The sequence below is a fragment of the Dryobates pubescens genome, chromosome 2, assembly GCF_014839835.1.
Source record: "Dryobates pubescens isolate bDryPub1 chromosome 2, bDryPub1.pri, whole genome shotgun sequence".
Lineage (NCBI taxonomy): Eukaryota > Metazoa > Chordata > Aves > Piciformes > Picidae > Dryobates > Dryobates pubescens.
Window position 1 is genome coordinate 27,248,958 of NC_071613.1, and position 116,035 is coordinate 27,364,992.

The 116,035-nt window shown below is 42.5% G+C and overlaps 1 protein-coding gene across 1 annotated transcript; it reads left to right on the plus strand.

Moving 5' to 3' along the window:
• The first annotated feature begins 19,760 nt into the window (after window positions 1-19,760).
• Window positions 19,761-114,761, plus strand: PLEKHM3 (pleckstrin homology domain containing M3). The gene is made up of 8 exons (XM_054172931.1): window positions 19,761-19,880; window positions 36,016-36,873; window positions 45,521-46,456; window positions 60,438-60,583; window positions 65,848-66,041; window positions 77,487-77,550; window positions 96,909-97,066; window positions 108,383-114,761. Exons 2-8 carry the CDS (start codon window positions 36,270-36,272, stop codon window positions 108,558-108,560), a joined length of 2,280 nt encoding a protein of 759 aa, XP_054028906.1. The 5' UTR covers window positions 19,761-19,880; window positions 36,016-36,269; the 3' UTR covers window positions 108,561-114,761.
• Window positions 114,762-116,035: the final 1,274 nt, after the last annotated feature.

Consider the following 116,035-nt stretch of genomic DNA (forward strand, 5'->3'; position numbering starts at 1 on the left):
AAGTGTGCAGGTGTTCCTTACTTGGCTTCTACTTTTAGTTCTTAGTTCACTGTGTGTTGGATGTTTTCTCAGGATCATGTACCTCTGAGAGTACTCCAAGCAGCCAGCAAGAGACCAGAGAATTGAAGTTTGTAAAAAGCTGCTTGCAGGAGCTGGAAAGCTCTTTAAAATACAGCTCAAGATTGCAGTTTCTTCTGACTGAAGTGGTTCACTTTAAATGGTAAATGTTCTTTTTAACTTTTTTTTTTTAATTGTTGGTTTTGGTGCTGTTTGTGATCTGAGCTCACACTCAATAAAAGCTGGCATGGTAATCACACATACTTGCCTTTATTTTCAGTGTGTTAGTTACCTTCTGGATGCAAAGTGCTTTAAGAAATGCATTCTTGGCTGTTGACAAAGCTGTTACCACATGGAGTATGGGAAAGGAGATGAAGTGGGAATGTTCTTGACTGTCTTACTTGTACTGAGATCAGATGATCTGTGGAAAGAGGGCTTTATAAGTCCAAAGGGGTGCCTGGTGCCTGGGTGTGCCAGCTGCTGCTGTGGTGGTAGGCCTGACACCAGCCACAGGAAGCAGCCTATCTGTTGTAGGTCCAGCTGCATTTGACGCAGCAGTTGGGCATGTGAGTGGTACAGTTTATTTATATGCAACACATACAGACTCTTGAAGATTGCAAGTGGTAAATGCACTGAACTACAGACTGGCTCTATAGCTCTAAAACATGACTGCAGTCACAAACTTGATCTCCAGGGGCAGCACCCAGCATAGCTGAGGTCACAAATCTTATCAAGAGGTGTCTCTTCTTGGGGATGAGGAGGACAAACATGGTGATCTGTCCCTGCTATTTGGCATTGAATTCTTGTTCCCCTCCAAATGAGGTACAGAATTAGGGTAATAATTATACCTCTGGTGTTATGCAGTGTGTGTGGCTGGGGCTGTGGTCAAACCATTATACCAGTTGCACATAACACTTCCTAATCTTGGTGTCTCATCAGCATTTTTGAGGGTGGTAATGGGACTGTGAAGCCTTAACCTTCACCCTCCATCCTTCCCTGGTGCCATGGGAACACAGACCACCAGATCTTCACCTAGCCTCTCTATCTGCTCTAGTCACCATGTGTTTATCAGCAATATTCTTTTATGCTTTTCTACAACTTCATGACTCTGAAATTCCACTCCCTGACCACAGTCACATCCAAGCACTTAAATTTGGTTTCAAATTAAGGTCTCGGCAGCAGGGACATTGACTGTCTCATTCTTCTCCCTTAAAGGGTTATAGTTAGTTGAATCATCTGTATGTTAACAGTTTTCAGTATAGTTAATTTTACACAAGACATTGCTGTAATTAGAAGAATTATCATCACAGTAAACATCGACATGCATTGTATTAAACTTTGGATCCAATCAATACCAAATCCAAACCAACTAAACACCCTTTAAAACCAACTCTCATTCATTTACACAGGTGTCTGTCACTACTTGTCATATCTTCTCGAGTGTGGAGGTCCTGTATAACATTAGGGATATGAAAGCTGCAGTCTGTACTGGAGAGATTGGTAGCTGCAATGTCCATTTTTGGTGTAACAGCATTAAATCTAGTGCCATGAGATTCTAAAGGGTCATTTTTGAAGTAGCTTGTAATTGATTGTTAAGCAACTGTAAACTGGCATCAGTAGCATCTCTCCCCACCTCTGTGTTGAGATAAAGAGTTGGCGTAGAGAGTTTTACTGGAAATTACACAATGCACAATTACCTCAGCCTGTTTGCAGAGGAGTGGTGAAATGCTGAAGCAGTAAGAGAAGCCAGTTTGTGTTTTGCTTCTGGCATTGTTGAATTCCCATTTCTTTGAGAGCAGTTACTAGCCATAAAGAGACTGCAGTCAGGAAGCTATAGCTGATTTGAAAACAACAGAAATGGCCCAGGTAGGAGAACTGGAACCATATTTAATTGTGAGTGGCTGTAATTTCTGAAGATAAGAGGCACTGTAGCCACCTCTGCATGCACAAAAACATCGCTTTTTGGGTGTAATGTTCTGGAGATTAATATTTAGCAATATTTCCATATATGACTGGCATCCTACACATACATAGTATGCTGGCAGGCAGCAATGCTTCCTGGTTTGTTATAAGATGCTTAAAATACTTTGTATTATTCAGCATCTGACTGCTGATGTACCACTGGGATGAGAAGTCCACAACAAATGGGTTTTTGAAGCCCAGCAACAGGCAAGAGCTGACATATTTCATTTTTTTTATGGGTAACTATCTTGAAATATTTGAGGAGTGAAAAATTTGTTTGGTTGGGGGTTTTTGTTTGTTTGTCTGTTGGTTGGTTTTGTTTATTTGTTTTCTATAGCATAGTGTTAAATTTATTTGGGGAGGAATTCTAGGGTCCAGGATCAGGTAGTGTTAATGATACTGCAAATTAATGCTGCCATTTGGTGGTTTGTTTTTTTTTCAGATTTCCAGTTACCATAACTTAATTTCTTCAGGGGAGAGTTGTCTATACATTCCAGTGGTCATGCTGTCTCTGGGATGTGAAGTATTGTTGCCTTATTTGCTAGTTTAGTCACAAAATACTTGTCTGCCATTATTTAGATGATTTACAGAAGGGCTAGTACAGTTGGCTCTCTAGATGAAAGCTAGTTTTCCAGAGATGGAATTATTGAATGCTGCTGAGAAGCCCACACTGGCTTTAGATGGTGAGTGGGTGAGGAGGAATCCCTCCAGGACTGCTGTTGTGAACTGTGGCATATGTACTGTTTTTTTTCCAGTGGTAATTTACTTTGCATTATAATAAGGAACTGTGTCTATGTCTTTAACCATGTTCACCTGTGATTTCTTCTGTGGAATACCCCTTTCAGATAGATATTGAGAATCTCTTTTGAGATTCCGAGACACTTTCATGTTTGTATCAACTGAATACAACTAGGAATAAAGCTGAATAAAAGTTCTTGTGCCTATTTCATTTCAGGGGATAAGTTTTGTGACACAATTGCTATGATATTTGGAGTATGTTGGTTGATTGTAGCTGTAATAAATGCTATAATCTGTGTAAAATTTTTTTCTGGATGTTTGGAAGGTTGATACTATTGAAACATGGTGATCAAAACCATAACACTGTGTTCTGAACCTGGCCAAGGTAAGCTGACTAAAATTTTTTGTGATATTCTGGAAGCATAATGATCCTGTAAAAGTGATCTTATGGAAAGGAAGACAGCTTGAGAAAGACTAGTATTGGAGATTTTCCTGGACTGTGTATTCATGTAAGCTACTTGTGGAGAAGTCTTTATGCGTGAGGAATACAGGTCTGGAATTTTTCTCTGCTTAGATGAGAATCTGTCCATGACCTTAGCTGAAATTGGGCCACTTGACCTATGGAGGACCCTCCAGCATTAAATGACTCTGTTCAGTCCATGTTGTACAGAGTACACTAGCAAGATGAACTAAGTAACTAGCTTCTGATTATTGTACATCTTTATCTTCCCATTAATGCAGAAGTCATTGCAGAGTATAAATTGCAACAAATGTGCTGTACAGTACAAGATGTCTTGATGTGTACTTTAGGGGTTTCCGTTTTATTTGACTCAATTTTGTGTTTGAGCAATTTACACACTTCTAACATGCTGCTGTCTCAGAAGGAAAAACTTACCTGAGAGATGTCTGTTTAAATGTACTCAGAGAGATGCTAAAGTCTCTTACCTAGAACCTTGAAAGAATAATGAAGTGATAAACTTTAAGTGTCTGGAATAACTGACATGAGAGTCTGCAAGGAATTGGGGACCTAATTATTCACAGTGTTGGGCATTTGTAATCTAGGTGCTTAAAGCAGCAAAAGTAGCAAACTAATCTGACCTGACTTAATAATAATGATGTATCAGTATCTTTAAGACTCCACTCTTTCCTTGGAAGGCCTATTCCTTGCTGAATACCTTTTGTCATCTACAGGGTCAAGGAAAAGAGACAGGTTGAAGGTGCTACTGTTTGTTAGCTACGGAGAAATGGAGTGTTGACAGGGGATGCTACCATCATGCCTATATCCAGCAAATGAGAGAACAAGGAAGGGCACAGAAGATGGATGTGAGCCCCATTTTCCTTCTGATTCTCCCCATGTTAGATCCAAAGACTTCTAGCAGAAGTAGTGAGCAGCATTGCAAGGGAAAGCAGATGCAGAAGCCCCAGTGACAGCAGCTGATAGAACTCCTCTTAAGTCATCCAGCTATTTCTGTAGCATTTGGAATGAGAAGGTACTGTTTGGAAGGAATATATTCTATCAGAGACTGTCCAGACTCTTCTTGGGCTTGGAGAGGGAGAGGAGATGATGGCTGCTTAGGCCAACAGGTTATGAAAGGAGGTGGGTATTGGACAAGTGTCTGTCTGGTCAGACAACATTAGGAGCAGTTCTTCTGAGTGTTGCCAGTTATCTTTGCAGCAGGTTGCCCTGTACACATTACAAGACAGCAAATTTAGGAAGTAGCTCTATTACTGGAGGCTGCAAAATCCCTGATTTGTGTGTGTGTGTAGCCTCACAACACACACACAGTTATATATATATACATTTTTAATGAGAATAATTTGTTGATAATAATTTGCTATAAACAACTGTTGGCACAAAGCCATTTTCAGTTATCACATGAAAACCAGAATTTGTTTTCATGTGGCAGCTCAATGAGACAAGAACACTAGAAACTGTTTATAGTGTATGCAGCTGTTTTACAGTCATTTAAAAATACATATTTCCTGAAGCATTAGGTAACTTGCTTATGTCTTGGAAGAGCTTTAACTGTTTAGTATGCCTGTTACCTTGTTTTGCTGCTTCTGTGCTGAGCACAAAGTCATTGAAATCTGTGTTATAAATTAGACACATACTCAGAAATTTGACAGAATAGAATATAAGCTGTTTTCAGTCTGGCATGTATTATAGAAGAGTTAGAGGTTTTGTTCTAATTAACTATTTAGATTTTTTAAAAGTTTATAAAACCTTACTGGTTATATTAACAGTGGTCAATGGCAGTCAATGTTACTTCAGTCAGACCTTAGGAAGGGGTCTAAATGGTTTGTGAATTATTAGTGACGCTGCTGCTTGCTTTGGTCAACCTCAGAAAGATGTTTTCAGCTTGTATCAACTAGTACTCAGGAACTGTTTTGCTCTGCAGAGGGATTGCAATGGGGTGGCCCATGTAGTCATAAACAAGAGATGAGGTTGTGCATGTAAGAGATCAGAAAAAGTAGCAATGAATGAAGGAGAGGCAGTGACAAAGCTCTAAATGCAGATGAGCACTAAGCAATACCAACATTATTAGGCACCACTTTTTCTGGACCATCTGCACTGTGCTTCTCTCAGCCTGGATTTACCTGGTTCTCCACATCAGTTGGTTTCCCTACACTTTACACTTTGTGTCTATTCCTCCTGAGCTTGCTTCTTTTCCACTCTGTTCAGCACCATTCTGTTCTTTTCCTAAGAACATGCACAACAGACTTGCTCTCTATGTGCATCATTGAGACTGACCACAACATGAGGGCATGAAGATAAAGCCTCTCAGACTCTATGAAGGGAGAAGCAGCGGTTCAAGTACTTTCAGTGCTACTTACTCTGCAATTTGCAGCACAGAATGAAGTCCGTAGCTCTCCCAGCAAGACTGGACTAGTTTGGGGTTAGCAGAGACCAACTCTTCTTGCACTAACAGCCTCTTCCAGACTGAAACTATAGTGAGGTTAATAGGTGCTTGATCTTTCTGGAATATTGGTAGCATGAAGGAACCCTCTTTGGTGGACATGCAATGTTTGTCACGACAGGAAAGCAGACACTAGTGCAGAGGACTTATTGGGAAGGGTCACAAACAACTAAAATCTGCAGTGCTTACCTGGGCTACTGAGTTAAGACTTTCTCCTGAGCAGGATCATAGGATGTTAGGGGTTGCAAGGGACCTCCAGACTTCATCGAGTCCAATCCCCTGCCGGAGCAGGACCATAGAATCTAGTGCAGGTTGCACAAGAATGCATCCAGATGGGTCTTGAAAGTCTCCAGAGAAGGAGACTCCACAACCTCTCTGGGGAGCCTGTTCCAGTGTGCCATGACCCTCACTGAAGAAGTTCTTCCTCATGTTGAGGTGGAACCTCCTGTGCTGTAGTTTATGTCCATTAACCCTTGTCCTATCACAAGGTGCAATGGAGAAGAGCCCGTCCCCTCCCTCTTGACACTCAGCCCTCAGATATTTTTAAATGTTTATTAAGTCCCCTCTCAGTCTTCTGCAGACTAAAAAGCCCCAGGTCTTTCAGACTCTCCTCATAGGGCACATGCCCCAGTCCCTTAATCATCCTTGTAGCAGGGGAGAAAAGACTGTACTGAGCACTAGTGTAAAGGTTGGTGTTGCTTTGTATTTTTCTGGCTTGCAGTTTTGGCCAGCAGCAATGTTTAGCTGCAGATCGTTTTGACCATTACACTCTTTTGTCAGAAGTTTTGCCTCATTCTATTTGACACTCTTTGCTCCCTCTGTTCTTTGAGAGAATTGCTGAGCCACAGAGCTAAGCCACAGAGCTGTCCAGGCCCCTGGCACAGCACCAATATCATATTCAGCACAGCAGACATACAGGCTTTAGCACATGTTTGTGCTTGTCATCCACCATCTCTCAAACCATTCCCAGCTGCCACCAAAAAGGCCTTCTACATGTCTTCTTTCCCTCTGTTTGGGAAAGGAGATTTGCTAATGCTCTCTAGAAGTAAGATATAAACCCTAGCAGGGGGACCCCTTTCCTGCTCCCATAATTCACTCAAGGGACGCCATTTAGGTACCCTTGGGGAAACGGAGCTCTTGGACAACCAAAGGAATCCTCTGTTTTGCTCTCAAATGCTATAAAATGGAAGTAATGACTGGAGTCTCTAAAAACCCAACCTGGATATTGTGGTCTGAGATACTCTAAAGGATTATTTCACATGCACATCACCTATTATCTAAGTTAAATCTTCTGTGTTCTCTGTTTGTCTTCTTCATGGTGACAATGTTCTTTTTTGCAATGAGCACAGTGGTTTCCCTCCATGGAAATCGTTATGGCCAGAATCATCATCTTTCCAGCGTACACCGTTCTGCAAAAGCTGATAACCGGAACGAACTTCTGCAGTTTGTTCCTATGTTTCCTGGATTAGGATGTAAAATAAGATCCTGCCTTTTCCTGTTCTGTGGCCATGTTTACCTCATAATTCTTAAAGTGCTAGTGCTTAGCTATGTGCACACAAGTAACTTCAAAGATTTGTGTGTGTGTGTATGAAGCACCAAGAAAAGGAGCAGAATTCCTTCATCTTACTGGTATTTCTTTATACATTTCATTTCTGTTGCTTTAGGATGACAAAGGTACCAATTGCATTAATCCTTTTCGATACTAGAGGGAGCTCATGGCTTGAGAAGTCAGAGGGAAACAGGCTATCTTGGGCAATTCTTGGAAATAGATGGGAAGTCGCATTAATGACTGTGAGGTACCTTTTCCCATCACTGGCAAAACTAGAAGGGCTGAATTTATCACTTAGGAAATTACATGTGGCTTTCAGAGATACTCAGATAATGAAATGCTGTAGCTGCAATTTCATCTGTATCTGAGCACCTTTCTGTCATGGCTGGATTTATCTTCACAATGTCTGTGGAATTAAGCCTTCTCATATCCCAAATAATATATGGGGGGACTGTAACACAGTACTCATGGCAGTGCAGCTTTCAGGCTCTACCTGTCATAGCCACCTCAGCATTCAGGTGAGGCATCCATCTTGTACATAGGAAAGCACCACCTAAGTGTTCCTGGGATGTCTTGATGTGCTGCATTTCTGTACTCAGCCAGTTCCTTGAGGCGCAAGCACAGGCCTGTCACAATACCTTCTCACCCACCCTAGCAAGACTTCAGTTGGCAGAGGCTGCTGTGTGAACATAGGTAAGAGACATGCTTCTTAAGCCTCTTTGTGTTGTGTCCTCTCCCCATCTCTGGCTCACCCAGCAGTAGTCATGAAGGTGGAAGAAGGCTACAGGGCAGAGCTGTTAGTGCCCACTGTTTTAGAGAAGAGAGAAGCTGACAGCAAATGCCTCATGCTCATTCCCATGAGATGCCATTCAACAAAGAACTGTTTGGTGGGTTTGAGGCAATGAAAGGCAAATATGCCTTGGACTTTTTGAAGGCTGTGTCAGTCTGGAGGATCTAATGCATCTCACCAGGTGTTCACAGAGAACATTAGCCAAAACAGAAGATTGGGAAAGGAAGCTGGCAGTATTTTTACCCTGGAAAAGTCCCAGTGTGGGAAGGAAGTGTAGAAAGCACATAAGCAGTGTGACAGTACTGCTGCATGCAGGGGCTGAGTGATGAGAGTACATGCACATGTAAACAGATGCATGCAAACATACTCTGTGTGTGTATTTGTATGTATGTACTTATGCACAAAGAAGGATTCTAAGGGGAATTTTCCAAAGCACCCAGGAGGAGACCTGAAAGCACAAGGTAACACCCTGAAACGTTGCCTGACTTTTGCCAGCTCCCTGTTTTTGTGCACCAGGATCTGTCACTGTGATAGAGCACTTGAAAGCAATTAGCCAGGAGAAGCTAGGGTCTTTGGAGGCTGAAATGCAGCCACGTTTGTAATGGGGAATCGTAAACACCTTAGTTATGATAACTTTGCATAATCAGAGTAAACTTAATTTATATTACAGCCATTTAATCACTCAAATTTCTTGACATAGGGACTTCTAATCCTAGTGAGTACTACCTGTATCCTATTTAATTGTATTTCAACAAATTCTTACTCCTTTAGAAGCATCTCTGCTGTCACTGTGATGCTTGGTGAGGTTACTGAAAATGTCAGGGCAACAATAAGTGGACAGTCTTGTTCCTTCAGTGCCTGAGGCAAAGCAAAATTAGCTGCTCTGCTGAGTTCTGGCAAGCAGGATTTCTGTTCGTGCAGAGGGAGATCTGCCGAGGCCGGCAGCGACACACTGACACTCCATCAAGGAGCACTGGTGGCTTGTGTAAAGGCAGACTTGTGATACTCATCTGCACATGCAGCTGAACTCTTCTTCTGATGAAGTGTATTCTAAATGTGAAGAGTTTAATGCAAGGTAAATAGGTGCAATGGCACTGGATGGAAGTGTGAGGCTTATTTGACCCTTTCAAGTTTGGCATTGAGAAGCGGTCAGTGTCATGATTTTTGTCTTTACTTCCACATCAGCAAGGAGGGAGCAGTGTTTTCCTGAGGGCCTTTTGGGTGCTGTCAGGCCATCCACAGCATAACTGGAACCCTTTAGCCTGCTCTTCACTGTAACAGCCATGGTGGGGAAAGTGCAATATGTGATGTAGGAAAGACTAAACAGACAGGTGGATGTTAGATGGGACACAGAATAATCACTCAAATGCAAGTCACAGTAGCAGAATTCCAGTAGAATATTACAGCCAGAAACATGCTGTCCTGCTGGAATAGAAGCTATACAGGAAGCCATACAGGGGGACTCTTCCGAAGAGCTGAAGATGGAAAGGCATTACAGCATTCTGACTTCATAGATATCTGGGTTTAGGTTATAGAATTTTACCCATGTTAAGTGCTGATGATTAGTATGACTAACAGCTCAGTCTAGTTTGTGGAACAGAAGATGCTAGGATAAACCCAGATGCAGGGGTCTGAAGTTTTTCTTCTCAGTGTCTTGTAACACCATTGCATAAAACTAGATTGCTTACTCTTAAACAATGCAGCAAGTACCAAAAGATGCTGTTACTTGTGCTCTTATACAGGACACTATAGAGAATCCTATGGCCAAGGCAGTCCTGTTCCTTTTTCACCCAAACAGCAGTTCATCTCCAGGAACACCAATGTCACCCTTTTTATTTAGCTAGATCAATTGCAAATTCTGACAGCTTATTTTTTTTCCTCCTTTATTTTCCTCCCTTATCATTTGTACCTAACAATAGAAGTTGAAATTAAGAAGAAGGGGACTGTTATAGCAGATATTGTCCAGGATTTACAAAATGGTTGATCGTGTTCTTGGTTGTACTCTGAATGTGAGTACAATGATGGATATGTGGAGAAAAGAGGATTTTAGGACTCAGGACAGATTTGTATGGGAGTTGCAAATTATGGGGAAAGTATTTCTGTGGGTCACATTTGTGCCCTTACTCCTCATACAGTAAAGAGCCTTGAGGCTGCTGTGAATTCCATCTTAACTGCAACTGCACTGAATAGCCACAACATCAGCCAGAGATTTCAGGAGTGCAGCAGCAACAAAATCTTGCTTCTTTCCTCCCTTTGCTACTTATAATTAGCATTAGGAGTCACTGCAAAGGAGTGCAGAGGCAGACACTGAAGGTCTGGCTGTAACTTCTGAGGAGAAAACAAGGGCAAGTTTCTAGCAGTAACAAGTAGCAATAGGCAGTGTTAGAGACATTTTTTAAAAGTAGAGTCAGTAGATTACAGCTATGAAAGCTCTGGCATCTCAGACTTCTAGATGGAATGCTTCAGGTCTCTCAAAGCCTTTCCAGGCAAGTTGGGGCAGGAAGGTATTGCTGTGTAACATTTCTTCAATGGTCTCACTCCAGCTTCAATATTTTCTTCCTACAGTACTTCCTACCCAGCAAGACACTCACATAGGCTGTACCTATACTGCATGCAAGTAGTACCTTGTGAGAGATCCCTGAACTGGCTCAGAGGCTCCATGTAGTTGTGCAACTAGGCAGGGGGACTGGCTTAGGCTGTGGATGCAGGATAGCCATAGGTGGCTGATTTAAGGGCAGCACAGCACTGATGTATCAGCAATACTTCCAGTCCCAAAGCTGGCAAGATTGGTGCTGGCTAGGGGATCTCTGCACTGAGCTACCTCTTGTATTACAGATACTCCTCATCTGCTGTATTAAAGGCTTCACAGGGAGAGTGAGCAGTGTCCTGAGAACCAGGACAACACCTGTAACTGGGAGCTAGAGAAACAATCAGCTACACCAAAAACAAGCCACAAAAGGCCAAGTAATTTGGTGGGAAAAGGACAAGGAGAAAGATGGGCCTGGAGCAAAGATGGACAGGGAGAATTCATAAGGAGGGAGAGCAGAGCAAGAACATGTCAGGAAAAGGACTATACTGAACACTAAGCTGTGTCTTTCAAGATTGCCTGTACTCCCATAACAACAGGAGGCCAAACACACTGTCCTGATGATCTCAGTCCTTGGGTTAGTTTGGTACATTACCCACATCAGACTGGTCAGGAGACAAATTAATGAGCAACTTAATGTCTCAGTCCCTATCAGCATAGAGTTTGAGTGTTCTCAAATGTATCCTCACAGCAGCATTCCTTTCTGAACAAGGAGAAGGAAATACGGAGACAGAAGCAGCTTGCCTAAACTCACACAGGAAGCCCAAGGAACCCACACATATCATGCCCAAGGTGTCAAGGCAGAAAGTCACCACCCTAATCTGGCCTTCCTGCCTTGAAACCTTTCCACGTGGGTCTGCATGGACAGGCAAAAATGTCACACAATTGCTGCTGTCCGCAGGGGGTTCTTGTGAGGCCTTGATCTACCTGGCTGCTAGAGTGAGTACTTCTCCCCCGTACCACTCTTGTTGGCCAGGAGAATGGCCTGCAGGAATAAAGAACAGAGAGCAAGTGCAACAAGTACCAGCTGAGGGCATCATAGGGAAAGGTTTTTGTTAAGCTGGCAAAGCAAGACCTGTTTTGTAGAGAAAAAAAGAGCTGAAAGGATACAAGGACAAAGCAGGGAAGTTATATTGAACTAAGCTGGGTTGTGCTTACAGAGATGAATAGCTGCTTCCTGACTCATATTGCTTGCAGGAGTTTGCTAACACAAAAATGATTTTCTGGAAAGGCATCTTTTATTCCTCCTTACTCCTGTTCATTTAACCCTGGGTTTCAAGGCACAGGTACAATTGAAAAATGGCTCAAATCTGTATTAATGAGCTCAAATACAATTCAGGGCATAAACCAAAACCACACAGCCAATGCAGATGTGTTCATTGTTTTAGTGGGATTCAAATCAGATCTTAGTTAGATGGTTAATTAAAGTGTGACATCAATAGAATGAAGTTGAGCAACCTGGAAGGAATCCACTTAGACTCATTGTCTGTTAGCCTAAAATGCTATCAGAATTAACTCATATGTATGTGTGTGTGTGAAACTGAGGAGAAAATATCCTTGTACTAAACTGTAGATGTTAAAGAGCAAATCTAATTAGAACTGGCTTGATAAAGTCCAGTGTAGCAATGTAGTCATTCCCTAAAGGAACTATACCTGAAGAATAAATTGGACAAAGACTCACCAACAAGATGATGCCTTTCAGATTGAATCCTTTGTTCCAAGATCTTACTCACTGTATTCCCATGTCTTTCATACTAGATACCTCACCTTCAACTGTACTATTCTGGCTGAAGTTCCAAGAAATAGATCCACCAGCCTCTCATCACCCATTCTGTCTCAGACACTGCTGTGAGCCATCCTCCCTTCTACCAGAAGACCACTTTATTTCAGCCTGCAACCCACAAGCTGCTCACTTCATGTAAGGGTCTCAAAAGTCCACTTTCTCATGACAAATCTCTCTCTCTGCCTCAGCCATCCCTCCTTTCTCATGGTGTAATTGCTTTTTCTGTGATACCTATATCTTCTAAGCCATATACTAACTGCCCTTTCTTTTTCTTTTTTTTTCACCTCTCCATTAATTTTTTCTTGTTTTGGATATCAACAAGATCTCAACAAAGATTGCTATTTTGGTTTTGTTCAAATATCATCTTTGCAACAAGCCGACTGTGTTATCTCCTAGTAGCAAAGGAAGATGATGTTTAAAGACACTTATAAAGCAATACCCATACCAAAAAAACCCTACACCAACTTATGTTTTCCTAGTAAGCCACTGCTTTATGTATCAGTTTACTAACTCCCTCATTTAGATTGCAAAATCCATAAGCAAAGGCAGTTGCTCTATACGTTTAATGATTATTCTTCTGGGGGGAAAAAAAAAAAGGAAAGAAACTGTGATTAACATAAAGAACAAAATGCTAAAAATAGGACTTACTTTGTCTTTCAGAAGTGTGATCTTCCAAACCTTTCAAAAGAGGGAGAAGGAATACCACTGATCTTAGAACATTACAGTAAGACTCCAGAGAAAAAAAACTGCATCTACTTCCTAGCTCTGCCATGACAAGAATTACCTCAGGTATTATTTAATTTCCCTGTGACTTAGCTCTCTATGTATAAAGGGTTATTGCTCTCTTTTTGATTTGCAAGGTTGTTCTGAGATGTTTTGATTCTACAGAGATGAGTGAGAGGAGCACCTATGAAAAGTTTCTTTTGTTACAAGAGATTAAATTACTGGTGAAATGTTGAAAGGAAAAGAGCAAAATAATGAAAGTTCAAAACTACTGCCAAACCCTGAATAAACAAGGATGAAATCCTGTATGGAGTCTGTTTCTTCAAACCAGTCTTACGCTCTAAGTATGATGACATTTGCTTAAACAGTGTTGGGTGGATGCCTGTACACAGAAGTTCGTCATTCCATACCTCAGCTGAGTACAATAATTTCTTATAACAAAGGAGGCAGCGCTGACATTGGGTGGCTCACCAGTGTAGTTCCTGAGTCTGCTGACATGCATGCATACTAGTACAAAGGTAAGCAGCCTCTGCTTTGTCTTTGCAGTCCGTGGACCAGCTGCATGGTGTAATCATCCAAGAGGGATGTGTCATTTGAAGCTGAGGTAGAATAGCACAATGTCTAGGGCTTTGCTTTAGTAAAAGACCTGCTCAAATCTGGGGGAATAGTTCCCTGTTATAGTTCTCAACCTTGTATCCACGCCTTGTACACTGTAGTTGAATAAGGCTGTATTGCTCATTATTCATATATGTGTGTATCATTTCAGTCCCCTGTTAGAATGCTGTCTTCTGCAGAGATCTCCTGAGACCTCTTGTTCACATTTCACCAAGTGACCAGCATGCATCTGACCCTGTAGTATTGCAAACTGCCTCAGAAGCTGGACCACTACAACTGGTATTTGAAGACGTGAGACATCTAAGAACACGCAGAAGAATTTTTAGCTGTGTGGTCCTGAAAGCAGCTCTGAAAGATCTTAGAATGGAGGTTTATGCTGGTTTTTGCCACAGACCATCTCTCCATCACCAGAAAAGTGCTCACAGCCAGAAGGTAGGCGATACTGACCTATGCTAGATTCCCAGCCTGCCTTCTCCAGTGGTGTGGGGAGGGAAAGCTGCTCCAGACCTCTCTTGCCAGCAGCATCTCCCAGTCACAGCTGCTGGATAATGGACAGCAGCCCCACGTTTTGTTGCGAGAACTTAATCTGCACTGTCGTCCCTCATTACTGCCACTCAGTGCCGTCATGTCCAGCCACGAAGGGTCACAAGATGACATGAGAGAGGTCGAGCGAGGGGTGTATAAAAGGTCTTGGCAAACACCGGGAAATATGGAAAAACTAAAAAAAAGAACAGCTACCCAAACGATGCTCCCAGCGGCTCGGTGGGGATGGGACTGAAAGCGGCTGGGTTCACACCAAGTTTTCCCGAAGGTCACTCTGCAATATGGTAACTCCCAGCTCGGCTGTCAGCGCCCATAAAGGCAGCTCTCCTCACAGGGTGGGGGTGGGGAAGGGAAAGAGGTTTGTTTAGAAGCATTAGCGTGCCCCTCCCCCGGCCCCATTAGCGGCCCTTATTAAACCAACACAGACAAAGAGCAAAGATGCCCTCGTTAATGGAGAGTCTCCGATAATTACTCTGCTCTGCCGCTTCTTTTGGGGCCTGAATGGCCTTTGAATAATGTTTCTCTTGCTGTGGTTGCAGACAATGCCCTCGCAGACTGCTTTAAGCGGTGCCAATCCCATTAGCAGAATAATAGCAGAGCTTTCTGGTTGTGTGTGGGGGTGCGCTCACAGGGAGGACAGCGGGCACCCAGTGGGAACTGGGCGGCAACGCTGTCCACTGCTTCATTTGCCTCTCTTGCTGCCCACTGCTTCATTTGCCTCTCTTGCTGCTCACTGCTTCACTCACCTCTCTTGCCCTTAACAGCCCAAGAAAGCAAAGCAGGGAAGAGCTGGGTGAAACCCCATCTCAGAAACGATCTCCCTGTTGAAGCAAGGTCCGAGCCAGCGGGCTTGTGGTAGCTGTGCTGCCCCTCACAGCAGGAGCTCAGAAACGGGCATGGTTGCTTGTGGGAGGGGATGAGCTGAGGCACAAGCTCTGCAAGATTAACAAGGGGTCTCTCCAACCTTCCCTCATGCTCCCCAGGCACAGCTCTCCCCTTGCACCCACATCAGACATAAAGATGATGGAGGCCAAGAGGCCCTGAAAACCAGACTCAGACTGTGCTGCTGCTTTACCACACATAGGAAATGAGGTGACAGTCATCCCTCCACATACAGTTGATTGCAGAGCATGAAAATGGCTATACCACCCAATTTTGGGAGGGTTAATTTTGTGCTACACACCCCAGGCAGGAAGCTAATTAGTGTGTTCAATTAGGTAGCTGTCAACCAAACTTGGAGAAGTTGGAATAGCTCTACCTGAGCCTGTCTCTTTGATCTCCCTTTCTGCATGATAAGTGAAAATAGTGTATAGCTGGGCTGGCTGTGGTGTTTAATTTAATCATCTGATGATATTTATTTTCACAAACATGAACTCAAGGAACAATTATCGGAAAGGCTTCATCTTGTGCTGAACGTGCCAGTTAACGGCCTTCTGTGAGGTAATAGCTTCTATGTAGGGAGTCAGTAATTAAAATGTGTGAAAAAAGGACCCTTCTTCAGAGGCAGCGGGGAAAGACAGTGAGTCTAACACTTAGCTGGTGTGAACTGGCAAGTCTGTCAATGGCCACAATAAATGGGCACTGCTTCTTCCACATTATGGCAGCAAATGATGTGGCCAAAGGGTTTTGAGAGTTTCCCAGTTTGAGAGAGATGTTTGGGTTCTTATGAACAGGAGCCAAGCTCAGAAATACTTGGTATGAAGATCTGGTCTTCAGAAGATGATTCCTCAGTACTCATAGACAATGTTCAGATCTAAAGAAGAGCACTTTATCCTGCAAACTCTCCCACAAGGAAAGCAGTTCATTTAAGCTTCTTGTGTTAACAGAACCATTTTGTCTCTCTTTCATTGTTAACTCACTAGACTCCTAGAACCATAATTTAAAAGCTAAGACAAAGCCATCACTTGAGACACTCCAAGTAGAAGGAAGAAGACTTCCTTTATGTCTTCATTGTCTAGACATAGAGGACACAGTTTATTCGCTTGTACAGTTAACCACCAGATGGCTGTATGCACTCCATCCAGTTTTTGTTCATGGTTGATGAGCAAGTGGGACAAAATGGAAGTGAAGTTGTGTAGAAGGTTCTGTTGGATAGCCACTGCCATGTCTTTAACCAGTATATCCTGCTTGAAACAGCTTGTGATTTCATGTTTTTCATATTGGAGGATGGTGATATGCTTAACGTAAGCCACAAAATCTGGAAACTGCATTCTTAAATATGTATAGTAATAACAACAACAACAACAAATTGTCAAGGTTCATGTTTCTTCAGAGTTCAGTATAGTATTGTGCAGCTTTGAAGGACAACATTGGTCAACTATTCTTTTCCACTGGCACACAGACTGCAGGAAGAGAAATTCCTACCAGACTAGAGGAAAAAAATGTAGAATCACCTCTTCTCAGATTAATTTGTTTTGAGCTGTGGTGAGAGGATGAGTGATAGATCACAGATATTAAAATGTGATTTAGAAAGGTCATTTTATTGACAACATTCTTTCCCCATCAATAAAATAGTGAAAATGGTTTATAAAGTGATTCTCATAATGTGAAACTTAAAACTTGAACCCAAACAGTTCCAGTGTATGAAAGGTGCCTGGTAATTGCATTTTGCCTAGGAAATAGAAAGTGTTACCCATCCTAGTACATTTGCAAAGGGTTTTCAGCAGATAAGAACAGAGTTAGGAATATATAAAGCTAAGGGAAGTGCTCTTTAAGGGACTAAAAAGGACAGAATTCAGAGACCAGCATGTTCTTTCTCTTTCTTGGGGGAACACCATTTCTTATACAACCCTGCAGTGCACTAGGCAATGCTGTGAGGATTGTGGGGAGCCCTTGGTGCTGGCTGGTCCTAGGGAAGCATCTGGTGGGGCCTTTCCCATCTTGCACACTGGTGATCGCATGTGTACCATTGCAATGTGAGGATGTGTTTGGCAAACATGGTCCCAAGGAACCCTGTGGGACATGTTTCAGCTGTAGGAAAGAGAAGGGTCCAGGAACAGTGCCTGGCTGCAGTGCAGATGCCTGTAGCTTGGCTGCTGAGACAACTGGGACTGGTATAGGTTCGTGGCACATGTTTACTGTCTGTCCAGATTTCTGTCTGTCAAGTATCTCTGGGAGTCTGTTTTTGAGCAGAGGGGTGATTTTTTTTTAATAAAGCTTCTCTGCTGTCCTCCCTTAAAAATAAATTACATATTTGCCTGCCTGCAGTCTGAAATCACTTTTCCACTACAGGTGAAAAATGTTATATGGGCCACTTCCCAGAAGACTAAGTATGAGTGTAATGTTAAACACCAGCAATTTCTCTTCAACACAGCAGTGAAATCAGAAGGGATGTATTTTTACATTTCCCTTTGAGTGCAGTGCACACTGCCTACCTGCTCTCCAGCCCTGATGCTCATGTCCCCACAGGTGACAGAACAGCACGCCCTTTGCCTGCCACATGAAAATGTTTGGCCTGGAAGGGGAACTCGTAGTTCATAGTTGGCAGAAAGGCAAAATTCTGAAGCATCGCCAGACCCCAGAGTCCTAGAGAGCCTCTTTTCTTCTGAAAAGCCCAAGATATAAATGCCTCAGTACTATTTGAGCAGGACTTGAAGTATGTGGTGCTCTGGTTGTATATTGTTTGTAAAGGCCCAGATTAATTACGTTTCAGTCAGATAAACTGTTACGTTTTTGTGCCAAAAGCTCTTGTTTGTTCATCCTTCCTCTTACTGAAATGAGATAACCCAAACAAACACAACTTTGTTAATTGTACCAGTCACATTTTGCAGTAACGGTTGGTGTGTGAAGATGAGAAGAAAAAACTATTGATGGAAGCTAACCTATCACTTACCTTTTGCTGTGGATTGTGAATGTATGAACTCAGTTTCAGCACCACCTTCCGATGCAGTTACATTTCAGCACTAACCCTGTCTCTTTCAGCACCGCTGACTTCCCTGGGTCAGGGTCGGTGCAACAGCACAGCCTCGGGATGTTAAATGGGTATGTGGTGCTACACAGAATTAGTCTGTGTGCTCCAGACATCAAAATTTAAGTACAGCCCTAATCTGCACATGGGCATTTCTTGCTATAAGGTTATATTTACAGGACATGCATTGTTGGGTGGGGTGCCATGCTACATATCTATTAAATAAGCAATCTGTAATTGTCTTGTAACTTTTTCTTTTTTTTTTTTTTCCCCCTTTGGGTAACTGTGTCCAGTTCTGAGCCCCGCAATTTAAGAAGGACATTGAGACTCTTGAACATGTCCAGAGAAGGGTCATAAAGATGGTGAGAGGCATCAGGCACAAGCACTACCTGAAGGGAGGTTGTAGACAGGTGGATGTTGGTCTCTTCTCCCAGGCAGCCAGCACCAGAACAAGAGGACACAGTCTCAGGCTGCACCAGGGGAGGTTTAGGCTGGATGTTAGGAAGAAGTTCTATACAGAGAGAGTGATTGCCCATTGGAATGGGCTGCCTGGGGAGGAGGTGGAGTCACCATCATTGGAGGTGTTCAGGAGGAGACTTGATGGGGTGCTTGGTGCCATGGTTTAGTTGATTAGGTGGGTTGGATTGGTTGATGGGTTGGACGTGATGATCTTGAAGGTCTCTTCCAACCTGGTCTATTCTTTTCTATGAGGAGAGGCTGAGGGAGCTGGGGTTGTTTAGCCTGGAGAAGAGGCTCAGGGGAGACCTTATTGCTGTCTACAACTACGTGAAGGGAGGTTGTAGCCAGGTGGGGGTTGGTCTCTTCTCCCAGGCAGTCAGCACCAGAACAAGAGGACACAGTCTCAAGCTGCACCAGGGGAAATTTAGGCTCAAGGTGAGGAGAAAGTTCTTCACAGAGGGAGTTGTTAGCCGCTGGAATGTGCTGCCCAGGGAGGTGGTGGAATCAGCGTCTCTGGAGGTGTTCAAGGGGACTGGATGTGGCACTTGGTGCCATGGTTTAGTAGTCATGAGGTCTTGGGTGACAGGTTGGACTTGGATGATCTTTGAGGTCTTTTCCAACCTTATTGATTCTATGAACAGGCTGTGCCAGAGATCTCTTTGCTGCCCTGGGGCTCTCTGAATTCACGCATCTTGCTGCTCCCTGCAGCTCTCTCACCTCGGTAAGTGTGCATGCACATGGGAATGTTAAAAATACTGCTAGGATTTCGTGGTTTTCACCTCTCCTGAAGTCAGGTATCAGCTCCTTGCGAATCTGAGCTGATTTAAATACGGAAAGGTGCAATTTTACTCCTCATATTCATGTACCACAGTAGGAAAACTTGGAAGTATTTTCTATTATGTTTTAAGGGGAAACAAGAAGCTGGCGGGTGCTGGGACAGGACAAGCTCCTCCGCCATTACCAGCGCCGGCACATGTCCGGAGGGGTCCTGGTAGCTGCCGGCGGGGCTGCTGGCGGGGCGGGCGGCACTGGCAGGAACCTTGGTGCCGCGGAGCCGTTTCCCGCGGCGACCGGGACGGCTTTGCGGCAGGACGCGGCCCCGCCGCCCGGCAGCAGCGCGGCGGCGAGGAGGGGCAGAGCCGCGCCGTGCGCGCCGGCGGCTCCGGGCTGGGCTGTGCTGGGCCGGGCCGCGGCCAGCACGGGAAGCCCCTCCTCAGAGCACAGGCGGAGCGCGGCTCCCGGGCGCCAGGTAAATACCCGCTTTGGTCCGTGGTCGATGCGGGGCTTGAGGGGTTTGTGAGATTCTCCGAGCCCTCTGGGGCGGGCAGCCGGGACGGGATTCCCGCAGCCTTGCCGTGGTGCCTGCCCGCCGAGTGCGTATGCGGGCGGAGTGTGAGGACCCGGGCGCGGCCGTGTTTGCATTTATAGCACAGACACGTCTGCAGTCATGTGCCCATCTGGAAAGACACGTTCCCGTGTGCATAGAAAGGCCCTGTTCTTTAGTTTAACCCCACGATCCGCAGGAATTTGGGCAGCTCCCCATCGGTAGGATCAAACTTCAGTATGTGTGGCACCGTGTGCAGGCATCACCCTATTGTAATAGCCTGGAGCATAACATAATGCTGTGGTTTGCTTACATTGCAGTAGACTCGCACACAAATGGAGTCAGTGCAGTTAGACCTTTGGAAAGCAAATAGGCCTGACAGGTGAGTATCTGTTATGCTAGCTAGAGCATCAGCAGGAATGCCGGGGTCACTGACATTGCACAGTGAAATAAGGGAAGGAACTGGAGATTAGGTTTGTGTAAGGAATGATGACTTGGCCCTAATCTATTTTTCTATTCAGCAAACATGCACTTATGGCCCTGATTCGGCAAAGATTTACAGACCAATCTAATTTTAGGCACTGCATAATCCTGCTAAGTGACTACAAAAAGTTGCAGTGTGTCAGAATATGAAAGCATCTGAATCTTAGTAGGACCAGTGCTCATAAACTTTAATCAGCAGTAGATTTCATTTTGCAACTTTAAAGGCTAGTTTGTGCAACATTAGTGAACTAAATTTGGGATTAAAAACCCCCAGAAATCTGAAATGTGAAACAGGGTACTACGTAGTGGTACGAAGCATATCATTCTGCAGTAGCTACATACATCACTCCTGCAGAATGGTATCAAACTGAAGTCAGGTTATGTGTTAACATTTCAATTTCATCAGGTGTTTTGAGGTTTTTACTGGGCTCTACTAAGATGTCCCATAATAAAGTTATAGTTCAGTTTTAAAAGTAGCAACTGTTTGTGCAGAGTAGATGCATGTCCTTGTAGCAGTACCTATGGTTATGGCTAGCCTGTGGGTTAGCTGTTAGGGGAGGGCTGCCAGGCCCTGAGGGTTTGGGTTGCTGTGGTAGTTTGCTGAACTTCAGCATTGTTTGGAGCAGTACTTCCTTTTCTTCTCCACCCCCTCCTCCCCTGATAATTAGCATCATGGTCCTGACTGTTTGAAAGAGAGGAGGACTTAGCTTGAGGTTTGAAATGAGTTTGTTATTAAACACTGCATTTCCATCAATATCAGCATTCAACCACTAATAGTTATGGGAAATGCAGGTCTCACTGTAGAATAGCTTGTCTGTCCTAGCTGAACTCTTTGGGTACCACAGCTAGAGCGAGGCTACAGCGGCAGATCAGGGCTACTCAGCTGAGTGACAGGCAGATTTGCATGTTTGGTATATTTTCTTCAGCTGTGTTATGATCTCAGGGAAGAAATGTGGGAGATGCTTTTTCTTACCCTTGGCATAGATAGTAAAGGATTCAGTTATTATGTTGCAACTTACAGCAGCTAGTGCTTCATCTAGAAAGGTCCCAAAGTATATTCTGAGTTTTGAGACCTAGTTATAAGGAGAGGAATGTCTTCATCTGGCAAACCCCTTTCTGTATGTCCTCTGATGCTTAAATACAGTCACCTCAGGGTGCACACAATAGTTAAAGCCTCAGCAGCTTGATTTCCAACAGTCTCTGTGAATGAGTTATGGAAAAACAACATCCCCGAGAATATACCTTTAATTTCAGTTCAGCACTCACAAGGACAAACTGAGAGTATCTTAATTTCTGATCTCTTAAAAAAGCAAAACCAAAATCAGTCTTTTAAGGGCTCTCTCTTTTCAGCGTAGTTCTAAGAAAGTGCAGAGTGAGGAAATACTTTTAAACTAACTTTGCATTAACCAAAAATAGTAATTAAAAAAAAAAAGTTATATCTCACCTGGCATATGAATTCCTCCCACATCCTAGCAGGAAGTAAGATGGCTACATCCTGGCAGATAAAATTAGAAATGTTAGACTGAGTCATGTCATTTGCTGTTTCTTCAATGTCCAGTTGAATCATGATCCTCTAGTACTGGAGGAAGTTCATACTGCACCTCTGATACCCTGTTCCCTGACAGTCTCTGTACTCTGTGCTGAACTCAGGAGGTAATAGGCTGATTTGTGATGTCTGTCAGAACAGGCAGTAGGTCTTGTAGCCAAGGGCAGCATGTAAAATGCAAGTTAAACAATGTTAGACAAAACTGTAGACATAAAGCAAATGAACCCAAGCATAGAAATCATTCACCCTCCCTGGAGCTGTTATTTGAAATTACAGATATGTTTAAGACCACATATCAGTACCTCAGGCTAAATCACTGCACTGCTTCATAATCCATGTGAAATTTGTACCTGAATTGTGAGTTTGAGGTGTTTGAATCCAGATGATTTACACGAGTGGTGCTAGGACTCAGGAGTGCTTCTGTTCCCCTATGCCTGCCATTCCTCCCTGTGAGATCAGCCAGCCAACAGCATGCACAAAGGGGTAGCCTGTATTTTAGTCCTGATGTAACCTATGAAGGTGCCCACAGGCCAATAGATTTGGCTCTCTTGCAGCCTGGGTTGTGTGTCACCATTAGCTATCTCCTCTGTGGTCAGTCTGCTTGGCTTTCTGTTCCTTTCCTTGCCTAGGATCCTTCTTCCTTTCTGGAGTCCCAGTCCAGCAATTGAGATACAAGATGGTTACTCATCCATGGGAAGTAATAAAGGCCTTCATTACTTGGTGATGCTCTCCCACCTGGATGGATGTTTGTCATATGGCTGGAAGGCAAAGGAGTCAGTGATAAAAATCTTGGGTGAGCTGTACAGTTCACTGCTGGGTCCTCCGCACTCTCTGGACCTGCTTTGTTCTGGAGTGGCAACCTGTTTTGCACTTTTCAGCGTAGGGTTTCTTGCATTTTAATTACTGTTTCCAAAGTGCAGTTAAAATTAAAGCTAGTGTATACTATCAGCACTGTTTATTATTCATTACTGTGTGCTCATCACTGGATGAGCTATTCTGTAGCTGTGATGTGTTAGTTCCCTGCACAGACAAGATGCCTGGAGAGCTTCCTTGTTAAAGGTACTGGGTCATAGCAGCAGCTGGGGAAAATCTCTGCTTCACAGAGTAAGACTTTTGTATCCTTGCAAGGGTTTGTTTTCCCTTGCAGAATATGACATTGTTCACCCCTCTTGGTTTAACACTTTCTTCATTTAATCTTTTCTTGGTTGTCTTTTTGAGGGTTGTGTTGGGTTTTTATTTATGTTTTTTTGGTGTGGTTTTTTGCTTGGTTTGGTTTTCTGAAGTTTGGAAGAGATCACTGCTTTCTTCTAGCTTGACTGTAATTAGGCATCAAGATAACTGCAACTGTTCCTGATCTTTGCCTCTCCCTGGGTCTAGCAGACAGGATATGGGAGCTCTTCTTCACTGAGAAATGTTGACAGTAGTTTTAATCCTTAAGGACAATGAGACTGTAGCAAACAGGTGGGTTTGCAGTATGGAGATGGTTATGCTTATATTCACAGTTATCCTTCATAGAGCCTGACCTTACAGCCATGTGCTCCTGACCAGAAGGCCTCTTTCTTCAGTTTTTGTGAGCTTTTCTTGAGTATTAGCAGTGGTTTTGTGCAGGAATATCAGTCAGAATGTATTTCTGTAAGACCCTTTAAAATCAGGATTGTCTGAAAATTTTAAGCAATTAATTTCTCAGTTGTGTGTTGGGGAAGGAGGCTTTTGAAGAGGAGTTCTGAAAATGTGATCTAAAGACAACTGTTTGGACCACGTTGAAACGAACATTGACTATCGTATGGCGACCTCTCTGAAACTAAGATCCCTTGTTCCATATGAAAAGTTTCTTTCAGCTTTATCTTCTTTGTGAGGCATTGTAAATTTCACCCAGATATTTAAGTGATTAACAAGCCTGTGTGCTCTGTTTCTCACTCGGTATATACAGCAGTTATCACCTGGGGTTTTGGAATCACTTAGGGAGAAAGCTTGCCTTGTGCCAAGGGAACAAAATGCATCCAGGATACCAGAAAACATGATAGATTGTCCAGTGGCAGTGTCCTAGCTGATGTTCACTCCCTGCCATCATCCCTTATGAAATTCACAGATTGCATTGGATTGGAGGGGACCCTCAAAGGTAATTTTGTCCAACCTACCTGCAGTGAGCAGGAACACTTCCAACTAACTCAGGCTGCCCAAGGCCACATCAAGTCTGATCCTGAATGACTGCAGGGATGGGGCCTAAACCACATCCCTGGGCAACCTGTTCCAATATTTTAGCACACTCATGGTGAAGAACTTCCTCCTTATGCCTAACCTAAACTGACCTTGCTCCAATTTGAAACCATTGCCCCTGAATTACTTGTTATCAGATAGATACCCCTCCAAACTGAGTAGGAAAGGTAAGCAGGAGTGTAGCTTTCAGTTACTGCTAAGAGAACTAGTTACTTTTGTATCTGATTTACGGCCACTGGGAGTGTAAATGTTTTGGACCAGAATTGCTCTTTGGTTACATATGATGGTCAACAGTACAGAGGACCTGACGGGGGGCATATGCTGAGGCTTCAACCACAGTAGGTATGACACTGTGCTTTGATACAGTGAAAAGAAAGAGGGATTCTGGCTGAGAGAGAGACCTAGATGCCACTGGTCAGAACAGGATGGAGAATGTTTGCTGAGTAGGCTTTGCAATCATAGAATGGTTTGAGTTGGAAGGGACCTTAAAGGTTATCTAGTTCCCACCTTGCTGCCATGGGCAGGAAACCTTCCACAAGACCAGGTTGCTCAAAGCCTCATCCAGCTTGGGACATCCATGGCAACCTGTTCTAGTGTCTCACCACCCTTACTGTAGAGAATTTCTTTCTAATATCCAGTCTAAATCTACTCTCCTCAAGCTTAAATCCATTCCTTCTTGTCTGATCACAGTAAGCCCTTGTGAAAAGTCCCTTCCCAGCTTTCTTGTAGGCCCCCTTCAGGTACTGGAAGGCCGCTGTAATGTCTCTCCAGAGCCGCCTATTCTCCAGGCTGAACTCACAGCAGCAGGGGAATGCTGGCAAGAGGTCTCTCTGCAGTGCCTCTTAGTGTGTCACCACTGCCAGTTTTTCATTTTTTTTCTGCAAGCATTCTATTGGAGCTGTATATAGAAGTGCATAGGCAGTGAGAAAGATTGTTTGACAATCAGACATCTGTGGAGCCTCATTCTCTCTTCTACCCAGGTCAACCTCTTGATCAAGAGGTAGCACCTAAGTCTTCAGTTTCATGGGTTTTCAGGGATTCTGCATGCAGAGCCTGGTTTTCAGGGACAGTCATTGACCTAAGTTCATCCCATTTAGGGTGTGGACAATGCTTGGCCAATGTGACCCACAGAACTAGTCAGAAATCCTTGTAGCTGCAAAGCTTGTAGACTGTGATTGTTCAAGGTACTACTGGAACACATCTAGGTCACAGACAGAGGTTGCTCAAACTGACAGGCAGAAAAGCTCATTAGGTACTAGCTGCTCCAGCCCTGGTGGATTGTATTCAAAGAGGCTGTACATCCATCTTCTCTTCAGATAATCTCTTGTTCAGACGGGGCTTGTCGCAGCCTATAAACTGGATTGTAGAGATCCAGGCCTGTAACATACAGAAATAAAGGTTCCTGCAGCCACTGAAATTTGCTCTGCTACCACATTGTTACCCAATTGAAAGAATGTCTCTTTCTGTTTTCCCTGTTGGCAACCCGCAGTTGAAATGCAGCGCAAGATAAGCAGAACTGAATCCCACAGCAGGTTCCAGGGTACCGAGAAGGGAATAGGATAAGCTTTCCAATGGCTGATGCATCCCTACCCTCTGTTTGCACATTGGTAACTTCTAAAAGTTACCTGTGGTCTTGAGATAAAATTCTTAGAAACACCCAAATCTTTGCTTTGCCAGGAATTTGAGCCTGAGAGTCATTAGGAATCAATGGGACATGGGCACTTTTAACATTATTGCCCAACTTTTGCTATCTTTTGCTGGCTGAGAACTCTTCTCATTTATGCATTTCCTTCTGAACACACTGCTTGTGAACATTGTTGATTGTTCCTTTCTAATTCTCTCACCAAACACATCTGTTGTGTATCACTCATTGTTTTATACATCTCTGTTACCTGTGTACTGAAGAGGAGGTCCCGGGAGCAACAAAACTGAAAAGACTACTCATCAGTTTGTGTGGTGCCTCCTATTCCTCTTTGCTTTCCCCCTCTGCTTCCCAGTGCTTTAAAATCCATCTCACACTAACCACTTGTGTGGCTAATTTAGAGAGCCCAATGTGGTGGCACTGACCTCCTAGAAAGGATTAGGGGTTGACTTTTGCCTGCTTCTCCCTTAATAGGAGAGCAAAATTTGGCCTGTTTCCTTTCCAGTGTTGAACAACAGTTCAAGGACAGCATCTTTAAGAATGCTGCTGCTTTGTCACATCTAGTTGAAGTTACCTGTATGGTTCAAAAGAAAGAGAAGGAGAATAACTGGCAGATAGGGTGGTGGCAAACCCTGTTTCGTAAGGAAACCAAACTGAAAGATGCTTCTCTTTATATATATACTTTTACAGATGGAGGATATGTGATTGCAGAATCCCAGTGCTAGTGGCAATTACTGACATAAGTCTCTTTGATTTGAGAAGATTCTTGATGGTGTAGGAGGAGATGAGCCTGCCACCATTAAGGTCACCCTTCAAACCATTATTGAACAGGTCAAACAGACTAGTTTGGAGGATATGAGTGCTGCAATTTGCGAACTGTGTGATGCAGGAGCCTGTCATCTTCTCATGACCTTGTGAATCAGCATCTTACTGGATATGAGGTCAGTTTGTGGTTTGTCATCCCCACACTTGGCTGCATGACACTGGCTATCTCCAGTCCCACAGGTTCCAGAGAAACATGCAGCCGCATGAAGCCTCCAGCATTTAAAAATGAGCATATGTGGTTGTTTGAGGCTGTGCCTTTAAGAACAAACACTGCTGGAACACACTGGCTAATGTTTTTGGTACTAGAACCAAAACATTCTGATATTCTAAACGAATTTCATTGGTTGATAAACAAAAATTCAGCTTTAGATTGTGAAGCGGTTGGAAAATTTTTTTCCTCAGTTCAGTTCGGTTTGGGAGTTGGGGGAGTTTGGTGTTTCAGCCTGTTCTCCCTGCCTGCTTCTTCTGCGAACTGCTGGACTTGGCCTTCAGATAAGCAAACACTAATCCTGCATGGGCTTTTGAAGCTTGCTAACAACTCTTTTCCTTAGTAACTTGCCTTTCTCTCTCTCTAACCCCTTTTTGGGGAAAAAGGGAGGTAAGGGGGGGAGAGAGGGGGTTCCAAAGAGGGGATCCCTCCCTGAGGGAGGGATTTTTGTTGTGTTATTTGTCTTTGCTGTGTATTTCTGTGTATATATTGTAAATACCTGTATATATTGTGTTATATATAACCTGCTTTCCATATATGCTTGTAAATATATAGCTTTTGCTCTTCGACTGAGTTAGCTGTGGTTTCTTACTCTGTGGAGGAGGGAGAGCTAAGCCCTCTCTCAACCCACCACATTTATTGGCTGCCCAACTCGGGGCTTGCTGACAAATTAGTTTGATTTATTGCTTGCTTAAGTCGAACGAGCAAACATGAAGGTGTTTTGGCTTTTTGAGCGTCTGTTCTTCTCGGTCTTTGGTGTATTGATCTACAAGTATTGCCTGGGTATGATTATCGATAAGATAGGTAAATATATAATGCAAAAATTATATTTGTGGTTTAAGTACAAGATTCGGCTTCTGTATGATCAGTGCCTGGAATTCTTTTATGTTAAAAAGTACAGGAATGTAACATCCAGCACACTCCCTATTGAGATAAAAGAGTTTAAGATTCCGCTCGGTGAAAGGGTAATTTTAAGTGATGGCTGGGATCCAAAGCTGATTTTCTTGATGTGTGTAGTCCTGCTGCTGCTGATAACTAATGTGTATTTGCTAGTGACACTGTACCGGGAGAGAAAAGTTTATAAGGCATGTTTTGTTATTAGACGGAGGACAAAGAGACGAAAACGCCACCCTAGCTCTGTTTCAGGAACATCCAGTGAGGATGATAATGGAGAATCTGTGTCAGTTAAAGATAAAGCTAAAAAGTCAATTGGCAAGGCAGCTCTGAATAGCAATGGTGATGATTCTGGCAAGCAGCCAGGGGCTACAGTAGCCCCAAACATGGCGGCTCCTGTGTCCCAGGCAGCCACCATTAACGAGGCAAAGTCATTTCCTCCTTCTTCCATGGCAGGAGCGGAAGCGTCCTCCAAAGCAACTAATCTGTCTCAAAGCTTATCAGCTTCTGATAATAAGGCAGCTGGAAACCCAAACACAGCTCCAGTAAAGCAAGTAGCAGTTTTAACAACAAGGAAGGGTAAGACTAAAGCTGATTCAGGAGCTGACGGGGATGCACAGCAAGGTTCTTCTGCTGGGGAGGAAGAGAAAGTTCGTCTTAAAAATATAGCTGAGTTATTGAGATCATCAGAGGATCGAGATGCATCTCTTGGTAGGACAGCAGCTAGTGGTGGTGCCTCTCAGCTTAAAGGGATCCTTGAGAGAGTGACAGAAAGGTTGTTTGGACCACAAGTTGAGGAAGAGGAGGCAGAAGAGCAACAAGATGACATAACCGACTGCTCTTCACCCCGGGAGGAGCTTAGAAATGTAAGAAAAGACTATCTCAGAGCAGATAAGGAGCCAGTTCTCGCTTGGCTTGGTAGATGTTATGATACAGGTGCTCCAGCTCTAATGGTTGGAGACAAGTCAGCAGCCCAGCTAGGAACTCTCTCAAAGGATAATGGAATAGATAGACATCTAGGCAAGGCTCTCGGTAAGGTTAATCTGTGGATACGCCTTCTAATGGCGGTTCTCATGAGATACCCTTCCCGAGATGATCTTCCATGGAATCCTAAGCCCTGGACTACCATAGATGAGGGAATCAAGCGTCTGAGAGAATTTGCTGTTAGAGAGGTACTCTATGGTGAACATGAATCTCTGAATCCTGATGATGTTCCTGTAGGAAATGGTCTTGCTAAAAAGCTCATCAAGCTTGCTCCTTCTAATTATGCAAACATTCTGGCAAGCAGAATTGTAGCAAGAAATTATGGTGGAGCTCCTCTTACGGTTGGCCAATTCACTGATCAATTGAGACAATTGGATGATAGCATGACACGTGTTTCTTTGGTTTCAGCCATTGAAACTCTGTCTGGAAAACTGGAGAATTGCATGAAAGAGCTGAAGGATGAATTTAAAAACACCATCTCCCAATTGGCACAAAGAGATGATTCCAATTCTTCCTCCAGGTGGGTGCAGGTTTCATCTGTGAGGAATAGACATCCTCCAAGGAGGTCATTCCAAAACAGATCAAACCAAAACAGACCACCAAGGCAGTCACGTAGGACTATTTGGATTACCCTGCGTGATCAGTTTGGTGAGAACATGAACAGGTGGGATGGTCAACCAACTTCTAATCTTTTCAGGAGACTGAGAGAACTGCAAAGTGGCAGAACCCGAGGTAGCAATACCAGAAGGGTAGCTGTTACTTCTACAGTTCCCCAGGACAACTCTAGTAGCTCCAACAGTGGCTCCAGTTCTAACACTGCACAGTGTGCTCGTTGCACCTGTGGACATGTTCCCCATAACTAGGGGTGCCCTGCCTCCCGCCAGGGGGAGGAGAGGGGTAATACAGATAACAGAATCTATTGGGATGTGTACATCCAGTGGCCTGGCACTTCACACTTTCAGAAGTACAGGGCCTTGGTTGACACAGGAGCTCAGTGCACCATATTGCCATCAAATTATCAGGGATCAGAGTCCATAACTATTCTGGGAGTCACTGGTGGATCTCAAGAGTTAAGTAAAGTGGAGGTTAATATAAGCTTAACTGGTAAACAATGGAAAAAGCATACAGTTGTGACCGGACCTGATGCACCTTGTATTTTGGGAATTGATTTTCTGAGAGAAGGGCGTTTCAAAGACCCTAAAGGTTACAAATGGGCTTTTGGAGTAGCTTCTGTAGAAATTGATGGACAAAAACTGAAGCTATCTGCTAGACCTGAGCTTTCTGATGAATCTGCAGTTGTGGGACAACACAAGATTCAGGACATTAAGTTGCCGGTTGCTTCTCGGACTGTGCATCACAGACAATACAGAACCAACCGTGACTCTTTGTTGCCCATTCAGAATCTGATTCGTCAGTTCGAGAGTCAGAAAGTCATCAGCAAAACTCATTCACCTTTCAACAGTCCAGTGTGGCCTGTGCGAAAGCCGAACGGAGACTGGCGTCTGACAGTGGACTACCGAGCCCTGAATGAAGTAACTCCGCCTATGAGTGCAGCAGTACCAGACATGATGGAACTCCAGTATGAGCTGGAATCCAAAGAGGCCAAATGGTATGCTACCATAGACATTGCTAATGCCTTCTTCTCTATTCCCATAGCAGAGGAATGCAGGCCTCAGTTTGCTTTCACCTGGAGAGGAATCCAGTACACTTTCAACAGACTGCCAATGGGCTGGATCCACAGCTCCAGCATCTGTCATGCAGTAATCCATGATGCTCTGGAGGAAGGTGGTGCTCCAGAACACATCCAGTTCATCGATGATATCATCGTCTGGGGTGAAACTGCTGAGGAAGTCTTCGAGAAAGGTAACAAAATCATGGACATTCTCCTGAATGCAGGTTTTGCCATCAAGAGAGACAAGGTGAAAGGTCCTACCACAGAGATCCAGTTTCTGGGAGTGCAGTGGCAGGACGGACGCCGACACATTCCAGTGGATGTGGTAAATAGAGTCTCTACCATGGCAAATCCCACCAACAAGCAAGAAACTCTACGTTTCTTGGGGATAGTGGGATTTTGGAGACTACACATTCCTGGATACAGTCAGATTGTGAAACCTCTGTATGATGTGACTCGAAAGAGGAACAGTTTCCACTGGGGACCTGAACAACAAGCAGCCTTTGACCAGATAAAGCAAGAAGTAGTCCAAGCAGTGGGTCTGGGACCTGTGCGAGATGATCCAGACATTAAGAACATTTTGTACACGGCTGCAGGTGACAATGGTCCAACCTGGTGCTTGTGGCAAAAAGCTCCAGGTGAGACACGTGGACGACCTCTTGGTTTCTGGAGTCGAGGTTACAGAGGTTCAGAGGCTAATTACACTCCAACAGAGAAAGAGATTCTAGCTGCCTATGAAGGAGTGAAAGCAGCTTCTGAAGTAATTGGAACTGAGTCACAACTTCTCTTAGCTCCCAGATTGCCAGTTTTGAATTGGATGTTCAAAGGCAAAGGTTCCACACCACATCATGCCACAGATTCCACCTGGTCTAAGTGGATGGCCCTGATAACACAGAGAGCCCGAATGGGAAATCTTGAAAGACCTGGTCTGGTGGAGGTGATCTCAAGTTGGCCTGAAGATGCCAACTGTGCTAAACCTCCAGAGGAGAGAGTAACTCGTGCTGAGGAAGCTCCTCCTTACAATGACCTTTCTGATGATGAAAAGAAATATGCTTTGTTCACAGACGGTTCCTGTCGTCTCGTCGGGAACAAGCGAAGGTGGAAGTCTGCAGTGTGGAGTCCAACACGTCGAGTTGCAGAGGCGAAGGATGGAGAAGGAGAATCCAGTCAGTTTGCAGAGGTAAAAGCTGTCCAGCTAGCTCTCGACGTGGCTGAACGTGAGAGATGGCCAAAGCTTTATCTCTACACCGACTCATGGATGGTAGCCAATGCTCTATGGGGTTGGCTAAAGAACTGGAAAAAGAATGGCTGGCAGAGGAAAGGAAAACCCATCTGGGCAGCTGAACTGTGGCAAGACATTGCTGATCGAATCGAGAGAATTCCAGTGAAAGTGAGACACATTGATGCTCACATTCCCAAGAGCAAAGCTACTGAGGAACAGCAGCACAACCATCAGGCAGATCTAGCTGCAAGAGTTTCTCAAGTAGACAAGGACTCTGAACTTGATCTCGACTGGAAACACCGAGGTGAGATATTCTTAGCTCGGTGGGCTCACGATTCGTCAGGACATCAAGGCAGAGATGCAACATACCAATGGGCTCGTGACAGATCCATAGACATTTCCATGGATGCCATCACACAAGTCATCCATGACTGTGACATTTGTGCTGCTATTAAGCAGGCAAAGAGAATTAAGCCCTTGTGGTATGGTGACAGATGGTCCAAGTACAGGTATGGTGAAGCTTGGCAGATTGACTACATCACTCTACCACGTTCTCGTTCTGGTAAGCAGTACGTGCTTACTATGGTAGAGGCAAACACTGGATGGCTGGAAACTTACGCAGTCCCACACGCAACTGCACGCAACACCATTCTCGGTCTGGAGAGACAGATCCTGTGGAGACACGGAACTCCAGAGAGGATTGAGTCAGACAACGGAACTCACTTCAAGAACAACCTTGTAAAGAGCTGGGCAAAAGAGCACGGTATTGAGTGGATTTTCCATATTCCTTACTATGCACCAGCTGCAGGGAAGATTGAACGCTACAACGGTTTGTTGAAGACCACTCTCAAAGCCATGGGAGGTGGATCTTTGAAAAACTGGGAGAAACATTTAGCACAAGCAACCTGGCTGGTGAACAGTAGAGGTTCAGTGAACCGAGCTGGACCTGCACATTCTGATCTGCTACAGAAAGTAGAAGGTGATAGAGTTCCTGTTGTTAGGGAAAAGAATCTGTTAGGTAAAACTGTTTGGGTATTTTCGCCCTCAGGAGAGGCTAAACCTGTCCGAGGGGTGGTTTCAGCAGAAGGTCCGGGTCACACTTATTGGGTAATGCAAGAGAATGGTGAAATTCAGTGTATTCCACAAAGAGATTTAACTTTAGCTGAGAGAGTTTAATTTCAGAATGTTGTACAGCTACAGCGCGTCCAAAGGAAAGAGTCCCTGAGGAATCTACGGTGCACGAACCCTGAGAACCCTGAGAGCCCTGAGTCAACTGAGAGTCCCTGAGTCCCTGTTTCCCTTTTTCTTCGCTTCGTCTGCGGAGAGACAAACTGTTTTCCATTTTCTTGATTTTGGATTTTCTTGGACTTCTGAATCATCTACATCTGAGTATAGCCGGAATGGACGATGAACTTAACTTACGAACTGTAAATATTGTTCTGGATTGGATGGACAGTACGAACAGCCAATGAAATTGTTTAGAAAGGGGTGGACTGTGGTTGTTTGAGGCTGTGCCTTTAAGAACAAACACTGCTGGAACACACTGGCTAATGTTTTTGGTACTAGAACCAAAACATTCTGATATTCTAAACGAATTTCATTGGTTGATAAACAAAAATTCAGCTTTAGATTGTGAAGCGGTTGGAAAATTTTTTCCTCAGTTCAGTTCGGTTTGGGAGTTGGGGGAGTTTGGTGTTTCAGCCTGTTCTCCCTGCCTGCTTCTTCTGCGAACTGCTGGACTTGGCCTTCAGATAAGCAAACACTAATCCTGCATGGGCTTTTGAAGCTTGCTAACAACTCTTTTCCTTAGTAACTTGCCTTTCTCTCTCTCTAACCCCTTTTTGGGGAAAAAGGGAGGTAAGGGGGGGAGAGAGGGGGTTCCAAAGAGGGGATCCCTCCCTGAGGGAGGGATTTTTGTTGTGTTATTTGTCTTTGCTGTGTATTTCTGTGTATATATTGTAAATACCTGTATATATTGTGTTATATATAACCTGCTTTCCATATATGCTTGTAAATATATAGCTTTTGCTCTTCGACTGAGTTAGCTGTGGTTTCTTACTCTGTGGAGGAGGGAGAGCTAAGCCCTCTCTCAACCCACCACAGCATATTAAATGTAAGTGTCAATTTTTTTTTCCCCTTCCTTTCCACCTTTCCTAATGATCTAAGGTCAAGAACAGAGAAACATTGCATCTGCTACCATTGAATGCTTCAGTGGGATATCACAAGCCCTTCTGACTCCAGTTCCTTGAGTGGGAGCAAGGCTTCATTCTCTGCCAGCCCTTGTGAAGTAGCATGTTTGAATGGGTCAGCCTGTAGCTTTCATTGTTGGTGTGTGATTATGCTGGTTTTGGTCAAGTGAATGCCTGTTGCAGTTTTGGAACTTCAGTTATCTTTCTTGTGTTAAAGACATGACATAGGAGGATATAGTGTAAGTGAACAGCTTGCACTACATCACATTCCGTAACCTGTTCCTGGAGCTTCCAAGCTCTAAAGTGCCAGGGAGCACCACACAGTTCTGCAGTTGCTAGCAGGATTGAGCTTCAAGTGTGAACTCCATGCTGCATGAAGCCAAGGATGCAGGTGTGCCCAGGGTGACTTTATTTCCCATCGCTGTCAACTGCCACAGTTGTACAGCTTTACAAAGAGTCTGTTCTCATACTATTCTTGTTTAAAACCACTCCATTCCAGACTTCTTTTGCTCAGCTCTCTGGTTCAATTTCTGGCTCTGCCTTCAGCATCTTATTCTGTGTTAGTTTTGAAAGTTATTTTCTTGGAGTATGTTGGCAGAGATTGTGGTCTGAACTGTTGATCTGTTAGGAGGAAGGTGAGCTGCTGCCTTTGAACACAACTCAGTCACGGTTGGCCACAAACAAAGCAGGGATGGGAGGAAGCCAGTAGGTCATGGCAGAAGTTGGTTTGTGCTATAGGATTCTGTGCCACTTTCTTAGGGGGCTACTGGCCTCTTTTCTCCCTCTGGCTTGCAATAGGAAAGGGTGCCTATTTAAATGACTTCACTAGTAGAAGCTAGGCAAGTAGACTCTTCTGGATTTAAAAATAGAGAAACTTAAATAGAAGTATTATCTGTGTTTGATGCTGGTTAATAGATGTTTTTTCCTAATAAGTGTAAATCTTCATGGATCCTGGTAGCACTTCAGCATCATTCGCAAGCTAATGAGCTGCTAATTATCAGCTCTACCCAGGCTAATTAGTTCTGTTAAGAACTCTAGGCAGAGTTGTGAACTAATGTAGCTCTGCTGCTTCTAGGACTTGATGTGGTTTCTGACTTTGGGCTGTGTGTACAGACTCTAGGTACTGTGGTTTCTCCTACCAGCTGTGAGAGCTATTCTCACCCTAGCATAAATCCCATCTCCAGCTCCCAAGAGCTTGCACGCGTTTAACCAATTTCCCCCATTTAGGCATACTTGTCGTGCACTCCCCTCAAGCATGGGGCATTATAAATGGAGCTTCAAGAGGGAGAGGTCAGAAGGTGGCAGACTCATTTTGACAAAAGTCAGCAATGAGTCACCCCCTTTGCACTACAAAGTGTAGAATCCCCTTTTCCTCCTCACAGGTGTGAGCACAGGTGGGTCAGTAAAGCTCTTAAATAGTTCTAGCCTTAAAACCCTTTGCTATTCTGATTTTTTGCCCAGTGAGTCAACAGCTTGGATGTAAAGATCTGCAGATTTGTGATGGTGCAGGATATGGTATATTTGGTTTTGCTGCTAGGATGCATGATCATTCTGAGCCTTAGGTTGTCACATGGTTTCACTTAGGTTCCCAGTGATATTCTAGAGAGAAACTCTATGTGCAGCACTCTGCAACAGCCTAATAGCATTGATTTATAAGGTAAATACCATGGTACTGTTTATGCAGAGAAGTAGGCAAAGTAGCTGCTGTAAAACTCACATTGGTGTGCAAAAATTTGGAGTGCAAGCAATCTGGGATAAAAATAAAAACTATTTCAGTTTAGTTGGCCTACTTTTCTAGCCCTTCGTTTCTCTACTTTTTCTTACAGCCCCATGGAAAACTGTGCTAAGCATTCCCTAGGTGATTCCTTAGGCACTTGTGATGCTGGTCAGTACCACCTCTCTCTGAAACTCTCTAAAGCTTGGATAATAAATGGCATCACTTTGGTTTTCCTTCCTCCTGCTCTCTGCAGTTTCCAGTGCAAGAAGGGGTAATACACAGAGTTCGCAGATTGCAAACAACAGAAACCTCAAATGGGTTCTTCGTGCACACTAAAGTTAGTGTCAGATTAAGGAGAAAGTAAACTCAAGGGGAATGTGACTGTGAGAGGAGTGATTTAATTAAACATATTTATCTAGGAAAAGGCCCTTACTGACTTGATGTTTTGCTTTGCCATACAGGTACTCTTCATCACTATGAGCTTATGTCATAGAGGGACTGTAGCCCACTTAATGAGTGGATGTTAAGTTTCCCATCTGAGGACAAGTTGATTTGGTTGCTTTCTACCACTTAGGATCACGTTTGGTGAATGTATTTGCTCCACCACCTCAAGCTGATCGTGTGCCAAGGAGACATGCAAAGCTGCTCTTTCTCTGGATATTGATGTGGTATCTTAACGCATTGTGACACTTCAGGCTCCTCAGCAGCACAGGATATGGAGGCTCTCGAAGTTGACGACATTAGCCCTGCCTTGGAGGTGACTGAAGAGTTTTTCAATAGTTTTGATACTAAGCTTGAGAAGATTGTGCAGCCCTCTGAGGTGTATGGTGTACAGGAGGTCCCTGAACTGGTTGGGCATGAGGTATTTGATCAGATAACAGAGAGCAGGAATTTGAGGAACGTCGCCTCCTTAGCCAAAAGCAGCCTCCTCTGGGATCATTGCAAAAATGGCCTATTGGAAACCAAAGCTCAGACGGCATTCCCTGCCAAAGACCAGCGTGTGATGCAGAGGGGAACAGCTGCTAACAACCTTGGTTGGGCAGGGGAAGGGGAGACAGCAGCTTTTAACATCTTCAATATCTGCCAGCGGAGAAGAGACAGGCCTCGCTCAGTGAACGACATCCTAGTGCAGAATGAGGAAGCCTCCACATTCAAGCCAGGACACCACAGATCACGCTCTGATATCAGCCATGTGAACTGGGGAGTGGTCTTCACAGGCACCTACCTGCAGCAGCCACCTGCACCTGGTCAGGACAATAACTGTGCTCTGCTCTCTTACCTGACATTAACCAAGGGAAAGGACATCCAAGGAAACACAGGTTTGTGCCGGTGCTTTATTATTTCTGGTTTTAATATTTATCTTGAAAGAGAAGTGGCATCTTTTGGAAAAAAAAACTACAACACAACAAAACAAAAAACAACCCCACCCCCCCCCAAAAAAAAAAATCAACTATGAAGTAGCTCTTAGAAGGATAGAAATCATCATGGCTTTGTTGTCTTTGATACAGCTCTGTTTGCCTGCTTAAGGATCTGTTTTTAAAGCAATCTTGACTTCTGTTCCTTTCATACTTTGAAAAACTAAGCCTTTTTTACTTTTTTCCTTCTGTTTTGTTCAGTTTGACACAGGTAAAAAATAATTTATGTATTTTTGATCATTTCCTTACCTGATTTTCCCAAACTAAAACTTTGAAAGCTAAAGCTGTGAGGAGAATGGTGACTCCAAACAGGAGGTTTTCACAGAAGTTAAAAAGCAGCCATTAAAAAGAGGGCATACAAAGCTTCCCTATGAGACCTGAAATCTCTGCTGTTTCTTTAGGAAATGCTGACTAGTCAGTCCATAAACAATTAACAAAACCCCAAGCATGCACTTTATGCTTGTCAATATTAAGGCATCTCTGCCAGCTTTGTATGGGGTTACAGGAAGTCTTGTTATCTGATTGAGGCAGGTGTCTGCAGTGAGCCGTCTGAAGTGATGTTTCAGCAAGTGATGCTTTCCCTGTCTCAAGCACTGCACTGGAAGAGGTTGTGCTCGGGGCTTTATAACTAATGACCCAGTGTCTCCATCTCTATGATTTGTTTTGTAGGTGCCAGAAGTGGACTGGGCACTTATGGAAAAGCAATGCAGTTATTAGCAATCTTTTCTTAATTTAATGAAGGGATTTAGAAATCAAAAGGGTATGAAAGAGTGTGTGCATGCATGTGGTAGGATGGCTCCAGTTATGAATAGGTAGCCTGAATAGGCTGGGTTGGGTTTTCCAGGTAAGTCAGATATTTTGAAGCCTGAAAAGCAGATGCCTTAATGTTTGTAGATACATGCATATATAAGTGTGTATATATATATATATATATATAAAAAATATGTAGGTGTTATGTTATTGTGTTATGCTGTGATACAGATGTTGTATCCCAAAGAAGGATGCTCTGAGTTGACAAAGGCAAGTATACCTGCTGTTACTTTTGCTTAGGCAGATATATTGCTTCCTACAGAGTTAGGTCCTTGTTGTGTCCTTTCTGTGGAAGGGATGCAGAACAGGAGCACACCTAAAAGCCTAGAGATAGAGCTCTCAGTTTTCATTAGCCATACTGTTGGCATCTCATGGGTGTTACTTAACTCACAACACCTATATCTGCCTACAGAAACACCATTAATTTGTACATACTAGAGGTCACTTCATGTCCTGGTTTGTCCTTTCCTCTCCTCTCCTCCTCCTCCCCTCCTCCCCTCTCCTAGCATCTGCACTTTTGTAAGTGGGTTGTCATCAGTGTTGTCCTCCTTCAACTGTAGCTCCCAGTTCAACTGTTCCACTTTTCTTATACACAGCCTTTGTACCACCTTGCTTATCCACAGTCACAGCTGAAAAGAGAAAAGCAAAATCAAGACAGTAGTTGTTGCAGATATGTGTATCTGGGTTGGGTCATTATTTTCCACAAAGGACCAAAAAAATATATTTTAAGATTGGCTAAAAGCTGCTGGAGTGGTTGAAGGGATTAACATTGCCACAGCCTGTGGAGACATCCCTTTACAGGGCTTTAATACAGATTAGACTAGCACATATGGGACCCTGAGAGCAAGTTCAGCCACTCCTGTCAGTCCTTAGTGTGGGACTTCCTGGTGGAGCCTGCAGAGGTCTCCCAGTCCTCCTAGGTTGTTCGCTTGCTACAGAGATCAACTCTTCACAGTTTTTTGTCCTTATCTTCATAGTGTATTTATTACTCTGAGCTTATCTCTTCCTGCTGCTTGCTTGTTTATAATACAAATAAAATGAAACAGGATCCTTCCCTGTGCTGTGAAAGAAAAGGATCTGTAAAGAAGCTGTGCCTTTTGGGGCAGAGTCTCCTTAGGCATGCTGGCAAAATAGCCTGTGTGCTAGAAATGAGCGCTGTGCTGGGGAGCAGCAGTATGTGGAGCTAACCGAGACAGAAGTTGTAAGCAAATCCAAGGCAAGCTTTTGTATTTCTGAGCATGTGGCCTGGCAAACAAAGGGAGAATGCTGTTTCTGTGGTATCCAGCAAAAGCTTGCTTAGATGATTAAAACACAGCGTGTGAGCAGTTATCTTTGATAGTCATATGCACGTCTTCATTCAAACACAGCCACTCCCCAGAACGTGAGAACTTTTTCTTGGTAGCTGTTTTCTTAGCCTGCCATGCCCATGAGCTTGGGGAGCTCCAGAGCTGTCATTGTACTGAGTACCTGCACACTGACAAACTCTCCTTACTGCAAAAGGCTGGCACCTTGTGCCGCTTCCCAGCAAGCAGCTATGGAGATGTCAGCCTCATTGATTTTGCACCACACTCTATCAGGAAACTGAGCCTATGGGGTATTGGCAGCACTGTGGCATGGCAAAACAGACATGTCAGAGGAAGGCAACTGCCTTATACTTCCCAGCAGGCCCAAATGTTACTGTGTCTGACTGAGGCCAGGATTTCACCTCTGTCTTTCAATTAATTGGTTTTAAAAATGCCTTCCCTCCCTCCCCCCCGCACCTTTCATTCTCTTCACTTGTTTTAGCTGTCTGGGAGCCTAGCCATCATTTGGGACACTTTTGTTCTTGCACTCAGTTTTTGATCTTGCACTTAGTTATGCAGGGCGTATGTCAAACAAGGCTTGGGCCTCTCTTCATATAACTCTTGTACATATTACATACTTTCCTAGTGTGTTTTTGTAGAGGTAAGACCGTCTAAATATGTATTCATGAGGAACACACCACTAATTCACAGTCTGAGGACTAGGGGTGATTCTTGAGTTCTGAGGAGTCATTTTACAGTGCTGCATTCTCTTATTCTAGCAACCACACAGACTTTATGTCATTTTCTTTGTTTGCCAGATACCCTCACCTTTGGCAGCAGTAGTGGTGGCTGGTACTAGCTCTGTGCCTGTGGTATTGGCTCATGCAGCAGGTGCTGAGCAGGTTTATGGTGGAGCGTCATCAATTGCTGCTCTGGTCCTGCTCAGGGAGGAGTTGAAAAGACAGCTAGCTGGAAAGGGGAGGTGTGGCAAGTACTGGGGCTACTGTAGAGGTGGCCATAGATCCACAGAGGTGTGAAATGTTGGAAGTGTGACATGCAGCCTTCAGGTGTTGGCCAGGTAAAGCCAACTCTTTTGTCTGTGGTACGTAGATGCTGCACAGCCAGTGCAGCCCAATAGGCCATTAATTGCCACTGGGATGGCTGAACATTATAGGCCTGTGTGCAGAAGATAATGTTACTACCATCTGAGAGGCAGATGTGTGGAAACAACAGTTCTGCACCTTCTCTGGAGAGCAGAAAACCTCAAACTACTTGGAAAGAATCCCAAAGGTATTAAGGCAGTTAGAGAACTTCCCCTGTAGTGGCCAATTTATTTTCATCATTAAAAGGTAGTCAAGAAGCAAGTAGCTGTACTGTAGAGATCTGAGGAGCCAAAAGTGTTATTTAAAATAGAAAGCGAGTTGGATGCCTGAAGTCTCTAAGCACCAATGACTGTCTGCAAACCTAGCAAGAGATAGTCCCTTCTCCCAGGAGATTACATGTTAGATACACCACTGCAGTAAGAGTTGAGTAGGGACAAAGAGAGGTAAGGTGCTTTGCCCAAGATCAAGTGGGAATATAATTTGGAGAACCTGACTTCAAATTATCTGCTGGATGATAGTTCCCCACTAACCCCTTCAGCTAACTGGGGGAGTGCAGCACTTGTTCCTCACAGATTCACTCCTGTTTGCTATTTGGGTTTGGGCACTGGAGCTGGAAGAGCCATGAGGACGAGCAGCAGCAGTGGAAGGGGCTAAGATGGTCAGTTGTGTGGAGGGAAACCTGACCTACTGCACTCCCTTGCCTGGGAGGCTGTGGGAGGGTGCAGTGATAAGAGAGGGGGAGTGTGGTGGGAGGTGATGGGAGTGGCCCACATAGAATGAATAAATTCACAGTACAGGAGGATTATAGTAAGCAGCACCGATGAGTTTGGTTGTGAAGCTGTTCATGTTGGGAAGGTTGTTCTTTATGGAGATTTTTGTTCTGGAGTGACAGCACTCTGTAAAGCTAAAGAACAATTTTCATCTTCTGGGGCAGTACTGATTGCTTCCAGTGATGTTGTGATGACTTTCACAACTGAATTTTCAGGTTAGTCGCTATCGTTCCCTTAGTGGTGTCAACTAATTCTCCTAATGTGAACTGACTCTGTTTTCATAGCATTGACAGTCACTTTATACTCTGTCTTCCTTCTTTTTACAGCCAAATTAAGCCAATTTAAAAAAAAAAAAAAAATCCATCTTTATTGGGTATTCTTGCTTCTTTTGCACGGTGTCAGTATGCACAGGGTGCTGGTGCTCAGCAAATGCTATGCGAGTATTAGCCTTGCTGCAGAGGACCCAAAGAGATTGGATAGAGTGGCTGGGCAGCTGGGATCCTATGGACTTCAGCAGGTTCTTGAATGTTTCTCATACAATACCTCACTTGAAGGGAAAGACATAAAGAATAACATGTTCAATTTCTTTATACATCTGTTTAGACCGTTTGCTCAGTGAGTAGCTTATTTTTGGTGAACAGGTAAGCCCATCTTGCTAGCAATACACAAATCCAAAAGTAAGGCTTTGCAGGTTCAACATTTTCAAAGCAGGTTCTGCTTTCCTTAAGCCTAAAGAAAGATGAAAAAGAGTGCATGTCCTTCTGGTGGGGAGAGATGCTGGGTTTTAATGCAAGCTGCTACCTAGTTAGAAGTCCTGTTGCTGTAGTGGTGGCTTGAAAAGAGGTGGCATTGGGAGAAGAAGGCAGATATGATTCCAAGATAACCATCTGCTGGAAATTTGTGGGTAAATACCAGTGCCATTATTTCAGGACCAAGTGGAATCAGAAGTACTTGCTTGAGAAATATGCCTACAGAGCCATATGGGAAAATTGATGGGAAGACGGTAGTTTTAAGTAGGACAGAAATGGACGTTGTGGATCTGAGTCACACTGGTAGAGGCACAGTTTATCCTTAATCTAGCAAATTCCACCAAACAGGTGACTAGCCTATTTTAGGTCTCAAAGGTTGCTTCTAAATTCTATGGAAATCAGAGAGGAGGACTCCTAACAAAAACTCTGTAACTTTATCTCTTACTAAAGAATTCCAAGAGGAGTGCTACCTCAAATGGCAAACCCCTCAGGAAGTAGGCATCTCTGCTTCTTTTCTTCTCCAAGTTACTTGGTATTACTGTCATCAGAAATGCTTGTGATGGAAAACAAGGCAAGTTCTTCTGCCATACCAACAGGGATGCAAATACAGTCAGTTGTTCAGGACCATATATCTTATGGACATGCAGAGACAATGTTTGGGTCCCCTCTGCTGTGGTGCTGGATGCACCAACTACTGCCAAAAGTGAAGAGAGTTAGATGTACGCTTGCTGCAGAGTTCCTCGCTGAGACAAGTGGGCAGTTGACAAAGGAGAGACACTGAGGAAGATACTGCCCTGTTCCCAGCTGCTGAATCTCTTTGTTTCCCTCTGCCTTCTTCTCCCTGTTCCCTTGAAATTATAACTCCAAATGGCTCAGGCGTGGGCCATTTACTGTGATTATGTCCCTTTTTTCACTCTTATGCAATTTACTCTCCCTGTTCTATAGGGAGGAAAAGAGCTGCAGTTTGTTTGGAAGGTGGATGGAGAGATGGTAGCATTTGCTCTCTGAGTGGAAAGGTATTATCTGGCACACTGTGCATCAAGGAAATGAAGGGGCAGAGGGCTGCAAGGTGTGTGTGTATGGGTAGCATATGGATTCAACCTGTCTCTGCCAGCATCTATTACCCTGACCTAAACAATATGAGGCATTTGAATTTTAATCAAGTTGGCTGCTGCTTCTGTCCCAGTTAGAGCAAGAGCCAGTGGAGCTGATTCACAGGAGCTTGAAGGGAAGGAGTGTGATGAAGGAGGGAGAGGGAAGTGCCTTTATGAAAGGCAGGAAAGATAGCCTTTCTCTAACTTAACAAAAGACAGCAAACCTGTGTGCAGATGAAGGAGGGGTGGGTGGGGGAAGGTTACGAGTTGTCTTATTATGGAGAAGCTTGAACTGTCATCTGTACTTGATGGAAGCGAGAGAGATTGCAGTTGGAGCTGCAGAAATGGTGCATCTCTGACTGGCTTAATAGAAAGGGAAGATGACTCTAGAATGGCTGCCCATTATCTGCACTACAAAGAGATTAGTGTGGGTTTCAAAGAAATTAATGGCTTTTGAGTTAGCACAGAAATACTAATGAATGTCAGGGCTGGAGATGTATGGTGAATAAAGTTGGTTCTCTTTTTGCGTGTGTGTTTCTATCCATTTAGGCTATTAAAGTGTGCTTTTTCCCCACCTTTTTAAGGTTTAGATTGGGCTTTCAGTTTTGATATTTAGCTGAAATACTCTTGAGTTGCTTGCTTGTGCCCAAGATATAGTTATATTGATTTATTTTCCACCTTTTCAGACATAATGCCAAAGCAGCAATTTTTAAATTGTTGTTATGATTTTAGTCTTATAAGCAGGAAATCTTTGTAGGTAAGGTGTAGAGTGCTCTGAACATAGTGTTAAATTCATGCTCCATTCTGAGCATGAGGGTGACAATGGAAAGCTGAGGCTGAGCTGGCAAGGCAAATTTAAGGATATAAACCAATTCTTATGTATGTTCATAAAGTTCAGCTGAAGGTTGTTTACTTAATCTTTATAAATCCTTAACGTTGGTCTTCACTGAAGAGCTAGCCAAAGCTTTTACGCTGTTGCTGTCCTGAATCCTCCTCCTCTCCTATGTGAAACACAACCAACTACAACAATGTTTTTAGCCAAGGGCAGGAGTATCTCTTTCGATTGTAGGTTACAGCCCAAGTTCTCCTTTCTCACCAACTGGTATCATAAGACTCTTGAATATTAACTAAATCCTTCAAATACACACAGTCCCTGACTCTCCTTTTGCCCCTGGGAGGCTGGACACTCTCACTCATTAGCCAGTGGCAAGAGCACAGCTTTGCCAGCAGTCTTAACCATGTTATCCTCAGTACAGATGGGGATACAATAACTTCTTACGAGTTCATCTTTGTCTCTGTTTCCAAGCTCCATCAAGCCCAGGTGGTTCTGAAGACATCCTAGATATACTCAGAGGTGATCATGTTTAAAATTATCAGAGCATGGTCTGTTAACATGAGTAGTAGCTGGTTAAGCTGAGATGCTGAAAGTATTTTGTGCCTCCAGCTGTCTAACCCTATTACTCTTTCAAAGCTCGAGGGCAGAAACCATGAGTGAAACAGCTCCTGTACTGCTGCAGTTTGTAATGCTGTGCGTCAAAGTCAGCTGAGTTTGGTTTGACCTAATTGTGCTGGGCAGTGGATGAGGAGCTGTTCTCAGGTGGCTACCTTGCTCCTGTGTCAGGAATAGCAGTGTGCAAGGGAAATGGACAACTGGAAGCAGAAACCTGTTTACTTGTGTCTGTTAATTCTGTCATTGTTCAGCAAGTCGAGAGCCATTACAGATACCCTTACTGGAGAGGTGAAGTAGAAGTCTAATGGGAGCAAGAATGTGCTCCTTATGGCTGTGTTGTTTTGAGGTGCCAAGTGCTAGTAACAATGAATGCCATTGAATTTTTACAGGGACCAAAAAAATTGCTTAGAGGTGTATGTCCAGCCCAGGGTGAAAGTACAATGCTTGCATGTTTTAATGGTGGCTGAAGTTGTACAAATCAGATTGGAACAAATCTTGTACACACTTTTTTTAAAACCCAGAAATACTTTTGATTATGTTTCCTTTAAATTCACATCCCTTTGGTGCCCTGAGTGACTCATGTATGGCTGGTTTTCTGGAGAGAAACAAAATTCCCTTCAACTTTGCCTTGGGCCTGGGTTTGTAAAAGGGTCTGCTCCAAAGCACCTGAAATACTGAGGTGCTTAGATACACATGGTTTCCTCTGGCTTTTCTTTTTTCTGGTCATGTCTACTGGTCCTGAGGCTAATTTTCACAAATCATCAAAGCTCCTCTCTAGTAAATGGAGCTGTGCAAAATGTTCTGGGTCATGCCAAAATGTGGTAAGGGTCTGCTGCCACTGGGCACAGTTATCCATTCTTTGTGTCATGGTAAGTCTGGGTGCCAGGTGTAGTGCCAGGGTGTTGTATGTGTTTCTCAGTGTTGAAACCTATTTTAGTTGGCAATAGATTACTTGCTAATATTGTTCTCTTCTAGACTAGGTTCTTGGGAGACTTGCAGTTATTGCTCTGTGACTATTCTCCTGGATAATCTTGGGAAAATTGCTTTGTTTGTCTGTCTCTCTGTTTCTTTGTCCCCTTTTGTAAGGAGTTTTGGTACCTCTGGGGGAAAAAAGTGCTGCATTCTCATTCGCTCAAATGTACAATCAGTGCTTGAGTGAAGCCTCTTCCCGTGATTTTATCCTCCAGGTGTATCATGTGTGGGCAAGGGAGATGCATAAATCAGAATGACAGAGATTTGAAACAATTATTCTGAAATAATTAATGGCAATTATTTCATTTTGTTTCCTCCAGAACACAAGCCAATGTTCCCAAATATTCTGAAGAAGGGATACTTAGAAATTAGAAGAGACAACGACAACTTCTGGCAAACCTGTTACGCTGAGCTCTCCCCATACAAACTGTACCTGTATTACTTGGACAGCAGTGGCAACCAGGCTCTTCCCACTGTGTACCCACTCATGCATTTTCAAAGGGTCACTGTTACTGGTTGCATTGAAACAAAGGTGGTGGATGCTGTCATGTCAGACAACTCACAGCTACAGATGAAGGCAGAGTCCTCTTGGGAAGCTTTGGACTGGGGCCAGAAACTCTGGGAAGTGGTGCGTGCCTCTGTGCCTGCTCTTACAAGGCAGCAGGAGAAACTGGAGAACGTGCCAAAGCCTGAAAACAACAGTGATCTTTCTCAAACCAATGGATTGTTAGAGAAGCCTATGGAGCTCTTCTTATCAATGAATTTGACTGAAAACACTAAAGACTACCAAAATATTCTCAAATCAGGGACTCTTTATAGGTTAACTGTCCAGAATAACTGGAAGGCATTTACTTTTGTCTTAAACAGGTCTTATCTCATGGCATTCCAGCCGGGTAGGCTTGATGAAGATCCTCTACTGAGCTACAATGTCGATGTGTGCCTGTCAGTCCAGACAGATACTCAGGATGGCTATGACTCTTGCTTTCAGGTCATTTTTCCTCAAGATGTCCTCCGCCTGCGTGCCGAGACTTGTCAGAGGGCCAAGGAGTGGATGGAGGCACTGAGAGCAGCAGCCAATGCTACTAGAATTTCAACTCTGAACCCACAGGTTACGCTTAGGAACAAGCCTGGAGATCGACCCTCTGGAAATGATCTTAGAAAGAGCAAGCGCCAATCTGTGACCACCAGCTTCCTGAGCATCCTGACCACGCTGTCTCTAGAGAGAGGGCTCACGGTTCAGAGCTTCAAATGTGCAGGTAAGCAACCAGGCTGCAGCATCTGCACCCACTTCTCTTCAGCAGGTAAAGAAAATCACTTGGAAGAGCATGTATGTGTTTTAGCAGACCCAGCCATTCCCTACCTCTCACTATGGCCATAAACACTCCATTGTGCTAGCTGTTCTTTGCTCTCTGTGAAACATGGAGAAAGCCTATGGGATATTCAGGGATTCACACACATTTGGTGAGCAGTGCTGAAACATTGGGTCCTGCACAGAGCGCACTATGTGGGCCAGGGTTGCCTTACAGGGTAGCTGAACTGTTTTCTTGATTCAGGACATTGGAAAGGTGTTTAAGAATCAGAAGTGTCCAGAATTCTCATCCCTTTGATTCTGGGCATGGTGCAACTTTCCAACTTCACGCACTTCTATTTTCTTTTATTACTGTGTCTCCTCTGAGACAGTTTTAGAACTCAATTTTCTGGGCATTCTGGGAAGACTCCTCAAAGCACGTATTCTTCTCTGAAACACCATCATTTGATGACATGTTCTAGCACTGAGGTTTAAGCATGAGCTTATATGCTAGGTTCTTCCCTTGAGGCAGGGGTGAAAACATCACCTTAAGGCCCTGCATGTAACTGTAAATTTCAGTTCATTTGACCTGACTCTAGTCCTAGGCAAGATCATGATTCTATTTTGATTTCATTCCCAAACTGGATAAAAGGGTCTCATGTGAATGCAGTTCATTATCCTTTGTGGAGCAAATTTGGGCACCTTATGCCTAAACTATACTTTCTGTCTGGCTTCAGTTACACTCCCTTTGATATTGTCAGATGTATTAGAAACAGCTTTTCTGAAGGATTTTCTGTGAGGATCTTGCCTCTTCCTCACTCCCCTCCAGAGAAAACTTGAGCCCCAGAAGTACTGGATTACTCTTAGACCTGATTGTGTGTGCAGTTGGGTGTGTCTCCTCTGGCAGTCACCCGCAGGTGGTGTTCCTACTTGCTTGTTCACAGTGCATGGCACCCACCTGGTAGCCAGATCATTGTAAAGGCTGGCAGTTAATGGCACAGTATTTGGGCTTCTGCCGGCATTCCATTCTGTTCTTGGCCACAAACTTTCTTGACTTCATGTCAGGTTTTCTTGGGAGTGATTATGTGCCAAATGACTGATGGAACTGATGATGCCTGGGTCCTAGGATGATTCTTGATTGCTTGGACACTCTTGGACAATAGTCATGTCTTACCTTTAAGGATAGTTGTGAAAACTGTGGGGAGGCTCTGGGAATGGGTCAAATAAGTATCGCCAAGGTGGATCCAGCCCAGTATGTTACCCAACAGGCAGCCTCATGAAACTCAAGAATAGAGTAGGAATTAACAGCCTCATTTTTATATTAATGCCCCAGGTGACATAAAAACTTTATTCCTCTCTCTCACTTCTTTTAATTCAAAGCTCAGTCAAGGAAAAAGTTATAATTTTGCTTCATCCTCTGACTGAGGTCCAGCAGAATTTCAAGTGAGCATTTCTAATGACCTCCTCAAAAATAGGAGTGGGCCCTGGAATGGCATCTATGTGATGTCTCCAATGTGAAACAGGTTTTGGACACGCACAATGCAGTGTGGAGCAAACTTTTCCATGGGAAAGGATGGATTTCCTCTCCCAAACACTGGAGAGTTCATTTACACTTATTTTCCCTAGAGAAATACGGTGCTCTGACTATGTTAGAGTTGCATGGAATTTTCTCCTGATACTTGGGAAGCATTCCCAGTTCTGCTGTGGCCTTCAAAACTGATCAGACACACCTTTACAGAGAAAAGTGAGTTGTGGAGAGTTCTGTGAGAAACCAGCCACTGGGATTGCCTGTACTGGGGGATGGGATACACAGCACTTACTGTGGGAGCATACCCTTGGTTGTCTGCCTGAGTCCCTCGGAGCATGTCTTTGAGAGTTGACTGAGACTTGTAGCCGTTACCACGGCGCAAAGGAATTAATAATTGTAATTATAACAGAGAGAAGCTGAGGAAAGTTGTCTGGCTCAGAGAAGTTTGTGCTGAGGAGATTTTGGAGGCACACCAGCACGCTGGGACTCTCCTTGTCCCTTGCTCCCTGCAGGCAGTTTGCTGCTCCCCGGCGTGGGCTGCTGTGTAAGCTGAGGGGCCTGCTGCTGGTAATTACAGCTTGCGGGCATTGAGAGCAGTTTTCCCCAGGGCTGGTGGGAGAGGTGAGCTTGGAAAAGGATGAAGGGGGGGAGAAAAGTTCTGCTTGAATTCTTCAGCCATTTAGTGCAAATTCCTGTAATTACCGTCTTTGTGTCCTGTCCCAATGGCACATAATACAGCAGAAGCCTTTCCTAATTGAGACCTTACAGGAGGTACAAATCCCTCCTTTGTTCGGCCTGACAAATTAGTGCCAGAAAGTGGCAAGGTCCGAGTGGGAATCAAAGGCAAGCAACACAAAGATGGAACTTAAGGCTACAGTAATAACCCTCTCTACTCCTACAGGGGTGGGAGGGAAGGAAAAGTAATGACCAATGAAAAATGAAGGGTCTTTTTGTTATAAATTCCCTTGACATGACAGCACCTCAGGGCTGCTTTATTTATTTAGGAAAAGTGATTAAATAGTAATACAACAGGGCAGACCATTGTCTCTCGAGCTACCCCCCCTTCCTACAGACCCCTGCTGCCTCTGCTAATTGATTGACAATGAACCTCTGATAAAGAAGGTTGTTGGGAGGACCTGATGGGGACAGGGTTGTTTTTTCACTTTTTCTCTTTGCAGTCATTGAGGGGTTCCCCTCCCTGCAGATTTTTTTTCCTGTTTGAAATACCCTCTGCATCCCCATTTCCTTCCCTTCCTCAGTGTAAGCTTTTCAAGGGACTGCTCCCAAACAGCTGACACTCACAAGCAGGTAGAGGAGAATGTGAGTCTCTGTGCCTGCTACTGACAAGTTTATCTTTGAATCCGACCAGCACTTTTCAGCTTGTGATACAGGCCAGGGCAGATGTAGTCATGGGGCAGGCAGACAAACTGTTGATACGCTGGAGTCAGAAGGGCAGCTTGAAAAAGCCTTGTCCTCATGTTTGTCTTTATCTTACTTTGGAGGGCAGGACATTATTTCTGATCATTTCAAAAAGTGAATGAACTGGCCACTGATTATCAGTGGAGCAGCATCGTTTTTATAAATACTTCTACCTTTGCTACCATTATGTACATTTTTGGCTTGGAACAGCAGCACATACTGGAACGTGGGGTTAACTAGAAACTGCTGGCACTGGATTGGCAGCCTCCTCTGTCCTTTGCACGTTCTATTGTGTAGCTTACTCTTGCCCTGTTGCTGGTGTGTAGTAATGTTCCCCTGGGAAGTGTAGGGGGCTCTGAGCAAGAGTGGAATTTGAGAATATCAATCTGCTTTGGTGAGACTTTGGAAGGACCTACCCCTTGTCTTCAGATGGATATTAAGTGAGAGTTATTTGCTATTCCAGGCTGGTAAATACAAAGTTTTATGATTTGCTCTTTAATATGTGGGAAAGTGAGAGATATAAATTATGTTAGCATGACCTGGTGGCAGTGTGTGTTATTATTTTTTATGTCTTTATTTCACCTGCGTTCAAGAGAAATCCCCAAACTGTTACAAATGTTACAAGTTTGAGATGGCTTCCATCAAAACTTGTTTGGCAAGTGCAGCATCTTGCAGGCAGTGGAAGCTGGTTGTAAGCACTCCAGTGGGTGACCTATTGGGCCTTCTGTAGGCTCCTGGGGAAAGGCAGGTTTTTCTCCTGGATAAATGCTCCTGGAAGTCTGTAAGAATCAGAGGTCCTCAGTTGCCCTTCACTTTTGCTATTGCCTTGGCACGTGTGTTCATATTTCAGTGGGTGGGCAATACAAATGGCTTCTGCCCTTGCATCCTGCTTTTTGCATAGCTCCCATTCTTTTGATGTCTCTCTTCTTTATCACCCTCTATTTTTCTCTCCCTGTCCTTTATTAACGCAATTTTTTTTTTCACAGAAATTGTTTTTTTCTGCCAACTCTTGTTGCTTGTGCACCAAGTTGTAATGGATGTTGGAATTTCTGCCTTCTGCAAAATGTGCTCTACAACCTCTTATTTGTCTGTGTGGCTTTCCTTGCTCTTCTTCTGGGGTGCCTTCTGTATTTTCCTCTCGGCTTTGTTCATATCTCTTCACTTGCCAGAAGAATACTGTTACTAGGGCTCCACTGACATGGCTGGCTCACCTGAATGCTAGGTATGGAGAAGCCAAGATTAGTAAATGGGCTGTTTCCAGAGCTTGCAGCCCTGTCAAATTGAACAGCAGGAGGAAAACTGTTGGCTTTCAAAGAGTCATTTTGCCTCTAATGCTGTGATCATGTGTGTGGATGGGAGAACAGTCCAGTAGTGCAACATGCCCAGCCTGTGCAGCCTTTGCTCTAACAGCCCCTCCTGTAGTTAAAAATAAACTCCCTTTCTTCCCTTCTTCTCTCACCCCCCTCCCCTGCAACGAAGAAATCAGTATTTTCTTAGTAGTTTGCAAACCAGAAAGCATGATTTTTTTTTAAAAAAAAAAAGGAGGAAAATTAGCCAGATGCAATGTTGACTTCGTTCAGCTTCTCCTAAAACCATATAGTTGAAACTTCTCAAATCCAGATAGTTGAAAAACATGGGTACTGCTTCACTGAATTTAGCAAATACTTTGTGAACTGTCATCACATTCAGCAATTATTTGCAGCATGCCACTGAAATAAAAATACTAGGGGACAAATCTTGTCAAACATACTACAATAATAAAATTCCAGAAAGTCCTTTGGAAGGCTGTCTGCACTCCTGTCACATTTTTGGTACCCAATAACAATTGTTCTCACCTGTCCAGGGCTTTTAGGATTGTGCTAAGTGCTGTGTGTATTTTGTGCTTGGTTTCCTTTCAATTGATCTCTTTGTTCCAGCAGCTTTTTGCCTTCTTCCCTGTATTTAAGACTCTGCAAAATCCCCAGAGAATGTGTTTTGCTCTCTAAAGGTTTTGTCTAGGTATCGTCACTTTAGACCACACTCTTACAGTGCTGTCTGTGAGTTGCAGGCCCTGTTTCTATTGATTCAAAAGTCAGACTTCCACTGTCAGCAGTGGTATTGCTAAACTCTTATTCTTTGCTAGCCAAAACCAGCTGAGCTGAAGAAACATACTAGCATTTGGAAAATACACCATGTTTAAGCAAGGCCACCGACTTGTTGGGAGAAGCAGGGGGAAGGTTTACAGACAAGGATGACTTTAATTTGCGTAACAAGGAGTACTTAATTTGCAGCAGACCTGCATGTTCCAAAACAGGAGATTGCTGGTCTGCAGTGCTTTGCCATGTGACAGCTCTTGTTTGGGGAAAGATCAGAAGATACTGCATGGTGTCTTTTATGCTTGCTTGAGTTGAGTTGATTAAGCCTGTTATCAGTTATGATCACAGAAGCCATTTAATCTGCAGTGATAAAGTGAGTGAGCACTTCTGTCCAGTTTTAAGATGGCTTGATTAGGGAAAATGGCAGCAAAAACTATTAGCTTTGTCTAAGGTGGTAGAAGTTAGGCCCTTCATCTTCCTGGGATTGGGCTGACACCTTTGCAGAGTTGAGATTTTTCCCCTTCATAGGATTTGGTTTGGAGTTGTCCTGCTGATGCCCAGAAGGGTCGTTTAGATGAGTATTTGGCCATTTTAGTGCCTGTCCTGCACCCTGATGTGCACTTTACAATCCTCAGCTGGTGTTTTACTGACTTCTTTGCCTCAGCCCTGCAGGTAGAACAGCTGATACAAATGGCTTGGCTCATGAATCTGCATAGGCATCCTGGCAGGTTTTAGCCTGCTGTGCTACCTGTGTTGGGATAGGTTACCCCACAAGCTCTAATCTGCCTCTGTGAATGACTGAAGCTTTTCAGTATGTTCTCTCTCTCTTTTTTTTCTTTTTTTTCCTCCCTTTTTTTCCCCCCATCACAAATAAAATATTTGTGCTTATTTCTTTTACTGTTATGAGCACAAGTCTGTTGTATGTGAGCATGTCTCTGCTCTCAGCATGGGCTCTTGTTTATCCTTGGCTATGCTGCATTTTTTCCTGGCTTGTGGGTGCTACGTATTAGTTCTACTGCCTCCAAAGTACTCTTGGTTGCTTGGGGATTTTTGGGGGTCCATTTATTGTGTGAAGCTAGTTTTGATGAATCTTTTGGCATAAAGAAGAGAATGCAAAAAACAGGGAGTCTAAATGTCCACCTCTCACCTTTTGGGGGATGGAAAAAGCTGTATCTGGATGAAAGGAAGTGTTTAAAGACCTGAAAACTCTCAGTACACACACATGCCAGTTCTGTAGAGAACTCGGTGATTCCTCATGAATTGCATTACAAGAGACAGCTTTATTTGTTGGGCTAGCATCTTTTAAGTCACTCAAGTCAGCTTTTGCTAATAAAGGCCTTGCAGTCACAGAACAGGACAGGCTCTTGCTCTGCCTTCTTGGTTTGTAAAACCAAGCACAAGTGCAATCAACTGTAGCAATAGGAATACCATTATTAATCATGCTCAAATTATCTGCTTAGAATCATAGAATCAGTAAGGTTGGAAAGGACCTCAAAGATCATCAAGTCCAACCTGTCACCCAAGACCTCATGACTACTAAACCATGGCACCAAGTGCCACGTCCAGTCCTCTCTTGAACACCTCCAGGGATGGTGACTTCACCACCTCTCAGGGCAGCCCATTCCAACAGCTAACAACTCTCTCTGTGAAGAACTTTCTCCTCACCTTGAGCCTAAACCTCCCCTGGTGCAGTTTGAGACTGTGTCCTCTTGTTCTGGTGCTGATTGCCTGGGAGAAGAGACCAACCCCTACCTGGCTACAACCTCCCTTCAGGTAGTTGTAGACAGCAATAACGTCTCCCCTGAGCCTCCTCTTCTCCAGGCTAAGCAACCCCAGCTCCCTCAGCCTCTCCTTGTAGGGCTTGTGCTTGGTGCCTCTCACCAGCCTCGTTGCCCTTCTCTGCACATGTTCAAGTGTCTCAATGTCCTTCTTAAATTGAGGGGCCCAGAACTAGACACAGTACTCAAGGTGTGGCCTAACCAGTGCTGAGCACAGGGGCAGAATGACTTCCCTGCTCCTGCTGGCCACATTATTTCTGATGCAGGCCAGGATGCTATTGGCCTTCTTGGCCACCTGGGCACACTGCTGGCTCATGTTCAGCTGGCTGTCAATCAGTACCCCCAGGTCCCTTTCTGTTTGGCAGCTCTCCAGCCACTCCAACCCCAGCCTGCAGCACTTCATGGGGTTGTTGTGGCCAAAGTGCAGCACCCGGCACTTGGACTTGTTGAATGACATCATGTTGGATCTGCCCATCTGTCCAGCCTGTCAAGGTCCCTCTGCAGAGCCCTACCTTCAAACAGATCAATACCTGCTTCCAACTTGGTGTCATCTGCAAATTTACTGATGACTGACTCAATCCCCTCATCCAGATCATCAATAAAGATATTGAATAGGATGGGGCCCAGCACAGATCCCTGGGGGACACCACTAGTGACTGGCTGCCAGCTGGATGTGGCACCATTCACCACCACTTTCTGGCCCTCCAGCCAGTTCCTGACCCAACACAGAGTGCTGCTGTCCAAGCCACGAGCTGACAGCCTGGCCAGGAGTTTGCTGTGGGGAGTGATGTCAGAGGCCTTACTTATGCCTATCTGGCCCTGAGTGTGTGTTTAGTTTCCATCCCTTACTAAAGAGCTGATTAATTACTGAGTCCTGCTAATAGGTCATTCCACAGGAGTTCACATCCCCTTCTGTCAGGCAGTGCTTCAGAGTCACAGCAAAGTACCAGATACTTCAGAGAATAATCCTGTATGGCATGGGGGAAAAAGTAGAAAATTAGGTTGAGGTGTACGGTCTTCTTTCTGTTGTCCTAGGAACGGGGAGAAAGGAGTTTAAAGGATGCAGTAGGAGAATACAGCCTAGGTGAATGCATTAAAGAATTCACAGTGCATGAAGTGTGCCTTCATAGCTGCTCATAATTCCCTTAAAGCAAGTTCTCTGGGAAGGATGGCACTTTGGCCCTTCTCAGCATTGACACTAAGGGTTAAAGAGCCTATATTCTGGTGAAAGTGGGGAAATACAAGCAAATAAAAAGCTAGTTTACAAAAGTATACTTTGCTTTTGTTGCAACCATTTGACACACAACTAATATTTTTTGGTCCTGGTTTACTGATACAATGTTCTTGATGGATATGTGCAAAGTGCAAGCTTACATTTTGATATTTGTGCTTTTTTCAGTATTACATTTGCAGGCTTAATTACTGCTACTTTTACTGAGGAAGCAGAATTTATCTGTGGAGCCTGCAGCACGCTTACGTGCTGCCTTCTACAATGGATAGGTGTAATGCAAACACACCAAGTGTTGCATATGCTGGCTTGTTTCCACCAGTGACTGGGTTTTATCTTGATTATTCATCTTCTTGAAGAGTGTCACAGCTCTGTGTATTCAGCTTGACTGATGTAAAGGCTGTTGTTTACTTCACCTGCTGCTAGCAGTCCAAATTTTGGATATCTACACTGATCCAATCTTCACTGATTGGAATAAAGCCTGGGTGTCTAGGGGATGATTCATCTCACCTGCCTTGGAGAGATGCTCTCTGACTGTGTGCCTGTGAGACATCACTAGTAGGATGGGCTGGGTCACTCTAGAGTAGCCTATCTACCTAACCCAGGCTTGAGCCTATAGCCAGCAAGCCTGATGGGGTGGCTAAGTTAGCTTATCTGGATTGTTTGAGACAGGAAAGACAGGGCTATGAATTGGCACTAATCAAAATGAGAAGGCTGTTAATTTGGGTCTTAGTTTTAATCTACAGCTAATAGTCAAAGTTTTCATTGATTCAGAACAGATGACCCATCCTTTGGAGTCTGGTAAACCAAAAAGGATCCTGGGAGTTAGGGACTAGTGAACCCTTCTTTATTTCTGGAGGACCTGATCTAGATTAAAATTAAAGTGTGATCTGTACAATGCTGACAGAAATAATTTGAGAGTTATATGATGCTTAGATAACTGGATAGGGTCAAATCCACGTGGCTTCAACAGGAAATAATTTCTGCCATTACTCTGTTAAGATTTTGGTTTGTTGTTACTGTTTTTTGGGGGTTTTTAAGGCTGCAAGAAGCTCACAAAAAGGTAGGCAAGGTGAGTAAAGTGTCAGACTTTGCTTGGAGATTTATGAGTTTATTATTTCTTTAGAAAGAGAATTGCTTTGGAAAACAGGCAATACTGGGAAAAGGATTGTGCATAATGTAGATTCAAACCTGGGCAAGCATGAGAGCAAACTGAGCTCGTTGTTAGCATGTCCTTCATGTGAGTTTGAGTTTTCCCATGGTGAAATGAATTGGAATAGATGCAGAGAAATCTGAGGCCAAGAACTGAAGTAATTCTCATCTTCTTTCTCTGTGCTGAGCAGCTAGAGCAAATTGCATGTCTGATCTAACACTGAAAATTTGTTGCTTTGCTCCTTCTGCTTAGTCTGCTTTATGGCTTTATCAAGCTAAAAGCCTTTTGAAGTCCATGGGTCATTTTCTTTTCTTCATAATGTATGTTGCTTGTAAATGAATTAGCTTCTCAGCTAATCTGTCACAGATTTAATTATGGTACACAATCACAAAGGAGTTGCTTTTTCCTGATTTTGAGCAAGGAACTTTATTGAATATGGAAAACAGTTGTGTACTTAATTCTAGTTTGGTCTTCTACTTTCTCTGTTTCACTGTGGAGCCACTCCCAATATTTTCTTGCTGAAAGATTAAAGAAAAAAGTATCTGCATAAAAAGAATAGTTGTGTGTGTCTGCCTCCACTGTAAGAATATGCAACACCCTGAAAATGACAGAAATTATGTTTTCCATACTTTGCAGAAGTGGAACTATATTCAGGTGTCTTGAATTCCTCCTCCATACTATCCTCACTACCACCTTAAGTCAAGGAGCGAGACTTGTTGCAACTTTCTAACCTCATCTTCCTGTACTGCTTTCTTCCCGAAGTCTTGGCACTTGGAGATGAGCATCTTGATGTTGTTACTCTTGCTCTGCTCACAGACGTGTTGTTGAGAGAGGTTCATCTGTGCCCAGCAGCACTTTCTTGCTACTGCTTTTAATAACCCCTATTTTCTTTGCTTGATTCTAAGGCTGTTTTGTTATATTTTCTGTGATGAAAGGTTTGGGATTACTCCTTCCCTCACTTTGCTAACAGTATACCTGCAGCTACGCTTCTTCCTTCTGTAGCTTGCTCCATAACATCCTTTAGGTAGGGATGATTTGGGATAATAGTAAATATCACATTATTCTCCTTGCTCTAGGCTCAGAGTTTACCAGACCTTTGTACAGATGTTACATGGATACTATTCTGTGTGAACATTGTGAATAGGCGAGAGAGGCTACTAGCTTTGCTTCTGGTAAACATGATGGCGACTTTATGTACCTGAATGTCCAGGTGCAGAATTCCCAAGGGCATTAAGCCTCAAGCTATTCTTTCCTCCTCTTCTTTCTCTCTCTTGATCTATTTTTTTCCATCTTAAAAAAACAAAGTAGCATAAGTGGTCTATGCCACAGAAATATGTTTGTCACACTACATCACTTTGAACTGCATAACATCAAAGAAAATCAGTGCTTTGATAACTTGATTTGAAAGGATTGTAGAAATAGCCATCATTATGAATCACAACAGATAGGAATGGAAAAGATGGTGATTTTCAAACAGCAAAGCTTGTAAGGTAAGGGAGAATGTAAGATAGGTGCCAGTGCCATATTCTCATCTAAAATACCCCAACCTTACAACTCTTATACAGCTTTGCAGAATATAATTTACCTGAGGATATGAAGAGGAATGAGAATACTCTGGCTAAAAATACGTTTCTGAGGAAAGGAAACAGATGTGGGCTTGTAGAAGAATAAGAGAAAAAGCAATGCAAGCTACTTGGTTAGGAACTTTATAAAACTGCTCTTCCTGAAGGGGAGGACATCCTAGGTTGTTTGATGAAACCCTCCTCATCCCAGAGACTTTCAGTTCTTATGGGTTAGACATAGGGAGGAGGAGGAGGAGGAAAGCCCTCCGAACACTTCTGTGCTTTGTTATTCCTCTCCTGAGGAAACTATCTTGGTGAACTTGAATGAGTTTCTGTCTCTAAGATTTTGCAAGACATTAAGCCTTAATGTGGTGACTTCTCAACTGCAAATGTAGTTTAGAATGATGGCAATTCAAATTGGAGTTTACCTTATTCTTGACTTCAGCCTAGTGTATAGGGGTTGGGGCACTAAGACAAACCATGAGCCTTTAGGGTGGCAGGAAGTGCACAGTGGCTATTAGGTGAAATCAGTGTGTCCTGTTCCATCACCATCCTCATCCCCCAGGCCAGTAAGTGTGGCTAATGGGAAATGTTTATAAAGGTTTCAGTGGCCTTGAGTTGAGAGACTTCAGTCTCATTTAGACACAGCTTTACCACTTTATCAGCAGGTCAAAACACATTGAGCTAGAAAACACTGCATGTCATTAAACAGTCTCTGTTTCATCCAGTGTGAGAGGTGATAACTGTATGTAATGACTACTCAACCTGGAACCAGTTGAGGTAAAAAGGCTTCAGTGATTTTCAGTGATAGGAAGTTCAGCAAGACTGGCATAGAAGAACGTGCTGTACTGAGGTACAGCTAACACAAACATCCTTTCTGAGAGCCATTCCCATTTAGCTTGGGAAAAGGGGGAGATGCTCTCTTTCAGAGACCACTTCATCTTGATATATGAGGAGAAGAGTGGGCATACTTCTGTTTCCTTTATAGAGGGACAAGATTTACCTCTGTTGTGCTCTTTAAAACATGGGCTCCATAGCAACAGCGTGAGTGCCTCCTGCATGTGTCTTCCAGGGCTACTAGTCAGGTGAATGACTGGTATTTCATCTCCTGTTAGCTGTTGAAAAGCTTCACCTTTATGTGTGAATGCATTTTTAAAACTGAAAGAATACTTATGTATGTCCTACAGAGCACTGGTACTGAGCTTACTACCAGGTATGCCTGCTGACTTCACCCATAACAGCATAATGAAGCAGGACTACATGGAAACTCTTTCAACTGATTGGTCAGGAAGCTGCTTTTTTAAATGAAAGCAAGGGAAGGGAAAGGAAAAGCAAGGCAAGACAAGGCAGGAAAATGTATGCTTTGCACTGAGGGAAATACGAGGTTGCTGGATTCTAAATTCTGATCCCAAGCCACATTCATAAGTTGACTTCTTTTTGGGGAACACACCAATGGATTACTTGAATTTGCTTTATCCTTACAAAAGCATTCTTTCTGCCCTAAAAATACTGCTTTGCAAAAAGTTCTGCTGTATTTCGCATACAAAAATTATTTCTATGATTAAACATTATGACTGTAAACTATTATGAGTTTTGTATTTGATTGTTAGCTGAGATCATGCTTTTTGCAATCTGTATATTGTTATACGACTTGAGAGATACGTTTTATGCTTATCTCTGATCTTATGAGTGGTAAAGGAGGAGGCATTAGCAGAAGTATCTCCTTCATCAACTGAACTGTTTATATATTTGCCTTTTTCAAGGAACTGCATATCCTCACTCCACAAACAAAAAAAAATAAAGGGAAGGAGAAGAGAGAGGTAGTGAGGTGTTCTGTCCCACGCTGATGCATTTGATAGTGTGTATTGCAGAGAATTTATGGACATATGGCTCTGGAGCATGGAAGAGGAGGAAGTGAATGAATTTTGTTGGTCAGGTTATTCTAATTATTTTGATTAAAGCAGAAGGAACATGATAGCATCATCTAATGGATAGAAGGAGTTCAGATTATTCCTAGAGTAGTTGAGCCGCAACCTTTCCTCAAATCGGGATAATTTGTACTGGAGAAAATAAAGATGCCTTCAGTAGGAGAAATGATGTAATTATACTGAACACAGTTATACTCACAAAAGCAGTCACTCAGTTGACTTCTGTCTGAAATATTTTATTTAACTCAGACTTTTGCTGTAAAAGTGAATATACAAGGATTCTGCTGATCATCATTACTAGCCAGCTCCAACAGAGACCATCTGAGCATACAGCATGAGCCAGAGTGGGGCTCTGGTGCTTGTTGTGTCTGTAGACATACATGTCATATGGGGATACCAGCATTTGAAGGAAAAGCAGAAATATCATCATGTGTGCTGTGTCAGAAAGGTGTCAATAACAGCCAAAGACATCTCATTGTATCTTACTCAAACATTTTTAGGCCTACTTCCTGAGCAGGTTGTTTAATGTGACTGTGCTGTCTTCAACTCTCCACTCTAGTATTATTTGAGTCTGTTGGCTTGATTTAGCCTCAGCTGAAAGACAGAGGTGTCAAATGCAGAGAGTTTCTATGTATTTTATGGAAACAGATGGTCAGGTGAAAGAGAGTTCTCTGTATTTGTTCTTTCCAACTAAAGCAGCAACTTTTGCATATGCTGGTTTACTCTGAGGACTCCGCAAAAGACAGCATAGGAAGAGGCAAGGGATCCAGCTGTTTAAAACGTGTCATACAAACCTCAGACATTGTAAGACAGAGAGTAACCCAATCATGAGAAAAAAAAAACTGCAGAAAACTGAGCTGAATCACTTCTGCTAGTCAAGGTCTACTTGTTCTCAATGTGGCTGCTGCTCACAGTTATTCATGGTGTGTCAGTGGTTTGCCTTGGCTGTGCTAATTCTGCGGCCAAATGACTTTTTATGTCCAGTGTCTCATAGTTGGTCTTCTGCCTTTGTTTCTTGAGAAATAATAAGTATCCTTTGCTTTCTGAACTCTTTGTCATAGGTGGCCAGATTAGTGCATGCTTGTTCAACACTAGTCCAAGAATGCTAATATTTATTCCTCTGTTTCTAGGGAACAAGAAATGGCTCATTGGTAAAATAAATAAAATTTTTAAAGGATCTCAAATGGGGAAATAATTATTACTTTTCTTACTGCATCCTGAGTGTGTACCTCTGGCATGGTGTGCAAACCGGGACTTTTTCCCCTCTCTCTTTTGCAGGCTGTCAGCGCTCCATAGGCTTGTCCAATGGGAAAGCCAAGGTGTGTAGCTACAGTGGATGGTATTATTGCAGCACCTGCCATGTGGATGACAGCTTCCTCATCCCTGCACGACTGGTTCATAACTGGGACACTTCCAAATACAAGGTAATCTCCCTGCAGGTCACCTTGGTAGCCAGTGAAGTGAATTGCTCTTTTGTTAGAATCACAGGCATTGCAACAAGTTGAAAGTTACAGCCATTGTCTGCTAGTGCTTTCATCTTTGTCCCTCTTGCCAGAATGAGCCATGCTGTCTCAACAAGACAGATGTTCTCATCACAGTTTCCTTATCCAGACCTAAGGCATTCCTCCTAAAAGCATCTTCTTTTTTGATGGCATCTTTTCTATCATTGCTTATCTAAATTCTCAAGAGACAGTGAGGGGTGGAACACTGAAACCTCTCCTATAGGCTAAATCTTTGCAGTTGTTGGGCCGTTGAGGAGTACCCTTTCCGTGAGCACTAGGAACTATGGATTGGCACTGCTTAGTGATGGATGCTAAGTTGTGGACACACCCACAGGAAACTGGCATACTGAAATATGGTGTTTGCAAGGCCCAGTATGTCCTATCTCTTTGCATGACCATTTTGAGGACACCAGGAGAACATTGCAGTTGTTTGCACCAGAAAGCCAAAAGTAACATAAAGAGAAAATTCTGCAGTTGTTCACCTGCCACACAAGCTGCTTTCCTAAAACTTCTGTAATCTGCTATTGGCTGCTGCCATGGTGGCTGGTTGCTAGAGCCAGGGGTAACTGGTTACCTGCCTCAAAGCATTGTGCCACCAAACGTGGCAGCAGTGTTGTTTTGCCACCTCAGGGAGCATTTGCTGAAACGATAACAAACTCATAAGGAATCCAGACCATGCTAGAGCTTCAGACCTAGCAGACACTGTTAGGAGAGGCTGTTTGAAGTTTTATGTCTGCGAATATTATTATTATGGGCTATTTGAAAAGGCAAAAAATAACCAGTAAATGCCCTATTAGAGGAAAATATCTTTCTTGAAGATGAAAATCTGTCAGATGGGGGATTATTAAAAAATAGCCAGAGCCTACCATCAAGAAAATGATAGTCTTGCATCATGAAATGCAAGATTCTTCATAGCTACCAAGCTCCTGCTTGTGGAGACAAAACCCCTCCCTTTCCTAAAAACTAGGAAGAAATATATAAGATTTGTTTCTTTGGATGCTTTTATCAAGGACTAAACTTGCTGGCCTGTGGTAGTATAAGTGGCCCTGATGTTGGGCAAGTGGATGGTAAGGCAAAGACCTCATGTCAAGATGTCATTAATACTGCCAAGAAAATAAACTGGTTTGTTTTCTAAACCTGCAGGATTAAAACTGAGCTCTATGTCCTGTTTCCTGTGGTCTTGGTAGAGGCAGCTGAGGCACAAAAGGAAACGGGATTTTCAAACTTAAGCATTAGTTGAAACTTAATCTGCTGTAATCTCAATATAATAGTGACAAATAATCAATATGCACTTTTCTTAGGCAGAAAAGCTATCACATGATGTAACAAGCAAATTCTGTGTGGATGCTTTGTGCCAAAGTGCTCAAAGAGGTGGATTTAAGAGAGGAGCACCATCCTTTAGCTAGGAAAACACTACAGCATCCCCAGTTACTAGAGCAGACGCTAAGGCAGGGAGGGAAGGAGTGTTACAGAGAGGGTCCTGCAGGAAGCAGCACATACTGTGTTAGATGGTCATAACTGAAACAGGACTTCAGTCTTCAAAAGCTTCTGTATTTCACACCGTCTGAAATGTGCCTGACAGTCCACCAAATGGAATCAAAGTGAATGAAGAGTTTGAAAACTTGCAGTCCTTCCCACTGCCATCTTTTCCCCACCTCTGCAGGGATTTCTGGGGTCTGTCCTATGTATCTCTGGCAAAGCAAGCAACAATGGATACTCAAGGACATAAGCTTTTCTGATAATACAGTGTAACGGGGCATGCTTCTCTTTTATGTTGCACATATTTCTAGACATCTGAGCAAGACCAGGAAACTGTTGAGTCAATTAAGTAAGTTTTTCAAATGGAGAGGTTCTTGTATGCTTTTGGCAAGAAAGGTCATGAAAAAAACAGAATTAGTGTTTCAGATTTCTTTCTGTAGAGTTGTGTCTTCCCATATGTAGGATCTTGAAAACTAACAATGCACTTACACCTGAAAGCACAAGGGTAGGAAAAGAAAAGTCGCCTTGACTGCAATTAAAGCTCTTGTAGAGGACTCAGCAGTTAGGCACCTTTCTTCTGTCATAACCAAACCAATAGTTTGGTCCCAGGTTCACTTTTTTCCCTGTCCCTACTGTTTTTATATTTGTGTTTTTCACGTTTGTGTGAAGGGAACAGAAAAGAGGCCATCTTGTGAACGTCCTTTCTTCCTTTTACTTTGGCCAACTGATTTCCCTGTTTGTATGCAAAAATCAGTATTACAGTTTGATTCAGATGGCTTCCAGCCTGAGCAAAATGTCAGACAAACACATCAGGAAATGGACTCCATGTGCTGGAAGGCTTAAAGAGGGGGCTGACTTCAGGTAAATTGAATTCTAAACTGTAAGTTTGCAGCCTCTAGAAAGAAAGGTCTGGAAATGTTGACATTTATCCTTTTATGACATTTAAAGCAAGAATCGTCTTGCACTTTGCATCTTCTCACACTTTCTGGCTCATTTAACAGGGTTGTCTAGTGTGCCCAGTAAAATCAGGGGGCTGTAAGTAGTAGAATATTGTCTGGTAGCAAGCTGACTTTTTATGACTGCCTGACCCTTCCTATTGTAAGACAGCATTTCAGCTTCTTTGCTGTGGTTGGCAGCGTGAGTCACTGTTTTATGTGACCTGTGTCCCTGTGTCAGGCACACAGAGTGAAGAAACACCTACTTGTCAGCCAGTGATGCTGGGCAAAGCTGCTTTTTCCTGCGATCACCACTCCACAGGTACATTCTATTAGTAAGGAGAGATAGAGAGGTTTGCTTTGCTTCTTTCTCTTCAAAGGCTGCGTTCAGACCATGCACCACCAGAGCCACACAGTATTGCAGTCACTCAGGTGACCTCAATTCTGACATTTTTTATGTTTCTGTAGTCTTCATGTGGGTGGCCTCAGAGGGCTTGCCCCATAGAGGGTGCAAGTGTGCCCAGGGTGGAGGTATAATACTTAGAAAGTAGCTGCCCTTTGGTTCCCCTGACAGCTGGGCGGGTGGATGAGGAGCCCATCACTTCAGCAGGGGTTTAAAGCATGGAAGTAAGAACACAAAGACATCATTGGGCACCATGTCATCCTGGTGGAAGGTGCTAGTTACTGTGCCAAGCATTCCTGTGCCTCCTAGGGAATCACTGAATATGTGGCTTAATTTGCCCATTTGTGGAAGGGGAAGAATATTTACTATCGATACAGTAGTTGTCAGGGGATTGCTGAGATGTTACAGCCAAATAGCTTAATGATTGTAAAAGCAGGTTATTTAACTGCAGTCTCTTTTGTGCATTGCAGTCAGCATGTCTAATAAAATATCAACATTGCTAGTGCTGGAAAACTTGACATCTTTGAGATCTGTAGAGTTTTGTTCTGCAAAATCCAAGTAATTTGTGCTGCTCCTTACACAGCACTTCCATGCAGACAGCACAATTCCTTGTGTATTCATTTTAGATAAAAATATTTAATTAGTGGGATGTTTAGTGCAACTAGGGGAGATACTCAGTACAGCCTCGGGGCCTGGGAAACCTATGGAGTTACAGTCTGATATATTTGAAATTATATAATGTATTACCTGTGTAAGTATTAGCAGGAAAGCTGGCTTTAGCATTATTGGGTTTACTTGCATTGTGAAAAGGTTACATTTGGGGCGAGCTTTCCCTGTAAGTAGCTAGTGACTCCTGCAGCTAGTAACTTGTGCTGATTTTGGAAGTGGTGCCATTTATAAGGTTGAATATTGCTTTCACCTGCTTCCTACCATACAGCATCAGATTGGAAATAACATCTGAAATCTCAAGAGGCTATGGTATGCCCTTTCTCCTTTTGTTAGCCTAAGTCATGCCTCCCTGGTCCCAGTGTAAACAGTGATTTAAAGGTCCAGGAGGACTAATTGAATTGTGGAACAAATAGTATTTCTACAGCACAGTTTGAAGTGATTTGCAGCTCATTTCAGCTAATCCCATCTTCTCTTTTCCAGCTGCGATAAAATGCAGAAATAAGGAATGAGAGGATTTTGGCCTTCTTACCTCAGAAACTGGAGTATCTTTTCTAGTGAGGACAGAAGTTCCATTAATTTACCAGGATTACAGTAGCTCTTTGCAGGTGGAAGCAGAACAGAACACTATCATGAAACACTGGGCATGAATGACACCAGTAAAATTCAACTTTATCAGTATTAAAAAAACAAAACAAAACAGCAAAACCAACTTGACAGATATGCTTCTGATTATTTTATTTTTACATAACTTTAACCATACTGGCTGAGCACAAAACAAATGGGAATAGTAGTTTACAATGGAATTCTATACTCTGGGATGGCACAGTATGACTGGATTTGCATCATATGTATGTTTCCTTTTGTAATGTTGTGCTCTGGCACTTGCCTGATCACTTCCTTCTTGCCAAAAGGAAAACAGTGAACAAACAGAAAAGTATTAACAGGGAAGAAACTTGATAATCAGTTTTTAGACCTGAAAAACATCTAGAGACTCAGGGGTGACCTTATCACTCTCTACAACTACCTGAAGGGAGGTTGTAGACAGACGGATGTTGGTCTCTTCTCCCAGGCAGCCAGTACCAGAACAAGAGGACACAGTATCAGGCTGCGCCAGGGGAGGTTTAGGTTGGATGTGAGGAAGAAGTTCTCTACAGAGAGAGTGATTGCCCATTGGAATGTGCTGCCCGGGGAGGTGGTGGAGTCACCATCATTGGAGGTGTTCAGGAGGAGACTTGATGGGGTGCTTGGTGCCATGGTTTAGTTGTTTAGGCAGGTTGGATTGGTTGATGGGTTGGACACGATGATCTTGAAGGTCTCTTCCAACCCGGTCTGGGCTGGTCTATTCTATTCTATTCTATTCTATTCTATTCTATTCTATTCTATTCTATTCTATTCTATTCTATTCTATTCTATTCTATTCTATTCTATTCTTACCCTGTGGTGATAACATGTGTGGCTGCAAATATTGCTGTACTTGATGTAAATAAGCTATTATCTCATACACTTAGCTTAGATGGTCTTGATGAAGTTTGATTTAGCTATAATCAGAGATGATTGAATCTCTCTTGGGTCTGTCTTCTGTGATTGATAGCAAAGTAAGTTTTCAGATGTAGAGAAAAGGTGACAGATCACAGAGGGGAAGATCTACTTTAAAAGACTGGGGACAAAAATCTATCTAAACTGGTTGCTTTATTTTTCAGGTATCAAAGCAAGCCAAAGAGTTCCTGGAATATGTTTATGAGGAGCCATTGATTGATATCCAGCAGGAAAATCCCATGTTATACAAGCATGTTGAACCTCTGGCAACTGTTGTCCGCCTGAGACAGCAGCTAAAGTCTCTCAGAGCTTATTTGTTCAGCTGCAGAGCAGCAGTGGCTGAAGATCTGCGCAGAAGGTAAGAGCTACAAACATGCAACATGAGGAGGTAGCTTCTTTGTTGTATTGCTTTTGTCCTTTTATTGTTTTCCTCACAATCTAGTTCTGAAGGTGTTACTCATTTAGAAAGATATTTTACTTCCCTGGGCAGCAGGGTTATCTGCTGCAAGAAAATGTTTTTATAGGGTCTGAATACCTGAAGTTGTTCTTGACAACTGTTAGCCCAGGGGTCACACATTGTGCTGTGCATCTTTTACTCCTCTGACATCCTGGCTGTGCATGAGTGTTTTCACTGAAAGAGGAATAAAAGATCCACACCACATTGCATGCATTGCAGTGTGGTAGTCACGGTTATAGAGGAGAATGTACTGGGTTGGAAAAGACCTTTGAGATCATCACATCTAACCTATCATCCAACACTATCTAATCAACTAAACCATGGCACCAAGCACCCCATCCAGTCTCTTCCTAAACACCTCCAGTGATGGTGACTCCATCACCTTCCTGGGTTCCTGGGCATCTCATTCCAATGGGCAATCACTCTTTCTATGAAGAACTTCTTCCTAACATCCAGCCTAAACCTCCCCTGGTGCAGCTTAAGACTGTGTCCTCTTGTTCTGGTGCTGCTTGCCTGGGAGAAGAGACCAACCCCCACCTGGCTACAACCTCCCTTCAGGTAGTTGTAGACAGCAATAAGGTCTCCTCTTAGCCTCCTCCTCTCCAGGCTAAGCAACCCCAGCTCCCTCAGCCTCTCCTCATAGGGCTTATGCTCCAAACCCATGTTGCCCTTCTCTGGACACATTCCAGCAAGTCAACATCTTTCCTAAACTCAGGGGCCCAGAACTGGACACAGTACTCAAGGTGTGGCCTAACCAGTGCTGAGTACAGGGGCAGAATGACCTCCCTGCTTCTGGTGGCCACACTGTTCCTGATTGAGGCCAGGATGCCATTGGCCTTCTTGGCTGGGCACACTGTTGGCTCATGTTCAGCCTACTATCAGTCAGTACCCCAGGTCCCTTTGCAACACCTCACAGTATGGCAAAGCTTGAGAGAGGCTGGAGTCAACCACCTGTCCAATGCTTTTGCCCTCTTCTGCTATGGGATCTCACTCAAAGGCAGAAGCTAGCTGCAGTCCCCAGGTACATGACCCAACATAGGATTTATGTGACACCAGAGAATTTTGTGCTCTTGCTCAGCCATGATATGGCTGTGCCAACAGTTTTGTTTGTTGGAAAACACCTGATCACAGCACAGCAGATGTTTCAAATTGAGTTTTCTATGGTGGAAACAGTGTTTTTATAATCAGTGAATTTAATTTTGCAAGTGCTCTCAGTCCATTCAGCTGCTGCTGCATTTTTCTAACAAGGAAAAATGAATAATCCTATTAAAACCACCAAGCCACACTATTTACCTTAAAAAAAGCAAGTGACTTTTGTCATGGATCTCCAAAAGAAATAGGGAGATGTCTCTGCACATGCCATACTGTGAGCTGAGTGGCTCTAAATGCATGCAGCTGATGTGATGGTAAATGTGTCTGTGAGCATTTGTAAAGCGCCAAACAGAAGAGCAACTGCTTTGGAATTAGGAGATGCCAAAGAACAAGAAAACAGATGACATTAGTGATAGTATTTTCAGCATAGTGTTTTAGGGATGGGTGGCTTGAATTCTCTGTGAGGGAGAGAAGGCTTCACTTGTGTCTTTCTCAGGTAAGAACTGAGGTGGTCTGCTATTCATACATAAGCTGTGTCAATGTTTTGATGACCTACGTAGAACAACTAAGAGAAGGAGACTTTCAAGACCCGTCTGGATGTGTTCCTGTGTGACCTGCACCAGATTATATGGTTATATGGTCCTGCTCTGGCAGTGGGGTTGGACTCAGTGATCTCTAGACATCCCTTCCTCCCTTTCTGGAGGGCACTACTGAGTTCTTGTCTCAGACCCACTGGCTGTTAATATGCGTTTGTATCTTACTGCTCAGTCACTATTGTTTGGTAGTGTGGTGGGTTGCAATTACCCCCCAGCTAATTTGGAGAACTATCCCCCAAAATAAAATTGAACAGACCAGTTCAGTTTGGGATGGAAGCAAATGAAGCTGTATTTACAAGCAAACTAAAATCTGGCAACATGAAATGCAATGAGTATGTACAAAATATACCATATTTCCATATATTTGCAATTTATAAACAACACAAGGACCCTTCTGGGCAAAAACAATGGGTTACCAATAGCTTCCCCCTCTCCACCCCGCTTTCTCCCTGTACTAGGGAAAAGAGAAAAGGGAGGAGAGTAGCTTGTTAGTTACTTAGCCACAAGAACGCAGCCAAGGTCAGCAACAGCCAAGCAAAAGCCACCAGCTAGTATCTGCTAGAGCAAAGAGCCAAGAAAGAGAGAAAAACAGTTTATACAACTAACTTTATGTTAGTTATAAGACCAATGGGATTATTCAGACTTTATAATTCTTTTCCCTTTACATCCAATGGTAATTCATTTACATTCTACCACTTTCTACTCAAGATCTGGGGAAAGTTTCCTAGGCATCAAACTAAAACTGACACAGATAAGATGGTTGACAGCATTTTAAAAATTAGGATGATTTTTCTTTTATTCTAGTCAGTGTTATTAGCTTGCAGAACTGTTTTGCTATTCAGCTGTAATTTCCTTATGCTGCCATTTTTCATTGCAACTAAAGTGAAAGGAGGGTGAGATCTATTCAGGAAAGAAGTGGCAGACAAGAAATTATCCTAAACTGTCACACTGATTAATGCTGAAGGAAAGGGGAATGGACTCTGAATGGACTTGGGTAAGGCAGTGAAAGAAGAAAGACTAAAGGAAGCCTAGGCAAAGAAATCAATGGACTAATAGAGGGATGAGCGAAAGTCAGGAGGAGGAGATTCTGAGAAGGGAAGGATCTCAGGAAATTAAGACTTAAGGAGAAACCAGGACAAAGGGGAAGCCCAAACACCTACTTCCAAAAAGGAGAGATGGGAAATGCTGAAGAAATGCAGAGAAGAGAGAATGGACAAAAATAAGCACAGCAGTGTGATGTGGGGAGAGGAGAGAACAACCTCCGCATATCAAAATGAAACATCCAGAATGGCAGAAGGGGAAACTGGGAAGTAATCTCAATGTGCCCTTTCCTTATCTAAGGATTCCTTCACAATGTCTTAAATTAAAGCTCTCTGGCAAAGAGGATTCCAGGCCAAGAAGTGTACTAGGAAAGCAGTTTGGTAGGAATTGTTAAACAAGTGCTGTAGAGGGCACTGATGGAAAGTACAGAACACACCTTAGAGTTCAGCTCCCTCTTGGTCTGTGAAATCTCTTTTAGGATGGGTTTTGGTGATCAGTTTTGGTCCCTCAGATCTTCCCTAAGAGATGGAAAGGAAGAAATGTTCATTTCCCAGAAGGAGTTATTTGCTGCTCAAAACTGGCTTTGCTTTCTTCATATGGTGTTAGTGTGTCCCAGCAGTCACTATGGACATGATAGGTTTATAGAGCACAGTGGAACAGTAAAGGAATATACAATTTAAATTTCTGTTTGGCTCATCACATGGGCAAGTTGCAAGGAAAGGAGGAGTTTAAACAATACGGTGAGACAGCATTCCTAAATTTAGTACTGTTTCCCAGATAGAAATGAAAGGCTCAGGGAGAGAATCCAGTTATCTGTCCTGCTCTAAAAATACTCTTTTTCTGCTTGGTCTTCACCTTAGTATTTGAATGGCTATTAATCACACGGAAGTGAACACAGCATCTTGAAGACCTGTCAGACCCATATAAACAGACTGAAACAAACTGTTACTATTGCTGTCTAGGGAGAACTAAAAACAGACTGATTAATTGTATTGGCACCTTGCTGCCTTTGGGACACTGATAGAGCCTGCCTTATTAGGGAAAAGCAGATCACTCTGAGGTTTCTTTTATTAATACTATTTGCATTATCATCTTCTTTAAATCTATACCTCACTCTTGAACCCAGATTGCAAAACGAAGATGGCAATGAAGTTGGAAACTCTTGGTGTCCTCTGGGAAGACAGAACTGTTTACAGTGCTTACAAGTTACTTTTTCTGAAGAATTCCAGATGGCTATAAACCAGGTTAGCTCAGGATTCAGTTGACTTAAATGTAGGGATGTTATTTATAATGCTTGGTGTGCACAGATAGGTGCTTTGGGAGCTTTGAAACTTGGCATCCAGCAGAGAACTCCAGGCTAAACCACATTATGAACTTTGAAGAAACAAGTGATTAATTAGGAAGGAAGACAAAAAGGAAGAAAGGAAAAGGTGCAGGAGAAATCCTAAAAGTAGCTAGAAGGCTCACAGTAAAAGTGGCCTTCATCAGTTATAATGATTTGTTCTCACCTATTACTCCAATGTATTCTAAGCTCTTTTTATATTTGCAAGAGAAAAAAAAATGGAACTGAGCTTTAACTGGGAGGAGATATAAGGCCCTCCACTGGTGCATATCAGCAGCGTTCCTCTGAGATTAGCCAGAAGAAACTCTGAGCCTCTTGCTGAGCTCCCTATTTTACAAGGGATTTTGTTATGCCTAGTTTGCTGTGTTTGTCACCTCAGTATTGCAACAGACATAATTTGCCTCAAGTGTCCTTACTCAACAAGTTCTCGCTTGTTTTGGTTGCTTTGCTTGCACGGATATCTTATTAGCTCCAGAACAATATATCAGTTTTACCCTAGCACAACTCCAGTGCTGGATACATTATTTGGTGTCTTACACGAAGACCAAATTAGAGCTTGCTGCTGCAGCAGAAGCTTAAAGGTACGCCTCCAATGCCACCGATGTGTGGTCCTGGCTGATCCTGCCAGTCCGTCAGCATGATGCGAAATAAGCCCAAATTCAGTTATGCTGAACAATAGAGTCCTGTCACTTCCTACAGTGAGGCCTTAGACATATCACTTCTGACAGAGGAGTAGGTTACTTTCAAAATATTTGTGTGGCAGTTGGGGAACCTGTCTAAACACATCACAGGAATCCTGATGGATCTTACGCAATCACTGTAGCACCAAATACCGCACGTACGTGGAGCTGGGGCTAGGTCATCTTTCTGACCAAGGACAACAGAAGGTCATTAAGTCATGTCCAGGCTGTCGAAAGAGGCTTTTTCTCCATTTTCTTTGCAATGGGTAGGCCATTTGGACAGTGAAAATACAAGAGCAGGAGAACAAAGACACAACTTGTGAGAGCACTAGACTACAAAAAGGAGGTTTGAGCAGGAAGAGAACAGAAAGGTGTGGTTTCATAGCACTCAGAACTCTGATTTAACAGCAAGACTAAGAGAAGAAGAAAATTTGTTGCATTAGTGATTGGAAAAAGAGTGAGAGAGAAACTCATTCAAACTAAGAGGATATAGTGTTGAGCCCCTAAAGTGAGTAAAGGTGAGAATATCCTAGAATAATTAAGGTTGGAAAAGACCTCTGTGATCATCAAGTCCAACTGTCAAGGCAGCACTACCGTGACCACTTAACCATTTGTTTCAGGTTTATTAGGGGATCTAAGATACTTGATTTGCAAGAGAAAACCAAGGAAGAGTTTACTTATATTTTGGGATAACTGGTGGTTCACTGATATCCCTCTGTGCTTTTAAAATCAAATAGGAACTCACAATTTCAATTCCCATCAGTGAGATCAGAGTGCACAGTTCCTGCCCATGAGCTATGCACACAGTCACAGTGTTGGTGGTGCGTGCTGTAGGGACTTCCAGAGGCCCTCTTGTCTAGGGGGAAAAAAATACAGAAACATTGGTAATCAGGATATGTTTGCCTGTCAGCTGCTTTAGTTTGCATTGTGGAGCAGTAGCTTAAAAGTAAATTGGTAATGATGTAAGTTGCAGTGCCAGGGTATGAACTATGCTGGCTGAGGAAATGGACTTGGTACCTGTGGTGCAGTGCCAGCTGTGGGTGTAGCAGCTTCCTGAAAAGGGGTGGAGAGGACGACTGAATGTGGCTGCATGCTAGACTGGTGTGTCTGCATCTCCCACGAGTCAGAGTTCAGTCATACAATTCTCAAGCTAGTCAAACAAGACACTCCTGACTGCACATGAAACCATAGTGCCAGCTTTCCCTCCCCTTTCTCCTCCTGTCCTAGGTTTCAACAGGCTTTTTGGTACAAAAGAAGCTTGGTTGTGCCCATCTGCCAGCTAACTTGATTTCTTTTGATTGTGCTGTAAAAAGCAGAGTTCCCTCTGCTTATTACGTTTGTACTTTGGTTATAGTGTCAGGCATGGGCAGATTAATTGGTTGCAGCTTTAGGAGAGCTGTCAGGGTATTTAACCCATTGGAGAAAAATTACCTAAACTGATGATAAACAGGCTTTACATGCAGAGCAATTACTTAGTGCTAACGAAGCACCATGACTACAGACTTTGTCCAAATGCAAAAAGCAAAGTCTTATCAGTGGTTCTGTTTGCAGAAGGACCTGAAAAGATAACCTCTGTTTGTGCAAATACTTACCTGATGTGATCATCCGAAAGGGAATGGATGAAATTTCTGCTCCTATCTTGGCTGAAGGTTATGCTTCAGATAATATCAAACAAAAAAGAATAACAATCACAAACTGACAATGTTCAATTCTCTTCTTTAGTTTTTTAGTCCAGTGGTGGATTTCTTTCCTGATTGCATTGATGGCTTTTATATCTAACACATAATAGCAATGCAATTTAGAGACCTTTAACCAACAGGACTTTGGATTTTATTGTTCACAGGAACTGGCCAAGCTGGAGGGATGGTTAGTATTGAACTTGGTTTGTTCTTTGCAAGCTTAATCCTGACTGGTAGCCAGGGTTTACAGCACAGCAATCCTGTGAGTCACAGCTTCTCTGTTCTGCATCAATGGTGAAACTTGTTGGGGAGTTTCCAAACTTCGAAATCTTAGGAGGTGCTTTTAGTGAGACATGCACTCAATACTGTTTGCCGCTCAAAGGTCACAGGTCACATTCTGAAGTAGCAGCCGTTTGAGGTTTTATTGTGATGAGACTTAACATCTTGCGTTTGACCTTTGTCTAGCTCTCTCTAGTTTTTTTCTGTGTTAAGATTTGACTAAAAGAACACTGTTTATTGAAAAGTTTTAATTGACCGTCTTTAAAAACAAACAAACAAAACAACAAACCGAAACTGGTTTGTTATAGCCCAATGATCAAAAGATTTACAAGTAACTTACCAGAGATTTCCCATTTGGTGTTTGTAAAGGACCTTTTTATCAAGGAAAAAAAACAATGTTCATTTTGGATCAAGGCCTTATATTAACCCAAGCATGCTCAAAGATCCATCTTGTGCAGAAAATAAATATGTCTTCTACTGAAATGTTTCTAAGTGTAGTTATCTTAGCCTACTCTGTGGCTTGTGCTGGATTTTTAGACATGAATGTGATTTTAAGTTGATTTGAATGCTACGTTGTACTTTGTATAGAGACTATGCAATAGCGCTTGGTGCCATGGTTTAGTCCTGAGGTCTGTGGTGACAGATTGGACTTCATGATCATTGAGGTCTCTTCCAACCTTGGTGATTCTGTGATTCTGTAAGCCCCGTCTTGTCTGCAGCATGCTACTTAGTGACTTTGGCTTCCTTTAGCCTATTTCAGTTGCAGTTGACAGGGAAACAGAGATAGCAAAGATACTATGTTCCCACTGGTTACATGATAGAAAGTGTCTAAGCCCAGAAGCCAGAGGCTCTGAATTATTCCTGTGTGCTCCCTGCTGTGAAAAAGACTTTATATAAGCTATCATCTCATGAGGCTTGGAGAACCTATGCAGACAAGCAAGCTGTTGTCAGAAGGTGGATGTTGCAAACCAGACATCATTCATTTTCTCACTCACTGGACCACTTAGTCTGTATGAATTCCCTACCCCAACTGATCTGCTTCTTTTTTGTGACGGTGAGTTTTCTATGAAAATGTGTTTGCGTTTGATATTCTTGTGCCTCTTAAGCTCTTGTTTTATGCCTGCTAGAGACTGACAAAACTGGCGATAAACAGATGCATTTTTGGGAGGTGACTTCACAAGCTAAGGTCAGGTATCTCTTGAGTTTTGGGGTTTCTGCCCAAATAGGTCTAATAGAATTTTTCTGGAGAAGATTTTAATCATAGAATTATAGAATTATTTCAGTTGGAAAAGACCTCTAGGGTCATCAAGTCCAAGCATCAGCCTAACACCACTATAGCCATTAAACCATGTCTTGAAAGGCCACATCTACATTATTTTTTTAACAGCTCCAGGGATGGTGATTCCACCACCTCCATGGGGGACCTATTCCAATGCCTGACCACCCATTCAGTAAAGAATTTTTTCTTAAAATGCAATCTAAACTTCACCTGGCTCAATTTGGGGCCATTTCTCCCATTCTGGTGAAGAAGAGACTGACCCCCACCTCAATACAACCTCCTTTCAAGTAGTTGTAGAGAGCAAGAAGAACTCCCCTGATCCTCCTCTTCTCCAGACTGAGTAATCCCGGTTCCCCCAGTTACTCTTCATAAGGCTTGTTCTCCAGACCCTTCACCAGCTTTGTTTGCCTTTCTCTAGACACTCTCCAGCTACTCAATGTTAATCAGATGTGCAGCACAGCAAGATGTGTTTTTGAAACAGTTGCTGAGGTCACCACAGGTGTGGTAAATGTGCATAATTTATATTTTGAAGTTTCAGGGACTGAGTTGCCTACTTTTAGGTGATTTCAGGGGCTTCACACTCATGGAGCTGTGTGCTGTCTATCTTGGGTGATGTGGGCAGGTGTTGAGGGAGTGTTTTGCACCTCTGTGTGTGTTGGGAACCATACAGGAACTGGTCTGGTTGCTTTGTAAGAATATTTTGTAAATGCTGTTGCACATGCAAGCTGTGGCTGCTCAGCTATTTTTCTGTGGTCCATCATAACCAAAAGGTATTTTTGAGTGAGTAGAAAGATTGCAAATCTAAAGCTGGACCAGCCTTACTTACTGAGGAGTTTTTATTGCCTCAGTTTCCATAGCAATGGAAATAAGCACTCCTCTCACTTGAGTGCTTGGGTGTGCTTGTGTATGTGTGTGTGTCTTGCATAAGACTGAGAGGGCAGTACATCTTTTCCTGGAAGTAGGTTTGGGAGGAGGAGGGGTGTTGGATGCTGGCTCTGCAGAGCTGATGCTGCAATCCAGTGTATCTCAGGGAGGGGAACAGGTACAGGGAGAGGATAAGTATCACCAGAACCTGTGCTGGCTAAGACATTGCATCCCCCACAACATCTCCTAAAGAAGCCCTTCAATCATGAGTTAGCTTTTCATCTGCACACTTATTACTAGAAGTTAGAACTTGCAGGAAATAAAATGGAGTTCTTGAAGGCAGAAGAACGTGATGTTAGTTATCAATACTGACTGTTGACAGTTTCTGCATTATGGGCTATCCAGGCTATTTCCTTAAAAAGGAAATCTTTCATTAGCTAATTATTTTCTTTATCAGTGCTTTAAGGACATCAGCAAGTAGCACAGTTCCTGGCAAAGCTACCGTGCTATTTAATGCCTCCCTGTGTGATCAGGGGAGAGTGATGGGGAACTTTTAATATAAGAAATTCTGTTAGAGCTGAAAAATACTAATGGATTCAAAATGTTGTTCAGAGCCAACTCCTTAGCAATCAGTTTTAATAAATCTTCTATGTGCAAATGATGAATCCTAATGTGATATATTGTCTGTTGTCTGGATTTTGACTGTTTTCTAGTGGTCTTTGACATTGTGCCAAATGTATTCTGAAGATGTGATGCAGCAGGGCCACTGAAACATTCACCTCTAATAGAAGCAATAGTATAGCCTACAGAACTGAAAGGGGGAAATGCAGTATACCAGTGAGACTGCAACTGAGAATTAGGTGGGTAGGGTAGACATGCTTGCTGAGTTAGGAGAAAGGGCACAGTCTTGCTCCTGAAGAGTGCTGTAAAATTGGCAGTGCCCAGCTGTTGGTGTCTTCCATGTAGGATTCTTCCCTTCCCATCTCAGTAAAACTTAGATTTTTTTTTTCCAATGGTAAAAAGTGAGATATTGTACCACTCACTTCAATAGCAGTGGAAAGTCTTAGTCCCTCTAAGAAAACTTTGAAAGCATCAGTTTAAGATAGTTATTTAAGATAACTAATGGAGTAGAAGGGACTTCCATTATGTGCTTCAATAATTTCTTAGGTTCAGTATTCTGTCAAAGATTGCAGTTGGTACTGTTATCCCTGCTGATCTGTGCTTTAGCTGTTGTCACAGCTTCTAACAATCTCTTCGAGTTCCTGTGTTCTTTCTCTTTAGTCTCATATGATCACGTAAGGCCGTAATGGCCTTTCGGTACCTTTGGCTTTTCCGACGTATGCAGTGATCTTTGTATTCACTGCCATTCAGTTCTACCATTACAAACCAGTCTTTTCCAGAGCTCTGGTTGTACATTTAATAAAGCCAAGGATTTTCTTTCTGTGTTGCCTTAAAACTGCATGATTGTAATGTAGGAACTGAGTTCACAACTTCTTCTCTGAGCAACATGTAGTGTAAAATAATTGTGCCTCTTGAGATGTTTGGTTGCTTTTTTCACAAGAATGACATGATACTCCACTCCCCACAACACCTTAGCATGGGGTTTTACTTGTTCTGTGTGAATGGAAAATAAAGCATATCAGCTGGGTGTTTCTCTGTGCACACTAAGATAGTTTAATTAGATGCACTTTTTTTTCTTTTCCTGACATCATTATGGTAGATACATGGGTTTTCATAAACTTTTCTTGCTAATATCCACTTACCTTTACAAGGTCCATTTTTCTCTGAAATGCTGCTTTAACCCAGTTTTCCATTTGACTGTGAGTCACTCTAATTAGGACATCCCTGTTAAGGTTTCATATTATAGCTTTACTGAACAGCTGTAGTGGAAAATCAACGGTCTTGCCTGAGCCCTTAGTTTATGTAAGGAAAATATGCCTTTCTCAAGTCATTATAAAATCTACGCCAATACATGTATTTCTGTATGCAGAAGGGAATTGATGTCAAGCAGTTTCATGTTGGACGAGCAGTATCTGCTTGACTTAAACTTGCTTAAAATTATTTCAGTTACAAACCCATAAATCACATCTGAAATTAACTGCTACAGCTTTCTATCAGACCAGGAATCTTGTACTAAAAAACATATGAAATATTTTTAATGTGTAGTCTGGGTGACTTGTTTCTATTACTGGGTTGATTGTTTAAAAAAACACCATCTCTGCTCAGGGTGAGCTTTCAGCAGCTGTGAATGTCTTGGTACATGCTTACCTGACACTTGGAGAATGACGCTACCACAGCATTCACTTTTCTTGTGGAACTGTTAAGCCCATAAGGAATGCTGTAGAAGTAGCTGGTGCTTACAGAGTGACATAATTCTAGTTTCTGACAAGCTCTCTCTCTAACATCGTTGTTCTGCAGTCTTTTGGTGGGGAAAGGAAATATTTGTTTCCCAGTCAAAAAAAGTGTGACAAACATTCATTATTTTCTTTTCCAGGATCTTTCCCAGAGAGTATCTTCTCCAACAAATCCATCTTTATTCTCTTGCAGACCTTCAGCAGGTAAGTTTTTTCAGCTAATTCTACCTGTTACACATCAAGCCTATTCTCATATTCAGTGCTAATTGTACATTCCCCTTTCTAGCTAATCAGAGCATAAATTACTTTTAAGCTATCTCTGTGGTTTATAGTTTAATATAAAAATAAAAGATAAACAGGGACATTGATTAGGAATGAGAGAGATGGCTTAGATGTTCAGTGTTGAAATGGGGCTAGAAAGAGACTGCAAAAGAAGAGAACTTTGCTGTGAAAATGTTTTTGTCTGGTCCGTGAAGGCTTATTTAAAGCTCAGTTTACAGGCGACAAGTAATATTTATTTCTTTGCTTGAAAGAATAGTTATTTAGGAATTTATGAGTTCATACAGTCCCTAGTGCAACATGCTTATTTACAAAGTCTGCTAGGCATTACCACAAGAGGGGGTAAAATAAAATTAAAAACCCAACCAGAAAAAAAAAACTCAAACCCAAAACAAACAAACCCCAAAAACGTTACTGCTGTGTGAGCTGACCTGGGTGCATCTGTGTTCAGACTCTAATACTGTTGCCAGTAATATGTAGAACACATTTTTGTAAGCTTCTTCCACTGATATTTCCTATATCTAGTGGTGAGTTTTCTGCAGAATTATAGGTAGCATAGTCAGTTGAACCAGATGATCCTTGAGCTCTCTTCTGACCTGATATTCTATGTTTCTGGGCATTCAGCTGACACATTTAAGTTGAGGTAGTTCAGATGCCCCTCAGAGGTGGAGACTACAGAGCTGCAGGAAACATGGCTTTTGTTGGCTGATAAAGTCACAGGGTAGAAATGATCCATATATATAAAAAAAAAAAAAGGCCAATCATCTGAGGTCTAAAACTGTTTCCACATCTTTTCAGCATGTCCTGCTATCTCATCTTTAATAATCAAGCCAAGAAAAAGCAAGCTACTTAACTCCAGAGCTGCAGTGTCCCTGGTGGGCCTGTCTATTAGCCCCTAGTGCTTTGTAAGCTGCTTAATCAGTTCCTAACATTGGTAGTAGAAGTTTTAGAAGCAATCAGCAGCTTATCAAGCACTCTGTGGGAGGGAGGGTAGAAGTCAGAATTCATCCATTGATATAACAGTTCCCTTTAGCGTGTTTTGTTGTGTTTGCAGGACACCTTCTCTTCCCCTGAGGGCCCTAGCCCCAAACTTATCATACTTAAAGGCAGTATAATTTGATTAGTGTTTCTGCTGGGGTGGGTTAAATTGCATTTTCTTTTTAACGTATCTGAGTCTGTGTTGTCAGCCTGGAGAGGGTTTGCCATGTTTCAGAAGCTCCAAGTTTGAAATCAGACTGCCTGGTTTTGTCCAAGTGGAAACGGTGGAAAAGTGAGGAAAGCCCCGTTGAGAAAATTAATCTAACAGTGAGAGAAACACAAATACCCTCTCAGCCCCTGCCACCTCCCTGGTTTGCCCCTTGTCACTACTTTCTCCCAATTGCTCAGCATTTTCTACTGAGTTTGGGTGTGTTTTAATCCTAAGATTTCCCCCTCCATTTGATTACTCTGCTGCCTATTTCCTCATATCCATGGGCTGCTTTTGCACGGTATCCTGCTGTCATGTAGATTGCATGTGTTTGGGGAATTAACTAAAGATTTTATTAAAGATTAATGGAAAGATAAGGCATGGTGAGTGAATTAGAAAAGCAGAGGGGGTAATCTGCAGATATAAGGAATAGTTAGTCCCAGCTCAATTCTGACTTGTTTGCAAGCCAAGTTTTCTTTAATGAGTCTAGAAAATATGGGTTGTTTAATACCAAGCAGGTGAATTTCAAAGATATTGTATGAGGGTCTGTTCTTAGGTGCAAAAAAGTTGAAATGCCTGTTTGCCAGTAGATGAAGCAGCAAATAATACTATTCCGAAATGAAACCCAGTTTAATTCTCTTTCCAAGCTTAACAGAACTCCATGCTCACATCCATACCTTGTGGATGTGGTAGAGTATCTTCTTGAGCTATCTGATGCTCTGGGAATGGTTGTCACTTGACCCCACTTGAACAGTGCTCTGCTGGGGAAGACCTAAAATGTGAGGTTTAAAGCAGAGTGGAAAAACATTAAACAAAATGTCCTGATCTCTGGAAACACCAAATCCTGGTCATGTAGTGGTTTTGCTAGTATTTTACTCATTAACAAGTGCTTGTACTGCAGATATGAGTAGACCTGACCTTTAACCAAAGAGGCAGGAAGTGATGGTCTTTATCTGCATGTGTGTATTTATAATCACAAACACACATACGTAGGTACCTCAGCAAGGTTTCGCTGCAGACCAGGGCACTGGGGACTACAATAAAGTTTGCAACAAGTCTATCTATGGGCATTCCCATGGGGTACATATTCTTAGAATCCTCTTACTGTCATTGGAGGTGTTGGCAGATGAGATAACTAATTAGGTACATTCAGATTTAACAAGCGGAGACACAAAGTGTGACAGCTTGCCTGTTCTGTTCCCTGGAGGTGTTCAAGAGGGGATTGGATGTGGCACTTGGAGCCATGGTCTAGTAGTCATGAGGTCTTGAGTGACAGGTTGGACTTGATGATCTTTGAGGTCTTTACCAATCTTGTTGATTCTATGATTGGCTACATTCATTTTCCTTTCCAACTCTCCCAGGCATCATCTATGCAAAGAGCAATCAGTCCTGCACCACCCATAACACTACTGCATCTCTGTTAGTCAGTTTATCCAACGCTATTCCTATCACTCAAAGCTTTAAAGAGGGAGATCTCAGGTTGTTAGGAAGCAAGTATTCACTCCTGAAGTTGCTGGCTTTACCAGACCTAATACACTGGAAAAATTATATACTTTTTGATATGTGCAATATAGTCCTTGATGGTGCAGGCACAGTCCAGGGCAGCTTTACCTGAAACTTGATGGAGATGTAAATTCTGTTCTCTGCTGAAGTTACTAAGGGGTATATAATTGGGTTTTGGCTATGTGGACACAGTTCATGCAAGTTGCAATTAAAAACTGTCCATTTTATGTGGCTATTGGGCTGCTTTTGGTGAGACTGACAGTTTTTACACTGTTAAACATTGGTTTGGACAGAAGCTGACTCAGAAGAGATTTACATTTTTGTAGGAAAATAATTCTTTCAGCATACACTAGATTCTTCATTATAGGGAGCTTTTAATATAGAAGTCTTGAAGCAGCTATTGTCATGAGTTTAAAATTCAGGGGCTTAATCCACACATAGAGGTAACTAATGTCTCACCTGTTTTTATGTTAAATAGCAATATGTGCAAATGTGCAAATGTGCAAAGATTATTACAGTGATTGTCTTTATTGCAGAAACATTCCTAATCGTTAATTTTAGTCCTGCTTATACTACCCCCAAAAGATGTGGTAAAGCTAAAAGGATCCATGTAACAGCAGAAATGACTGGATATCAAGGATGGAAATTGTGAGCAAGATGAGAGATTTAGAAAGACGGTGTTTTGAAGATTTGTTTATGTGGGAACACTCAGGGGGGAAAAATGAAGTGACAAAATATGGGAATTTAAAATAATAAGTTGAATTACATTGAATCACTATGCAAATACTGATATTCAAAACATAAGTGGCTTTCATTTGGTTTATCTCCATTTACTTTGGAAGCAAAGTGAGCTAAATTGTATTAAGGCCATTTTAATTTTGAATGTGTATGTCCATACAGGGACTTAATGTAGTGTAATTTATCCATTTTAACATTATATATAAGATAATCTGTTAAAATTTAATTAAACATCCATTTACTTCTGGTCAACTTCCCTGACTGTCCACGTGTGGGTAAACCCACAAGCACTGTGAAGAACAGTGTAGAGAAAGGATGAACAGAAGATCCCTCTTCTCACAATAATATAGCACAGATCATACAGTGAATATGGGTTGCACATAAAAATCCTTAATGGAAATGCTTCTTTGCAGAACACGCAGCAAGCGTGAGGAACTTGATGCAGCATTGCTGAGGCCAGAAGTTTATCATTTTGGAGAGGATTAAGTAACTGTAGTGAGAATGTCCACAGTTACACTATGTAAAATAAAATTCTTATAAGGCTTCATAATAGGCATATTATTTACTGAGGGGATTAGGAAGATACCTTCCATATTGACAGATGGATAAATTTCATCTTCCTCTGATGTATATAGCACAGATTACAGCATCTGATAGAGTTTTGGACCAGGTGAATAGCTGGCACAATGGAAGTATTCCCATTATGGAAATGTCAATGGTTCTCTTAATGATTTTGCGCATATAAAGTCCTCTAGCAAAAATGTGATGAATAAAAATGAACTCCAATGAAAGGTAAGTTCTAGGTAATTTCAGCCTAGTATATTGTTAGATCAGGAAGCCTTAGAAGAACAAAGAAATTATTGGGTCTCATTCACTTTTCCAGACTCTAACCTATGCTGTACTTTCATCACACCTGCTTTTCCAGTGTCAGCATGGGGTCCTCCCTATATTTTCCTATACTGAGATGGAGGAGGAGACTGGAGATGCTCTTTCCAGCAAAACATTACATTAATTTAGAAAAGTTGTTTCATGTGTCCCAACAATAACAAAGACTGCAAGGAGAGGTAGACTTTTTTTTTTTCTTTTTACTTGCTGATTTTTTTCAGAAGTAAAGCTTCTTTTCCTGTCTCAGTCCTCATACATTTACTGAGAAATGCTCAGCTTGGATTAATTACATACAGCCTGATGGCTTCCAAGCCCATCAGTGGTGGTATCCTTTCCCAGCAGTTTGGTTTTATATGTGCATAAAAGTGGTTTCTAACCCATGTGCCTGCACTGGTAAAGGCAGTAGTGTGCACATGGCAATATTGATTGACAAAACTGACTTTTGGCTAACATACTTGGGCTTGCCCTAGCTTTAGAAGTGTTAAGGAATAAGTGCATGACAAACATCCCCTACCCTCACTTGTAACAGATATAGTCACACCTGAAAAAGCATTAGTGTAAACCCAGTTATATCAATGAGAAAATATTTTACTGCCATTTGTTTCATTCAGTGATTCAATATGAGATGTGTCAGCTTAAACTTCTAATTACCAAAGAGGTTTACCCATGTAGCTGTACCAGCAGATCCTTTTAAGCTTAGGCAAGCCCTTTTTTTGCTTGAGGGGCAGGAGGTGGCAAATGAGAAGGAGAATTAGGCTTTTAGCAGACATGGCTGTGCTGAGATGGCTGAAGATTTGTCTGTTGCAGTTCTCTGTGGGAGTTCACTGTGCTTAACAAGAGCAGCAAAATGCCAGGCACATCCCTGCCATTGTTGTCACAGTTCAAAGCTGAACCCCATAGTGAAAACATTGATTTACATCCACAGCCTCCCAAGAAAGGATTGACATAGCATGTGTAACAGAGATGCAAGTCCTGCAGTGTGTTGCTACCAGGATTAATCTAACCACAGGTTGGAAGACATTGCTCAGAGCTGATTTAGAACACTAATGGGTTTTAACTGACATGTCAGGTTGTGCTGGGACAGAATCATAGGCCAGACATGGGCTGCAGGTCATTACCAGTTTGGAGTCAACCAAGACAGCTGACTGGAGCTGGCTCACAGGTGTATCCCAGACCATAAATATCACCCTCAGTGTAAAGGGGAAAGCTTTCTGAGAAGAGGGAACCCTCCTGTTTGGCTTTTTTCTCTTGCTTGGGCTCCTCTTGACCCTGTGCTTCTTCCTTTTCCTGGTCTTGAGGACAGCCTTCCTGTTTAGTGTGACTGCTCTGCCTTTGCTGGGCTGAGTATAACTTTATGTACATTGTACTGGCATTGATACTAGTACAATGTTGATGTTCATTAAGTCTGTTTTCGTTTCAACTCGTGGATCTTCTCTCTTTCTTCTGATCCTCCTTCTCTACTGGGGAGGGGTCTTTGGGAGGTAGAGCAACTGCTGTAGTTTAGCACCAGATACAGGTTAAACATAGACACAAATAGAGCCCCTACTCTTAAATATTTGACAGGAGGTAGACAGAAACAGATGGGTGTATGGGAGGATGAGAGATGTACACATTGATAATTTGTACAGTGGTCCAGTTCTCATTCTAAGGCATGTGAGATCTGGACTCAGTTGTCAGCTCTGCTGCAGGTTTTCTCTGACACACAGCACAAGTAATTTCTAATGGGATTATGGTAAAAAGGGTCCCACTTTACTGCATGTATGTTTAAAATTGACACCCTAAGCACAATAAAGTTCAAAAGAGGGAAGCCAGCCCTTTGGAGAGGTAGTCCAGCTGACCTAGTTTAAGTATTTGTGCATTTTTTAAATACATGAAGATTCTGAGGCATGTAGATAATGCTGTAGTTGAACTATATAAATGTTCATCTTGAACCACAATGACATAATGCTAATAGCTGTCTTTCTGCCCTTCCTTTGCAATCTGCCTGTATGACTGGTAATTGTGTTAGCAGAACAATATGAAAGTAGCCCTAGGATGGGAAAAACCCATGATGCCTGTTTCCATAAATATTTGAAGGTCTGATAGCAAACCATCAATTAAACAGCTTATATGCTTTCCTGTGGCTGTGGCTCCTTTATCACTCATTTCTGTCACCCCCTGAAGTTTGCTGGTACTGAGCTGCCTTTCAACAGAACAGGAAACTTCAGGTTAGCTGATAGCTCAGGTGTGTGTATAATTTCCCAAAGTGCTGACAGCTCTGATTACAATTGGTGGTAATTGCAGTGATGTTACTGGTGTTTCCTTTTTACCACAGCTCCGCTGAGGAAGGGAGATGCTGTCATCAAGACTGGCTTGTGGTCAGGAGGAGAGCGTGACAGGGCTGGCCAGGCTTGTGAGGGAAGAGATAGCCAGAAGCCCTTTGGCAAGTGGCAGCCAGGTACATCTCAGTTAGGTGTGTTGAAATCTTTGAGGCTGTGGTGGGTTGAAGTTTCCCCCCCAACATTAACTTTGCCAGACCAATTCAGTTAGAAGCAAATGAAGCTGTATTTAGAAGCAAAATCTACACTCTACAATGGAATGCAATGAATATGTACAAAATATACAGTATTTACAGCATTATACAGATATTTACAATTAGCAAACAGCACAAGGACCCCCCAATGTCCAGGGGAAGCTACCAGCTTCTCCTTCCCTGCCTCCCCCAATATTATACAGATATTTACAATTAGCAAACAGTACAAGGACCCCACAAGAGAAAGAAGCAGAGAAGTTAGGCTTAGCCAAGGCCTGCCAAAAGCAAATTATCTCTCCTGAGCAAAGCAAAAACAGCCAAGATCAGAAGAGAAGAGGAAAAAGGGAAGAATTGTTATGGTTTCTGCTCAAAATCTGTAACTAAATTTTAAAGGCATAGCCTAAAACCACCGCAGAGGCAAAGTATGGAGATATAGCAAGATTGTGAATAGATACTTTTAATAGCAGAGATGGGTTTTGTGCTGCTTGAAACCAGAGTTTTCAACAGGACTTATTAAATACATGTGAGCTTTTCCATGTGAATATATATGTCATCTAGGCCATTTGGGGTAAGTGTGGCATTTCAGAACAAAACTCTTCTTACAACAACCCAGACATGGTGCCAGTGGCTCAGAGGAGTTTCTGAATTGAGATCTCTAGATATACTCTTTTTTTCAGCCCCTGGAAGAGGCAGTAGCAATATAAGCTATTCCTTTTCTAATGCTTTGTGCTAACTAGATTTCTTCTGTTCTTTTTTTGCTGTGCAGAATGGAAGGGCTAGTACTGGAGATGAGGGTTAGCAGCATGAAAAACTGGGCTCTAATCTCATTTCTGTATCTCACTTAAAATGTCTATTCAGGAGAAAGAGCTAGGCACATCTCAAGGAATAACATGCCAAGAAAGCAGCTTTCCTTAGGAAACAAAATACTGTTTCAGTCAGGGCTATCTGCTTGAATGAAAGGAGAAAAAAAAAAAGTAGAAGTTTTCAAAACACATTTTGTACTTGCAGAGTCTTTCATAGTAACTAGCTGTTTTCTTAGTATGTTGCTAAAATCCTTCAGAGGACTTTTAAAAATACCCTGATCAGTATAACATCTTACTCAGTGGGCATATAAAGTCAGTTAATATCTCTGCATGCGATTGCCTGCTTAATCTTAGACAAAAGCGATTAAAAAAGAGGCCGGGGGGGGCGGGGAGGGGAAGGGAAGGTGCGGGGCAGGAAAAAGCACATATATACTCTGCCTGAATGCACGTTGGCACGCCTATGTGTATTTCAGGTCACCTATGCATATGTTTTTAAGCTATGGAAAGTGCTTTCTGTTATCTACCAGCCAAATTCCTAGTATTCTTTCAGACTTGTTTGATTAAAACAGCCTTTAAACTTTGTTTGAATATGTGTTCTTTAAAACAAGAAGATTAGGAGAAGTTGGTGTATGACAAAATTGACATGCAGATGCCTGGAAATCTTGGGGGAAGGAGGAAGAAGGAACGACAATTGAAACAGTGAGTGTGAAGTCAGAAGTTGTGGGGCTGCAGTCTTTTTGCAGAGCTGGTTGGGGAGCGCTCACAAGTGATTTCCAGGCATGTTATTCACTGAAACAGTTTCATCTCTCTCACGCATGTCAGCTGCTGAAATTTCAAGCTTTTCTTCCTTTTTGTGAGAGGAGTAGGAAAGGTCTTGGAGGGGCCTTGTCATCCTCTGCCTTGTGCTATAAATTCACTTGGGCTGTCATCAGTTTGTTCTTCTACCTCAACCAATCTAAAACTCCACCTTCACCTTGCCCCCTGCTTGTATGTTCTCATCACAGATTAGCATGTTTTGCTCTTGTCTTCATTCTGGTTTTCTTCCCCTTCTCAATGCCTGTTACAGTTAGTGGCAAATTTGTGGGATATCACTGTAATACCAAATTAAAGTGCAACATGCTGAGGGGTCTGCTTTTGCTTTACAAGGACCACAAACAGCAAATGACTCTGATGTCAGTGCAGGCTGCCTGGTGCAAAGAAGTGAAAGATAGCTTATGATTTCTGTTTATTCAGATTCTTACTCATTTCTCCTTTAGTTTGATTTATTCAGTGGTTGGTTTTGTGTTTTGTGTTTGGGGTTGTTTTGGTTGCTGTTGTTTTTTCGTTTGTTTTGGTTGGGTGGTGATGGTGGTTGTTGTTCTTTGCAGTGTGTTTATTGCCAGGTTTCCTTTCTAGATATTCTCTGCTCTGTGTGGGTGATGACACCATGCAGTGTGTGGCTGTGTGATGTTGTTTATCTGTCAAGGCTAATGGTGGCAAAATGGTGTCATGTGTCAGAGCCAGCACCTTGTACTGGTGTCAGCAGAAGATGAATGGAGTCCCTGGCCTCACCAGCTCCTGTCCACCCTGCTGCACCCCATACCACAGGCTGAACTGGCCTTTGGGATGGCCAGGGATCTCCTGCAAAGGCTGTACAGAAAAGAGGAGTGAGAGGATGGGGTGGTATCACTCTTACATTTGGGAGCTGGGATTGTGGCCCTAATCATGGCTGCAGCAAAAAAAGGTGGGACTCGCCTGAATTTGCTGCTGAATTCTTCTAAAATTTTATTTACAGCAATGTACAGTGATTGTTTTCTTCTAGTGTGTGCACACAAATATTAGTAATTCTTCCCTTATGTCAATTGCAATTGGAACAAACAAGTCAGGCAATCCAAAGAAGATGACTGAGAGTCAAAAAGTACAAGGAAAACTGACCAGACCAGTATATTGCACAGAAGATGGGGCAGAGCTGACATCTGATATCTGCCTCCCTGGGACTTTTACCTCATGATCATCCTTCCTCCTTCCATTTCCCTTTCCTCTGAACTAAAGATTAATTGTGCATTGAAATTGTAGGAAGAATTCACGGTGTTAATTTGGTGAACGGAAGGGAAAAAATCCTCAAGGAAATTAGCAGTCCACAAGCATTGTCTGTTCCCTAGATATAAATGACTAGGAACTTCCTAGCCAAGGGAATATGTTTTCCCTTTCTTTGCAGCTTGCATTATCCTTAGCTAAGCATATTGTAGCATTCTTGTCTCCACCTCCATGTTTTCATTGCAGAAATCCTGACCCTGCTGAAATCTGTCATGGGGTGGAGGTTCCATTTACTCTAGGTGCTTTAGTGATCAGTCTCCACAGCTAACGAATGAGGAAAGTACCTGCTTGCTTTTCAGTTAGCATTACATTAGTTGATAGATTGGATGCGATGATCTTGAAGGTCTCTTCCAACCTGGTTTATTCTATTCTAAATAGGTAAAGGCAGCCATTGTAGCTTTCCCACACCCCAATCTGCTTTTGGTTTTCCCAGTTTGTGACAGAGATTATCTGTGACAGAAATGGTTTCTGAACCAAATCAAACAATGTAAGGATAGGAAGTAGAGTGACTGCTGCAAAAGAGATTTGAGGTAGGCATTGGAACAACTTCCCAGATGTTTTGAGCACTGGAAGGTTGTGGGATCACTGTGGTAAGAAGTTTTAAAGCAAATCAGTCATTGTCAGCTGGTGAAGATTTCTAGAGGTGTTTATTCTAGACCTATTTTATTATATCATTGGTAGTTCTTTCAAAAGCACATTTCTCATCTGTCTTGAAGGTGAGGAAAAGTTACTGAGTGTTTAGTCCTCCTCCATAAAGCCTCCACCAGTCAAAGGGATAATGAGTGGTGAATCCAAGCTTATCTGCTCAGGAGATTTTATTTTCCTTTTCATTCTCTGTGGTACTCAAGTCTAGATGAAGCTGGAGCTTACCTCTGAGATTATTAGAAACAGGCTTGATTCAGACTAGCTGTTTCTGGAGAGGCAGATAGAAAGCAACCATGAAGAGGCAGAAACCTTGTCTTTGGAGGATGATGAAAAATGGTACACAATTGTTGACTGCCCCTTCAGATAGCTTCCTTCTGCCAGGCATGGTCATGACACTCAGGAACAGAAGTACTTTCTATCCTTTCAATCTATATAATCAGGGATGGTGGATAAGCTTTGTATCTACCACCCCTTCTATTTTTTGAGTGCCTCTTTTCCTTTTCATGTCTCCTCTGCATTGCGTCAGTGCCTTCTGGCAAATGCTGCGTCTGTCTCTTAGAGCCAAGTGTGTATCTGGCCTTGATAAATAGATACAAATTTTGTTCTGTCAGGGGGAGAGGCCAGGACAGTCCATCTGAGATTTGAACCTGTAGTTCAAGGTGGTTTAGGGATTTCATTTCACTTAACCCATCCCCTCCAGGCGTCACTTCTGTCTGACTGTAAATCAGACTGTAGGAATAAGTGGAACTGATTGCTTGGTGCTCCAGAAGAGGGTTATGAAGCAAACCTGTGTCTTTAAAGACAGTGCCTTCTAATAAATGTTATCTGGAGAGAAACACACCAGCCCCTACATAAGTAGTTTAAGTTACTGCTTCAGTGTTGGCTTATAAAACAAAATTATCACCTCTATGATGATAATGATTAACAAGCTAATTTAAAAGGGTGGGGTCACAAAGACATTTGGCAAATTGAGCTTTATTCATGGTTGCAATGATACAGAGCCTGAGCTTTACAGCATTTTTCACCACTTTACCTGGAATACTAAACCCCTGATGTGGGTTGAAGTTACCCCCAAAATAAAATTGCCAGACCAGCTCAGTTGGAAGCAAATGAAGGTATATTTACAAGCAAACCTACAAACTAGAATATGAAATGCAATGAATATGTACAAAATATACAATATTTACATATATTTACAATTTATGAACAACACAAGAACCACCACCACCCCCCCGACAAAACTAATCGCTTCCCCTTCTCCGGGAAAAGAGAAAGAAAAAAAGCAGAGAGTAGTTTGTTAGTACTCAGCCACAACAAACACATGCAGCCAAGGTCAGCAAGCCAGCTGAAGCTACCAGCTAGTATCTGCTAGAGCAGAGAGCTGAGAAAGGCAAAAAATTAGTTTATACAACTGACTTTATGTTAATTATCTATGGGATTATTTAGGCCTTTTCACTATTTTCCCCCTTACACCCAGTGGTAATTTATTTACATTCTACCACTTTCTATTCATGATTTGTGGAAAATTTCCTAGGCATCAGCCTAAAACTGCCACAACCCAGATGGTGGGGCTCTGGAGCATAGCAGTAGCAACAGATACTCCTCCGTGAGAATAATAGTCCAGATTTCCTTCTTTGCTTCCTCTTGGCTCGGAGTTCAGGTCCCTGCATGACAGAACAAATTTCTCTTTGAACCCAGTAGACTTTCCCGTAGAGGTTAGAGGTGCTGGGCAGCCCCATATTTCATATTGGGCTACTGGAGCTTCTTTTCTGCCAAGGTATCTTGAAGATGAGTGATGTCATTGAAATAACATGGCCAGCAGCATTAGGGCAGTGATTATCCCCCCGTATTTGGTAGTAGTGAGGCCACACCTCAAATACTGTGTTTAGTTTGGGGCTCTCCTATGAAGCAAGACTAAGAGAACTGGGGCTGTTTAGTCTTGAGAAGGCTGAGGGGATCTTACCAACATCTATAAATATCCGAGTGGTGGGTGTCAAGATGAAGGTGCCAGTCTCTTTGTGGTGGTGCCCAGTGACAGGAAAAGGAACAATAGGTACAAGCTAGAATGCAGGAGGTTCCACCTCAACATGAGGAGATGCTTCTTTATAGTGAGGGTGATGGAGCATTGGAACAGGCTGCCTAGATAGGCTATGGAATCTCCTTCTCTGGAAACTTTCAAACCTGTCTGGATGTGTTCCAGTGTGGCCTGCCCTAGATGATTCTGCTTTAGCAGCGGGGTTGGACTCGATGATCTCTGGAGGTCCGTTCCAACCCCTAGCATTCTGTGAAATTCCAGGTCCAGGTCTGAGGGTCCAGGAAAGTTGGAGACATTACTAGCTCCCTTCTCAGTGTTTATTCTCTGATCACTTAGTCATAGTGAAGTGGTGGTGTTCCTAGACATGCTGTTACATGATGTGTGTGATTGTTGGTTGTTCCTTGTATCAGAACTGGCAGAATACCATATAGATGTGGGTGTCATTCTCTTCCTTCTCTTAGATTCTGGATCGCTTCTGTTAAGATATCCTTCATCTGTTGATTATTATCTTGGACCTTAATACAAAAAAATGGTGATTTTTTTTTTTAACTGCTTTTGATTTTACTTTAATTATCATGTGTTCAAAATTACGCAGACTAGCAAATTTAATCTAACAGTAATTTTAATACAGAAACCCTTAGTGTGATTTAATATACTGTGACACTTTTCAGAGTTTGGACTTCTTAACCTTGGCAGTTCCTCACATCAAGCTGAAAAGTGTGACTGAAAGCTCAACAAAGCTGTAATGCCATTACCACCTGTCTTGATAGTCCTTATGTAGGTGATGAAGGGTATTTATGATCTCCATGATAGGTAAACATCTACTGTGCTTCTTGAAGTTGGTGAAAATGCACAGACGGTGTAGGAGATTGGATGACCCTCACTCAAATTCACAGCATAGGCCTCTATCCCTGCAGGAGTCTTAGTCCCTACTTTTTAGTTCTTAGCTAGCATTGCTGGACAGGAGCCCTGCCCTCAGAGCAAACACTCACTGCCCTGAGAAATATCAGAAAACTGTACAGTTTTTTCTCACCTGTCCAGAAAGTTCATCACCTCTGATAGATTTCTCTGCTGATTTACGTGGCCATAATACAAAGCGTGTGTATTTCTGTGGACCTGGTCTAACAGGTGGGAGGAAAACTATGGAGGCATTAATTAAAGCAGTAGTAGCTTATAGCAGACTCACTCTTCTTTCTGTTTCCAGACATTCCCTCTCTAGTTCCCCCTAAAATTCTTAAAATATTACCTCCTCAGGAATGACATATACTGAGTTTGGTAGTGAGTTCCATGTGTCCATTGTCTAAGCAATCTTTGATTGCTTTTTAGTGACACTCAGAGGTTTCTGTTATGTCTTTTCTAATTGGAATGACTGGAATGAATAAACTAATTTTGTATTGTTTTTATTTTGGTGGGCTTGTTTCATTCTGGTAAGTATGTGCTCATACAAGAAGTCTTTGATGACTGAAAAGGGAAAACAAAGTGACTTGATTCCTCTTTGCCCTGTGTAATGGTCTGGAGTTTTTCATGGAACAGAATGCTTCATAGAATGGTTTAGGTTGGAAGGGACCTTAAAGATCATCTAGTTCCAACCCTCCTGCCATGGCCAGGGACACCTTCCACTAGACCAGGTTGCTGAAAGCCTTATCCAGCCTGGTCTTGAACACCTCCAGGGAGGGGGCATCCACAACCTTCCTGGGCAACCTGTTCCAGTTCACAGTTCACCACCCTCACTGTGAAGAATTTTTTCCTAATATCCAGTCTAAATCTACCCCTAAGCTTCAATCCATTCCCTCTTGTCCTGTCACTACAAGCCCTTGTAAAAAGCCCCTTCCTGGCTTTCTTGTAGGCCTCCTTAAGTTACTGGAAGGCTTTTCCCCAGAATTGCCTTTTCTCCAGGCTGGGCAGCCCCAGCTCTCACAGTACTCTCTGTACTGCATTGCAGTGGAAGGAGAAGGTTTACGAGCAAGACTAGGACTGAGGAGTGAGTGTGTTCAGACATGGACTTCTACCAGCATTGTGCTTGGCCTGGAGAGCACAGATACAGCTCTGTCCTGATCGTAGCTCTGTGTTGGAGGTGAGGGTACTACTTCTGCTTTGGTGCAGGGCAGCACTGTGGTCTCAGAATGTGTTGCGAAAGCAGGGTGCAGGGACACTGGTGAGATGCCACTGGGCAATGTGTGCTGCTCCTGGAAGTTGTCTGTGAGCAACAGCCCTGTTCTTTGCATAGTGAGCCACTGAGGAGGATTTCTCTCTGAAGGACGCTGTGATCTATGGCAGTTCCAGTTATTCTCAGGGGACAGCTGGTTGCCTGCTTGTTTCTGAAAGCACTTTGCTCAAGTGAGGGAACTATGAGTAAATTCTGGTCTTTGGATAGAAGGATCAGGAAACTTCTGGGGGCCAGCAACCCTCCAACAAGTAGTTAAACTTTGACTGATCGCACGTTGCCCTCATGATCATGTTAATGTGATGTATCCAAAGGGATTTCATCTTGTACCATAGCTCTTGCTGCCTTTCATCTTCTCTGTCTTCCTGCTGAATCAGGAAAAACAACCTAGTGCGTGTGCATTGTGCCTTCCTGCCGCCCAAGGCTCTTGCTGCAATCGCCAACATTGGCCTGTCTGCTAGTGTTTGGTAGTCCCCATATGCATAGGGAGCATAATTGTTTCTTTGGATTTAATACTGCTACCCAGCTGAACAGTAGCACAAAGATATACAGAAAAGAAAGTTTGACTTCCCTGTATTCATAACTCTGATTGGTATGAAAAGCCTCTTCTTGAAATAATCTAAAGTAAGTGTCCAAGCACCCCATTGGCGTGTGTTCAGATGCTTTGTACCCATTTAGTTTCTCTTACCACTATAGACAAGTCTCTGCCTTCTCCTGCTTGCCAGTACCACCTTAGTTTTCCAGAGCCAGGCATTGGAGACTTGGGCAGCAGGGTGGGTTGCTACTCGTGTTGGCTCTCTTAGTTTTTCCCCTCCCCAGCAGCCCCAGCACCTGCAGCCATGCTCTGGCCAGAGGGATGCTCTTGGCAGCATGAGCAGGGAGCCTGTATGAAAGGCTTCCCCAAAGCACAGCTGGTGGGAGGTATGTAGCAGTTACTGTAAAAAGCAGTATTTGCTTTGTTGGTTTAAACTGTGAGTGCTTAGAGGGCAGGGCCTGTCTCCTATGTGTGTACGTGTGGGTGTGTATTTTTATACCATTCCTAACACAAGACACAGTTAGGTGCTGCAGGCTGCAACATCATGGCTCTGTCCTGTGCTTAGAGAAGAGTTTTTCCAGATCTACAGAGGCAGACAGTGATTCTGATCTGAACTCCGGGTCTGTTCAGAAACACAACTTACTTTGGGCCTCTGAACACAAATATTTCCCTCCTATTGCCACCAAGCAGCTTACCTTAGTAAATTCCGGGTGCAGCAGTGGTAAGCTAACTGTAAGAGCATGGCCTCATGGCCAGAGTCCTTTTGGGATGGGTTCCTTCACCAAATGAGGAAGAAAAAGCTGCATTGCCCCCTCCATCAATGACCAGAATGCCATCATCAGCCATCTTTCACCCTTCATTTTGAAGAATAAAACAACTGCTTGTACTACAAAGAATTTGGATTAGAGATCAGACCTTTCTCTTCATGTGTGCTGTAGGTAGAAGAGAATCTGAACTCAGCAAAACTTAAATTTGTTTTAGGCTTGATGCTGGTTTTTTGATTAAGAGGAAGGAATGTATTTTTAAGCCTTTCCAGGTGCATGTTGAGGCTGTATTCTGTTACAGGGATAAGTCAATGGTGAAATTCTTGGTTTCTGTTCCATTGACATACTCTTAACTTAGTTTTCTGCTAAATTTCCGCATTCCTTATGAAATGTGAGGGAGTGTTCTGCAGCCCATAGTGTGTGATTTCACAGTTTCTCTATTTTGTAAACTTAAATTCATTAGGAAAGGTTTGCTTCAAAGTTCAGGAGTGGCTCCAACAATGAGAACAGATGTGGGCTGGGTTATACCGCATGAGGTCTGTCACTGAAACACTTTAATAACAGATGCAGCTGTAAAGAATGACATAAAATGTTACTGGCTCTGACAAGATGGCCTCTTGAAGCCTCTTTTTCCCTATAGCAGGATAATGTGTTACATTTGCTTAACGCACTTCTATTCTTTGATCACTTGTGTTTCCTTGAAACTCAAGATCAGATTCCGGCATCAACTGGGAGAACATTCTGGGACTCTGCCATTGTGATTCTGGGATATCTAAACTGACCAACCCTGCAGCTCCAGCTGTCATGAGGGAGTGCTTAGTCACCACAGAAATTTTGACACGTTTGTTTGCATGTCCTACACTCCTTTTCCCAAGCTATAAAACACTCACTGGGGAAGTGTTACCATGAAACTTCTCTTGAGGACAGCAAGTAGAATCTTCCTTTTTGATTCCCAGGATAAATTAAGATGAGGATTTTACTCTTATTAGCTGCAAACATGAATGAAAAAAGGCTTCAAGAAAAAGTCACATCCTGTGCACAGCCTTGAGGTCTCTGATGAAACAAAATAACACAAAATTTACAGATGCTAAAAACAGTGATAACATCAGTTTGATGTTGCATTTTGTCTTCCTCCTATAATACAATAAAATGGCCTGTAATTCACATTGCAAAATTGGCATGATCGGCTCTTTGAAGATATCATCTTCTTTGTATGTCTGCATGGCCAGAGTTACAAGCCAACCCACTAAAGTGCTACAACAAGACACACAAATAAACAGAGACAAGTAACACCAGCTTCTCAGGGCAGCTGCCTGCTCTCAGTCTGTCTTTCTTAGGTTGCAAGCTTCTTCAGTATAGGAAACACTTTGTTCATTGTACAGATTTAAATTCACTCCTGGTCCTTAGGAAGGTAATAGATTATGTTGATCTTATTTATTACATTACACAAAATGTGATTTTAATTCAAGGATTTAAATTTCAAGTTCTCACTGACAGTCACAGTAGAGATTTAGAATTTGTCTGCAGCTCTGTCTTCAGCCTGACATTTTAATCTGAGCTCTTGTGGCCTGTCAGAGGTGGTTGCTGTATTATGAAAATACTTTGGAAATTATGCATGTACTGTGGTTTGTTGATAATATTTGTATGCCTGTTTTGTCTGTTAGTGCTAAATGGCTTTTTGGAGGGTGTCTGTAGCCATGTCACTACTTGAGTGGCTTCACTGTTTCTTTTCTCCTGCTTATTGAATACTATCAGCTTTGTCTTTCCCCTGCTTCCAGCTTGCTTGGCTTTCAGACCTTCTGTAACTCTAGAATCTGCAAACAAAAAAAAATCTTCTTTTAGAATGTAAAACAAAACTCAGCCTGGGGCAGCTAAACTAATTTCTGCCAATCTGTTAGAAAGTTAGTAATATCACTGCCTTGAACTGTGGCTTCATTTTCATATTTCATGCAGCAGTTTATATTCTGGTTGAAGGGGATCTTCCTATACCAGGATGCAATAGGAACGTCATTTTTCCTCTAACATGAGCAGATGTCCTATCTGCAGTGCTAGCAATAACATTGACACTTCCTGTTGTTGCAGATGTTGTTAGCAGGCTAGAGCTGCAAGTACAGAGGGGAGGTCATTTCAGCCTGTACCGTTCAGTGGCATCAACATCAGTGCTACCTACGTGCCTCCTTTTCCACATTTGCTCTTTAATAGTGGCCATCTCTTCTAGTGAGCAGGAAGCTGCTCTGGAACACAGATTTATTTTGTTTCTACTTTACACAAGGAAGGAGTGCTTCCAAAATCTCTGCTCATCTTTTCTGCCTTGACTTTTGTGTTCTCTAGACTCATTTACGCTAAACCCAAATTGCAAGTGGTGTGTTACCATATTTAGGGAAAGAGTGCCTGAACTGAATCTCCCCACTCCCGTACTTCAGGGCACAGCCCTCTTCAAATCTTCAATCAGCAATTATTGCATTCTTTGTACTTTTTATAGGAGGTCACTATCAAATCCTGTGACACATTTCTATCACTAATCTGGCAGGCTGCCATTCAGACCACAGGAAGCCCTGAGAGAAGAATATGCACTTAGGGCCTTATTCCATCTTCATTATTCCCTCCACCAGCAGAATTCCTTAAAGTCTCTGGAAGTTTGATCTGAATGGAAAGTATTTTGCCTGAATAGCACCCCTTATTGAGGCATTGTCACCGAGTCACAAATTTAGATGAGTGTTGTGGCTAGCAGTTCAATCTATACTGCATGGCTGTTTTTTCACACCAACACAGGGAGCGCTAATCACTTCTAATGGTCTAGCAGGATCGTCTGGCAGTGAGGGACTTCTTGATTTTGAGAGCTAGACACCAAAGGGGAAAAAATTTTGCTATTCAAGACTGAGCGTTTTTTTCATTTTGGCAGTGAGGGGTGTTATGTATTTTAATGGTTTTCAGTGGGAAACACAACCTTACTAAAGAATGAAGGCCAGAATGAAATGTGCAAAAAAAGCTTGTAGTTTGGAGGAAGAGCAACAAAGACAAAAATGTGATTTGTGTATAAAAATACGAAATGAAAATTGTAAATTTAAGGCAATATCCATAGTCATCAGTTAGATGATAATACAGAAGCCTTAAACTCTTTTCCTATCTACTTTTCTGTGCCTTAGTATATGAATGCATTGCTGTACTTCTGATAACTATGAATCTTGTATGTTGTTGTGATATGGAGACTTACAGAGACAGTAACTTTGTTTTTCCATTTAGATCATTGCCAGTTCATTGGCAACTATTATCAGCTGTGAGTTCTAGGAACTGTAGTTGTTGGGTAGTAACTTTTCTGTTGTTTTAACCAGCAGCACCTAGCCCCGTTTCTGTCGTAATAAATAACTGCCTCAGTCCTTAAGGGAGATCTGGTAATTTTTTGTATGTGTGCTCATCCAGTATTCTCTTCATTTCAGGTTATTGAAGGAAAGCTGGCTCCTTTCTTAGGGAAGGTGATCAAGTTTGCCACCTCTCATGTGTACAGCTGCAGCCTTTGTAGTCAAAAGGGTTTCATCTGTGAGATTTGCAACAATGGAGAAATCCTTTACCCCTTTGAGGATATTTCTACAAGCAGGTACTGTAACGTCAGTCATACATTTGACTTGCATATCATATCCTTGTGGATTCTTAGCTTCATAAACTCTTACTTAAATAACGAGGGACTGCATCCCACTAACTGACCTCTCTGGACAGCTTCATGAGATCACTGGTCCAGGAAGGCCACCACGAGTAAACTTGAAAATAGATGGCAAGAGTACTTCCCAAATCCCTGTAAGTGTCAGAATGACTAAAAAGGGAAAAATCCCAAATAGCATCACACAGTGAGCCAGATCAGACCTGGAAATTCAGCACTATTACTACTCTTTTTTAAAAAATGTTTTGGATTATGAGTAAAGGAGGGTGGGGTTTCTATTTGTAGTTTATTTTTAACTCAATATATCTGACAGCACAGCATTCATCCATAGGACTTTTCTGGCTTTTTCAAATACAGTCACTTAAATTTGTCCTCCAATGTGTTCCATTGAAGGAAACAAAAATTGAACAGCCACTGTTGGAAACAATCACGGTCAGCCTGTTAAAAGGGCTTTCTTAAGAACCTGATTCCCCTGCATGCACAAAGATGTTAAATTATGAGTAACCAAAGACTACTCTTTGGGGATTTTCAGCCTGACCTGAGTTTCAAAGACTGTTCGCACATTCTTTTTCCAGGCTCGTCTTTTAAAAAATGCATTCACAAAGCAGTGGGCATTATCTGAACAAGGTGTGCAGCTCAGCTCTATAAACACTCTTCAAAAAAAGAATCACAGAAATGTTCAGGTTGGAAAAGACCCTCAGGATCACGAGGTCCAACCAATAACCCTACTCTACAATGTTCACCCCTAAACCATATCCCCAAGCAACACCTCCAGACGACCTTTGAACACATCCAGGGTTGGTGATTCAACCACCTCCCCGGCTTGGCAAGCATGTCTGCCAGCTCCTTCAGCACCTTTGGGTGTAGCCCATCCGGCCCCATAGACTTGTGTGTGTCTAAGTGGTGTAGCAGATCACTGACCACTTCCTCATTTATTGTGATGATCACATTGTGATTCCCTTCCCTGACTCCTAGTTCATGAGGATGGGTGTTCAAGGTAATGCTGGTTCCAGTAGAATGTATCTAGGGTGCACAGTGAGATAGGTTGAGTTAAAAAGAGAATGACTAAAATGGCATGAAACATGTCTATTGAGGCATACAATTGAAGGTATTCCTGAAAGATTGATGAGAGCATGTGAGAGCATTTGGGAGGACAGGTTTACTTGACATGTCTGTGCACTTGATATGTCTGGGGGATTTTTTATCACAAAACCATTGTTGTGGGTATATTGTTCCCCCACCCTTCAGCTGAGATCAGACCTGCCTTGCAGTTAAGAGAGTTTATAACCTTCTGGAATCAAACAGTATTTATCAGCAGTTCAGTAAAAGCCAAAAGAAGCTGTTCTAGCAACTATTTTTATGTGAATTAGAAGCCAGAAATTACTTTTGTTTGTGTTGCACAGATGTTAAGTCATGGTTGATGTCATGCCAAAGATAGTGGTCTTTGTTAATGATTTTAAATAAAACACAATCATCATGAAAGGTTCTCCAATTTATTTTGTCAGCAGTCATGTTTACTCATTATCGCTAAACTTTGCTTTTATTCCCAGCATTTTCCCTTTCCCTTCTTAGTTAGTTTTCTCATCTCAATACTGCTGGTTTGTGCACACACACCTTTGTGAAACTAACCAGACTATTTCAGTTCCATATTTTTGCTCTTTCTTCTGTGTTTTACTGTGCAGCTCCATCAGCTGCAGAGGGAGCAGTGAGGGAGAAAGCCAGGCAGAGGGGGGTTGTGTTTGTTTCCATTTCTTACAGATGAGATTTCTAAGGTGGGCGATCTGAGCACTATGATGAGAATGGTTAGAAAGAGGTAGATGCACAGCGTTACCTGTGACAGATGGAATGGCAAAATACAAAAGGTTCATGTGAAGACCTGCAATTTCTGATGATGTGTTCAGCTTTCCTTCTTAGTTAAGTGTCTTACAGTGCTCTGAGTAAACAGCTCACATTTGTGATTTAACTGTACTCTTCTGCATCCACGGTGTGCAGTAAGAATCGGTTACATTTCCCTCTCTTCATCCTGGTTTTCTGGAATTGCTGTCTACAGCACAGTATTCACATGTCATACTCCATACTAGACTGCCAAGTACTGTGGCTATGGCTGCTGAGTTATGGAGGGAAAAGCAGCTGAGCTCTGAGGACCATGTGGTTTTTTTCCTATTGAATGTTGCTCATTCACTTTTGAGCATGCTACTAACTCTAACAGCAAACGAGGCTGTTAGGTTAGAACTATTCAACAGTGGATGAATGACAGCTATTGCAAACTTCACCTCTCTGATGAATGCTTGCAAATGAAGTTCTGGGGGTGGGTCGGGCTGTTTGTGTGTGTCTCCGGTGTGTTGGCATTTGTTTTTCTGGCTACCTCCCTGACCTTTCTTGCTCTTTGGAGAGAAGAGTGACAGCTGGCAGAGGGACCAAGGTGGTTCTCAACTGGGTGCTACCTTCCAACTTCATGGTCTCTAGGTCAGCTTTGAGATGGAAAGGTTATTTCTCTCCAAAATATCCTCAGCATTTTCTGGAGCAATCTTTAAAAGGAATTCATGAAGGATAAATCTTCTTTAGATAGCTACAGCTTGAGAGAAAAGGAGCATGTCTCTTGAGGGCTGGAGTTTCTCTTTGGTCAGGTTATTTGCCTGAGAGTCATTTCTGTCGGTACTTGAGCAAATAGGGTGAATACCTGGGTTATGTACTCCTCGGGGTTTGAATACACATATTGCATACCCTTCTCTCACTAATCAGCATGACACATTCCTTTGTTGGCAAACAGTTCCAAAACAAACACAATCAGTTCACTTAATTAGCGGGTCTGTGGGCTGTGTTTGGCAGGCTCTTTACATCCTGCTCAACAATACAGTGCAACAGTTTGCTGCCTTGAATATAAGGGTGGCCCTCACAAAGTCATAAGCTTTCTACTGATATTTCCTTTCTGAGGCTTTTCTTGGGAGGTGGCCGTTCTGTATAGACCTTAATGAAAGCTGTGATTCAGTGGTTAAACGATTTCTTAAAAGTTGTCCCATCCTTTTGGATGCTTCTTCCAGTCAGTCCCTCTTTTCTGTCTTACCTATATTTGTATAACAGTTCATCAGAGTTCTTCCTACACTTCACAATTTTTTAGGGATCTTTTTGAAGGCCTTTAAATCATGAGAACTGTATTTAAAGCCTCCTGAGTTAATTGCAGATTTCGTAGACCAAATTGCCAGCTAATGTAAACTCTTACAGCTCTTCTTTTGCTGGAGCTCTGGCAGCCTGCCCTGAGTGTCTGCCTCCTGTTTAATTTCTTGGGCCAACTTTGTTCTGGGGGCTTAAATTCACTGAATAAAAATAAAATTAGTGACAGAATAGGATCATTTTATGTTTTTGCAGGTGTTGTGAAATGAATTGAAATATCCCTGGTTATAAATTTGCTTCTCAGAGCTATCCTTGCCCATTTGTTAGCAGCCAAGCACTGCCCCTCAAGTTATTTTGATGTTGGTTGTTCTTCATTATCGTAATGAAAAGTTTTTGTGAAAAGAAAATACCTGTGTAGTGGTACTGTTGTCTATAATGTGTGGCTGTATTTGCTTTATAACCTAGGACAATTTTTAACAGCTTTTAAATCTTGAGGAATGCTGAGAAAAATACCACTGGAACAAGAATGGAATAAATAATTCAAAAGGGTTTATGCCCAGTTCGATAATTAATTATAGTTACGGTTAGGATTATTATAAGCTGTCCAGTTAATAAAGTTTTGGTCTCATCTCTGTGTCAGCATCCTAGTAACCACTTTCATAGGCAGTTTATGGTGTTTTGCTGTACAGTTGCTTGCTTGGTTAAAAGCTATTTAGTCTATTCCTTGCCTTTTATGTTGTGACTGTAGATGTATGTGAACCATGGAGAGTTGCTCTTTTGTGTTCATGCTCATTTATCAAAGCTAAACTGTTTTCACTTTGTGAAGTTGTTTTGTTCTGCAGATCAGTTAAGACTTGTAGAGCTTTTAAGATACAAACCAGAAGTCCCAAGTTTAAAATAGATGTGCCACAGAACAGGCTTGACTGAATCAACCAGCTTCAGTGCTTCCATAATCTTTCGCCACCATCCTGATAAGACTCATGAATGTACTTTACGCAAATATACAAGACAAGAAGTCTGACTAGAGGCTCTGACGCTGAGCTTAGTTTTATGTGCCTGCCAGAGTCTTCAGCATTGCAGCTTACTGTGTTATGGCTGCTGCATCACTGAACAAAATCAGGTTTGAGCCTGTTAAAGATGGGTATTATGTGGAGAGACTGAAATGTAATGTAGAGCTTAGGCATCACTCTAAGTGCATCATTGTCCCTCTTGCTTTGATCAGTTTGGTTTGTGCTAGACAGCCTTACCCAAACCCAGTTCACCTGGGCTGTGCTAGTACTTAGCACCTCATTTTAGAAAGAGCTTAGCTTATCAGATGTCAATAGTTGGTTCAAAGCACCCTGAAGTGATCTGCTCAGCACTTCTTTAAAGAAATTTAGGCACCTAAGTAGATGCTAAGTTTTCTTGATAATTTAATTTCATCTCAATCTGTCGAAACTGGCCAGTCTGCTGGCTCAGATTCTCTGTTTTTGTCTCTCCAAGGTAGCACAGTAATGTTATCTAAAATATATGAAGAGATAAAATACACTTTTTCATCAAGCATTTTGGAACTAAATTAGCTTTAGAGGTTAGTTTATATCAGAGTGGTATTAACTAGAACATTCAGTGTAAAGGCAGTTATTTATTTCAAGTAGGAAGATCTCTGCAGTGCTGCTTTGTGCTCTTCCCTGTTGGCTAAACATGGCAGCCATTTCACTTCCAGTTTCTGTTTTGCAGCTTCCCTGCTGTGCCTTCTTTCTTACTTTAGATATTTTCAACCTGACAGTCAAGAACTTTTAATTCTTCCTCTTCCTTCCTCATTCAATTTTCCCTTTAAAGGCTTCTCCATCTACCAAATATGGTTCTGTGTAGACCAGACAACTGCTTTTCAATTGCTTTTTAGCCCATAAAAGCCAACACTGCCAACACTAACTGCTCAGAACTTCCAAGATTACCTTAAGAATCTGATTGTTTATATACTATTTTTTCCTTTTTTTTTTTTTTTTTTTTTTTTTTTTTTTAATGATAACTTCCTTTTTTTCCATCTTGGGTTCAGGTAGGCACGTCTTCAGCATTATGGCATGAAGTCCAGATGCCTTTGCCTTTCTCTTTTATTAAAAGTATAAATCCTGTCTTAATCACAGAATTTCCAGCCCAAAACAAGTTGTTCTGTGAGCACCCAAAAAAAAAAGCCCGTTCTTTGGTTTCTCTGGGTATAGCAATGGAGAAGTTGACGCAGAGGGTCAGCCCATTGGTGGTTTTTCTCTCCCCTCTAGTGAGCTGCCCATTTTTCCCCTTATTTGTGAGGCTTTAATGCCTGACTGCTTTGAGCATCTGTTGGATGTCAGTCTTGTTAGTGGGTGCTGGCATGACAGCATGAGGAGCAAGAGACAGTGCAGTCGGGGAGGCAGCCAGTGACAAGCCCTGGATGGCCAAGCCAGGGCAGGAGCTTGTTCATCCATCCTTCCCACCTGCCTGGGGCACTTCTCCAGCATTTCAGTCTAATTCATGCTGGGTAAAAGTGTGCAGACCCTGGTCTGGCAATTTTCGTGCACAGACTCCAGTTAACATGACATTCAGCCATCCTGCAGTGGCATTACTAGAGCAGCAGTGGTAGTTTTGGTCACAGATGCTGCATCAAGCTGTGCTTGGGTTGGTCCCTGTGGTACTTCACTTGGTGAGTCCCATTGGTGCAGGCTGGTAGTCCCTGTACACCTTTTGCTAACTGCCACCCATAACCAGCTCACTCTTCTGCATCAGTTCCCCCAGCACATGAGCAGGGCCATTAGTTGGCAGTTAGAGTTGTCTCCACTAATTTTGTACCCTCCATGGCCAGCCCTTGACCCAGCCTTATAAATGAGCTTCTTCAAGCTCTGCTGCCATATCAAGGGTAACCTCCATCTGATGTGCAGGTATATGGAAAGGAGAACATGATTGTGCTTTGCATCACCACAGGCTCCCTGAATTAATCATTTGAGTTCATTTTGAGAGGCAGCGTAGGGGGGGGGTGACCTTTTTTTTTCTTTCTTTCTTTTTTTTTTTTTTTGTTCCCTTCTCCAGAGGCAAACTTTTCAAAAGCAAGTATGGTATTTTAAAATATAAACCTGCGTTTAGTAAAGATCTTAAATGTGTTATACAAGACATTATCTTAACAAGCTCTTACTGGGACAAATCAATGTCACATTAGTACCAACTTTCTTCTATTCATTTACTACATGGCCCTCCTTCCTTAGGCAGGCTCCTTGTGTTGGTTCCTAGGCAACTGTAATAATATTGCTGCATGTGTGTGTCAGGCATTGATTGTCTTTGGGGCTTTTTTTTGTGTTGTAAGTGAACACAGGCTAGTTCGTTTTCCTTTTCTTTGTGTTCTACTAAACTCTCTGGGAGTTTTGAGGGGCATGTCTGTGATATTCACAGCTGAGAAATTCAGACATGCTTCCAGACAGACACATATGCTTAGTGTGGGATAGTGATCATGCTGGAATGTCTAGACAAGGTTTATTTTAGTTACAGGTGGCTTAGTATTTTGGATGCTTGGTGGATGTATAGCATCATCTAAAGAAAACATAACATTCTACCTTGTTTTCAGTCTACATGAAGGGAAAGAAAACAAATTGAGTTCCAGTCAATTAAATCCTTACCTACCCCCTTCCAAAGGGTTGCTCACTTGAGGAAATGTGTGCAAGGTCTGGCACAGAGGAAGGCTGGGTTTAAAATTAAAAAATTAATGGTAATACATAAAATAACGACTGAAAGGATGGTGGTGAATGTAGCACTGTAGTGAGACAGGTGAGCTATTTGCCCTTATCACCTCTTCTGTTTGCTCCTGGCTGACCTTGAGCAATCCAGTTTACCTTGTTTCCCATTTGTGGGCTGGGAATAGCTACATATCTGTCATCTATCAGGTCATTTTGGGGATGAACAGCAAGACCACGAGCTGGTTTGATTCCCCACTTGGTGTTTGTAAGCTAGACAGAGACAGCTCATGTGCAAGGTACCTAATAAACCTTGCTAAACCTACTAAACCCCAGCTTCATCCCAAGGTAGTCATGCTGGTTGTTTTGTTGACCTGTAAGATTCCTAGGAGGCAAATAAAACTGATGACATCCTGGGTCACCAGGTGATCACCCCTTGTTTATTTTGTCTGCCTAAAGTAGAAGGCCTTTGAGAAGCCTCTTTATGTTGCATCTGCCTCTTTGAGCACCTGATCTTACCCATGGGCACCTAAATGGTGGTGCAGTACAGAGGTGAGATATGACTATAGTCAGTTGGTTGTGTGGGAAGTGTAAAAAGCATTTGCCAGAATTTACAATTTACCACACGTTGATATGTACACGTTTTGACCGCCCAGACTTAATGGGAGATACTAATATTGGCATTTCCTCAGCATACAAGGAATGATTTTATGCTTTTAAAGCAGAAAGGCTTTTCTTTTGTAAGTAGTAATGATAATAAGAGCATTATAATGCTTGTCTAGCTGTGAAGAGCTTTGCCCTTTCTCTTTTACAGTTTTCGATGTGATACAAATTATTTAGAGGATCGACTAATTCTCTGCATTTCTGTTACTCTGATGTTCAAACAAGTAAAACATCCTTAAGACATAAAACAACCCCTTACAGTCTCAACAGAAATTGAGTAGGTCAGGAAAGAGGGGAGAAAAGAAGAAAACACTGAAATAGAGAGGAAGCTATTTCAGATGCCTCCTTAGAAGACTGAAAGTCTGCATGAAAACAACATGCAGTGTTCACTAGTTCTTCAAATAGAGTTTGAAAAGTAACAAGATACTGGTGATGTGCAGTATCATTTGTATCATTTATTAAAGAAGGAAACATGAAGGGCCTGAATAGCTGTGGCTCATCAGCTTATTACTAGTGATATATAGAAGTCTCACAAAAGATGCAGGGACTTTTTGGTCTATAGCCAAAGAAGTCAGGATTCAGAACCGTGAAATTAGCTATGACAACAAGTTGGGTTAGGGGAAATATAACAAAGTGCAGAGAACTACTGAATGAGCCTTTTATAGACTACAAAAATGTTTTGGTTTTGTTTTGTTTGTTTGTTTCTCCAGAGAAATAAAAGCTTTTTGGAATATCAAGGCTTCAAAACAACAGTAAAGAAAAACTGTGAAACTCACATATGGGGATAAAATTAGATGTCAGGATTAGATAAGCAGCTCTCTGTAATATTCTAAGAAGTAATATAGTTTTCATGGAGTATTTGGTATCACTGGAAAATTTTCCACAGTGAGATTAGTTATGGTCAACCAGTTGACATTTCCAGGGTCAGTTAAGACTGACTGTACCTGACATTATAAAAAGCAGAGCTGTAGATTCCTTGGGATGCATGACTTACCATTTGCACAAAAGTAGAGCAAGATCAGCATTGCCCCCTGGCCCTGGTAACTTTCTTTAGTAGTGAGGGGACACAAGTACACAGAGAAGGTTGACCCAGATACCTTCTCTACCTGTCCCTGTGGGGAGCAAGAGGCAGTTTTATTATCAAACTCAGAGGCACTATTCTTCCAGGCTGCTGTTTTGTTGTCATCCATTCCCCATGGCTGGAGCTTGCAGTACATCAGCCTTTATCTGGGAAAGCAGAAAACAGGAATTCAGAGAGTGGAATTCAGGGGTGAGGGCACCAGAATGGACCAACAATGGTCATGATAGCTGTCGGTGGAGGGGACTGTGAAGTCTGGGACTGATTGTTTGCACTGCCTCTGGTTAGTGCCTGATAGTGTGGGGTCCTGGTCAGAACTTCGGTTATTGCAACAGTCCTATAAATAACAGTGCAGACATGTCTTCTCTCTCTTACAGTTCAGCGTCATGTGAGAGAGGTTTGGGTTTTTGCATTAAGCTTGTTTCTGCAGAATGAATTAATAATAAACACCATCAATCTTTGTTTTCTTTGCTGATGGCCTGGAGAGCAGGTACACTGACTCCTTTCTCATACAGCTCTATCAATTTCAGCAGCAATTTCTGGTAAGTTTTGCCTCCTCCATGCATACTGTGGAGAATATTGAGCAGGTGAAGGGAGTGGCAGTGTGAGAGCATAAAATCACACTCCTTGTCAATCATTACCCTCTAGCAACTTCCAGTGCACTGTAAATTGCTGACTAACAAGACAGAATTAGCTTGATAAAATCACCATTAGTGCCATTTCAGAGTGATGTAAAGTTTTCAAGACACTGCTGTCTTCTCTCTCTCCCTCATCCATTAGTGTCTGTCTGTGGAGATCCCAATCCAGCAAAGCTTGCATCCCAGTCCAGCAAAGCATCCAGCACGTGCTTAATTGTTGGCAGATCAGTAAACACAAGGAAATCACTGGGATGTGAGTCCTATTTGTGTGCTTCAGAGGATCAGGGCCATAACACACAAACTCTCTGAGTGCAGAAATGATAAATTGTGAGCCAGTTTCTTGATTCAGAACCAAGTTCAAACTCACTAGCTGAACTTAGAAATAAGACAGTCAAGTTTTACTGCAGGAGAGCATAGAAGTTATTAGATTTATTGCACTATATTTTGTCTCTGTAAACTTCATTATTTGATTTTAACCAGTTTATGCTAGCTAGAAATATGCCTCTCCAAACCTCTGCATAGCCTTCTCAAAGCTAAGTAGTTTCTAAAATTTAGAGCATGTTTGGATTCATGCATAAAAAAGTGTAGCCAGTTCAGGAACAGTTACGGGTGAGATGCAGGTACAGTTAGCGTAGCTAATTGTACTGACTTACAGTCTTCTCTCCAAATACTGCAATTTGCCTTAAGCCTTCTTAGTGTTAAGGGTTTGTTTATCATGTTTTCTATTTTTCTTCAAGTCTTGAAGACAAGAACCTTACTTCTGAAAGAAAGGAAAAAGCAATGACAAACAGCAAAACAACCCGCAACAAACGCAAACAAAACCCCCTCAACACTAGAGATATGACAATGGACACTTGAATTTCTTACAATAGCTGCAAAAAAGGAACAGTGCAAGGCATTTCAAGACTTCTCACAGAATTACCAGAGTGATCAATGGCCCTCATTTGTATTTCAAAATTGCCCCAAAGTTTGGTGTTTTGTTGCTTTCAGCATTTGATTACGCATTTGGAACCTAAGACTTTGTACCTCTGACACTGTTATCCTTTTGCGTTTTTTTCACTTGGTTACAAAGCAGTAGTGATTTAACTCATTGCTACAGAGGGTGATTTGCATTGAAAAGCTGAGAATGTTCAACCGTTTAGCTGTAGCCCAGACATGAGCCTGTCATCTTGTTTGAGCAGTTAGTTTGTTTGAAGTCATGTCATCACATTGGAGAGCAGAATGGCACAGTTTTGAATGCCAGAAGCTCTGTGTTGATCTAGTCCCGATCTTCAGCAGGACACAGAGCAGAAAATATCACTTATTTCTGTTTCATTTTTTATGTTGTGGAATGACTTCTGCTGCTGCTGAAGTGGTTTGTACTTTACTCTTTCCAGAACAGCTGATCTGAAGGGAGGTTGTAGACAGGCGGGGGCTGCTCTCTTCTCCCAAGCAACCAGCGCCAGACAAGAGGACACAGTCTCAAGCTGCACCAGGGGAGGTTCAGACTGGATGTTAGGAAGAAATTCTACACAGAGAGAGTGATTTCCCATTGGAATGGACTGCCCAGGGAGGTGGTGGAGTTGCCATCATTGGAGGTGTTTAGGAGGAGATTTGCTAGGGTGCTTGGTCGCATGGTTTAGTTGATTTGGTGGTGTTGGATGATAGGTTGGACACGATGATCTTGAAGGTCTCTTCCAACCTGGTCTGGTCTGGTCTGGTCTGGTCTGGTCTATTCTATTCTATTCTATTCTTCTCTGGAGACCACTGGAACTTCAATGAGGAAAATGTTTTATCTTGGCTGTTGTGAATGCTGAAATGTATATTCATTAAAATTAATATTGTTAATTTTCATCTACAAACCAAAGCTGCAAACTTGGCTTTCCTAAAACAAAATATATGTCTGTTCTGTGATAGACCTGAATGGTAGTTGATAAGAAGATAAATATTAATAATGCTAAACATTTGTCTGTAAAGAAGTGCTGGGACAGATTTTTATCAACTGCACATGGATGTAAGTCAATTTATTTTATGGTCCTGAGTTTTACACTGCCCACAACCCATGTGAAGTCTTATTTAGTCATTCCATTTTGACACTAATTTTTGTTTGCAGGTGTGAAAGCTGTGGTGCTGTCTTCCACTCCGAGTGCAAAGTAAAGGCTGTGCCATGCCCCAGGTGTGTGCGTAAAGAATTGCAGAAGAAGCAGAAGTCCTTCTGGAGGCGACTGAATATGGATGAAAACTTTGAAGAGTCTTGCAACATGTTTGAGTTGTCGTATCAGAACACATGAGATCCTTAAGGCAGAGGCCAACCTGAAGAGAATCCCTTTCCCAGCTGCCAGCTCAAGCAACTTGTCAGCTTAGCCAGGCAGAAATCTTTTTTGCAAAATAATATCCGATGTTCTTCATCTGTGAATAGCAGCTGCCAAAGTGGCCATAAAGCCTTGTTGGCTTTGAAATACCAATGGCTAAACTGCATTTTGCTTTCAAGTCTGGCTGCTAACTCTCATACAAAATGTGGTTTACTTGAAAAGCTTTAGGTTTACCTAATTATCACCTAACTTTTTCTTTTCCACCTCTGGAGAAGACTTTTTCTCAAGGCAGGAACTATTTGCTGCCACAACTGCATTATTTTTTTATGTTGTTAATTTAGAATTGATGAATCATCTACTTATTTATGTGTATTATTTATTTATTATTAGCCTTGTCAGAGGTTCTGCCAAGGTGTTTCACAGAACCCAATAGGACAGGGATGATTTTAAATCCTTATGTGGACAGATGGCTCCATTTCCTCATGTTTCAAGTGAGCTGTTTTTAACGGATCAGTGCATTTATACATCACACCTTCTTGAGTAAGTAGAAGTATTTCCCATCAAACCTTATTTGGGGTGCTTGCAAACCTGGGACACAGAATATTTCCTTCAACCCCAGCGAACTACTCCATATGCAGATAAAAGGGACTGGTTATGTTCAGGCTGGGTATATTGCTTAAGCTCTGTCACAGAGGTGGATTGAGTTTTATACTGATGATTCTCAATCTTTGTGAGGTCTTGTCCTCCTCTCCAGTAGTACGAAGTTGCTTCTGACCTCCTGCTAGTCTCATGTTTTACTACGTTTTAAGTGTCCACATTGGTTTTGGGTTTACTTCCTGAATTTTACTTTAAATGTTTATCCAAACTGAATCTCTTAGACTGATAGTCAGGGAGGTGGTCTTGCCCATGTTAGTTAGAAAATACCTCCAAAATGATGAAATGCTAGTTTGCTGTGTTCATGTACAACTTGTGTCCTGGGTTCTCTCTGAGCTCTGAGGGATTTTATACTTCTGTCGTAACTTCCGTGGTAGGGTGAAGTTCCTTGAGGTATTATTCTACACCACACACCTGGAACACAGGAAAGTATTAACCACAATGAATTACATATATTGTAGAAGGGAAGTACATGGTGGATTTGACTGGGGAGATGTCATCACTGGCATTATGTTTGATTTGTTGCAGCTTAACCTCCAGTGAGCACTTAAGAGATTGTCCTCCCTCCAGTACATATTCTCTTTCTCCAGACCCTGCAGTAATGTGTGTATTACATTTGTATGGATGAATTCACATATACCCACATACACACATGTCTAGATATGGAAAGCAAGTATGGTTTCAGGAGAAAAAAGCCAGTCACATGCATGTGTATTCCTCCTCTCCTCACACAGGCTTGTGGAAAAGCAGACTACTTATCTTTGCTTCCTATATAATCTGCAGGCTGTTTTATTCAAGGCAGAAAGCAGTCTTGATCATGGAAACACTTCACTAATTGCTGAAGTATTTAAAATAACAAAACAGGGTGCATCGTGCTTATGTTAAAAGGTAGAATGCTACAAGAAGTTACCTTGTACTGGAGTATAAGGGGTTACCTTTTCCAGCCTCCAGTCAAAGAAAGTAGCTGAATCTGAGCTTTTTCAAATTTGCCTGCAACTTATATATATGTGTGTGTGTATATATATAAAAGCATGTTTATAGCTGTATACATTAGACAACCAGTGCCTTTCTTTTCCAGAAGTCCTTCTCCCAGTGGGATTCTTTGGAAAGAAGTGAGGGTTTTTCCATGTTCTTGGTAAAGTAGTATAGGGATTCCCATGTTTAATAAACCCAGTGAATCATGCACCTTTGTCACCAAACTTAATGCTTTCCCTTCACAATGATTCCTCTGTCTCAGCTCACCGTTTCTCTTGTGAAATGAGTTGCTTTCAGCTATCATCCTTAAACACATAATGTTCCTTGCAAGTCCATTCCCACGTGAAGAATTCCCTGCATGTTCACAAATGCAAACACCGGGGAAGCATTGTGGAATTAGTCATGCAAACAGGAACTGCAGCGGTACTGGCTGAATAAACAGTACGCTCCCATGTTTTTCAGCATGTGTCACTACAACTAGTCTTGTGGCAAAGCCAGTAGCTCTGAAACTGTCAGAATGTGTCAAGTACTATTTTAATTAGCTCTAGACATAAAGGTGAGTCATTAATGAAAAAAAGGTGGTGTGTTTCATATCTTTGTGCTCTAGTATTTAAGATACCTCGCAGCACTGGTCCATGTCCAGCTTGGTTTAGGGAAGGCTGCTTGTGTGCACTGTCAAAAACCCTATGGAGTTAGAGAATCAAGGTTCAGGCATTACAAGCAATTAGTTACTTTGACAGACGTCCTGATCTCCAAAGTACCAGTTGTTTGGGTGGTTAGATTCTCTAGCTGAATTCTGGAATGACAATATGGATAGCATCAGCGTTTCCCTGGGTTTGTACAGGTATAACAGAACAGTTTCTTTGCTAATGGAGATTTACAGAAAAAAAAAGAGTGTGATGCCAGCCAAACTGCTGAAATTAGTCATGGGCCTATAGGCACTGCTATTACTAAAGGCAAAGAGCAGAAGTGTGTTGTCATGATATGCTCACAGAGCTCAAAGCTTTATGTAAGAGTATGTCTTACAATACAGATCAGATTAATTTCTTTAAAATCTGGTGGTGTTGTAAACAAGTCTGTTTCTAAAATGGGTATGTGTTCATTTCTGTTGGAAAAGTAATATAACCTCTCACAATAGTTATAGAAACACAGATAATGTGGAAGATGCTTTCCTCTCCACAAGAGAGGTCCTATCCAAAAAAAGTAATTCCATGTGAACAGGTAAGGTAAAATCTTCCATCACTGCATTTCTTAAGCATAATGCACCTCAGAAGGTGCAGGTGAGGTGGGAACAAACCCTGGTCATTTTTCAGGACTGCACAGCAAAGAATAAACAAACTACTGCTCATGTTGCTAACTCACAAAATACCTAATTCTGGAAAGACAGTTCTCCTGCAAGAGTCACCTACTGGTAACAGAGGCTCAGCCCAGGGCTTTGTAGGTGGTTTGGCTCTCAGGCAATGCTGTGCCCTTGTGTGCTTGTCTCTGCTGTAGTAACAGTTCTGCATGCTGGTCCACACTGCTCCTCTTTCCCATTCTGCAGACCATGGCTTGCACATGGCTCTGTTCTGCAGACTTCTGAGTGGGCATCAGGTGGAAAAGTACATGGGATCTCTCCAGTTTGCACAACTCTCTCTCCTGGCACACACAGGTGAAATTGTGTATTAATATTTCTAGTCTCATCCTACCCATGCATGAAATAAATTTGGAAAATAGCATTTAATTATAAAATAAGAACAAAATGTGCTGTTTGTCTTTTTCAGACAGAAGGTCCATTCATAGCTGATGGAGGAGGAATTGATCTGTGCATCTAGTTGCTACTTTTGTTTTTACAGAACTTATAATCAGTGTAGAAATAGGGTGTTTCACTGCAGTGGACTATAGTTTGACCCTCTACAACTATTTAGAAACTTCTCATCTCAGTTTAGTTATTCTGAGATAATTGTACTCTAGGACACTGTTGAGATCCTTTCTCAAGTCTCTTTTCATCTTTATCCTGACCCTCTAGCTGTTCTTGAATGAGAAGCAGGGCCTGCTTAGGGGATGCAAAGCACAACTGTTTTAAATATCAATGACAGTAGATAACAAATATCAATAAAAAGAAACATTTGGATCTGCTGCTTTTTTTGGTCTGTTTTAGGTGATGAAGAATGATGGTGTTATGATGTGACAGTATACTGGCTGGTGCATACCAATGTGAGCTCATTAATGGGATGATAGGAATAGTGAGTGTTTCCTAGATAAGTGAGAGAAGGTACTTTTTTGGACTGAAGGTTGAGTTTTTCACAGTACTCCACAGGTTCTGATGTCCCTGTTAGGATTGAATCATGAGGGTACCTCTAGAGCTTGTCAAGGCTACTCTTAACATCAGGATACTGTGTGTATTATAATGGATTTATGATAACCTCCTGAAAGGCTTTTAAAAAAAAAAAAAAAAAAGTCAGAGGATGTCTGCTTACAATGCAGTGGGAAAGCTGCAGTTGTATTTTGGTTTGTCACTGTAGCGGAAGCCACCAAGTTTCCTGGGCTTCCCAAGGTCACAGCCTGGATTGCAACCAACTGTTGATCTATATAAAAGTAATGTAATCAAGGAATCATCATAATCTTTCCTCTTTTTTCTGTTGCTCAGCTGCAAGCCAGTCCCCCCTCTCTCTCACTGTCTCTGTCCCTCTCTGCTCACAGTGCTGTGCTTTCAGCTAGATGTTGAGCACTGTAGTTCATTGTGTTGCTTTCAAACCAGTTGAGTCTGATCATGCTCTCCTTGGTAATTTGCCTTCCAAATTTCTCTCCCTAGTAGGAGTGCCTTACAATACTGTATATTAGTGTCTATCTGTTTTGGATTTCCTGATTCAATTTGCTGTTTGATTAACTTGTAGGCTTAAACTGAAACCTTCCCATGGCTGCACATGCTCTTTGACAGGAGTAGCTCAGTAAGTCAGTTCATTTATTCTCATGAAGTACGGTCTACAGGCTGCATATACCAGCTCTGAAGACCCCAAGCTGCATGGAAACCCCTCACTTTTCTTCAATTTGGTGCCTTAAATTTTCAGAAGTGGAGAATTTTGTCCAGAGCACCCTGCTGTGATGCAGTGTGTTTGACATTAGAGCTCAAAACCCTTTCTCATGGCAGTTTCCATCTTGCTAGGAGTAATGATGATAGATTTTTTTTTTTTTTTACTCTCTATGCTTTGAGAGGGAAATACAAGAAAGGATAGCATTGAGATGGTGTTGGCTTTTATTACCTGTATTTTAGAGACTAGCTGGTCTTCTTTTCAGCCAGAAATGCGGTTGTGCTTATGCAAGACTTTTAGGAGCTATGCATGTATAATAACTGTAAGCACTGAGCATTAAAACAGGATCAGGTCACGTGTAGTTTTGCTCCTCTTGGAGCCACTGGCCAGCCAACAGCATGTGGTCAACAGCTTCAGCACAGTGCTCCTTACCTGCCTGCCCAGCTGGGTCCAGTGCTCTGGGATTGAAGGCATTTCCCCAAAGCTTTATTTTAATACATCCTGGTTCCCTGAAGGCTAACCCAGTGAGGGTTTGAGCAGCATTACCTTAGAGAGAGGCTTAACCTGCTTAGATTTTAGCATTATTTGCTAAATTATGCGGCTAACTCTTCCAGCATGTCTCAGCCCTGGGCACATGTCTATAATGACTGTGATCTTTTAAGTCCGTATTTGAAACCAGTAGCAGGAATCCTGGTTGAGAAGTGGCAGTGCTGTCCCTGCATGTTAGCAATGTGATAAGAAGACCACCTGGATGATAATGTGCAAAGTTCTTTACTTGAAAACTCTAATGTGCACACACTGGCTTTAGTCATATCTTAAAATGCCAATTTCATCCAAATTGCCTAGGATGGCCATTTATCCAAATCACAAAGATGCCACTTGTGGCAGCTTCAGAGAAATCCAGGCCTGGAAAGCTCTCAGCTCTCTGGGACCAAAGCTTGTTAGGCCTCATCTTCATGCAAAACTGTCAAGTATTTATTCATGTATAATCCACATATTAAACCAGTATAAATCCTTGAATACGCAGCATTGATTTGGTGGGGGAAAAATGGTTTTGTTTCAGTTTTGCTCATGCACAACAAAGTCAATTTTGCTTAAACTGTGTGTGCATTCAGACTGACTTTTTAATGGCATTGATACCTGTGATATCAGGTTAGTTGCTACCAGTTTTCTCTGTACTTGAGCTAAGCAGAAGTAAGAATTCACAAGCAAAATGTGTGTTTGAAGGGTTTTAAGTGATAAAGGCAGCTTCCAAATCAACATTAGTCCAGTTGAGGCAGTTAGAAGCTGAGGGAAGCCAGGTGCGAGCAGCAGAGTGTGGTGGCTGATGCCATCCCTGGCCGCCTGGACTTTCCTTCCTGCTGGAGCACTAGCTCTCCTGCAGTGCTTGCAATGGGCTTCAGCATTGCTGGCAGAGCACCCTGATTTTTTGGAATACCATTACGTGTTTGTGCTACTCTGTTAACTTATTTGCAACATTATTTTGTGTGTTTTCATTGTCCTTGTGTTTGCATTGTTGTTTTGGGTTTTGTTTGGGTTTTTTTTTACTTTTGACAAAGATTTTTTTAAATTATCTGCAACTACTAGGCAGTAGTCATAATTTATTACTGATCTGTAATAAAGTTATAATTTAAATTCACTGAGTTGAATTGCTTGTTGACACTTGAGAGAGTTTATTTGGGTTCACTTGTGACAGCATCAGAGCACCAGTCCCTCATGTATAAAGGCAACTCTCAATAAACACTGAAAAAACTTTACTTGTCCTCTTTAATTTGCCTTGTGGTGGGTACTGCACTGTGGGTAGGACGAGCTTTGAAAGAGTGCTAGGTTCCTTAGAAATGCTAATCTGCTGGTGAGTCTTCCAAATATAAGCTAATGATGATATTTACTGTTCTTGGTCTGAGACAGGCAGTCTCTGGACATATTGTCAATACCTGCATCAGGCTTTGTGGGTTTGGGTTCCCAGATTAATCTCTAAAGCATCTTTTTGAAAGCCTGGATTTTTAATGAAACTGACTCCCAACAGCTCCCAGGGGAGCTTATTGGGATATAGTGTTGTCAGGCAACTTTGGATACAGAGCTCCAGAGGCAGCTGTGTGTTGTGTGGCTGCCATGTGGACCTCTGCCAGAAGGGACCAAGATCAGGGTCTTGAACGCTAAGTCAGGGAGGCATCTTCCAGCTGGACTGAAGGGACCACTGAAGTACTGATCCCAAGGGCTCAAACCAATGAATGTAGGAGCAGGCATGATTCCTTTTTTTCTTCTTCCACTGCACCAGCTGAGGAGCCTCTGCTGCAACCTGTAGCTGTGAATTCAGTGACTAAGTATTGCAGCACTGAGCCATGGTGGAGCTCATTGGCCTAAACCCTATGCCTGAGGGCCCCCAAAAGAAAATTATATGTCCCCTCCCTCACTGTCCTCCTGCCCCTTCTTAGAAAGACCAGCAGTCCACAAGGAATGTCAATCCTGTCTCCTGCAGGAACTTTTGGACTTCATCCTTGTGATGAAACCACCTACATGCAAGGAGTTAATGTTTGACCAGGACCACACAAGCTGCATGAGAAAACCATGTGCAAGACCTTCTCTTCCTCCTTATTTGCTTTACAAGGTGAGCAAATTCCATTATTACGTCTCATTCCCCTTTCACTGCCACCTCCCCTCCTCACTTCACCCTGTAAGAGATGCTGGGGAAAAAGCATCAACACAGAGCAGAGACTGGAGTCTAGGAAGCACTGGAAAGAGAACTTTGATTGTTTCTTTTTCTGTGTTTCTGTGGCTGTATTTACACAGCTTCTTCTCACCCCTTCTCAGCCT

What these genes read in the sequence shown, in the direction of transcription:
- PLEKHM3 (XM_054172931.1), top strand. Translation starts at nt 36,270, where the DNA reads ATGGAGGCTCTCGAAGTTGACGACATTAGCCCTGCCTTGGAGGTGACT. An exon ending in GGGACACTTCCAAATACAAG is followed by an intron (nt 60,584 to 65,847) that starts GTAATCTCCCTG and finishes TTTATTTTTCAG; the next exon opens with GTATCAAAGCAAGCCAAAGA. An exon ending in CTCTTGCAGACCTTCAGCAG is followed by an intron (nt 77,551 to 96,908) that starts GTAAGTTTTTTC and finishes TCTTCATTTCAG; the next exon opens with GTTATTGAAGGAAAGCTGGC.